Source organism: Amphiura filiformis, chromosome 4 (genome assembly GCF_039555335.1).
Source record: "Amphiura filiformis chromosome 4, Afil_fr2py, whole genome shotgun sequence".
In the NCBI taxonomy this organism is placed as follows: Eukaryota; Metazoa; Echinodermata; class Ophiuroidea; order Amphilepidida; family Amphiuridae; genus Amphiura; species Amphiura filiformis.
Genome location: NC_092631.1, coordinates 3,863,310 through 4,007,488, shown reverse-complemented (window position 1 = coordinate 4,007,488; position 144,179 = coordinate 3,863,310). Strand labels below are relative to the sequence as shown.

Genomic DNA, 144,179 nt, shown 5'->3' with positions numbered 1-144,179 from the left:
CATACTACACCTTGGTCTGGGGCGGACATTTTAAAAATGAATTTAGAAGAGCAGCAACGACATCACTTGCATTACATTCCAGATGTTAAATCTACATCATATGCAAAATTTCAGGAAATTCGCACAAGTCCGTTTTATTTTAGGGCCATTTGTCTATAACTGGTCTTTACATGTAGCCCAATGGAGAGAGTGCCCGTTGAGGGCGCTATAACCCCCATTTTAGGAACAAAAATGTGATTTAAAAAAAAGCGGACTCGTATGAATTTTCTAAAATTTTCAGAGTATGTAGTATGAACATGTAGAAATAGAATTAAGTAGTTGCCCTACCTGCTCTTCTCCGAAAAAATAAAAAGTCCTATACCTCAATGATTTTTGTTCATTTTGAACAATTCCAAATTTAAAAAAAATGAAGATGTTAAACTATTTTGTGATCCTATAGCATCCTCTTTTTATGACATTTTCAGTAGATATCCACGAAAAATGCTTAGGCCTATTCTCAAGATTTCAGTTGATTCCTATTTTGCGTTTGTGAGTTATGCATGATTATATGTGTGTATTACACTACTCCATGGGCTATGTGTTGTAATTTCCTTCTGGTATGTGTATCAGAACGAAATACAAATTTGACGATATTTTAATTAATATTAAATTAATCTGCAAGAAATTTGTTGTACATAAACATTACAACGTACATGTATTGCCAGGGGTATCCAGTGGTATAAAAATCTCACCTTTTTATTGCGAAAAGTTGGGGGATGAGGCTGTGGATCACAAATGCCTCTTTAACTCACATTTTCCCCACTACACTCAGTGGTTTCATCACACTGGTAACCCATCACATCTGACTGTTTTCATAGCGGCAGCAGGAACTGCTATAGACGGTGTGTTTCCATTGGTTGGTCAAAGATGTTGTTGAGTGCGTAGGCCCCCTCATCCTTGTTGGGATTAAGCATTTTTTTATGCGTAGCAAAATTTGCTTCCATTACTTTCCTCTTGGTACATTTACATACTTCAGCGTGTAAGTCTACATGTATGGCATAAAAATACTACTCAACTCCAAAATTGTGTAGCAAATTGATAAAATTGCTACGCGATTCCAGCTATTTCCAATGCTATCCCTCATCCTTGTTAGGCTTAATTTAAGGGGTCTACACACTCAACAGCATCTTTGACCAACTTTGATGTGATGGGTTGCCAGTCTGATGACACCACTATTGGTGAATCATCTTCATTTTTAACAAGTACCGTCGGATCCGTAGCGGTCGCTGCGGGACAAGGAATTCAATTTTGCAGTGTTGGTGTCTTTGAAGCAGGTTCAAGTTTGACCCCTATTTTGACCTGTAACCCCTCTGTGAGCTTAACCTTTGAGGGCGCTCATCTTAAAATAATGCCAGAAAGGGTATTTCCATCCACACCAAAAAAAAAAAATCAAAATTTGAAAAATTAAGTTCGGAAACCCATTTCGACACTTTTGATGTCCAAACGATTTTCGGGAAAAAAGCGTCTTGACATCAAAAGTGTTCGGAAACCGATTTTGGACACTTTTGATGTCCAAACGATTTTCAGGAAAAAGCATCTTGACATCAAAAGTGTTCGAAACCGATTTCGGACACTTTTGATGTCCAAACGATTTTCGGGAAAAAGCCTTGACATCAAAAGTGTTCGAAACCGATTTCGACACTTTTGATGTCCAAACGATTTTCGGGAAAAAGCGTCTTGACATCGAAAGTGTTCGGAAACCGATTTCGGACACTTTTGATGTCCAAACGATTTTCGGAAAGAAAGCGTCTTGACATTGAAAGTGTTCGGAAACCGATTTCGGACACTTTTGATGTCCAAACGATTTTCGGAAAAAGAAGCGTCTTGGGATCAAAAGTGTTCGGAAACCGATCTCGGACACTTTTGATGTCCAAACGATATTCGGGGAAAAAGCGTCTTGACATCAAAAGTGTTCGAAACCGATTTCTGACACTTTTGATGTCCAAACGATTTTCGGGAAAAGCGTCTTGACATCAAAAGTGTTCGAAACCGATTTCGGACACTTTTGATGTCCAAACGATTTTTGGGAAAAAGCGTCTTGACATCAAAAGTGTTCGAAACCGATTTCGGACACTTTTGATGTCCAAACGATTTTCGGAAAAAAGCGTCTTGACATCGAAAGTGTTCGAAACCGATTTCGGACACTTTTGATGTCCACACGATTTTCGGGAAAAAAGCGCCTTGACATCAAGTGTTAAATCCCCTAATTTCCCTTAATTTTTGTCAATTTCCCTTAATTCACCAGAATTTCCCTTAATTCTCTTTCCCCTCAATTTCCCCTCATTTTCCCAAATTTCCCTTAACTGCCCTCTATTTTCCCAAATTTCCCTTAATTCTTGTCAATTTCCCTTAATTCACCTGAATTTCCCTCAATTTCCCTTAATTCTCTTCAATTTCCTTAACTTCCTCAATGTTCCCAATTCTCCCTCAATTTCCCTCATTTTCCCAAATTTCCTTAAATTCTCTATTTTCCCAAATTTCCTTAATTCACCTGAATTTCTCTCAATTTCCCTTAATTCTCCTCAATTTTCCAAAATTTCCCCTCATGTTTCCCACTTTTCCCAAATTTCCCTTAATTGCCCTATAGGCCCTCTCCCTCACCAAGTAGTACCACAGCCATGCGACAAACGATGTTGACGTAACAGCATTTTTTAGAAATTGTTGAAAATCGTGTAATGCCCCTTTAATGACCTAATTAGCATATTTCGGGACGAAAACTCTTTTTCCAGTATGGGGCGGTACCTGCCTTCCCCCTCACCAAGTACCATAGCCATGCGACAAACGATGTTGACGTAACAGCATTTTTTAGAAATTGTTGAAAATCGTGTAATGCCCCTTTAATGACCTAATTAGCATATTTCGGGACGAAACCTCCTTTCCAGTATGCGGCCGGTACCTGCCCCCCCCTCACCAAGTACCATAGCCATGCGACAAACGATGTTGACGTAACAGCATTTTTTAGAAATTGTTGAAAATCGTGTAATGCCCCTTTAATGACCTAATTAGCATATTTCGGGGCGAATCTCTTTTCCAGTATGGGGCCGGTACCTGCCTTCCCCCTCACCAAGTACCATAGCCATGCGACAAACGATGTTGACGTAACAGCATTTTTAGAAATTGTTGAAAATCGTGTAATGCCCTTTAATGACCTAATTAGCATATTTCGGGCTTAAACTCTTTTTCCAGTATGGGGCGGTATAGGCCTCCCCTCACCAAGTACCATAGCCATGCGACAAACGATGTTGACGTAACAGCATCTTTTAGCGTTTGTTACTAACGGACTAACGGACGCACGGACGGACGAACGGAGAGACATGGTGATTTATAGAGCTGCTACCAAGAGCTAAAAATGAACAAAATCCACATTTGAAATTTAATTAACATTCCTAATGATTTTGTTCCAATATATGTGTATACTACACATCATAGGGGCCCTGTCAACATCACATAAGTATATGCTCTCATTAATGGCCGTCTACTGCAACAATGGCAGTGGAAATCACTTATTTCCCAAAATAGTGAAATGCACTAGGTTAAATACCACTAATTATGTATTACACGGGTTTCAATGGGAAAATGCCTAATTTCGGGTGGAATTTCCTCACATTCAGAACTCTCACAGTTCAATGCCACTAATATCAGGTGAAACTATATGATTTAGATGCCAAATGATCAAAAATTCAACAAATCTGAGAGGTTGCTCTCGCAAGTTGAAGGAACAAGCCTACATGTCGCTGGTCCGACCTCATCTTGAATACACATGTCCAGTCTGGTCTCCATACCATCAAAAAGACATCAATAAAATTGAAAACATACAGAGGCAAGCTGATACAGACGGCAAGACAGTGTTTCATCAATGCTTCAAGAATTACAATGGGTCTCCCTCGAGCAAAGGCGAAAAACATCCAGCCTCATTCTCATGTACAAGATATGTAACAACCTTGTGGCAGTCAACCCAGCTCTTTACATGACTCCAATGCTTCCATCCTCTACAAGAGCCTACCATCCCAGTAAATTCAATCCACTACCAGCCCGTATCCAGCTCTTCAAAGCTTCGCTTTTTCCAGCGTGCAGTCGCCTGGTGGAATTCTCTACCAGTGAGCACCTTGTCTTCTCCAACTTACGAGGTGTTCAGGGGAGCAGTTACTGGTTCAATGTAATTCCAGGTCCATTTTTACTTGCACTTTGTATATATCGGCACCTTCATTACCTGCACTGCACGGGAGCAACAAGTTTTCTTCCTTGGCACTACATCCAAACTTATGGACCTTGCCAAGTATTTACGTGAGAGGTACGTGAGGTAGAGTCCCCCCCCTCAACCCGTTACTACCTCAACGGGTTCTAAAAACATACCTTAGTAGTCGAAGAAGATGCACGTTTTCTTGCCAGGGCAAATACAGTTAAATATTGAGAAATGTAAGCAAAAATAGCTAGAAAAGTCTCCATGACGAATATCAGATCCATAGAATTCAGTGTTTCTATAGGTTAAATACCACTAATTATGTATTACACGGGTTTCAATGGGAAATTTCGGGTGGAATTTTCTCACATTCAGAACTCTCACAGTTCAATGCCACTAATATCAGGTGAAACTATATGATTTAGATGCCAAATGATCAAAAATTCAACATAGGTTGACCTGAGACTTTTCTTGTTTTAACGCACTGAACCGTAAACACCTTAAAATGACAGTGCGCCCTCGAAGCTGAAAGTTACAATATGATAGGCTAATATTTACTAAAAACCGAAGCTGTGCGTATGAATTTTGGTACTATTACCGTACAACAAAAATGTCATATAATGAGAGAAAATGTACCATTTTGAAGCATCAAACTCTAAAAAGTACTTTTTTGGCTATATATTAAACTTGATCAATTTCAGCGATTTTAATGCAGTCTTTTCGAATGCCATGAAAACAAATAGTTACTCGTCGTATTTCAATGTATCACCCAGGCCTATTAGTGGTATTTAACCACTACATACTTCCATGGAACCATGAATGAACAAAATTGCTGTGATATATGTTCCACAATGCTGTGTGCAGAGATGTAAGCGAGGTAGTGATCCACTTCCTGAAAATCATGCGAGCCAAAGCGAGCAGCCGAGCCGCTCGAAGGAAAGGCGTGCAACGGGGGTCCCCTGGCGGGGGTTCATCCCCCTCACAAATTTTTTTTTTTTTTCTCTTTTTATGACAAATTTTTTTACATTTCCAGAATTTTTTTTTTTGCTTTATTTCCGAATTCGGAAGTCTTACATCTCGGTTATTCCTTCATGTAATTTTATACGAAATTAGGGTTAGGGTTAGGGTTAGAGTTAGGGTTAGTTTAGGGTTAGTTTAGGGTTAGGATTAGGGTTAGGATTAGGGTTAGGGTTAGGATTAGGGTTATGATTAGGATTAGGCTTAGGGTTAGGGTTAGGATTAGGGTTAGAGTTTAGATTAGATTACACGAAATAATTACATGAAGGATCGACCTACATCTCTGTGTGTGGGATAAACTTACATCTTTTGTGACAAGGAAAGTGTCCAACTTTCTTTATAATTAATGCATACTATATCATACCATACTGATACAAATATTTAATGCAATACAACATAATAAGTGTATTTGCATTTAATTTATTTTAAACATTGTATCATCAGTATGATAGTAGAAAATAAAAGTGCTGATGATATTAAAATTTGATGATCATGTGGGCAACTAATTCTTCAATGGTTTACAAAATATTACATTGTAGAATCATATTCATGTGAATGATTCTGCCATGTCTGATTGGTCATGCATGCATGTCATTCATGCATTGACATTGTCGTCAGTAAGCTTATGAAATTTACAGCAACACACAAGGCTGAAAATGTACTTCCATACCTCGATTTTCCTTTGACAAACAATACTCACTTCACATCGAACAACCAGCACTTCCACTATGCGAAAGAAATGCTTGCAATTACAGAAAACACCGGGAGAAAACATTACTTTCTGCGCTCAAAAACACGAATTCACTCAGTGACCTTCAACTTGCTATACAAAGCCCTGGATACAAATTCACACCGCAAAATTGATCTGCTGCCCTCTACTTATTTAGACCAGCTGAAGACCAAACTGATCTACTCCCCATTTCAGAAAAATACAGAACTAATTTTTTTGGATTAAAAAAATATTATCCTGTTTTGCCTGTTTTACCAAATGAAACATTGCTAAATCCTGATCCTTTAGAAAGTCCTAACTGGTAATGAAAGTAAAATTTTAATATTTGGTCAATATTTGGGCCAATAAGGGCCAAAAACATGCATTTTTTGTTTTTCGACCTTTTTCGTATTCTGTGACAATCAAGCCCGAAGACTTGACCAAAGGCTATATCAAGTTATGCATTCTAATTTTTGGAAAACACATTTTCCAATCTTATTAATCTTTTTCATAACCAATTAGGCCAAGTAAAAAATAAAACATGTTTCACGTCTGGATTTTCGAAAAAAAGAAAATAATGCCCGGAAAAGAAGGAGGCCCTTTTTTATTTGTTGTTCTGAGAGTTACACCCCCTCCAATGATCACAAAACCTTCCTAAAATGTTTCTTGTATCTTAACAAGGCTATAGAAAGCATTCCAACTTCCTAGACATATTTTTTGAAAAGTTATAACTGAATTTCAAAAAATAAAAATATATTTGAGGAAACCTGAAAAAAGGAAGCGGGAGGGGACGTGAAACATGTTTATTTTTTTATTTTGCCTTAGCAAAAATAACATACAATATTAAAAATTTGAGCTAACCCTTAGCCTGCAGGCTGTCTTAGAAGCCTGCTGACATTGCCGCACTGCAGCCGGCCAGCACAGATGCATGCGCTTCCTTGGTGTGTTTCCCCGGTCCCCGCACTCCGTGCATCCACGGGTATTCATGCTCGTCGAAAATTTCGCGAAATAAGGGGTGTTTTCAGATGAAGAAACGCGATTCGCAAAACACACAAAAAAGGGGTGTTTTTTCAAACCACGTGTTCGCGAATTTGAAAAAAGGGTATTTTGATCGAGCAGCCTAGACGCGTTTTTGCCAGAAAAGGGCATATTAGAAATATTGTTCGCGTTTTAGCGAAAATAGGGGTATTGTCATAAGGCAAATAATTCATGAAATCGCTAAAAAAGGGGTGTTTTTCCCTAAAAACTACGTGAAATGAGATGCAAAAGGGGGTGTTTTTAAAGTTCACCGACAAGCATGAATACCCGCAGATGCAGGGAGTGCGGGGACCGTGTGTGTTTCATATATGATGTATTAGTTACATCCATGATAGGGTAGCTGCAGGTAATATGGGACAGCAGGTAATATGGGACACCTGTTTTCATTTTAACAAAAAGTAGCTTAGAGAAGGTACACACTTTAAGTTGATTTGTTAAGTGTTTAGAGACATCAATTGTGCTTCTAGAAATGCAGTTTTGGAGTCTGTGTATCAAACTCTTGGAAATCAATGCCAAAAAGAGTGAAATTGCCCAAAATTTACGTCTTTTTTTTGGCCTGATATAAAATCAATGACGCCACATTTTATGATTGTGTATCCAAATACTCTGGTACTGAGGGTGCATTTGTCACTTTTTATGATCTTTAGGTGATGGGTTAAGCTTATCAGCAGGTAAAATTCCACTGAAAAGTGGCACTTTCCTTTTATAAATGATTATTTTCTCTGATTTTCAACTGAATGGGTGCAGGTAATATGGGACACATAGGAAATTGTGTGCATTGTCAATGCGAAAAGCAAAACTATTTAGAAAATTGAATTTTCTTGTTGAAATTTGCATTTAACATTCAAAATCATGTAACAAAAATGTTTTTAGAACAAAAGAGTGATTTTCTGAACATTTTGATTTTCACCATAGAGATAACACAGTGTCCCATATTACCTGCACATGCAGGTAATATGGGACACTTGACGATTTATGACGTCATTTTGACGCTATAGCCCAAACAAACATAAAAACAAGATAACATTGCCTGGTTTATTAATCTTAAAGGACAGGTTGTTCATCATAACAATCTCTTTTGGGCATATCTTCTATAGTTTTTATGCACATAAGCTATAAACGTCCTTAATGGTCCCATATTACCTGCAGGTACCCTATGTAATTCATTTGTATGTATTTCATTTGTATTTTGATGTATTTTGTTTGACCCCTGGGCCAGACTGGAAATCAGTGTGGACCACTGAGTTTGTTCCCCAGGCAAAATAAGATCTAATAAAATAAAATAATAAATAAATAAAATAAATAATATACTCAAGATTTTGTGTGCTTAGACTTGTGCCAAGTCTTACAATTTTGTGACTACAATTGTAAGAAAACATGCAAAATTGCACATGATGTTTTTGGCCGATTTCCCTCAAATTGCAAAAATATTAAAATCTGACTTTTATTGCCAGTTAGGACTAATTAAAGGATTAGGATATAGCTATGTTTCATTTGGCAGAACAGGATAATATTTTCTTAATCTAAAAAAATTAGTTCTGTATTTTTCTGGAATGGGGAGTAAGGCCAAAACATGACTTTGCAAGATTTCAACAAAAGCGAAAGAACTCGAAACTCAAGTCAAAGTCACTGAAAGTACAATACGTAAGGAAATAATAATAAATAAATAAATAAATGAATAAATAAATATTGGTAAATTTAGTTGCTTTTTTCCCCTGTTTGTTGTTGTTGTTGTTGTTTGGTAGTAGCTTTTGGTGCCCGGTTTTTTAAACAAAAATTTTGGTAAAAATTAATATAAAATTAAAAGCATGATCGCAGAGTAGGGCCTATATTTAATCTGCATATCTGTATAGTCTCAGGGGCCCTGACTAAATGTATACAAACTTAGAGTTATGGTCATACAGATAAGCGGCTGAATTAAAGTGATACAACATGCATAGGCTTAATTAATAGGCCTTCTACAAATATAATTAATATTAATAGGCCTAAGTGTACCGGTACACTAGGCATAGAAATTGGCAGAGAGAAAGTAAAGTTTTAAGCGCAATGTAGTTTTTCAACTTTTTCATTGCCAAAGACCGTTAATCTTCCAACAAGTACAGAAGATGTAGTTTTACCTCAGTGTTTTTGCATTGCCAAAGACCATTGATCTTCCCACATATATAAGTACAGTAATAAGGCTACATAAGCCTACAGTGTTTTGGAATTAAATCTAATACTGGAACTTACTTTTTTGCAACTATTGCGACGCTATGTCTGGAACCACCAGACTTCATCAGGCAACTGACCCGTTGGACTGGTCACGTGATAGACGGCTTAGGTATCGACCCGATGGCCCGGTCCCATGCATGAGATAAATTGAAGCGGAGTCCCCTTTCTTGTTCAGTGACGGTTGCTCAATGCGTTCCCAAATGGCTTCTTTTATGCCTCTCCTATGCCATATTGTTCCTCCTTATCAAGAATAACGACTTCCTCGTTCTTAATTGAGTGTCCAGTGTCCTTTAAATGGAGGTAAACAGCAGAGTTTTGCGCTTCGTTGGTACTTGGTCTCCTATGTTGACCAATGCAGGTTTTTAACACCTGTTTGGTTTCTCCAACATAAGCCGCAGAGCAATCGGTATCGCCGCACACAACCCCGTACACTAAGTTTGAGCGTTTGTCCTTCGGTTGCTTGTCCTTCACATTCACAAGTTTCCCGCGAAGCGTGTTAACTGGTTTGAAGGATGTTGAAATTCCAAAGGATTTGAAGTGGTTCTTCACGCGTTCCGAGATTCCAGAAATATATGGTATAGTTACGTGGGCTCTGTTGGTTTGACCACTCGCGCCTCCGGTCTTTGGCTCTTTACTCTTGGTGGCTTTGAGAAAGGCCCAGTCCGGATAACCACAGCGACGATACCGATTGCTCTGCGGCTTATGTTGGAGAAACCAAACAGGCGTTAAAAACCCGCATTGGTCAACATAGGAGACCAAGTACCAACGAAGCGCAAAACTCTGCTGTTTACCTCCATTTAAAGGACACTGGACACTCAATTAAGAACGAGGAAGTCGTTATTCTTGATAAGGAGGAACAATGGCATAGGAGAGGCATAAAAGAAGCCATTTGGGAACGAATTGAGCTACCGTCACTGAACAGGTATGGAGGACTCCGCTAAAATTTATCTAATGCATGGGACCGGGCCATCGGGTCGATACCTAGCCGCTCTATCACGTGACCAGTCCAACGGGTCAGTTGCCTGATGAAGTCTGGTGGTTCCAGACGCAACGTCGCAATAGTTGCAAAAAGTAAGTTCCAGTATTAGATTTAATTCCAAAACTCTGTTTGAAACTACTGGATGACTAAGAACATTCACTCATAAGCCTACAGTAATAATGTAGATTCACCTGTTTTTGCATTGCCAAAGACCATCCCACATATAAGTAAAGTAATAAGGGACCATTCACAAACACTTGTTGGGGGGGGGCTGTTGCAAAAAATTTCATCGCAAAAATTTTTTGCCCCCCCCTTACAGATCTCAAAAATTTCAGCCCCCCCCCTAGAAAAGCATATAAACTCAATAGAAAAGCATATAAACTCAATAGAAAAGCATATAAACTCAATAGAAAAGCATATAAACTCAATAGAAAAGCATATAAACTCAATAGAAAAGCATATAAACTCAATAGAAAAGCATATAAACTCAATAGAAAAGCATATAAACTCAATAGAAAAGCATATAAACTCAATAGAAAAGCATATAAACTCAATAGAAAAGCATATAAACTCAATAGAAAAGCATATAAACTCAATAGAAAAGCATATAAACTCAATAGAAAAGCATATAAACTCAATAGAAAAGCATATAAACTCAATAGAAAAGCATATAAACTCAATAGAAAAGCATATAAACTCAATAGAAAAGCATATAAACTCAATAGAAAAGCATATAAACTCAATAGAAAAGCATATAAACTCAATAGAAAAGCATATAAACTCAATAGAAAAGCATATAAACTCAATAGAAAAGCATATAAACTCAATAGAAAAGCATATAAACTCAATAGAAAAGCATATAAACTCAATAGAAAAGCATATAACCTCAATAGAAAAGCATATAAACTCAATAGAAAAGCATATAAACTCAATAGAAAAGCATATAAACTCAATAGAAAAGCATATAAACTCAATAGAAAAGCATATAAACTCAATAGAAAAGCATATAAACTCAATAGAAAAGCATATAAACTCAATAGAAAAGCATATAACCTCAATAGAAAAGCATATAAACTCAATAGAAAAGCATATAAACTCAATAGAAAAGCATATAAACTCAATAGAAAAGCATATAAACTCAATAGAAAAGCATATAAACTCAATAGAAAAGCATATAAACTCAATAGAAAAGCATATAAACTCAATAGAAAAGCATATAAACTCAATAGAAAAGCATATAAACTCAATAGAAAAGCATATAAACTCAATTTTCCCAGGAAAATTTGTGGTCATTTTTTCAGACCCCCCCCCCCTTAGGAGGGTCAAAAATTCCAGGGCCCCCCTTTTGCATGGTCCCTAATGTAGTTTTACCTGTTTTTGCATTGCCAAAGACCATTAATCTTCTTACATACAAGTACAGTAATAATGTAGTTTTACCTGTTTTTGCATTGCCAATGACCATTAATCTTCTTACATACAAGTACAGTAATAATGTAGTTTTACCTGTTTTTGCATTGCCAAAGACCATAAATCTTCCCACATTTAAGTACAGTAATGTAGTTTTACCTGTTTTTTGCATTGCCAAAGACCATTAATCTTCCCACATTTAAGTACAGTAATGTAGTTTTACCTGTTTTTGCATTGCCAAAGACCATTAATCTTCCCACATTTAAGTACAGTAATGTAGTTTTACCTGTTTTTGCATTGCCAAAGACCATTAATCTTCCCACATTTAAGTACAGTAATGTAGTTTTACCTGTTTTTGCATTGCCAAAGACCATTAATCTTCCCACATTTAAGTACAGTAATGTAGTTTTACCTGTTTTTGCATTGCCAAAGACCATTAATCTTCCCACATTTAAGTACAGTAATGTAGTTTTACCTGTTTTTGCATTGCCAAAGACCATTAATCTTCCCACATTTAAGTACAGTAATGTAGTTTTACCTGTTTTTGCATTGCCAAAGACCATTAATCTTCCCACATTTAAGTACAGTAATGTAGTTTTACCTGTTTTTTTCATTGCCAAAGACCATTAATCTTCCCACATTTAAGTACAGTAATGTAGTTTTACCTGTTTTTGCATTGCCAAAGACTATTAATCTTCCTTCATACAAGTACAGTAATAATGTAGTTTTACCTGTTTTTTGCATTGCCAAAGACCATTAATCTTCCCACATTTAAGTACAGTAATGTACCATTGCCAAAGACCATTAATCTTCCCACATTTAAGTACAGTAATGTAGTTTTACCTGTTTTTTGCATTGCCAAAGACCATTAATCTTCCCACATTTAAGTACAGTAATGTAGTTTTACCTGTTTTTTGCATTGCCAAAGACCATTAATCTTCCCACATTTAAGTACAGTAATAATGTAGTTTTACCTGTTTTTTGCATTGCCAAAGACCATTAATCTTCCCACATTTAAGTACAGTAATGTAGTTTTACCTGTTTTTGCATTGCCAAAGACCATTAATCTTCCCACATTTAAGTACAGTAATAATGTAGTTTGACCTGTTTTTGCATTGCCAAAGACCATTAATCTTCCCACATGAAGTAATAATGTAGTTTGACCTGTTTTTGCATTGCCAAAGACCATTAATCTTCCCACATTTAAGTACAGTAATAATGTAGTTTTACCTGTTTTTTGCATTGCCAAAGACCATTAATCTTCCCACATTTAAGTACAGTAATGTAGTTTGACCTGTTTTTGCATTGCCAAAGACCATTAATCTTCCCACATTTAAGTACAGTAATGTAGTTTTACCTGTTTTTGCATTGCCAAAGACCATTAATCTTCCCACATTTAAGTACAGTAATGTAGTTTTACCTGTTTTTTGTATTGCCAAAGACCATTAATCTTCCCACATTTAAGTACAGTAATAATGTAGTTTGACCTGTTTTTGCATTGCCAAAGACCATTAATCTTCCCACATGAAGTAATAATGTAGTTTGACCTGTTTTTGCATTGCCAAAGACCATTAATCTTCCCACATTTAAGTACAGTAATAATGTAGTTTTACCTGTTTTTGCATTGCCAAAGACCATTAATCTTCCCACATTTAAGTACAGTAATAATGTAGTTTTACCTGTTTTTTGCATTGCCAAAGACCATTAATCTTCCCACATATAAGGGCCACTCTATATCATATTATCAAGGGGGCCCCCACCTGACCCCCTCAGATTTGCTTTATATTTTACTCATATGTTGTACCTGTAAAAATATTAAAAACCTGCAAGTTTGAGCTCTTACAGATTTTCTGTACAGTATACAATGTAGGGGACACCGGGGCAAGTCCGCCCACCCCATGTTTCTGATCTCGTGACTGCTGGAAAAGTACAATGATGATGTAATTAGCTGGCACACGTCATAGCTAAGTACCCAAGAAAACAAGACAGTCCGACACATCTCGCCACAGAAATTATCGTCAAAAAAGGTTTTTGGGTCAAGGAAGTTTACATTTTTAAAATTAGTAATATTGTAATAATTTCAAGACCTTGCAGAGACGGTTTTCGTTATTATACATTCTCAAGTGTTTAAGAATATTTTGTAATACCCGACGTTTCACGTCACAAAAGCTCTGTTGATTTCATGTATAACTTTAAAATAGTCACAACAAAATGATACTTCTCAGTTTACACATCCACACTGTTTGTAATAAATTAACTTTATTCCACTCTATATTGTACCAAGAAGCTTGTTCCCACAAAATGACATACAGATGACAAAATGTAATTTGAAATTAGTTTAAAAGGAATTGGAAGAGAGAAGAGTTAACCAACCCAAGTGTTACAATTAAACTGGGCAACATATAAATGAAATCCCAGCCGGTGCACAACAAAACTGAAAAAAGCAAGGAAATGTGACGGCATGGGATTTGAACCCACAAACTTCTAATCCTTATTAGACTACCAGCTTACACTGATAGATTGTGATTAAAATCTCAGAGATGTCACAGGCTGACCCAAAAAAATCCTGAACTTGCGAAGCGTAGCGAGCGAAGGGAGCGGAGCTCTCGCCCTTAAGGCATGGGGTCCAGGGGCTCATGGGTTTCTAGTATTTCTACACAGAAAAAACCCTCAGGAAGTCTTCTGGAAGAGCTATTTTGGTGATACATGTAATATTCTTCAAGGCTGTTATCTTGGCTTGTTTTCTCAAAATTATACCGTAAAATATGCAAATTAGGTACCTAAGCCCAGGTGATTTTAGCAGATTTAGCACCCCAAAAGAGACCATTTTTGACATTAAAACCTGTTTTTGATTTTTTTGAAAAAATGCTTCCTTCATCCTAAAAAAGTGGTTTAAAATGTTCAGTTTCCTATAAATAAATCCGGAAGTGTGACATAGAGTGAGAAATTTTAATGAGTAATAGAGGGACCGGGCCAGGGACACTCCAAAACCAATTTTTTTTTTTTAAAAATCCGGAGCACATAAAAAAATCTGGAAATCCGGAAGTGTGACATCTCTGAAATCTTTACCCCAGCATTAATCAAATAAGTAATGTGGTTACATACAAGAACAAATAAGCACAATGTGGATGATGATAGCCACAGTTGGCCAGCATCATGAACCCTGAAAAAATGCTCAGATTTTCACAATGGGGAATGATTGCTCACTACAACTACAAGAGGTAACTGAGGATTTCTTTTAGAATACCCTACCACTGTAGATTTTCAATGGGGGTCTTTTATGAACGACATGTATTTTGTGATCCTAGCTTTTTATGACATGTTTAGGTAGATGTCCAAGAAAAAAGCTTATTCCCAAAATTTCAGTTGATTCCAATTTTGTGTTTGCGAGTTATGCATGATTATGTGTATTGCACTGCTCTACATAATTCAAATTTGACCATATTTTTGCTAAACAAATTAATCTGCAAGATATTGTTTGTACGTAAAGTCGTAAACATTATGTAGCCAGAGATTTCCAGAGGTATAAATGGGCAATTCCAAGCATCATTCCCCAACGCAAAGTTTGCATATGCAAATTAGGGTCGTTTGGAAAAATTTCTCCCACCTAATAATCTTTCACTTACCAAAAATAGTTTCCATTATACTATTCACCTACCTAATTGGCTGCTGCATTAAAAAGTATTCATGTGCAAACTTCGCGTTGCGGAATGATGGTGCTTGGAATTGCCCAAATATCTTTCTTTTTTTTGTTGAGAAAAGTGGGGGGATGAGGCTGTGGATCACAAAATGCTCCTTTAAATGTTTACTCTTTCCTATAATGTATTTATTTACCTCTTGTAGTAAGTAATTATTCCCCATTATGTTTATTTGTTCTTGTGCATAATACATAACCTAACCTTATTTGGATGATGTTACATCTTACCACAAGGTCCTTTAGCATCTCTCAGGATGTTAGTGGCTGTTATATAATTCATCAGTGTTCAGGGTCTAAGCTAGAAATTGAGGGTTACCCGTCATTTGAATAAAATTCCCTGTCCTAATTTGACCTTTAAAACATTTACCAGACATCTACAGCCCATTGGGGGTTCAAAGAGTTCAAATATGTGCTGATATGGCCTTGTTCTATAAATTGGGTCTACTAAAAAGGGCAATTAGGCATTAATTTTGCCCGTCCCAGGAGCAAACTGGTCATCTACAATGGCGGCCAGACGGGTGGCTAGCTAAGACCCTGTCAGTGTTTATACCATTACAGTGTACAATAATATGTGATATGATCCAACCAAATAAAGATCCTTGTTCCCACAAGATGAGATACAGACAACAAAATAAGGTACAGATTAGCAAAACTGAATTGGATGAAGTTTAAACACATTTATCTTACCACAAGGTACTTTAGCATCCTTCATGATGTTAATGATTATTCTCATATACATATGTAAATCACCAGTTTTCACCATTAGTGTACATAACATGATTAACCAAATAGAGTAGTTTGTTACATAATATAATTTTTCATACTGTCAATAAATATTCTCACCCATTTAAAATGGCAAAATGCTGAAAACTGAATTGGACTATTTCCACAAGTTGAAATCTTTTAAACATATCTCAACATCAATTTGAGTGACAATTCCTCTGCCTTTCTTTCTTCATCCAAATTCTGTACACATATCAGCACCCCCCTTAAAAAGTCAACTTTTTAGGGTAAAAAATGTCCACAAAGCTCCACATTAGAACAATGAGACCACTTTTTCATGCTATAATCAAAGACAAAGTAAAAACACTAGTATGCGTCTGACGTCAGGGCAAAGGTATGGCGTGATGGGTTGCTGACCTGTGCAGTACAGTATATTTGGTCTGGTTGACAGGACGTCATACACAAACTAGTCTTTTTAATTCAGTCTCGAATTATAAATTGTTCACTTTTACGGGATGAAGTTCACTTTTTGAATGCCAGTGATTTTGTTGGGGGGGGGGGGAAGGTCCACATTTTTTCTATTCCGCTCCCTCAAAAAGTTCCTGACCTGACAAACGTACAGACCTGCTTGATCCCATCATATAAAAATAGGTTTTCTTTTTTCATGGTTGCTCTGTCACAGGGGTGAAAGCAGTGGCGGCACCAGGAATTTTTTTTGGGGGGGCATTGGGGAAGTGAATTTAAGAGTGGGGGGGGTAAAATTGACAAATTTTGCACAAAATTGACACAAAAGGTGGAAATTTACATAATTTTGGGGGGTTTGCCTCAATGGGGGGGGGGGCAAGAAAAATGGGTGTAAGTTGGGAAGGGGGAATGGTACAGTGGAAACTCGTTATACAAGCTCTGATAATACAAAAATCCTGATAAGACTTGATTTTCAGGTCCCTTGCACTGAATCCCTATGTAATATGTGATGGACAAGACAAAATCCTGATAAGACAAACTAAATTTTGTGGCCCCACAAATTTCGTATTAAAGAGTTTCCACTGTACTAAAAATGTCAAAAAATTATGTTACCCTGTAACAAACTTCATTGAAAATAATGTAGTCGGGAATGTAGTGATAGAAATATTATCTATAACAATTTGAGTAATAAATATTTATTATTTATTTATTTATTTATTAAGTCATATTTTACCAGGGTAGCCCAGTCAGTGCATAGCACATGATATACATAGGGGCCCTGGAGAACATTGTACACAATATAAAACTAAATTGTTAAAATTACATAATTATATATACAAAGTTCAATTAAATATATAAAACTACATAACAATATAAATACAAGTATTTGAATTCACATCTGTACTGCTAAATATTGTCCCTAATTCAAACCCAAAACATGCTGCAAAATACCAATTTTGCTTTTAATTTATAAAATATGCTTCAAATCAAGTCAGATCATTACGAAAACTTTACACTGTGCACCGGACATTTACAACCATGCATGACTCATAGATGGCTCGATATGAATATTTAGTAGGTACGACGATTATCCAATCAGCGCACAATGCCACGACCAACCAGTAATCGATCACGCAGCAAGTACTACTGACAATGCACTACTGATTACGTCACGCGTGATTTTCAGTGATCGAGCACGATGGTTTCCGGCAAATGATAGACACCTAAATATGGTAATTTTGCATACATCTATTGATTTTTATTGGTTGAAATTGCACACATGATCTATTATTGAAATTCTCTATCATATGAGACCGCTGCACAAAATATTTGAGCATAGGAAAGGAATACAGTTCATTAAAAATATTGGTTCCCAGTGTTGCACAGTGGCTGGGTGGCGGTGTTATGGCTATGTAATTACCTCGGGCGTAATATAAGTTGAGTTAGTAAAATGGTAATATTGCATAGTAATTCCTTATAAAAATTTAAAAGTAAAAACACTAGTATGCGTCTGACGTCAGGGCAAAGGTACAGCGTGATTGGTTGCTGACCTGCGTAGTACAGTATATTTGGTCTGGTTGACAGGACGTCATACGCAAACTAGTCTTTTTAATTCGGTCTCGAATTATAAATTGTTCATTTTTACGGGATGAAGTTCACTTTTTGCATGGCAGTGATTTTGTTGGGGGAGGGGGGGGGAAGGTCCACATTTTTTCTATTCCGCTCCTCAAAAAATTCCTGACCTGACAAATGTACAGACCTGCTTGATCCCATCACATAAAAATTGGTTTTCTTTTTAATGGTTGCTCTGTCACAGGGGTGTAAGCAGTGGCAGCACCAGGATTTTTTTGGGGGGCATTGGGGGAAGTGCATATAAGAGTGGGGGCGGTAAAATTGACAAATTTTGCACAAAATTGACACAAAAAGTGTAAATTTACATAATTTGGGGGGGGGGTTGCCTCAATGGGGGGAAGAAAAATGGGTGTAAGTTGGGAAGGGGGAATGGTACAGTGGAAACTCGTTATACAAGCTCTGATAATACAAAAATCCTGATAAGACTTGATTTTCAGGTCCCTGGCACTGAATCCCTATGTAATATGTGATGGATAAGACAAAATCCTGATAAGACAAACTAAATTTTGTGGCCCCACAAATTTTGTATTAAAGAGTTTCCGCTGTACTAAAAATGTCAAATAATTATGTTACCCTGTAACAAACTTCATTGAAAATAATGTAGTCGGGAATGTAGTGATAGAAATATTATCAATAACAATTTGAGTAATAAATATTTATTATTTATTTATTTATTTATTAAGTCCTATTTTACCAGGGTAGCCCAGTCAGTGCATAGCACATGATATACATAGGGGCCCTGGAGAACATTGTACACAATATAAAACTAAATTGTTAAAATTACATAATTATATATACAAAGTTCAATTAAATATATAAAAACTACATAACAATATAAATACAAGTATTTGAATTCACATCTGTACTGCTAAATATTGTCCCTAATTCAAACCCAAAACATGCTGCAAAATACCAATTTTGCTTTTATTTTATAAAATATGCTTCAAATCAAGTCAGATCATTACGAAAACTTTACACTGTGCACCGGACATTTACAACCATGCATGACTCATAGATGGCTCGATATGAATATTTAGTAGGTACGACGATTATCCAATCAGCGCACAATGCCACGACCAACCAGTAATCGATCACGCAGCAAGTACTACTGACAATGCACTACTGATTACGTCACACATGATTTTCAGTGATCGAACACGATGGTTTCCGGCAAATGATAGACACCTAAATATGGTAATTTTGCATACATCTATTCATTTTTATTGGTTGAAATTGCACACATGATCTGTTATTGATATTCTCTATCATATGAGACCACTGCACAAAATATTTCAGCATAGGAGAGGAATACAGTTCATTAAAAATATTGGTTCCCAGTGTTGCACAGTGGCTGGGTGGCTGTGTTATGGCTATGTAATTACCAGTTGCTCGGGCGTAATATAAGTTGGAAGATGAGTTAGTAAAATGGTAATATTGCATAGTAATTCCTTATAAAAATTTAAAAGACGCCTAGTTTTGAGAAGCTGAAGAGTAAAGGTAAAATCTGAATGTGGAGCTGAAGATATACGATAGAGCTAAGTGTGTTAAATCTGGTTAAGTTTTTAGGGTCCCTATACGTGCTCTGTGTGTTGCTGTGTGAGTGGGCCGAACGTGGTTGAAGCAATTAGTGGAAGATGTCCGCGTAGTTTTTGTAATGTTTTTTCACCTCTGAAACTATAAATTTTTATATCACCTTTATACCAAATAATTTGTTGAAGTATCTATATGCATATTTTCAAAACTGAAACATCTAAAATGCACTAATATGTGATGTGATCAAGCAAAATCAGTCGGAAGTCGGAAATATTGATTTTGAGCCAAACAAAGGAAGTATTTCCTTTTGTTTCCTATCATTTTGGAAAATCTTTAAGTGCTCATATCTTTTGAACTGGTTGTCCAAATTCAACGGGTTTCTGCAAAATATAGATTTGCAAATGCTGTTTACAATCTTATAAGAAACTGAAAATTGAATATGTCTGACTTGATCACACCACATATGCCAAAAATTACAAAAATACAAAATTATGTACAGAACTTGCACCTTTCCGTATGCATATTTACATTCCATATATACATTGCATACAATTAAATATCACACACATACCAGAGAACTTTATAGATATATTAACATGATCTATTGCCAAACTCATTTATGAATATTACAAATATATATTTACTTGAAAGACTCTGCAATCACAGGCAAACAGTTAATTTCACTGATGCCCAATATTTTGCACAACATTCATTCAATACTGTATAGCAGGAAATTTTCGCGGGGTTTAATTTTCACGCTTTTCACGGTCGCACAGGCAGCTGTGAATTTTTAACTCTGCCAAATATTTATTACACATAGCACTCAATGTGAATATATTTGGAAACGTGCATTAAGGGAAGGGGTATGAGCGTTTGGACAGTATTTATTGTGGGACATTAGAGCACATCAGACATATCGAATTGCATTCTGAATACTGAAGAATGTCCTTCTGATATCAAATAATTTTGATTTTTGAAATTAGCAATGTAATACACATTTTATGGCAAATCATTAAAATTGATATTTTTGATATTTAACAGTACTTGAAGTAAACTTTATAAATCTGATGATTTATACTTAAAGTGTATGTAGGTGGGATGAAAAAGCCGACGATAAATTGAAAATTTTAACCTTTTTCAGATTGAAGATATGGATTTTTTCCCAAAACACCAACAAAAAAATAGGTTTTTTGGGGAAAAAATCCATATCTTCAATATAAAAGGTCAAAATTTTCAATTGATCGCTGGCTTTTCCTCCCAGCTACATACACTTTAAGAATATATCATTAGATTTATAAAATTTATTTCGAGGACTGTTATATATCAAAAATTTGAAAAATATCAAATTTTAATAATTTGTCATAAAATTTGTATTATATTGTGAATTTCAAAAATGAAAATTATTTGATATCAGAAAGACATGCTTCAGTATTCAGAATGCAATTCGACACGCCTGAGGTGCTCTCATGTCCCACAAAAAATACTGTCGAAACGCTCAAAACGCTATTCTAGATCCCTTAACCCAGCAAAATATCCAACTATACAGTACATCTTTTCAATTCAACATTGGAAACATTCGGAAAAAAAGGCCACTGTACCCGAGTTTAAAAACGGATGGACTACAAAATAAATCGCTTCACAAAAATAATCGTTTGTTTCACACATTCCATTCAGTGTGTCAATCACTCAAAATTAATACTGATCATATGTGACTCCTCAGCACAACTGAGCCCTGAAGTCGCCAATCATCATTTTTGAGATATTCAACCAAAATATTCTGCTTGAAATTAGCTTTAAAATGATGTATATCATGTCTATAGTACTTGACATTTAAGTAGTGAAAAATCAATAAAACAGTCAATAAATCCTTTGTTTCCTATTGTTTATTATTAAGTTCGATGGAGCATATCTCAATAGTGGCACTGGCGACATCCGGGCTCAGTTGTGGAGGATGGTCACATATACTTTTTTAGAGGCAAAAAAATCCCTTTGTGATATGTGTGAAGCATTAGCCGGTTTGAAGTGCAAAATACTGCATAAAATGACACTTAATCATCAAATCAAAATGGAGTATTGTTTACTGTTTTGAAATAGTCATATACTAACTAACCTTATTTTCTAGTTATATAGCCCTAATGGCAGTGCTAAGAAAATAAATCCAGACCAACTCTATTTTTCATCATGCTACACAGACCCAAGGTGTATTGTTTTTTCTTGGCTTTAATAATTCTGATCAATCTGTATCTGCCCTTGGTGACTCTATGCCCTTGGTGCGGCAATTTAAGAGCCATTCAACAACCAGCATTCTTAGTCAGTGGGAGTGGTCTAGTTTGTAGACACATAATCTGATTGGACAATCGCATGATTTTGGGTGTCGTCTATCAGGCCGTAGACCACCCCACGTCATCATGAGTGTTGATAACACGTAACACGCTCATAGAGGTGCGTGTATGTATCGCATTGTATACTTGCACGCGCTAGCAGTACGCGCAATAAAAGATGTGAAGTTGTAAACAAGTTTCGTTTATTTTATAAAAAGGGGAGTTTTTATGACGGTAACTTAATTTTTGCTTTAAAAAATAGTTTACAGTTATTAAAATAATATTTAACTGACTAAGAATGAGAATAAACGATAGGAATTTTTATTTTGACTATCCACTACCTATGATAGACGACAGACAGGTCCAATATTTTTATCGTAGTGGATGCCGGCTGCATAGGCTTGATTCATTTTTCGGGCGGGTTGATGCATTTATATTTGGTTCTATTTTCCAATATTTTTAGTGATAATTTTGTATGTGTATGAAATAGGTTAATGTACGTGTATGATGTTGATGCATCTAATGCACTTCCCCCTTCGGGGCTCGTGCATTAGATGCATATATAATGCACATTTAGCACAACATGGGAGTTTATCATGCTCTATCGACTGCAATTTGCACCCAAAATTAGCCTGTTGCGATGCAACAGGTAAAAGTGTGGTGCAAAATTGCGATACCTAATTGTACTGACTTTATGTGTTGATTGTCTGAGACTGCACTTCAAGTTGCTCTGCGTCAGATAAAATTGCACAACTTTCAAAATGGGGTGCAAAAACGCAGCCCAAGGTAAAAAAATTAATTCGAAGATTGGATGCAGCATTCCCATTTATTGTGCTGGTTGCCAGTTAACCATACAGTGTATGCAAAACTGATGGCAGTGAATTGGTTGTACATTAATGGTGTGTTTTTGTACCTGACAGTCATTTAAAAAAATGTAATATACACCATGATGCTTATACAATATACATCATGTATAAAACCAAATAGTTTTTGTTTCACACTATTTTTGTACAAATCATAGCTTATCCTTATTTTCCATATTGCTCACACCTGATGTTTCGCCATTACCATTAGAGCCTTCCTCAGATTCAGATAGCAGTTGTTGCATCCACATTTCTGAATACATGCCTTGTTTTTCTAGCAATTCTTCATGTCTGTAACAGAAAATGGTAAAAATTGAAGGTATTTTTATCATTTGAAATGTTTTTAATGCAAAAGATAAAAGAACAATCAGTTTTTCTGTGCAAATATTTGTCTGTCTGCTTAACCAAATGATCAACAAGCCTACATCGACTGCTCATTGCCAGAAGTGGGTAAGTGCAATATACTGTGTGTAAATTGCCAAATGTTCACAGATCAGCTATTGTACTTACCCACTTTTGGCACTGCGCAGTCATATTTTGACAATTTGATGATTAAAGTTAATAAACATTTCCCTGATGCATATCTTGAAGTGGAACAGCAACAGATAGCTTATTCTATTACCCTCAAGACCCATTATTCAAAATCGTGATTTGTTAAAACATGTCACGTCTGAGCCCTTTATTCGCAACAATGGGTCGAGAGCCGTAACACATTCTACAACTTGCATTACGCATGGTTACGCGTACAATATTATCGTGATACACACTGTCACTTATGCACGCCACCTTAAAGTAATAGTGCTGCAGAATGGTGAAACCATTGTTAAATTTTTGTGAAAAGTGTGAAATTTGGCTCAGATGTAGTATTCAGTCTGGTGAACAATTCCAGAGGGAGGGCCAAAAATATTTTGTCCAATATGGCCGCCATAGAGGTCATCGGACTTTATACAGGGAAAAAATTCAAAGTTGTTCAAATTGAGTTATAAGCCATGCCAACATGTTCCCCTGGTCACAAGGATCCAGAAAAAGTATAGTTTGACCTATCTGTGATGTACGGTTCTCAAGTTATAAGCAAAATGGTCAAAGGTCAAGGTTTGACATCTACAGGGCTCAAATTTGAAAACTTGCCCCGATTGTTTTCAAAATGGTGTCAAATTCTTTCTCTCGTCATAATAATTCATAATAAGATAGGTTTCACATATGTAGGAAGTTTGCTTCCCAAGGTTACACCCAAAAATATAATATTTGATATGGAGCTTTATGGTCTTGACCTATTTGCCCGTGCAACCTTGGGAAGCAAACTTCCTACATATGTAAAACCTATCCTACTATGGAATAGCATGCTGAGAGGAACAATTTGAGACCATTTTGATAACAATCGGAGTAAGTTTTCAAATTTTAGCCCTGTAGATGTCAAACCTTGACCTTTGACCTTTTTTTCCCTGTATAAAGTCCGATGACCTCTATGGCGACCATATTGGACAAAATATTTTTGGCCCTCCCTCTAGAATTGTTCAACAGACTGAATACTACATCTGAGCCAAATTTCACACTTTTCACAAAAATTTCACAATTTTTTTGCTATGATTCACCATTATATATGCCGCACTATAAATTATTATTCCAATTTGGCGCAACTCTGGTATACCACCCCTGTCATACACCCTCTGATTATTCTAAGAGCAGTGCATACTTGCAGAATAGAGTGGGTGGAGTACTTTATTGTAAATCTATAGCCTCAAATTAACTTCAAATGAATGATGATCTAAGTCGACATTAATATTACAACTGAAATTTTTTATTATGATTGATTATAACTTACCCTGTTCACACTTAAGACACAACTTAAAGCCATAATGTACGATCTTATAACATGAAATTGGTTAATTTTTTTCAGACCTGATTTTTTTGCATATTTGTAATGTTTACACATGTCCCAACTTGCACCTAAATGGAATCGGTCAAATGTGTTGTCTTTGTACGTCAACAGTGCAATGTTCAACATATTATCATAATTTAAAAAATCGTGTCCTTCCATAGAACTGCATGTTAAATTGCCAAAAAACCCAGTGGGGTTTCTTTCACTTAAACTTAACCCTTCCCGGCAGTTATTACCAACATTTTAAATAAAGAATAAAAAAATTAAAATTTGACGGAAATCGTACATTAAGGCTTTAAGTATATTATGACTATGGTGAAATTAATTACAACTTTTGCCAAGACAGAATGTGGTATATTCACAGACTTCTACAGACCATGTATCAACAGTCAAAGTCCCTGTGCATTGTATGCTGTGAATTCTCGCATATTCATAAGGGCCGATTGTTCGATCGTGCCATGTCTAACAATCACACCAGCCTTACGTGCCTTCGTGTATACAAGATAGAGTGTTGCATGCATAATGCGATAGACCGTAAAAATACGCAGTAAGTGCGTAGCAGTTTTGCCTGTCGCATTTCATGGAACAATCGGCCCTCATTATCGGGTGATGCTGAGACTTTGACTGCTTGTACGCGGTCTATTATGTTTTCCATCCATGGGTATATTACTGACCTTCCTCTTTCTATAATCTCCCCATCTCTTAGCACACATATCATATCAGAGTTGATGATGGTAGATAACCGATGAGCGGCGACTATTGTGGTAATGATTACGCATTACATTGGAAAGAGAAGCCTGGATGTTACGTTCTGTCTTGGTATCGAGAGCTGAGGTTGCCTGTGTAGGTGAGAAAAATAGAATAAGATTATATTAAACAATTCAGAAAAAGAGCGATGACTATATATCGTCAGCCTGCTACGCTAATTGCCCAAGTCATATTTTGTAATTTTGAGAACAAAGAACAAAATGTGGTTCAAGCATGTATCAGTTACGCAATCACCCTAATTATTTCAGATTATTCCCTTTCATTTGTATCATTATCATTTGTTCTTGTGCAAAGATTGGTGAATAAATAGTTTAAATGCATGTTTGAACCATATTTTGTACTTAGTTCTCAAAATTACAAAAAATGACTTAGACAATTAGCGTAGCAGGCTGACGATATGACTTTAGTGGTATGATCGTTTCACTTAAAGTCATTCATTATTTTATGCAAAGAAACACACCCCAATATATTTCTTGTGGGGGGCAAAAAAAACCCCAACCCAACATTTATCTGTAAAAGTGCAAAATTGAATTAGGATTCAATCATGTTTCACCGTTGTTCATCACCGCTTTAACAACTGATGCGTCTGCGTCGCTCACGTGGTTTACTTCAAGTAAACCACGCAGACGCCGCTTTCAGACGCGAGTTGTTAATCGGTGATGAACAATGGTGAAACGTGATTGAATTCCTTTCAACAACGAAAAGAAGCTAAAGATCGTATAATTCACAATTATTTCACGAGGAATGTCAGTTAATCATTGCCACTCGACAGCCTTACAAAATTTCAATGATTTCTCTGTTGATATCAGCAATAAAACTACAGAATAAACGGCAATGTTTAGCGGCTACCTGAAAAATACTGAATTCAACTTGTAAGCTTGCATACGCACAAAGGTTCCGGGCATGACAAATTTTACGCTCTCTCGCGTAACGCCAGTAGTCTCGCTTCGCGTTCAAGCGTATCACGCTACAGTAAAAGTGTGGATTCATCACGGATTAACAACGGTTGGCTCCTGTACAAAGGTATAGGAAGAGTTGTTGAACAACAATTGACTTGTTTTAGCTCTCCAAGGATATAACCTATTTTGCCTTCCATGAGCAACAAGCAATATTTTGCCTTCCATGAGCAACAAGCAATATTTTGATGAAAACAAACAGGAAAACATAACTTTAGATTAATGCAAAAAAAGTTGAATGTGTAATGAGTGCCTCATGTTAGGTTTTGGAATTATATTTCGAGTGCCAGAAGTGGGTAAGTGCAATTGCTGCCCTGTGAACATAGTCAGCAATTTACACATACTTTACACAATTTACATACTCCAGTATATTGTACTTATCTACAAATGGCAGCCAGTGCACTTACCCACTCCTGGCACTGAACAGTCGATTTACAGAGGAATCCAAACACTTGACAAAAATGTTTATCTCACGAGGGCATTAGATTTGAATTATTCATGAGGTGATATAAGGTTGCTCCTGGAAGCATCTCAAGTCCCACTACCCTTAAGACTTGACACATTAAGGGATCTACAACCCAGGAAATTAATAGTTGGCACACCTGCACTAAACAATGGACATGCGTGCCCTATTAAAATTGGGGAGGCGAGGGAAACATGCATGCAATATATGTGAGGTACAGACTCCCCCCTATATCTCACCCTTCCCCACTCCCCATCATTCAATGTTGGAGGGTCTCACGGACCTGTTGACAACATGGCTTGGTCCAACATTGAATTGGGGGAGCGGGGACAGAGATATACCAAAAGACAGGCAAACTGTGCCAACCTTTTTTTCCTGGATTGTCCGAGTCAAATCCTAAATATTGCATCTGTTTTCCGTTTTTACTCAATAACTTTGCAACGGAATGTTGTATTATCTTCATATTTCACACAAACACATATAAGTGATAGGGCTTTACGATAAATAAAAAAAATAGAAAAAATGTATTTGTTTATTTAGGGGGTGGTCATTAAAAACATCGCTAATGCCTGGTTTTGCGTCTTGGCTTGGGTCTGAATTACGCGAAAACTCTTTGACAAAAAAAGAAAGAATGATTTTTAAATGCAGTATTACATCGAATTGCTTCTAATTCAAATGATAAATAAAAAGAACTGAATGAGCAATTTCCAATCAGCTATTATTACATCAAATTAATGTAATTGCACCCGTATCATAGATAGGGCAATTTTACGTATGTTTATATAAAAACATCATCAGTGCGGAAATTACGATGATATTTGTACAGTGCCGTAAAATATAGGTAGACATACAGAAAAAAAAGACGGACATTGGCTTATGACAAATATAATATGATGAAGAATATTGTAAAATAAAATGAAAAAGAAATCTAAATACATTCAGGGGCTCGAACCCGTGTTCCACTCAGTGCGCCTGAGGCAGATGCCAGTATCAATTGCGCCACAGAGCTGTGTAACTTCAACAGGCTTAAACTATAATATAATGCTATTCAAGATGCATGTATATAAATATACGCTCTACAAGCGGTATACAGTCGGAAAAATTACTCTCTTACGGCATTTGTTTCATTAACTGAATATTTATCATATAGCAGGTGTTGGCTGACATTGTGCTTCACATTTAGTTCAGTTTTTGTCCGGGATAAATGACTACGGGACAAATTCGGACGGTATACACGTCTTTAAAGAGTAAAGAATTTTAATATAATATTACTTTCTTTTTTATTTATACAAACGTGTATATCGCTCGTTGTTGTCCCAAAGTCATTTACCTCGCCCAAAACTGAAATAAATGTGGAGCACAATGTCAGCCAACACCTGCTATATGATAAATATTCAGTTAATGAAACAAATGCCGTAAAAGTGTGATTTGTTTGACTGTATACCGATTGTAGAGCGTATATTTATATACATGCATCTTGAATAGCATTATATTATAGTTTAAGCATGTTGAAGTAACACAGCTCTGTTGTTCAATGGATACGGCATCTGCCACAGGCGCATTGGAACACGGGCTCGAGCCCCTGAATATATTTAGATTTCTTTTTCTTTTCTTTTTTGTTATTATTTTACAATATCCTTCATCATATTAATTCATCATTATATTAATTTTTGCCAATGTCCGTCCTTCTTTTTTTCCTGTATTTCTACCTTTATTTTACGGCACTGTACAAATATCACCATAATTGCCGCACCGAGTTGTTTGTCAAAATGGAAACTCGGATGGCTTTCAAAACAGAGCATCACGTGTCCACGGCCATGATGATTGAACTGGAAAAAGTTTGAAATTGCCAATCACAATGCCTAATATGGCCATTATATACCATGAGAGATTTTTCAATTCAGAAAAAATATTTGAACCGTTTTTTACGAAAAATGTGAATTTTAAGGTGTTACAATCCATACCGGAAACAAGTTTCGTTCATTCAGGTTGCATGAGATATGATGTGCATATAAATGGTAAAAATGATGCTTTTATAGCACTTAGGAGAAAGTCATATTTTCAAATTACTGCAGATATACAGTTTTGTTGGTTGCGTAGGCCTATACAATTTAAACATTGAATATTGAAAAAGGATTTATTGATTATCGATAATCGATAATAATTGATTATCGATATTATTTTTGATTAATTTTAATTTTTGCATATTGAAACGAATAATGGGGATTACTCCATGAAAATTTAGTGGCCATATACTTAATGCTTTATATTTTATAAGCCAAAATATGAAATTAGATGCATTTTTGGAAGAATTATCATAGCTTTAAACTACGAAAATAATCGGCAATCATATAATATTCTTTTGACTTATCCCTTATTTCACAATATTTTTTATCAATATGAACTTTACATATTGATATGAATGTGAGTATTACTCCCTGAAAATTTGGTGGTCATACCTTTTATGGTTTTTAGTTTATAAACCAAAATATGAAGTTAGATGCATATTTTGGACGAGTTATCATAGCTTTAAACTTCGAAAATAATCGGCAATTATATAACATTCTTTTGACTTATACCTTATTTCACAATATTTTTTTTTAATATTAATTTCATATATTGATATGCATGTGAGGATTATTTCCTGAAAATTTGGTGGCCATACCTTTAACTGGTTTTTATTTTACAAGCCAAAATATGAAATTAGATGCATATTTTTGGAATTGATTCGGACAACCCAGGAAATTAATAGTTGGCACACCTGCACTAAACAATGGACATGCGTGCCCTATTAAAATTGGGGAGGCGAGGGAAACATGCATGCAATATATGTGAGGTACAGACTCCCCCCTATATCTCACCCTTCCCCACTCCCCATCATTCAATGTTGGAGGGTCTCACGGACCTGTTGACAACATGGCTTGGTCCAACATTGAATTGGGGAGCGGGACAGAGATATACCAAAAGACAGGCAAACTGTGCCAACCTTTTTTCCTGGATTGTAGAATGAGCGTTTTGGGCGTTTCGACAGTATTTTTTGTGGGACATGAGAGCACATCAGACATATCGAATTGCATTCTGAATACGAAGAATGTCTTTCTGATATCAAATAAGTTTCATGTTTTGAAATTCATGATATAATACAAATTTTATGACAAATTATTCAAATTTGATATTTTTCACATTTTTTATATATAACAGTCCTCAAAGTAAATTTCATAAATCTAATGACATATTCTTAAAGTGTATGTAGCTGGGAGGAAAAGCCGACGATCAATTGAAAATTTTGACCTTTCATATTGAAGATATGGATTTTTTTCCCAAAAAGACCTAATTTTTTGGTGTTTTGGGAAAAAAATCCATATCTTCAATATGAAAAGGTCAAAATTTATCGTCGGCTTTTCATCCCACCTACATACACTTTAAGTATAAATCATCAGATTTATAAAGTTTACTCGAGTACTGTTAAATATCAAAATATCAATTTTAATCATTTGCCATAAAATGTGTATTACATTGCGTAATTTCAAAAATCAAAATTATTTGATATCAGGACATTCTTCGTATTCAGAATGCAATTCGATATGTCTGATGTGCTCTAATGTCCCACAATAAATACTGTCCAAACTTTCATACCCCATCCCTTAACAGCACAAATTTGTACTGACAAAGGGCAGCTTTCACACATATGTCTTTCTTGTACTTACATGATGATATATCACTTACCTCCAGGGTTGTAGCTAGCCAAATTTTAGTGCCGGCTAAGATTAAGAGAAAATTGAATCAGAATGCCAATTACTTGACAGTAATGGCATTTGACAGCTGTTTTGAGGACAATTTATCATTTTAGTGCTGGTCGGCAAGACCTATAATTCCGCCATGAGTGCCGGTCGGTCAGACCGAGTACTGGTTACTGCCAGCGCCGACCACCGTGGCTACAACCCTGCCTACCTCATCTAATAGAACAAACTCAGGTGCCGACCTTGTGGCTACAACCCTGCCTACCTCATCTAATAGAACAAACTCAGGCGCTTTGAGAATTGTTCTTGCAATTGCCACTCTCTGTTTCTCTCCTCCACTAAGTTTAAGTCCCCTCTCACCAACTACTGTATTATAACCTGTTTAGACAAAATATGCAAAATACAGATTGGTTTTAACTTTTGAGGAAGAAAAGTAGTTTCACAGACTAGTAATAGTTTCAAATGCGCTATTCCATTTAAAATCCATATACCCCCTGTGGAAGATTTCACTGCCATCTCCATTCCAGTTGCACCTTGTTTTCTGTTAGAGTCCTAGTGAAAATTGTTGAAGAATGCACTTCTTTCCTAAGTCACGAATATATGACTCACTTTTGACGTCTGGGATAGGGATGTTCATAAAATTTTGAAGTTCAATATTTTTAGCTGAAAGTTCTTTCATTTGAAAGAGAATTAAATTACCTAAACAATAAGGGGTCAATCATGTTTCTAGTGCATATACTTTTGAAGTTACAGACAAAAATAGTGTCATCAAATTGCCCAAAATTTTGTGTGTGAAATTGTGACAGCAGGCACATGTACAATGCACACTACTGTATGTGACCCCAGATGACCTCCTATTCTTTACTGTAAGAAAGCTGTTTTGGATGGTCTTGATTTACACACAAATTGCTTTTTGAGCTAAATCGAGTGTCAACTTGGTGGAACATGGATTGCACTATGTGATAGTTTATGAATCCAGTATCATGCCAGTACCAACATAAGTCAACATCACTTAGGTTTTGGTTGTCAAAATTAATTTTTAGTAATTTTTTCCATTGAGCCCCACAGTAAAGCCATTTTTGGACCGTACAGGCACATTCCACTTCCCTATGGACGAATAGCGCCACCTATAGTGTGTGATGTGAGCCTGACTATCTGGGAAAGAAACTACGCCGATCCGGAAGCCAGTTTCCCAAGAAAGTGGGTTAGATGTTCAGATCTGATGAGATGGACAAAATATTAGTCTTACCGCAATCCTGGAAAAAAAAATGTGTTTTGAACACTTACTCTTTCCATATTCTTCTTACCATAGTGCGCACGCTATATGAGTCACTGGAAACTAAGAATTATAATAGTCTTGTCGCAATGTTCATCTTACGCGTACCCCTCCCCTTTCCCCACCACAAACAATGTTGGGAGAAGAAATGGTGAAGATGAGCATATTGGGTATGCCAACATTGTACATTTCCAATAAGGCCTTTAAAAGTGTTTGAACAATTATTTCTAAGATTGTGGTTTAGTGAAAATGATTATTCAAAGACCAGACCTCATCGAATCTTACCTTCAGGGAATGTTTCAATTCTTTTGTGGATATCGGATGCATTGGCTGCGTCTTCAACCTCCTGGTCTGTGCAGTTGATTTTACCATATCTGATGTTGTACCTGAAGCAAAAGGAAATGGATTGAAAGTTAAAGAAATCATATGATGTGACTAGTGTGGTTCATGGATTGCATCTGTTTCAGGTTTGTAGATTTTCATCCTTGTTTGATGGCAAATACACATGCCCATCTACCTGAAATCCCCAAACATTTCCAGCATCTAACTGCAGACGTTTTGTGCACCATTCATGGACGTTGTGTATGAATAATGTCATTTAAAGCCTTACTCTATGATTTACGTCAAAATTAAATTTTGTTATTCCTTACCCAAAATGCTGAAATAAAACTACTAATAACTACTGGGAAGGCTTTCTGTCCATTTTAAGCTTAAATAACAAGGGAAAGTGAAACAAACCCAACTGGCTATTTTGGTCGTTATCATGGAGTTCTATATGGCGGACATAAAGTCATAATTATGACTTTCTGTCAAAATCACTCTGTTGAACTATTAACACAACAAATTTGGCCGATTCCATTTAAGTTGGGACATGTGTAAACATTACAAATATGCCAAAAAATCAGGTTTGAAAAAAATTAACTAATTTCATATTATAAGATGGGCTGTCTTTTTACTGTCTGACACTTTTTGACATGCTGGGTCTTTTGGAACACCCTGGGCCTCAAAGAAAGAACATTGATTTAATTGTGTTTTCAACTGATTGAGTGTCCCAGATTAAAGAAGAAATAATACAAACAACAAACAAACAGGCTTTCTTCTAAATGTTTTGTAATTTGTAATCATTTGCAAGTAGTTTTGACGTACATAGTTTCCGGGCCACAATTGGATAGCATGGTAAAGTTGTAATTCCATATTTGGGGATGCCTTCCCACTCACCCCCCCCCCTTTCCACACACACACCCATTTACAAATACCAGAAGAACTAAACACTGACCTACTGATAGAAATAAACTACTTAATTAATCATTTTTATATATCATGATAAAAAATTATCCCAACTTAAAGCACACTTACATGATCTTCTGGTTAAATAGTACTGTGTCCTGTGGCACAACTCCAATCACTTTTCTCAAGGAGCTCTGAGAAACCTAAAGAAAAAAAATGAAGAACAGTATATAATAGCTACATTCATTTTATTTGCATTGGAAAAAGAAACAACCAAAAAACATCTAGCAGCACTTTCTGGTAAGGAAAACAGATGAAACTGCTAAGTAGGGATGGACGAGAACTAGAAACACCATCACAAAGAACAAAATAATTTTGTCAACATCTAGAAACACTACAGGATCATCAGTCTACCAACAGCATTACACCACTGATGGCAGAGAATGGTTTCTCTGAAATATTTGGTTTAAAAAATGAGTGTTGACAGTATTATAACTATTTCTGATGCTATTGGCCATTTCCATTTCTCCTGGGTTTGATGTGATGCATTCTGAGATTTCTATTATTAGAATTATGACCAAACACACAAAAACAAGGTCAATATTGTAAACTGTAACTTGTGGAAGGAAAAGTCTGCAAAAATTACCTCTTTTCCAGTAATCACTAACCTGTGTTATATCTTGTCCATCTATAAATATATGTCCACCTTGGATGTCATAAAATCGGAATATCAGTCTGATGATGGTACTTTTGCCAGCACCTGATGGACCAACCTGCATTATAAATACAATAAAATAATCAATAAAATTTAACCAAACATACAATATGGTACAAAGGGCACTCAAGTATTAAGACAAATAAAGCTGATGCACAAGAGGAATGGTATGGGTTCTATTTAAATCATTAAATAGCTCTAGTCTTTGTTTGCTTTGGCTAAATCTTGTTCAAGTGGAGGGTTACAATTGCATTGTATTTTGTCTAGGCATGTATAACCAACAATAACAATGAGAGGACATTCCTGAACCTCGTTGACTTGGGGATGATTTGAAATGACCGCCAATTATGACTTTATTCCCAGCAATGTGGAAAAAGAGACACACATAGAACCGAAAAAAGTTACCATTTTGTTGAAGGAGCAGAGTTAAATAAACCATAACCCCGCTTCTGGATATCGTTTGAAGTCAAATGATATACTTTTTCAAGCTTATGATATATATTTTCTAAACACGAAATAAAACAAAATTGCACCGGGGGCCGACTTTACGGCTGATTCGTAGTGTCCAGTCACATGTAAGGAGTGCCATATCCACCCTGTGTGCATGATTGTTGTTGGGAGGGGAAAAAACTCCCATTTTGATATATTGTTGACCTTAACTCAAAAATAGCAAGACCTATGGAAATATAAATGCGATTATTGGTTTCCTTGATTCCTTTCCTATAAGATGAATTTATAAATGAGTTGTGCTGTCACAAGGTTATACATAAAACCTGTGCCCAAATTAAGCCATAAGGCGACGGAAAAAAAACCTGCTCTAAAAACAAACCTGCTCTATGGGTCAACGGACCTTTCAAGTACAATAATATTATTACGGTAGTCCCTTTTGGGGAATGACCATAGATGGCCTATAAAATTGCCAAAATCTGTAAAAAAATTACACATTTTTCCTTCTCACTAACTACACTCACTTTTTTTTCAGTCAAAAAAAACCAAAAAAAAACCAACTTCAAATGCATGTAGCCAAAAAATAAAATACAATTTATATACATGTATCCCCAAAATGCAAAGTCTGGGTTGAGTCGAGCCCATAAAACCTTTTTTCTTCGGCTAACACAGATTTATGAAGTAAAAATTGCCTTGTACTTACAAAAGCAACTGTCTGTCCTGGTTCAACAGTAAAACTGACGTTCTTCAAGATTGGTTTTCTGTTTTAAAAAAATTATAAATTATAATGATGGTATATGGAATATGAACTTGCAAAAGATACATTATAGACTTTTTTCTATGATTTCACAATTCATAAAATTGGGACCAAAAGACAGCCTGTAGTATATTGGGTCTAGATGTAAACAATTAAGACATGCAATATGAAAAACACACCTTTTTTTTATATTTCCACACCAATTATTACAAAATAGATTGTTCAAATGTGGTCTGCATTGTTTAAACTCGTATTGAGCTTACAAAATAGAAAACAAATGAAAATGTTATAATCTCATGACACTTCATTTTCATCACATGCTTATTTACATTGTATGGCAGAATGAGCATAAAGCAAATCCTGCAATAGTCACACACGCAGGCCACAGTGTGTCAGACAATGTGTCAGATCTTTTGTGTTGGCTCTGCATTTGGCATTTGCACACGAATCACTCCCAATCTGTGAGTTCACACAGGCTGTCTCTAAGCAACTCTCACAAAAATGCATAATATAATCTACAGTAGGTCATGCCTACTGCATTGTTAAAGAGCTGAATGGACCAAAGTGCAACTTTCAAAACTGCATTTGTTTCTTATTACATGAGCCATTGTGACCAAACATGATGATGTGTGACATTGTAAACTTGACCAGTTGAGTCAAACAAAATGTGCTACTACCAAATACTTTCATAATTTCTTAATTTTGTTGAAAACTTTCTCAGTGATTCTAAAAACTATAAAAGTCTCTGGGGGAAACTTAAAACTTGTGAACCCATCATTTGCGTACTTACTATTCGTTATATTATCAAAGACAGAGATAAAAAGATTTTATCGTGTGTGACGTCATCTGTCAATCAAACTCGAACACGGTTTGTTTACAAGTGTCGTGATGATGACTTGCTGAACGCAGCGGTATAACCGGGCGCATTATTGTTAATTTTGCACCTTCAAACATGCACACCATCTCAAAAGTTAGGTCTTTGTAGTAGGAAACTTTCTTTTGTGAAGGCACCATGTCAACAATGCCTAGAAAAGCTGCTTTTTGCCTGGTAAAAGTATGTAATTTTTTGCCATTTGCTGCTATTCCTTTTCTCCGATCGGCACCAGATCTACTTTACCGTTTATGTTCCTCCTCGTACCTTGCGATCGTCTTCTGACACTAACCGGCTTGCTATTCCAAGACGCAGCCACAGAATGACTGGCGAAAACAGATTTCACATTGCAGCCGCTACGGCATGGAATTGACTACCCGTGGACATAAAATCTGCTGCGACCACATCCGCGTTCAAGTCTATGCTAAAGACTCATTTGTTTTCTTGAACTGTTCTCTTGTTATTTGACTTTTTGTGTATATTTTTGTAAGCGCCATGGTATCTTTGTGAATGGCGCCATAAATGCCTGTAAATGTAAATAAATCGGCCTTCCTTTTACGCGCTATTAACCTGTGTAAACTAATCAAGGATCATAATTGACAGTGACATCAGACGCGATAAAATCTTTTTACCTCTGTCTTTGATAATAGTAGAAACTGACATTATCAAACTCTATTCTGAACCCATCATTAGCATACTTACTGTTCGTTATAGTAAAAGCTGACATTATCAAACTCTATTCTGCCTTTAACAACTTCCAGTGTTCTTGCACGCTCCAAATCAGATACCTACAATAAATAGTATTTTAGTTAAACCATCGTCAGTATAACCATAATCATCTTCAGTTGGGCCTTTTTTTCCATAATATACCAATATTTGTGGATGAAAGGCCAAACTCTATAGAGTTAGGCCTTTCTTCCATGAAACCATTATTAACCGTACTTGGAAGACTATTTAGAGAGTGTACTCAGGCCCTTCTTTTACAATCAAGGAAGAACATTTTTACACACAAGGAAGACCTCATATTTGTAAAATGATGGATTTGGGTCCTTCTTCCACCCCCCATGCACCCTTGTCATGGGGAGTGGGTACTCATTACAAATGACTATCGGGGACATGCCGCAAACATGTGTAGCATGTTTGGCCTTTTGGTATATTAATGACTCCCTTTTCTATGCCAATTTTGGTATACGTAATATGTAATAAAATTAGTCATTACTCACATCTTGCTTTTCTTCCATCAGTACAAGCATGTTCTCCATATCAACAAATGCAGCTTGGATCATTCTGTAAACAAACACAGGAATCCAATACAACAATAAAACCATTTCATAATGGACTCTAAGCACAATTAGGTCAAGGGTAAGTTAAAGGGGCATAGCCCGATCGAAAATTTAGACCTTTCATATTGAAGATATGGATTTTTTCCCAAAAAGACCTACTTTTTTTGGTGTTTTGGGAAAAAAATTCATATCTTCGTTACGAAAGGTCAAAATTTTCAATTGATCATCAGCTTTTCATCCCACCTACATACACTTTAAGTATAAATCATCAGATTTATAAAGTTTACTTCGAAGTACTGTTAAATATCAAAAATATCAATTTTTAATCATTTGCCATAAAATGTGTATTACATTGCAATTTCAAAAATCAAAATTATTTGATATCATCAGGACATTCTTTGTATTCAGAATGCAATTCGATATGTCTGATGTGCTCTAATGTCCCACAATAAATACTGTCCAAACGTTCATACCCCAGCCCTTAATGGATTTCATATTTGCCGCTTATCTCAAGATTCGTAAGACCTGTTGAATTATTTAAATTCCATAACACCTGTTCAATAAGAATCATGTGTTGCTACTTTTTTTTCACTGCTAATGTGAATTTACGAAAGATAATGAACCTAGCTACCAATTCGCCGGGCAATTAGCATCACCTAAATGAATCTGAAGCTTACCTGTAGTATGTTCCAAAGTAGTTTAACGGGCTGTACAGTTGCAAGATATAGGTTGAAAACAAGACGTAGTCACCTCCCTGATGGAGAGACAAAAAATAAAGTGACTAAATACACACTGTACTTGGTTTCACATAATATATTCACAATTCAGTTAGGCCAACAAAAAAATAATGGTTTGTCTCAAAGCTCACAAGTGGTTTGAAAACAAATGCGAAATGCGATTTTTTTTTTTTTTTTTTTCCCCCGACTTTTTCATGGTATTTGGATTTTTTGAATTTTTCTAGAAAACTAGAAAAAAAAAATTTGAAATAAAAAAAAATTCCGCATTTGTTTTTGTCCAAATCTCACAATTTTACAAATGTGCGCGCGAGCTTTGAGACAAACCTTTTTTTTTTGGCCTTATATATCAAAGGGGCACGATATATCACAGTTGTATGTCCCACTTGTCTCTTGTACATTGTGGTAGCAAAACATTTCCAATAACTTATGATATTTAACTCCTTATGCGGGTGTCGACTGCAGACAGCAGACGACAAACTTCATTTCTTTTTTAAAAATTCAAAAATGTAAATTGTCATGAACATATGTGTAATCATCATGAAAAATGCATTAAAATAAGTACAAACAAGTACCTATGATTGGTTCAGTGGTTCTTAAGATTGCTTTTGATATATTATGATAATATCTCAAAACTTTGACTTTTAATGTTAAAACCTATGGCTAGCACGCAGAGCATTAAGGAACCACACAGGGTATTTATGACTTTGCTAAACATAGAAATGTTTATGACTATGGAAATGGACTATTCCAGTTAAAATCCATACCCCCTTTGGTAGACATGACCTTAATCTCCCACCCAGAGGTGTAGATTTTGAATGGAGCCACCCATTCAGGTAACACAGTTGAAATTCTTACTCCATATGTGGAAGATTAAGATCATGTCCTACACAAGGGGTGTGTGAATATCAACTGGAATTACCTTATTAGCTCTGCGAGGTAAATCTTTAAAAGTGGGATGCAATTTAGCACCTCAAGAAAGAAAAATTACGATCATGCTTTTTGAAAAATGTAAAAAATATGTTGTCAAAATAAGTTTGATGGTATCCAACTTACAGTAAGGTCTCCTTTTGAAACAAGATATGCACATAACATACTGCCCACCAACAAACCACCGCAAATGATTACATTCTGTGCTGAATTCAGCACCACCAGTGAGGCCAACGACTTCCACTCACTTTTCTGATGAGAGAAAAGATAATAATAAGTTAACATTTCTGTGCCCACAAATAAACTCAAAGAGAGCTTCTGTTTAAGTTTTGGGGTTTTTTTGACAGCGAAACAGCAATTGAAAAGTGTATTTCGCATATAGTCTTTTCAACTATTTGATTCTTTTTTAAATCAAGAACCGCTTGTTTTTGTTCGTTTTTTCATTTTCTACTGAGACAAACTTTTTTGTCTCAAACTAATCACTCTTTAAGCTGAAATTATACTTGATCGCTTTTGCAGAAAAACGATTCTCACACATGCTCAGTGTTTACTTCCGTTTTCAGAGCGTCAAGCCGATCAATCGATAAAAAACCCCAAGGCAAAAACGATGTCGCTTTTGCAAGATGAAGAAATCTCAACTTCCCAGCGATTTTGCTTAACACATGAATGCATCAACCAATCATTTCCAACCACCTGGATTTATTATTTTTCCTATTAATTTACCTTCTTGATTATTAACTTTCGGTGATGAATTAATTCAAAGCAATAATTATTGACAGCAATGAATGTTCTAAAAATGTGTTTTGTGGCATTTAGAATATTTAAATTGTTGTCTGCAATCGCTATTACTGTGATAAGTATAAATGCAAAAGAGACAAGTGATGCATCGTATAATTCAGTGATTGCACATCGCTTTTCAAAAGCGGTGCATCGCAATCGCTTGAGTATAAATTCCAGTGGCGTACCGTGGTCGTTCTTGCCCGGAGGGCTGAAGAAAATTCAATTTTGCCGCCCCTTCCTCAACAGCCCGAAAAGGTTGACCCAATTTTTTTGTCGGTCGTTTGAAAAGAGAAGAGCAAAAAAAAGAAGAAAAAAAAGATTTTAAACGCTAGCGCCCAAAAACCAACACAATTTTTTTAATACTTTTCACATTTTTTCCGCACCTTTTTTCTTTACTTATTCTTTTTGCCGCCTTCTTCTTCCGCCGCCTTCTTTTGCCACCCTTCGTCTTCCGCTGCCCTTCGTTTTTGCCGCCCGTTTTTTCCCAGGGGCTGGCGCCCAAAGCCCCCACAAAATATGTGCATGAATTCAGTTCAATACATACCTGGTAGTCTGTGATGGCCTCATCATACCTCTCAACTTCAAACTCTTCATTTCCATAATATTTCACCTGTAAAGTCAGTAATAAATAAATCAATTTTGGATTTATAAAGCGCCTTTCTCCAGATCTTAGAGGACTCAAAGCACTGTAATTTCGCTGCAATGGTGAATCATCACAATCAGATCGCATCAACTAGGTTGCTGCTGAACGGTGCACACCTATCCGCATTTAGATTGTAACATCCACCAATTATCTGTGCAGCTCCCCAAATTCCATTGGATGAAGGAAGTTTTTGATAACCAAACAACTAATCACCGATTTTTGCGATACAGGAGGAAACCGGAGATCCCAGAGAAAACCTGCGAGAGCGAGCATGGAATCGGGATAAACCAAGTGCACATGAGTCTTTGGGCGCGCCGGGCTTGAACCGGGACCTCAGTGGTGCAAAGCGAGGAACTACCGCTGCGCTTAACTCGCCCTCCAGTATCATTTCCGTTTTTACTCAAAATTACATCAAGCAGAAAAAACATGTTACTATCTTCTATTACAAATAATGATGAATAAGACACTGACACGATGATGAAATTGCGTAAGTCGGAAAATATTTGAGTCTCAATGTTTTGTTTTGGTTTTTTGGAATCTGATCTGAAAATTTACGACTTCATAACATTATCATTCGAAATCAACAAAAGATATTTCAACAATATATGGCCTCATTCTTTTTCGACTTTTTTGAAAATGTATGCGAAATAGGTTCCACAATGGTTTGCTGGTTACCGTAATAGTAAAAACAGGCTTGACCTAAAAAAGGTGAGAGGGGCCATATTTACAGTTTCAGGCTAACTTCAAAATTGATATAAAACATTTGTTTTTTGATTGATTTAACAAAAAATTATTTTTGTCATTGATTGAAATTGTGTCTGACAATCATTTTACTCAAAGGCTCTTTGATTTCTTCAAGTAATTTTTATAATGATAGAGTGAATCCCCTGGCCCTCTATAATTACGTAAAAATGGTCCGGTAACCTTAATCACTGTAAAATGGATTTCATTGTAAAATTGATGAATCTGCACTTTTTCTTTCATATCTCATTTGCATCGTCACTGATGTCATCTTGAGGAATTTTGAAAATCTGATAATCATCTCAAATGTGACGTGCAATTATCATAATGATGAAGAAAGACATTTAACAAAATTAATAAACACCACACACCAACATCGCCTGGCTAATAATTACTTTGTCAGCAGAGATACTAAAATCAATACCCGGGATCGATACATGTGAATGTACTGTGCACAAGTTTGATATAAGGCGAAAATCTTTGGATACCGGGGTAGAAAATGATGAATATCTCCCGTAAATGATTTCGTATAAAGAGAAACCAGATATGGTTCCTTGCACTTGAATATATATTTTGAACAGATATGATAGTCGTTAGCTTGAGTCTTGAGTCAAAAACTGACAATAATTCTGATTTATATGCGCCAAATTATATAGCGCAGTGTATAGGCCAATCGTGGAGGTAGTCTAAAAGCATATGACCTATGGCGTACCATGCTCGACTCACACACAGCGAGGTCAGTCACCGGCCTAATCGGGGCTATTGTCAGTAGCCTTAGTCAGATGTCATTCGGCCCATTATGCGACTCAAAACTATTAAACAGGTCGATACAAAATGGCCATGCGTGGCGGTGGATTCAACCTACCACTGTGCACCATCGTACAATTTGTTATGACAAATTATAAATTTAAGAAAATCAAGTGCACTTGTCATTATTTGCACTTCTCACCGTTTCAAAGTTGAGTAGAGAATCCACAGCCTTTTGCTTGCATGAGTTGTCCTTCAGATTCATCTCACGACGGTACTTGGTTCTCCATTCAGTCACAGCAATGGTAGCACCTGCAGTTTGGAGATATTAATACTGTATAGTGAGATATTTTCGCTTAATTTTGGGTTTAAAAAAACTGGGGAGAAAAAGAGTTCTGACTGGGGGTTATTCCCTCCATGCCCCACTGTTGCGCCACCACTGTACCACTGATGCATGTTGTCAAAAATTTGTGAAATTCTTTTTTTTATAATAACAAATATGCAAATTATACCCAAACAGTGTAGCCAGAGATTCCGACTGTGGCCTACCTATCCTAGAATATCTGAAGTCAATCTGTCTATCCATTCAAGAGATACAGAATCTGGACGGATGGTATTATGGACAGATGGTCGTTGAACATTTCAAAAACAGTATGATTCATGATGGAGGCATACAAATTAATGCATGGTGCTGAGTAGAAACACTCTATAATCAAGAAACACTCTATAATCAAGAAACACTCTATAATCAAGAAACACTCACCTAGATATAGAACCATAGCCACAAAGACAATGAGCCCAAACCATGCATTAAAAGCAGTGATGAAGTACACAATAGCTATGATGATATCAAAAATTGTTGGAAGGATGTTGAATACGATGTAACTGTTGAAAAAAGAAAGAGTGAGGGACTGGTAACAATTGTTAAAATTCTAGGTATTGTTTGTGGTTAGCAAAGTTGCCTTGAAGTAAACTATTTGCGACTTGAGGCTGGTGCATTGCTAGCAACTTCTGATTGATATATCGGCAGTCTCTTTTCTGATCAAGCAACAGAAATATGTCATAAAATATGCTACGCACTTATGATTGCTATGATACAGGTATTAGACTTCAGTACCGATATAAGCTTCTCAGGGCTCAATTTACAGGGAGTCCACAATAGCCTGCCCTGTGCCTTTTCAGTTTTGGCCTTGGTGCCCCAGATCTTGGTCAACTACCAAGGCATTCTTTATCACTTGTTGGCCCTGGTGCCCTTCTTTGTCTTTGCCCAGCAACCTTGAAAATGGGTGCCCCCCAAAATTAAAATTTGAGGCCTGATGCTTTTTCTTCTCATATATTGTACTGTACATGGACAAACACCATCATTATTGTACATTAGGCCTAAAAAAATTGCTTGATTGGCGTAACCTGACCGACCCTAAAAGTAGGCCCTTTTTTTCCCAAAAATAAATACAAATAAATAAATTTAGAAAAAAAAAGTTCCAAAGCCTTTATCAAACGAAATTTACAGATTAAAAAGTGAAAAAAAAATTCCATGTTACGCCAATCAAACAATTTTTGTTTTAAAGCCATATTGATCCTACATCCATACAATCCATCATTGCTCATGACTTTTGGCCAATATTGGCCCTTGAAAAGAACAACTTGAATTTTAGCATAGCCTTTAAAATGCTCTCTGAAGTTGGATTTTTGGTGATTGCTATGACTTTACACTAAAGGTCTTATCGATTGTCGTATTATCATTGACATGACCCTAAATCTGACATATCAAAATAAACTGTCCCTTTTCGACACTTTACGACACATATCAAAATGGAAATAAATGAAATTTCCATTCTATTTTGCCCAAATAAGCTTACCGTACGATCATATTTTCATCGGAAAGTCAAAAATTACCTCCCGAAGTTGACCCAAACCCGGAAGTAGAATGAACCAAGAAGTATGTTTACACTGGAAGTCGGACATCGTAACTCATATCGGCGTGATATTAAGGTTATCTATCAACATTTTTCAGCATTTTTAGATCACATTACCAGTGTTGACATGTGTCGATTGTTGTATTTTTTTCCCCAACAAAGTTTTGAATTAGGGCTCATGTTGAAATTCCCTTACACAGGAAGTTGTGCACCATCCTGCAGCTTTCCTCTATATGCTAGCCTTCTTTTGTTAAAATCCTGTGTGATTATAACACTGCAATTAGCCACTTAAATTAGGAGCGCGCTTTCCTGGGTTGTGCGATGAGCCGATTAGTTCAATTAGTTCAACAAATAAAAGGTCTTTGATAAACTTTTATTATAATCCTTGTCACCAGACCGTTATGTTTGTATTGGGCGGAGTAAATCTTCCCACTCATCATGGACCACTTCAAAAGGCAGGGTGTATCACTGATGCATATAATCCATCCGTTTTATGACCGAGCTTTCCTGAGGCGCGCGCTTAGCGAGGGGAATCCTGCCTTCTTTCTGTGTGAAAACGTGGTAGGGTATTTCAATATGAGCCCTTAGAAATCATGTGTCGATAACACCACTACTTTACACTTGCTCTTACCTGAGCAGACTGTTGATACTAGTTGTGCCCCTGTCCATCATACGCAATACTTCACCCGTTTTCCTGTTCAGATGCCAGCCAAGAGACAAACTGAAACACAAATGATGACAAGATTAAACTAAAAAAAAGTGCAGTGATTTATAGTGCGCTATGCACAGGCACAATGCCTAGACGTTGATCCACAAGCCTCAGCACACTTTACTATGTGAACTGAATTCTGAAACATAATGTTAGTAGTCTTTTCATGCTTGAGAATATACTGTTTCTGTTACATGCCCATGTCCCAAAGCCCCACCCAGCAATTTCTAAACTTGGACTCTGATATTATTAAAGGATGACTCCGGCAATCACATCATTATGCCTTATATGTTAGAAAAACAATTATCAAGCACAAAGCATATAATTTTATTTGAAACAAACTCATCATGACCATAAAAACAAATAAAAACAGCCAGCTCTCAACACGCGATATTCAAAATTCCCGCGCCAAAATTTTCTAGTGCAATGAATTAAAAATTAAAATTTTGCCCACAATAGTGCGGGAATTTTGAATATCGCGTGTTGAGAGACGGCTGTATTAATTCGTTTTTATGGTCAATATGAGATTGTTTCAAATAAAATCAGGTGATTCGTGCTTGATAATTAATTTTCTATCATAATAAGGCATAATGTTGTGATTGCCGGAGACATCCTGTAATTACCTACCCAAAATGTTATGTGAAATTTACCTGCACGATATCCTTTTGCAAAATATTCCAAATATGTTGGCTAAAAAAGCCTTTTATAATATTAGTTGGAGACTCCATTTAGGGTGCATATATATTACAATTTTTGTTTACATTTTCATGTCTTTGTGTTTTATGCACCTAAAAAAAGCATAATTTAATAATAATTAACTAATGGTGATTTTCAATCCCGGAAGCCGCCAATATCAAGCATCAAGAGATCAAGCAAAATGAGTTGTTTGTAAAGGAAGATCAAAATTCAGTTTTTAATTTCATTGTGTGCCATTTTTAGATCTTCATTTCAATGAAAACTCCATCACAATTGGAATTTTGGTTCAAAAGTTATAGTAATTTAAGTGTTGCTCAGAACAATAAAATACAAAAGAATACCACATTCACAGGCGAATAATTGGAACCCAACAAAAGAAATCTGTTGGGATGGGAATTTTGGTCCAGGAAGGTGCTCCATGTCAGTGCATTTTGCTGTTGTGTCAGTTGGACAACTGCTTGGTTACTGACATGTGTTTAGAGTAGAGTATTGAAGTAATCCTGTGTGCAATTTTTGTTCATTTTTATGGAGAGGATTTTAAGATATGACCTTGTGAAAAATTATAAGTTTCTTTTTGAGGCCAGTTTATGTCACATAACAATTGTCCCCCATTACGAATGTGCAGGTTACGTCCAATCTGCTTTTCAATAATCTATAGAAGTAACATAATTTTTATGTAATGGAATGGAAAATAGAAACACCAACAGAAACTAGAAACACCAACATCTGAAAACAAACCAGAAATACCTGTTTAGATTTTAGAGATGAATAATTTATTACCTATGAAGATGAGAGAAGAGTCGCACCATGATGCCTTTTGTTGTGTACTGCTGAACTCTAATCCATGTGAATGTACGCAAGTTGTTGAGTAAACTTGTACCTGTGATGAGGATGGAGTAGAATGGTTGGATAAATTGTTGTCTGCATCATACACTGTACTGCCGTATCTCAAAAAGCTGCCTTGTGTGATTTTTATTATCACTGCTGTATTGTTATTTTATTTTTCTACATGCTTCTTTCTTTTATTGTGACAATAAAACCTCAACATTAATATCAGTGACACTAATAAAAAAAAAGTCACACAAGGCAGCCTTTTGAGATAAGACAATTATGTGATGCAGACAACAAAATGAGGTACAATGTACAAAATAAAAGATCATTCATTACTGAATTTGTTTCGCAAAGTAGAGATGGGCTATTCCAGTTGAAATCCATATTCCCCCTATGGAAGACATGACCTTAATCTTCCACACAGGGAGTGTGAATTTCAAATGGGGATACCTGAATGGGTGATTCCATTTGGAATCTACACCCCCTGTGTGGAAGATTAAGGTCATGTCTTCCATGGGGGTTGTGGATTTCAAGTGGAATAGCCAATGATATTAATCAGTCCTTTTTGCATCTTCTTCCCCTTCCAACCTGGAAGAAATAACCAACTTGTAAATAAGCCAAGGGGAAGAACCAGGCTACACTTATCTAAGGCCAAAAAAAGTTGTTTGCTTGTCCTCGTCCGACCGACCGTCTTGGCAGTCCTGACCGTAGAACTTTTTTTTTTGAAAAAAGGTTTTTTTACCATTTTCCCAAAAAATTCATGAATTTTTCGTCTGAAAAACTGAAGATATAAAATAAATGTTGTAAAATACCATTTCCTGCATGTTTTCCCCTGTCCAGTCGAACCTGACTAAGGGTTCCGATATTTCGTATTATCACTCTCAGTGTCTACACAAAGTAGAACATTGTTGAACTTAGAAATGCAGTATTTTACATGTCAAATAAAGTAGGGTTTACATGTACCTTGAATTTGTCTTTGGTGGAAATTCTGTGGTCAGTGAGTGTTTTACCCGGGTGTTTTACATACAAAAAGTACTTCACATTATTATACTTTTGGTACTTGGAAAAAAAAAGATATAAGAAAAAAAAAAACTTTTCCCGACCGACCGACCGACCGACCGACCGACCCAACTTCTGAAAGTGATCTGTGGACAAGCAAACAATTTTTTTTTGCCTAAGCTGGCTATGCTCCTGGCCCTTAACTCCACATCCATCCCACATACAGACCCCCTCAATACCCCACCCCAACCAACAGCAAACACAACAGACACATGCACACTCTATGCTTTTAATATCCAAAAAGGTTTAGCAACATGGCTGGCACCAAATGAGGGTCAATTTTCAAATATCTACTATTCACAGTAGAAGTGATGTAACAACCGGATTAACTACCATAGCAATAGGTTATAACAATTTTTGAACATATCGCGCTGCACTAGTATGTTCATGTGGTACCTCTGCATTGAACCATATCATGCTGATCACTCGCATCTGTAAGATAAGCATCTTTGAAAAGAGCGGTATTGTATTCGATCTATGATTGCAGACATACACAGGTGATGAGTGCAACCTGCTTGTAGTGCAGGGCGATATATTCAAAATTTGTTTTAACCTATTCCTATGATATTAAATCCTGTTACATCATCACTACTACCACTTCTACGGCGAATAAATATCTTGATGAATATAGTGTATTCAGACCTGTGAATAATATTCTCCCTGCGTTGCAAACCTTTGTTGAACCAATATCCCTTTTAATCCCCTGAGCTCTACCTGCCGATCTGACATTGCCTGTGATTGGTCAATTACATGATATCTTCACTTTATTCACCAATCAGAATGGAACTTTGCAAATAATTCACCCCAATTTTTTTGCATGGTGAAATTATTCTAACAATGTTGCTGATTGGTCCAATTGATAATGAAAACTTCTTTTTTGCCAATCGGCAGGTAGTTCTCATGGGGTTAACCTGCACCACTGGGCTATTCCATTTGAATTCCACACTCCGACTTAGCTAAATTCTTCCACAGATTGAGTATGAGTTTCAAATAGAACAAACATTTGGGTTTGAAACTTCCATTTGAAATACTCCAGTTGTGGAAGATACAGGTAAAACTATCATACAGGGGGAGTGTAGGTGTCAGAATAATTAGCCCTAGCCAATTCTATTTGAAAAACACACTCCTTCTGTAGAAGACTTTCTTAAATCTTCCACAGTGGATGGTAAAATTCAAATTGAATAGCCATGCAATGCTGAAGGGTCTAACAATACGATTACAAACTACGGTGTGTACAGGACTGGGGACTGGATTCAGTACATTGTGCTAAAGCGACCCAACAATTTTTTTCCATGTATGTCGGCGTTGAGCAGGAAAAACCTCTCATGTGTCATTGGCCCCTGAACATGGTTAAAGCATAACCTCCTATGTAACCGGTTGGTCGTTTTGGTTTTAAACATGTTCAAGGGCCACAAACACAGGAGGATTTTCCTGCCCAACACAATGACGTGCAAACAAACACTTACCAGTGCCGCCTCCTTGAGCAAATTTGGCCAACACATAATAACCAATCAGCGCAGCTGGAAACACTACTTTACCACCATCTTGTGGCGTCAAAGCATTGACTGTAAGCAAAAATAACAATGATAAAACATAAGTCACTTTGTAATTTAAAATAAAACTAAATTGAAAAATAAAATAATCGATTGATGGGGAATTTTGTAGCTGCATATTTTGATACCTCATTTGGCACGATGATACTTCATTCACCCACGTTATACGCATTTGAATTACAAAAGGGTAGTTTCAAAAGTGACAAATTTGGATTCCTCCTGCAGAGTGATTTCCGCCGCCTTTTGTGACAGTATCATTATAGTGTGACAGATTACCAATCATTCATCAAACCAGAATAAGTTCTGAAATAAAGTCGCAACATGCAAAATGCAGTATCAAAAAGTAAAAATTTCTCCATCTATCAACTACTTTATTAGTTACGGTACATCGTCTTTAAAAATCTATTTTTTTGTTTGCTTTAAGATTCTTTTATGTACAGGATACATGAAAATCAAAACACTCAAGGATATGAAAATAATCATCTTGATACTTACTGATGTCTTTATACAGCATTGGCACGAACACATTGATTACTCTACCGGCTGCTAGGATCGACAAGCAGATCACCACGCGCGTATCTGAAGTAAATACTGACCCTTTGGCCACACGTACGGCCAAATCAGAGAGCACTTGTGGAAGAAATCTGCCCAAGCTGACTCGGTGAGGGCATCTCTGCTGTTGGGATCTTCGTTTAATAGGGGCTGTAAAAAAGTATAAACCAAAACATTGTTTCAATGCAAAAATATTAATTTGATAAAATAACCATCCCAACATACATATACTTGACATCATGCATAAGAAGAGAACTCCAGCGCCAAAAGGTGTCTAATTTGTTGCCATAGGCGTAGATCCCAGAGGGATGGGGGATAAATTCCCCCCAATATTTTGCCAGGGGGATGGTCCATACAATCATCCCCCTCCCCCATGTTGATGCCTGTATGTGAGTTTCTGACCAAATGAACCTCATATTTGGCCATTTTAGCTCCCAAAGCCCAATTTTTGGAACAATATTTTATCAGTTTAGCTTCATAATGGCAAAATTTTTTGCGTGCTTCACGCACATTTGTACCATAAACTTATTCTGTCGCAAAAAGGATTCACTATTTCAAGAATTTTTTCCAACCCCATCACCCCCAATGTCAAAAAGAAATCTATGCCACTGTTTGTTACTGCTCCAGCAGAAGTTAAACGCCATTAGGTTTACACATGGTTGATACTTCTTGATAGCTTTAATCATTTTACAGTGTACACTCTTCAAAATAATGTTTATACATGTATTACATTTTTGGAGTAGGCCTACAATTCAAGAAGGTTGGAACAGGAAGTGCACACTAAGCTGATTCTGTAAGTCAGAACAGAGTGCATTGTCTGATGCGACACACATGACACAATTTAATACAATCCACCCATAGTTCATAGTGGGAACAAACTTTGACTGATTGGAAATTCCTGTGATTTGATTTTACAACACTTGCACTTCTAAAAAATTTTTTTTTTTTTTTTTTTTTTTGCGATTTTTAATTTTTTTTTTCGCGGATTTGGAGAGTCCCTGGGCCTAACATCAAGTGCTACCATCATTGAAAAAAATTTGAAAAAAATTTTAAACAAAAATTAAGAAAATAAAAAAATAAAAAATAAAAAATTGCGTTTAAAAAAAGAAATTTTGCGGATTTAGAGAGTCCCTTGACCTAGAGTGAAGTACTGCAATCATTTGTGGTTGGTTTTAAAAAAATTGGAAAAAAGATACAAACAAATTACAAGTTTGTATCCAAATGGGACCGATTTGTAACTTGTGTTCACTGCATAGTCTATTGAAGATATAAAAATGCATTGGTTTTGTACACAAGTCTATATCTTAGATAGATTTTGAAGTGAACACAAGTTACAAATTGGTCTCATTTGGATACAAACTTGTAATTTTTTTGTATCTTTTTTCCAATTTTTTTTTTTTTTTTTTTAAATGATGGTAGCACTTGATGTTAGGTCCAGGGACTCCAAATCCATGAAAAAAAAATTAAAAATCGCAAAAAAAAAAAAAAAAAAAAAAAAATTTTTTTAAAGATTTTTTCAAAATGTCAAAAAACGCAATTGGAGCCAAAATACGCAAATTGCGGCGCAAATAACGCAATTGCGTATTCTTAGCAGCCCTAGCTTAGTTTAAATTGGTATTTACCCTTTTCCTAATACTCACCACCCGTTGTTCTCCATCGCCTTCATTTACCAGCAACATGTAACTCTTCTTCGGCAGTCCCGGCGCCCTCAACCCTACCACAAACAAGAACAACGTCAACACGTAATCTAGAGACAGCCACAATCCAAACTCTATCTTGTGAGTTTCACTGTCTAATTTCCACCACCAATGAGGGCTCTTCCACGAGATAAACGCAAGGTTCTCATGCAGAAACGCAGCTGACCAAAACAGAAGAATGATGGTGCCATGACCACGAGCGTGTCGGGATAGGAAGGTCCAGGATCTTTCCATGTATATAATAAACGCAGAGAGGATGTAAGTTGATATGTAGAAACACGTACTAAGCTCTATGTAGCCGTAAATTTCTTCATCACCTATCGTTGCAAGCAAGATGATACGTGCGATGTACTGTACGATCATTAGTATCGTTACAGCTATTTGAATACGAGACCACAATGGACCGGGTTTGAAGCGGTCTTCGATTTGAACGGATCTTTTCCAGAAGAGAAGGATTTGGATGCTTCCGAGAATGAGCATGACAAATGCTTGAAAGGAGGCAAACAGTGTTTCTAGAAAGCATCTGGACAGACCGTTGTCAATCCAGATATTTGCCATGGTGGTGTTGGAAGGGCAATATGGTGCGACTGCCATCTTGTAGATCTATCAGTGGGGTTCTGGTCTGTGTAGAATTTCACTTGATAATCTATAGTTTAAAAGAATAGAAAATGTATTAGAACCGAGGGTGTGACTTCACAGGTACTTGTGTGCCCAGGTATGGTTAAGGTTAAGGTAACATCATTGTGTAAAGGGTGACAGACTGACAGAGTTGACCATTTGAAAGGAATAACTTACTTCAAAGTGGATGAATTTATAATGCCTGGCAAAGTAGCCCCAACCCCTGGGGTAACTTTGTCACCCCATTTGGAGCACATGGTGCCCCAATACTGTTCATGCTTGATATACCAGTATGTCTCCTGTTTACTAAATAGGGAGTTTTTGATTTCCACGACGAATAATTCTGCGATGGTAAAACACCAAACGTTGTTGTCATTGCCACGACGGATGTCAGACTCCTTATTGTAGAATTTGGACAACGATGAAATACAAAATCGATGACGACAAATTTGGTGCTTAATCGTCACAGAACAATCCGTTGTGGATATTGAAACTCCCTATTATCCACTTGTGACAATACTTGTCCACACTTAAAAATGTCGAACCAAAATATTTTTGCTCTACATTGTAAGTTGACAAGATGGAACTCACAATGCGTATGATGCATATATCATATACAACGTGTACATGTATATATGGCGGAATCAACAATGTGCATGATGTGTTTTAAAAGCACACATATACTACACAGCTTAGACGAAGGATTTGGAGTTGATGTTATCTACCTTGATTACTCAAAAGCCTTTGACACAGTCCCTCACAAAAGGCTTTTGTCAAAGCTGAGAGCCTATTGTATCTCCGGCAAAATCCTTGAATGGATTGCAGCTTTCCTCCAAGACAGGAAACAACAAGTTGGAGTAAGGAAAGGCTTGTCAGAGTGGGCTGATGTCCTAAGCGGCGTACCGCAGGGCTCAGTATTGGGACCTATCTTTTTCGTCCTGTACGTCAATGATCTGCCAGAAGTGGTATCGTCCAAAACAAAGATGTTTGCTGGTCATGATGGATTTTACTGCAGAGGATCCAGTTTTTCAACGGAGACGGACAATATGCACGAGGTGTTTTTTACCAAATTTTACAAAAATTTCACCGATCCTACGCACACGATTCGTCAGTTCTGTGCATGTGATGTTATGCAGTGGGTGCGTGGGGCAGTGGCAGTGCTAGGAAATTTGCATAATTTTAACTTGGTAGTTTGATTGTGGACACCCTACAAGTTAGTCTGAATAATCAGACCCAGAACAAAATATTAATTTCTGACATGATAGTGTTCTGGGTCTGAACTGTTTCCATTCGAAATCTTGATGCCAAATTGGACAAAAAGAAGCACATGGTCCTACTTCACAGTTTTTAATATCCTATTCATCATGTTCATGTTGCGTGAATCACTCTATTGTGGACCATCCTTTTGATACTTGAGTATTTGGACAAGCGGAACAGTTTTGACAGGCCCTTTGTTTACCACTCTGTTTGTAAATAAACGAGGAGGTCGAAATTGTCCTCCTCGGCGAATACGAAAGGCAACGTAATCATTGGTATAGTACGGCACTACCTACATTGTACTAGTATATAGGTATGCCAGGCAAACCTTAGTTAACACATTTGCTAGTCATCGAACTTCGCCTAGACCGGGGACCAAACACCATACATAATTATTTGCATAGAAATTTCAATTTTTTAAAGAACAGGTCGGTCAAGGAAACCTACATAAATATGTTTTCTATACTTCACTTGACCCAAATATATTATATGATTTTTTATGGTGATGACTGATGAGACACTCACACATGGAATTTTAGAGGGATTTTGATAGCAGTTCCATTAAAAAAAGCTGCTATCATCATGAGACTAAGATCTAGAAACACCCCCGTAATGCTGTTTTGGGGAATTTTACTAGCAGAATCTTTTTGATGAAAGTCGATCTTTGAAAAGATGTAACTTTGCCACGGAAAGTGCTATGACAAAAAGGTTTTCAGTTTTGGCTTTCTTTACTCAAGGGCTTTAATTTGATATATAAAATGATGCAGTTTGATGGCAAATTTAAATTCACCTGGCATACCTATAGTATAGACAACATATTTCTGGATCTGGATCTGGATGCTGTACTCCGATTTAGCAGGACAAGCCTACATCACATCAGAGGGTTTGACCTATAAAATGACCTAATTGTTGGAGTGACTGGGTTTGTTGAGGGCTATGAAATTTGAGTCCAGGAGTTTGACAAGTTCTGTCTTGAAGCTTGTGAGTTTAGTTGAATCCAATATGCCATGGGGCAAGTCATTCCAGGCCTTGGTTGTCCATGGGAAGAAACTTAGTTGACGGATGCGAGTTCTTGATTGTTGTCGTTGATAGCTAGGACAGAGCATGGGTATTTTTAAGTAAACGTTGGGGTTTGGTGAGGTGGTCTTTTCAGTCAATATCAACTAGATTATGTGAAATCTTAAACATCAGGATGAGCCGCGTGATAATGCGCCTATTCTCAAGGCTGGTCCACTTCAAATCTTTCAGCATTTCAGTGACGCTTGACTCCCTTGAATAGTCATTCATACACATTCTAGCCGCAGAACCGTTGGATCATATTAAGCCTGTGAGAATCTTGTTTTGTAATTGGGTGCCATGCGGCAGAGCCATACTCTAATTTTGGTTGTACCAGGGAGAGGTACAATTTAGATTTAATATCACGGGAGCAGGATTTGAAATTCCTGCGGACAACCCCAATCACCCTTTTGCAGCTTTATGTAGGTTTCCTTGACCAATCTTTTCATTTAAATTTCTATCTATGTAAATATGTATTGTGTTTGGGCCCCGGTCTAGGCCAATTTGGCTGACTAGCAAATGTGTTAACTAAGGTTTAATGCCTCTCATACCTAATGCATGCATGTCTGATCCAATCAAGTGATTGTAGGTATCACAGGGAAACCTCGGTTAACACATTTGTTAGTCAGTCAAAATGGCCTAAACCGGCAATACAAATTTACATTGAAATTAAAAGAAGCTTTTTAAGAAGGAAACCTTCATAAATATGTTGTCTATACTTCACTTGACCCAAATATATGATTTTTTTTGGTGATGAGAGACTCGCACATGGAATTTCAGAGAGATTTTGATAGCAGTTCCATTAAAAAAAGGTGCTATCGTCATGAGACTAAGATCTAGAAACACCCCCGTAATGCTGTTTTGGGGAATTTTGCTAGGAGAATCTTTTTGATGAAAGTCAATCTTTGACAAGATGTAACTTTGCTACGGAAAGTGCTATGACAAAAAGGTTTTCAGTGTTGGCTTTCTTTACTCAAGGGCTTTAATTTGATATATAAAATGATGCAGTTTGATGGCAAATTTGAATTCACCTGCCATACCTAGTGATTGTTATGTCACTTGTCAGTACATGAGTAAGCTTATTTACAGCAACACACGTGTACATAAAAAGCTGAAAAGTGAAAATATACTTCATACCTTGATTTTCCTGTGACAAAAAATACTCACTTCACATCGAACAACTAGCACTTCCACTATGCGAAAGAAATGCTTGCAATTGCAGAAAACAATACTTTCTGTGCTCTGGAAGTTGAACAAAATCAAAAACGCGAATTCACTCAGTGACCTTCAACTTGCTATACAGAGCCCTGGATACAAATCACACCGCAAAATTGACCTGCTGCCCTCTATTTATCTATTTATTTAGACCAAACACAACATGCTCTGTTGCTCAACATGCTCAAGGATAGGGCCAAAACCACAAACACATCAACTGCATGGATGACTTTGCAAGATTTAAACGAAAGAACTAGAAAATCTAGTCAAGGCCACTAAAGTACAATATGTATTGAGTATTGTAAGGAAAATAATAATAAACAAAAAGTAAATGAATAAAAAAAATAGCGGTAAATTTAGTTGTTGTTTTTGCCGTTGTTTTTTTGTTTGTTTGTTTGGTTGTTTTTTTACCAAAATTTCGGTAAAAATTATTATAAAATTATGTGATACAACATGCATAGGCCTAATGTAATTAATAGGCCTACAATTTAATAATAGGCCTAAGTGTACACTAGGCATCGAAATTGGCAGAGAAAAAGTAAAGTTTCATTGCCAAAGACCAATCCTCCCACATCAGCAATAATGTAGTTTTATTGCCAAAGACCATTAATCTTCCCACATGCAAGTACAGTAATAATGTAGTTTTACCTGTTTTTGCATTGCCAAAGACCACTAATCTTCCCACACATTATAGTAGGCCTACACTAATAATGTATAGTTTTACTGTTTTGCATTGCCAAATCTTGACACATACAAGTACAGTAATAATGTAGTTTTACCTGTTTTTGCATTGCCAAAGACCATTAATCTTCCCACATAATAAGTAGGCCTACAGTAATAATGTAGTTTTACCTGTTTTTGCATTAGACCATTAATCTTCCCACACATTATATGTACAGAGGCCTAATAATATAGTTTTACCTGTTTTTGCATTGCAAAAGGCCATTAATCTTTACTTTCCACCTACAGTAATAATTAAGTTTTGTATGCCTGTTATTGCATTGCCAAAGACATTAATAATGTAGTTTTACCAGGTTATGCATTGCCGAAGATCATTAATCTTCCTATAAACATGTGTAGTAATAAAGTAGTTTTACCAATTTTTACATTGCCAAAGACCATTAATCCTCATACACAAGTACAGTAAAAATGTTGTTTTACAAAGAAACATTGCATTGGTGGGAAATAAATATTATAATAACATTAAAAGGCAAAAAATAAAAAGTTCGCTCGACCATAAAATTCATTGACAAAACGTTTCCACATCATCAGACAAAAGGCCTATAGGCAATGAAAATATGGAGAGTGATAAGGTATGTGAGTGCTCTTTCATTATTCATTATTCATTATACCTTGATGTAACTATGTCAAACCATACTAGGGAATGCTTAATAAATCATGTTTATAGACATTTTGCAACAGAGAAAAGATTTGAATTTGTTTTATTCAAGCTTATTCAAATCCCGGGATTCAAATGAAAAGAAATAATAGCAATTTTTGCATAAATCGTCAAATACATGGTATAGTAGGCCTACGTAATCTTTAAATTATTATTTTGACTACATCCTTTACCCTTACAACTAAAGAAAAAACACTGCAAAAACGCCAGTGTTATAATGACCGGTTGGACTAAATAGAAGACCGCACCCAGGGGCGTTGTTTTTTAAAACACTTTTGGTGTTAGGCCTGCTGTTAATGTCACCATCCAGGTGTCAAAAATGACACCAATAATTATAAAAAATAACACCCAAAAGTGTAAAAAATATTAAACACCCCTGGATGTAGGCCCTCTATTGACTCCAACCGGTCATTACTTTTAACACCTGAGTTTTTGGGCGAAAAATGCAAAGCATTTTTCGTCCTTATTGCGATGGGTTTTGGCATACTTATTTCCTCACAGCGTTGCAGAATAAAAATAAAATAATCGTGCTGTCTATGTATAAATCAGGAAAATACAGAGGCGATAGTGTACATTTAAATTTGTCATTACTACTTCATGTTGATATTCAAACAGTGCTATAAAGTTGTCTTACCAAGGAACGTGTTTCTATTAAAAGAAATAATTGTTTTACAACTTGGATGAACTAGAATTACTTTTATGCAAATCCGAAAATTGCAACAGATATTTTTCATTTATTTAAGATTTAGCGGTATTGCCAGATTGTACGTACAGTTGGGCTACATTAATAGCCTCATTATAGTTTTATTGATACTGGCAAAATACTTGCCTGTATGTGCTTGTTGTTTAGCTATATAGCGTACATATAATCTGTTAATGATACTTTAACCTCACAGTCAATTAATTTATGTCAACATGACCTTTTCACGAGGCTGTGTTTATATAACTGAATTCATTTATACAAACACAACCTTGACTTGAGTAAATTAAAGAGAGTACTTAAGGGATCTGGAATGGGCGTTTCGATAGTATTTTTTGTGGGACATGAGAGCACATCAGACATTATGGAATTGCATTCCTAATACGAAGAATGTCTTTCTGATATCAAATAATTATAATTTTTTGAAAATCACGATGTAATAGGCCTACAAATTTTATGACAAATTATTAAAATTCGATGTTTTTCATATTTTTGATATAATAACAGTCCTCGAAGTAAATTTTATAAATCTAATGACATATTCTTAAAGTGTATGTAGCCTGGAGGAAAAGCCGATCAATTGAAAAATTTTGACCTTTCATATTGAAAATATGGACTTTTTTTCCAAAATGACCTTGTTTTTTTGTGTTTTGGGAAAAAGATCCATATCTTCAATACGAAAGGTCAAAATGTTCAATTGATCGTCGGCTTTTTCATCCCACCTACATACACTTTAAGTAAAAATCATCATTTGCGAATTTCAAAAAATCTAAATTATTTTATATCAAAAGGACATACTTCGTATTCAGAATGCAATTCAACATGTCTGATCACTATGGTCTGATGTGCTCTAATGTCCCACAATAAATACTGTCCAAACGTTCATACCCCGGGGTTCATACCCCGTCCCTTAAATGGGGAAACTTAGGCAGGCGATAAAGAGAAAATATATTTACTTAACCACTTATGGATCCTGTCAATTGAGACTTACTGTTAAGTGAGGGCTGTTATTTGAACAGTTATGGGATTAGTTAATAATATTATTTTGGTTTCAGGTGGTGGTCGCAGTGCATTCTCTAAATTCAGTAAATTTCCACCGTCAACCGTGTATTGAATGGGATTATTTTGAAATTTTAAAACGCTTGAAATATCACAAAGAAATAGGTCTATGTTAATAAATAATATAAATACAAGCTAAACCGTTGGGGTTCCATAATGAACCCCACAAAATTAAGGGCTGGGGTATGAACGTTTGGACAGTATTTATTTTGGGACATCAGAGCACATCAGACATATCGAATTGCATTCTGAATACGAAGAATGTCATTCTGATATTAAATAATTTTGATTTTTTGAAATTTGACATTTTATGGCAAATCATTAAAAATTGATATTTTTGATATTTAACAGTACTTGAAGTAAACTTTATAAATCTGATGATTTATACTTAAAGTGTATGTAGGTGGGATGAAAAACCGACCATCAATTGAAAATTTTGACCTTTCGTATTGAAGATATGGATTTTTTTTCCCAAAACACAAAAAAAACTTAGGTCTTTTTGGGGAAAAAATCCATATCTTCAATATGAAAGGTCAAAATTTTCAATTGACCGTCGGCTTTTCCTCCCTGCTACATACACTTTAAGAATATATCATTAGATTTATATAATTTACTTCGAGGACTGTTATATATCAAAAATTTGAAATATATCAAATTTTTATAATTTGTCATAAAATTTGTATTATATTGTGATTTTCAAAAAATGAAAATTATTTGATATCAGAAAGACATGCTTCGTATTCAGAATGCAATTCGATAGGTCCTAGGTGCTCTCATGTCCCACAAAAAATACTGTCGAAACGCAATAAACGCTCATTTTAGATCCCTTAACCGAGTATATTGGAAAATGCCGTATACGGCCGGGCGGTGTCACAAGTTCCCGGCTCTATCATGCCACTCGCCGCCTGATAGGTTTCTACCTAGCTCTTACAAATGTTATTCGGGTCAAGAACACGGAGATAAAATAGCATTGAATAGAAATAGATGTATCAAGGACGTTTATGAACATAGATGTATAGAGGATGTTACGCTTATGAACATGATTTTCAACATTGTTATTGCTAGTATGTCATTGTCAACAAATGAAAGTTCTGTAATTTGTTGAAATTCTTCAATACTAAATTATTTTGAATGTCATCAAATTGTAAATCTCTAGTCACATTTTCGATGTATTATTAACAACTAGCTATGTGGCAAAGACGTTAACTTCATGTACAAAACATTAACGCTCTTATTTTGTAAACATTGTATACCCATAGCTACATTAATCAACAATAAATGTTCTGTAATTGTTCCTTATCCTTCATTTCTATTCGACTTTCAGTGTATTAGCAAGTAGATGTATATATGTATAACAGATGTTATTCGTTTGTAAACACTTTATTTCATAAACATAGGATACCCAAAGCTACTTATTATGCTAACAATGAACGTTCATTGACTGTTAGGCTAAGTAAACGTTACAGGATAATATGTATTCAAATTCTGCCTCAAGGTTCCTGCTTAAATTGTGTTCAAGAATCAACTAAGATTTATTTGGCCCACCTTTTGCCAGTAAATAGGCCCGGGGGGGGGGGGCACTTCAACTTTGGAGGTGACGCGTATGTAGGGCTGTTAAGACCCCTTTTTCAGCATCGCTGTCACCCAAAGACCCCATATTTTTTTACGAACACATGCTCTGTCCCGGCTCTGTCACCCGAAGACCCCCTATTTTTCCATTTGATCTGTCACCCAAAGACCCTTACAAGTTCAATTTGAACAGCAACTTTCATTTATCACTGATTTTGTTACTTATTTTGAAAAAACAAAGAAATTTGACGCTATTTAGAACTAAAATTTGATTTTCGCGGTTTTTGTGGCGCTGTTTCGGTTCTCACCCAAAGATTCCATTTCAAAAAAAGGTCATGCTCTCACCCAATGACCCCATATTTTTTACATTTTGCTCTCACCGAATGCCAAAAATCATGCTCTCACCCAATGACCCCATATTTTTTACATTTTGCTCTCACCGAATGCCCCTAAGTGCGAAAGTGCCAGCCCTACACCTATATCCATTTCAAATTGAAGTGCCCCCCGGGTAAATAGGCTGTCATGAATTATCCAGTGTATTTTTATTATACGTGCCCGGTCTTATCACTTGGTACACAATAGCTCACCAATCTGAAAACCTGTTTTAATCACAATGGTCAGAATTAAATAGCCAAAATAATTAGACAAATAGGCTACACTGTCCATACACTGAGTACAGTCTCATTGCAAGATCATAGGCTAAGTATCGTAGTCCTTGTAGGTACGTAAAACATACTCATTATGATCGATGCGAATTATAGAAACAGTTCAGACAATAAAATAACTACACCTTTATCTTGACACTTCCTCATTTGTTCGCCCTGTTCCTTTTTAAAGGAATTTTTATTGTACTGTAGGCCTATGATGATCTGCATGTACAGGGCCATGCATGTCAGACATGATTCATTCCATCTCAACTTTTCAAATTCATTGACTTTTTCATGAACGAAAATTTTGGCCCCCAAAATGAAAAGGTGATGTGAGCGGGTGACGGGAAACTTGGAACGCTTAATTATGCAAAATATTTAATATTAGAATGCACAGGGGTACCGTAAAATGGGGTAAATTTGGGCACTTTTCAGAGTTTTTAAACCACTGCATCCAAACAAAACCAATTATATTTCTAATTAACTCTTTTATGACATTAGGGTTCCCTTCTACACCTTGAAGTTGAAAAAGATTTTTAAATAATTTTGTAAGGGTGCCCTAGGGGTTAAATATAGCATGACCAAAGTTACCCCGCGTTTGGGGCAACTTTGGTCAGAGTATTTAATACTATACATTCCATGAAGAAAAAAAATCCAAAAAATTGATCTTCGCTTTATCATGGGTAAGTTCTTGTTTTTTGTGACATTTGACCCTTGTAAAATCAATCAAGCACACATCCTTGCTCTCAAATATCGATTTTTAATTTTACTGAAAAAAATGTAAAAAAATGCTCATTTTTGGTCAAAAATCCAGAAATTGGCATAAGCGACTATGATTTCTTCCAAATATATTTCTTAACAAATTGACACCAAATATGACTAAAAACAATATTGCTGTACGAAAATATGACCATTAAAAAAATATTACCCCATTTTACGGTACACCTTTTACGTATCGAAAGTAGGGGGCATATAAAAATTAATTAATTAATTTTTAAAAAAAAAAAAAAAAAAAAACACAATTTACCGCTTTTTAAAAATTTTCTACACACATTTAAAAAAATGTGTGTAGAAAAATTTAAAAAATGCCGATCGACCTTCCCTATTTTTTTTTTTTTTTATGTTACGACAATCAAACATTTTTTTTTTTCTTTTTTAACCTAATTATAAATTAAGACATGCCCTTAATTTTTAATTGAAGAACGCATGCGTACTAGAAATGGAATTTTAATAGACTCATTTGTAACTGTTGGGAACGCTAAAATCATTTTTAAAGTGCTTTTGCCATTGCAATGTTTACACGCGTGAGGTATAAAACACTTGTAACGAGGTTAAAAATGTTCAGTTCCCAGTTTCTCATTTCATAGCATACTTGCACGTTAAATGAGCGATTAGAAAGGAAACCAGCGTAGAAACTACGGAAGTCTTTGGTTGTCATTCAGGACGGAATACGGAGAATTTCTGAGGTGAATTACTCATATCGTATCCGATATACCGGCTATTACTGCTAGTTAGTGGAATTCAAAACAAATGCAGATGTACCTGAGTGCCTGGAATACCGGCTGAGAAGAAATCGGCTGCCAAAATGTTTCGATTTTTGTCCAAGCGATTCTCCCGACGCTACAGGCGAGAACATGGGACGGGTCGCCGTGGGGAATACGGTACGGAGGTGCGAGTACCTGCTACCAAAAATAAACACTTTGTGATCTGTCGTGTCATGTTTTTAGATGGAACAGATAAAACATATGAAATACATGTGAGTATTTGCTTCTCTGTAGGCCTAAATATGATGTATTAAAGTGACGATACAGTTTGGAAAAGAGGGTGAAAATTCCGTGAATGTTTTGTTATTATCATGACAGAAGATCATGTCATGATGAGTGGCCTTGAACTTGTTTCATGGTTTTGTAATGCTGAACCAGCTGATGAGTCGGAGGACGGAGTACCCTTGTTCTCTATCCATTCCATTATTCCATCATCTATGGATCTCTACTGAGTTGAAGTTACTCGAGAACTCTAGCTTCGAATTTGCACACGATAGTTACGCATTCGATGCTAGCATGCTAGAGTGCGTTAGTATCATTTTTCGGTCGGACAGCGATGCAATTTTTTGCACCGGAGGTTATTTATTCTGTTAATGTTGAAATTTGGATGAAAGTTATTTCGATGAGTCAACTGTGTCTTTTGAGCAAGATTTGCCTATTTTGGAGAGTCTTAAAATTTTGCTGAAGTGCAATTTTAGCAACATTTTTGATGCAATCGCCTGTCGTGATCGGCTGTGTTTACTTCTGAACTTCCATTGCTTTACACGGTGTCATGCTTCGGCGAATCCGACTAAATTTTGAATGCAATGGTCTCTAGCCTAGAATGTGAAACTATCGGTGAGCAAATTCTTGGCTAGACTTCTCGAGCAAAGTTGAAGGGGAGGGTCATTCATATCAATATGAAAGTGTTAGCCAATATGCACATCCGTGGACGTGTTTAAATGCATGTTCATGTGTTTAATCTGTTTATAAATAAAAAATATTAATAAAAATACCGCATTTTTAGGGTACAGACGACGTTTGTATAAAAAATATGATGATATTGATTATGATCAGGCTCAGCTGGTATCAATCAGATTTCATAATCATAGTCGCATTTTTCCTACACAATCTATGGTATGCCAGGTGAATTCAAATTTGCCATCAAACTGCATCATTTTATATATTGATCAACTTAAAGCCCTTGAGTAAAGAAAGCCAACACTGAAAACCTTTTTGTCATAGCACTTTCTGTAGCAAAGTTACATCTAGTCAAAGATTGACTTTCATCAAAAAGATTCAGCTAGCAAAATTCCAAAAAAAACATTTCGGGGGGTGTTTCTAGATCTTAGTCTCATGACGATAGCAGCTTTTTTAAATGGAACTGCTATCAAAATCCATCTGAAATTCCATGTGCGAGTCTCTCATCACCAAAAAAATCATATATTTGGGTCAAGTGAAGTATAGACAACATTTATGTAGGTTTTCAAGCGGTTCTTTTAAATTTCAATGTAAATTTGTATTGCCGGTTTAGGCCATTTTGGCCGACTAGCAAAAACTGATGTTTCCCTCTCATCTACAAACTAGGCAAAAATAGTTCACCCTTCGAATGGCAATTTTGCTACTCAAGTACTTGTAGTTGTACGGACCGGTATCATGCAACTACATGTATTTATATAAAAGCTATGCTATGCCTGGTTGGTATAAAATAAAGTAAAGGTCCAACATTTCACTTGTGCTGTTGGGAATATACTCACTAGTCTCACTTTCCACTCAATATTCAAAACATGACATGTACACCACCATATATATACACAGCCCCAAAATGGTCTACTTTTTGGTAGAATGCAACTCTGAAGATAGTTTTAACATGCAATCCCCAAACCACTAGTTTACCTTATAAAAATTTATAGGAATCTCTGTCAGAAAATTTAAATTTCCTTCACTTGACAGCATGAGTAAATAGTACTTGACAGTCCTAAGTTGTATCACTCAAATGAAAGAATAACAAACTTAAATCAGTCAAATCATGGAAATAAGAGAATTTAATGCAATCAGGTTTACAACACAGAATGTACTGGTACATCAGTCAGTCAACACAATAAAAAAATATTGAGGAAAAAGTCACTGGTGCATACCAATTCACATGTCACAGTGATATTGATTTTCTTGTATGGCCATGTGTCATCATGAAGTGGGGTTCCTTTGTGTTTCTTTTGGACCATTAATTGTTTTGATGAATCAAGTGTGTCAAAATATTGGATCCAAAACATAATAATTATAAAATTGGATGCTTTTATACACCCAATATTTATTGGTCTCGCTATGAGTTCAAAATGTCAATTGGACTCTACTGTCTTAGTCGAACACATCTCGTCAGGGCATAATTTAAGTGTCAGAATTTTACATAGCAAAATTGTGACAAAGTTTTATTTGTTATGTATAGCAATAATTATGTATAGCAATGACATATGTTTGTGTGATTGCATAGCATTTTGGCTAGATTGTGCAGCAAAATGCGATGCATTTCGTCCAATATTTTAAAACTCATAGCTCGACAAATAAATATGGGCTGAATCGATCCAATTTTATATCAAACTTGTTTAGGGATTGATCAACTTTTGGGAGAAACATGCTAAAAAACTTGCTTGGGGGTAATTGTGCTCACTACTCACAGAGGAAAACTTGTTTGTGGGTGTAAAAAAAAATTGTTCACAGTACCCGTATGCATAGTTTGCGTACATTGGGGTTTTTACAATACAAATACAATACAATAAACGGAATTTATATAGCGCCTTAGCATAAGTATGAACAAAGCGCTTTACAATGATCTTAAAAGTACAACTTACACTACATCTTAGGCTACAGTAAAATTACAACTTAATTAAAAATAAAAAACTTAGTTTGGAAACAAATAGGTTTTCAGATTAGATTTAAAAGTGGCCAGACTATGTGAAGTACGAAGTTTTACAGGTAATTTGTTCCAGAGAGCTGGCACAGAATTGCAGAAGGCATTATTCCCATATGATGTGTGAGTTCTTTTACATTCAAGCAGACTGCCATCAGCATGTGATCGTAGGAACATACCATCAGAAAATGTGTGAGATTTTAGGAGATTTTGTATGTACAGTGGTGTTGTTTCATGTCTACTTTTATAGCGAATGTGAGTAGTTTGTAGGTAATACGCTCTTTTTACTGGAAGCCAGTGAAGCTCTTTCAGCAGAGGAGTGGTGTGTTCCATACGGTTTGCCTTGAAAACAAGTCTGGCAGCTCTGTTTTGTATCTTTTGTAGTTTTTGTGTGTTTTTTACAGTTGTACCATATAATAAAGAGTTACAATAATCAATTCGAGAAATAACAAGTGAGCGGACAGCATGGTTGTAAGTATCTTTATCAATATAACAGCGAATGCGTCCTATATTACGAAGATGGTAATTTAAAGAGCGAGAGACAGCAGATATTTGAGATGACATAGACATGGTTGAATCAAAAAGAACTCCAAGGTTGCATACAGAATCAGATGGTTTGATAATTGTTCCACATACGTTAAGAGTTGGTTCATATATATATTTCAAATTATATGCAGAGCTAGCAACAAAGAATTTTTTGGGTACGCTGCCAAGCCTGTCATGTCTGAGTGCCTTCCCCTTGAATATAAGCAAATGGGACACTTTCCATCACAATTGTCAAGAGGAGCGAGTTGTATTTGTCGCTGATCAATGTTGATTTTGAGTGTTGTATAAAAACTGTATTCCTATGTTTTACTTTGTTTCTAGAACAAGAATTCTATAAAATTTAAATTCAACCAGACGTCCCGTTTTAAAGGGAGTTGGACCATGTGGACATTGCATTTGTTTCTATCTGATTAATGTTTGTTTCATTTGTGTAAATTTACAGTATCTTTTTGGTATTTTCAGTACAAAATAGTAAAGTCCATTGAAAAGCAACAAAACTAATTAACATTAATTTTCAATTAAAATTCACTCATACCTAGGTGAAATTGCCTATACTTTGGAAAGCCAACTGAAACAGCTGGTTCCCTCATCCATCTATAGTTTAATTGCTGTGTGGGTGTTGGAAAGTTATTGAAGCTGTAGCCTGCCCTGGATTATTATTTTTTTACATTAGCCAGGAGCTTCTTAAAAAGCCTTCTTCCTGTCAAAAAGTGATTTTGGGTACGCCCACAAAGATGTCAAAATTAGGTACCGGTATACAAAATACAAACATACAAATACACAATTACACATGTACCCTGACCCCAGACTGGGCCTAAAAAATTGTTTGATTGGCGTAACCGGACCGACATCAACTCTAAAAATAGGCCCGACCCTAGCCTTTTGTTTTTATTTTTTGCAAAAAACAAATAAATAAACTTAAAAAAAAAAAAAAAATAGTTCCATGACCTTTATCATACACAATTTACGGTTTAAAAACCGTGTAAAAAATATGCCTACCGACCTACCCAATTTTTTTTGTATGTTGCGCCATTCAATCATTTTTTTAGGCCTTACGTATTGGCCAGTAGGTCAATTGGTCATGCTTTGATTTCACTCTTGGAAATTTATTTTGGCTATTATTTTTTAATATGATACATTTTACTCAAGTGCATGGGTGGTTCATGGAATGAATATTGTACCTGTAGGCCCTATCTATCCATGTTACCATGATGTAGGCCTACATTGTTTTTCACAAACTTTGTTGGTAATGTCGGTTATAGACACATACACACATTGTGCCTATTTTCTTTTGTGTTGGGTATATGAAATACTCTGAGAATGTTGGCATAACCTGAAAACTCATTGTGTGCAAACACAATTCCAGTGACCAGTTTTGTGTAAAATGTAGGTCTGCAAAAATGAAGTGATACTTTATTCCCGAGTACAATAGTCCTTCAAGACATTCATGAAGAAGACTGTGGGCTGGGTTTGCCGGTTGAATTATTGGTCTCTAAAAACCTTCTTGATTGGTTATTACAAAGAGCAGGTGCCATATATTCATTGAGCCAATGAGAATTTAGGCAGACAAAGGCTGAATGGGATTTAAGTTCAAAATATCTGAAAAGTCCTATTTTGATTGGTTACCGTACTCAGATGATTATCATATAATTCACCAATTGGGGGCACTGTAAGAAATGCAGTTCCCATGGGGTTTTAAAAAAGTAGACGGACAAGCTTTGCAGCGTTAGCGGTCTTCAAATTAGGTTTTTGTCAATATGCTAATTTGCATAAATTTGTTTCCCTGAGTGCAATGAACTGATAAGTGATAAGGTGTATCTAGTGATGTGACTTGGTGCTTGGTGAAGGGAGGCAATTGTCTGTTTTCAAATTTTTTGTCACAAAATGCAAATTTGGCAGCTCATTTGCATAAATTTATTTTTTATTTTAAAAATTTATTTATTTTTTAATTGTGATTAAAAAAATATTCCACCAAGTGAAATCCCCCTGGATAAAATGATACATGCCAAGGTGGAGGTATTGTTGGCAACACTCTGCGTCAAGAACGCGCAACCCGAGCCGAGAACCGCAAAATTTTAGTTTTATTATCTTGACATGTTTTCTCTAGAAATGTTCAATGATAAGCAGTGAAATTAAATATTTAGGAAATAGTTTGTGATTTGTTTGATAATTGATTTGTTTTCGCCACACAGAGACCAGAGGTAGCCACAAGTTTATATCAAACATTGGCCAACTTCCAAACGATGTCACTCATTAAAACATTATGAGCTAAATATAGAAGTGTTAATGTATCCAGTATCTTAGGCCTAGAGCTAAACTGGATTCAAATGATTTCCAAATGGTGTCTGAATCTTCAGTAAACATGTAGATGTAGACAATTGCACTTCAACTAACCTTTTGGTAGGCATGTGTAAGATCTGATCAGTAAATTCCCTTCCCTTTACCCAAATGTTTAAAGGCAAAATTCCAACCAAAGAGATTTTATTGGAGAGTATAGACTCAGCCATGTTTGTGTAATTCTTGTCTCTTTATGGAGGGCAAAAATGTATAGAACTATCCAGATTATTTCACCATGACCCCAGCAAAAAGTGTGCAAAAAGTTATTTGCGTTTACCACAATATGTATGTGTAATGTGTGGACTGTTGTTATGATTTAGTGGCATTTGCAGGTGATAAATGGTACATGTATGCTCGAAATCCTGTATGCCACTTACATTTGATTATTGGGCATTTGCTGATAATAAGCTGGAGGTACAATGTACATGTACCCCCTGACATGTACGCTATTTTGGTTCTCATGAATGAGAATCCAATACAGGTACCTAAAAAGTGGTTGCTTCTATCAACCTAAAGGTAGTGTTAAGCTTTGTTTGGTATCGGAACTAACAAAATTATTACTGTTTTTGTTCATTACAGAAAAATGCCAAATCCAAAGAGCTGTTTGAGCAAGTTTTGTACTCATTGGACATAGTAGAAAAGGATTACTTTGGCTTGAGCTTCATGGATGCTATGCAAGTACAGGTAAGATATTTTTCGGAATAACAACAAGTGTAGCTTCCCAAACTCTTTTTGCACCACGGCATCTAGTCTAGTGAATTTGACCAGTCAAGCAACATTGCAAGTTGCTTGCTTGTAGGACATGTTGAAGAAACCGGATGTTAAACTTATGTAAACTTTTTAATGGTCTGTTGATGGCAGAGTGGGAGGTTCAAATCTTGATCACAAAATATTATTTCCTAAAAAGTTGTCCATAATAAAACAAAATTGATCAGGATTTAAGTTTGGAACCTCTGGGCTAGCTCTGTATCAAGGAAGCTTGTTGCATTGAAGCGTTAGGCTGGGACTACGTCATGCCGGTGAAAACAACCAAGTGCCGGTGAAAACAACTTGCGCAGATCAATCAAATTAGGTCACTGGACCTACTGCGCATCGCAAGTGTTGCACCTGGCGCCGAGTGCGTGCTTGGAATGTTGTGTTTTTGAGCTGCAACTCTGCTCTCTCCGACTTGGGTCGAAGACATTAACATTATTTTAGCTAATTTTCTAGCAACAGGCACTACTACTGTGTTCGCTGACGTAGTGCACGTTAGTATCCAGTATCCATTGGTTACTGGTTCAAGCCTAGGCTCATACACCTAATTCTGAATTATGATATGCCATAGGCTTTGTCAACTTGTGATCATTTCGATCATTGGTTCGTAACAACAAAAGCGTAATCCAGTTGACCTAGCAATGGTCATATTCTAACGTGCACTACACTGTACAGAAAAAACTAGCAATGGCTACACCACCTGATGTAATAATCTAAATTCAGGATCAATTAATCAGTTTGTTTTTCACTGGCTAGTAAGCATGGTAACAGAGTATCATGCTGCACTTATGCCTTTGTTGTGGGGGAAATTAGTGTAAATTGTTCATTTATTTTCAATAGAGGATTGTCACATGAGGCTGATACAGGCGCCGTGCACAGACGTGTCATTTTCACTAAGTACAAGTTTACATTGATCATGAGTCCAATGTATGTGTGTTTGTTGTTATCATGCTGCTGCATTATGGAACCTAATAGCAATTACGATGGTACAAATCAAGATTAATCATGTGTTCTTACTTACTTACACAATTTCCGCATTTCTAATTGCTCAAGAGCCGTTGTATAAATCGGGTGTGCAAATGCGGTTTAGGGAAAATGAAGGAGAATCATGTTTTTTTGATAATGTTACTTGTTTAAAAAAAATTATTTGAATGAAATAAGAATCAGAATATGCCCGGGCTTTCCAGGATCTGTGTTCTGGTACAAGTTTGAACGGAGTAAGTGCCTTCAGGCATAAATAATTGTTTCGTGAAAATATGAATGAACATCCATTAACACCACTCCAAAACAAATTCAAATTCAAAGATGGCTGTATTATTCAAAATGGTCAAATGAATGTTGAAAAATAAACAGTCATGTTTATAAGAAACATTATTTTCCCAACTTTTCATGAAGTGAATAGTCATTCACTTTATAATGATGAGTTATTAGTTTGACTTTTAACTTCATTAAAACACAACAATGAAACCAAAAATTATTATGATGAACATGCTTTTCACAAAGAAAAGGCTCTCAGTTTTGACAGATCTAGGCGATGTACCTTTGTACCCGACCATTTTGGGGAATACCAGTGTTTAGTCTCACTTTAAATAAAATGCGGTTGCCATGCAAATATGTATTTTATGAGCCTATAGATATTTTCTGTTTTGGCAAATTGATTTTAGATGAATCATAAAGTCAATATAATTTGTGATTATTTTATTGAAGGTCAACTCGTTTTGTGAAGAGAGAGATGGAATCGCTATTTATTGTGGTTCAAAACATTCTGTTGCAATCAAAGTCATTTGGAGTTACAAAATACTTCATGAACTTTCTGAAGTTGTTCAACTTCAAGACCTGATTTTTAGCATTTGTGGGAAAGTTCACCCAGTCAAACGTAATGTTATCTAAGATCTCATGCTCAACCTTCAGGACACAGTTCAGTAACCCTTGTGTTTGTGCCTACTTTGAATGGCCTTTGAATTTGTTTGGTGCTAAAACTCATCCGCTGCAACTTTAGGTCAAATTTTGAGATGTGATGGTGCAATTGAGGTTAAAGAACTGCTCCACTGGAAATGAGAATAAAGGGAGATGATCATGACCTACAATTCCCAACTTGTTTTCTTTGTTGCTATTGTTATAAAACGTATTTGAAGTGAAAACAAAGAATTATGACAGTTCATGCCAGAATGGATAACAATGGACAGTTAAAAATTGCACAACCTGGATTGTATTTTCTTTTTTTTGGCTTTTGGGTAATCTTTTGAAAGCTATGTAATTAGTTCATTGTGTATTGCAAATGAAGCAGTGGGTTGGCTTTCCAAGTGAACTGTTTCTGAACTATTTGGTCCAGCCAACGTTTTTGTTCAGGGCATTTTGAGTGTAGTGGCTGACCAGTAATTTTTCTATGTGGTAGCAGGTGAGAGGCTGGAGAATTGAGATTGATCCCACAATATTTTGGGGGGTTTACGTACCTGCTGACTTAATAATTAGGTCATGCGACCCTTTCACCCTTATTGTATTGAAATTCATTGTTGTTTTGTGTATGGTAGGTCAACTGGAACTAATCTCATTTATAATACATACCAATGATGTTATGTCAAGTTCACTGGCATGCAGATACTGGTATATCAGGATATTCATTATGAAGGGCATGGGCCATTGGGCTCATGTAGATTACAACAATTTAATCCAGATTGATAGCCAATGTGTAATATTACCGTAACCACTCGGGTATAAGCCCACCCCCCCACCCCTAGATGGCAGATTTCACTTCAAAAATGGGGGTGGGCTTATAACCGGGGAAGGGCTAGTGCATGAATTTAAAAATAAGAACAATCATCCCCCATTTGTATATATGCCCAATGTACCAGTAATTTCTATATTCTATCATCTATGTCAATTTCTTAAAATTATAAGTGTGGAATGTTAATCTTAAATGTGAGAGCAAACCATTGATTTGATTAACGAACTTGGCCAAAATTTAGTACTGGGCTTATACCTGAGTGCACCCTTGTTCACAGAATGTTTTGAAAAATAGAGGGTGGGCTTATAGCCGAAGGTGGGCTTATACCCGGTTGTAAACGGTAATACATTGGATACAAATTGTCATTTTAGTACATGTACAGTGCATTGGTTTTTGCTAGTTAAAAATCATCTGTAAATCTGACATTATAATACATGGGTGAAGCACAGTACATGTGCCATGTTTATTTTCAGAAGCTGTGATCCTAACCCAGAAAAGTTGAGGCTAATAAATAAGGGTGGTATAAATCAATATAGGCCGACATAAATCTGTCTGGGTCATACCATAGACCTACTGTACCTTTAATTTGCCAGTGGGTCGTGGAGAAGCTTTCACCTGGTAGGTTCAGAAGGTGCCTATAAAGTCCACAGACAGCATACAACTTCTTGTTATCAGGAATCCATGAATATGTAGGCCTACAGTGCCGAGGATAGCCTCCGTCTCCATCATCTCTTGCAATCACTAAACAAACCATCTGGTGACAAGCTCGAAATAATGATCACTGATTGGTTACAAATTTCCATAAAATTGTTTTCAAGGACTAAAAACGAGGCTCACTTTTATTTTTTTTGTAGTGGATGGAAGTTAAAATTTTGGACATTTTCCCCACACAAACAAATGTAGCAATTCAAGGTACTATAGTACTACAGTAACTGTCGAACAAATATTACTGGTCACAACAAACTTATTAGCGAAATAGATTCATCAGGGCCATAAAACACAAGAAAACGGAAAAAAAAACATGGAAAGTAACATTTGATAAAACGTAATAAAAGTAGAAGACAGAAAACTTATGGCTCTAGTTTATTTGTTTGTCATTTATGCATGTTTCAAGTGTGAAGTGTCCATACATATTTATCCACATGAAATAATCCATTTTAAATCAAATCTGTCATAGTGGGATGTGGTTTGTAGTTAACATGGAAGTGGTAGAACTTTCATCATGACCTTAATATTGTGAAAAATTGAGGTGAGGGTCAGCAGGTGTTTGGGTTGACCTCAGTTGACCTATGATTACAGATTGCTGTCTGATACCAATTATTTAGGCCTACAGGGAATAACTAGGTGTAGTAAATGACCCAATTTCAAGATCAGGTGAATAAGTTACCTGGAAACTGACAGCTCCCTGTTCTTGTGGGCTGTACTTTGTTGTAGTGGTTGTTGCAAGGATTTTGTTTCTTCAGAAACTGGCTCATAAATCGGCTCATAAACCTTCCATGTACATGTAGTTTGATCATGCCATGATCACACCACAGAGATATTGCATTCCAAATCACACCAGACATGCAGACAGAACGGATTCTATGATGTACTTTAAAATGTACAAGTTTATTGCATGTGCACTATGTGCAATCGTGCATACATGTATATTATAGGACATTTTTTTATGATGGATGCATGAACAATTCAAATTTATGTCCATGTAACTTTGACTCGTAATCATTAGTACTACATATTTATGTAAATAATAATGTACTCAGCATTATTCTGCAAACCCATGTGTTGTTGTTTACACTTCTGTTTTGGTTAGAGACTGACCGATCAGGAATCGGCCGATTGGCCGATCAATTATCTCTTTGATCTGCCGATTCGATCGCCGATTACCAGTTCGCCAATTGTAAACAATGGCTGCCATCACCGTGAGTAAATTTCACCCGTATGTTGAAAGGGTACTTGTATGCAAAGTATTACCATAATTATGTATGCTCTGAGCACAAAAAAACACACTCCCATATGCATTTAAAATACTGAATTTGACCATGATTATTATAAGCTCAATTTACCTTTTCCCCCTGATGTCCCAGTCCATCGAATCAATCGATCGCCCATTTTAATATTGTGTTTACGTTCAAGTCAGTGTGAGTTTTGCACACGGCCTGTAGCTCTCGCCAATCTGACACGCACGTGTGTAACCCGGAACTGTTGAGTTTTGCACGCGGCCCGTAGCTCTCTCCAATCTGACACGCACGTGTGTAACCCGGAAGTGTTGAGTTTTGCACACGGCCCGTACGCACGTGTGTAACCCGGAAGTAAGAACTACAATTGTAATGTGCATGCGGGGAATTACCTGATTATCTCAGCTGTGTGCCTGAATCATGGTATGATTTTATGTTTATCGCCTACAAAGCTTGTTCTTTTGCTAAATTTCGCTTGATTTAACTAGTCTAATTCAAAGAAATATACCAATAAATGAATACTTGTTAAGCTTCAACAATTACTTTCATGATATTGGGTGATCGGTGCATTACATCGGCAGATGAAGGAAAAATCGGCCGATGCAGATCACTACCGATAAGCTAATAATCGGCCCGATACAGAAGCTACCGGTCTGATCGGTCAGTCTCTAGTTTTGGTTGAGTTGGGGGGGGGCATGAATTTATTTGTGGCCATCTTATTCTTAATTTAGGGTAATAGTTTGTCTCAACCCCACTCCCTCGACATTCTTCGCTGTTCACCTGTGAACAATTTCTCTGGAAAAATTCTGGATGGTCAATAGAAACATGTTACGAATAACTCTAATATTAAAATTTGTACCTGAGTATGTTGTAATATAGGCCTATATATTAAATACAGTACTGGTATTACATCTTACATACCTACATGCAAGCTGAGGCAAGCAATTAATTTGTGGATAAGATTGGAGTTTGGCAGTGTGTGTAATACTCATAAGACATTGATTTATGACGCATGTAGTATCATAGAGAAGTTCATCTCCAAGTACTGTATATTGGTTGGTGATAGTACAGCATCACACTGCTCTGTAGGCCAATGACAAAGTATTATGCTGTGCTTGTATATTAAGTGAGCTGAGCTTCGCATATTATTTGCCATTTGCAATGCAAAAGAATTACCATTGCCAATCATTTTTTATAACATAATAATGTCAACAAAATTGCTGTTGAAATTGTACTGTCTGTCATAATTCTTAAGACTCAGTACACCGGTCGATCTTACCGTTTCCGATGTTGATTAAGATACTTCTTGCATCGATCCCGAGATGCGGAAAAAACCAATAGTCATTTTGTCCCACATAAATGAATAAATAACAAAAACCCCCCGATCCCCCGAGTGGACTCACCCAATCGGTGACGTCACACACGATAATCATTCCTTATCCTCCTTGGTTTCTAGATGAGATAGACGTGTGGATTTTTCTTTACCAACGCTAAGTATCATTACGAACCAAAGGATTTAGATATACAGTTTGTTTGTTACACTGAGGTAAAAACCAACCAGTATAGTGCGCTAGGGAGATAGTTTTGACGACATTTTTCGCTAGAAAAGTGACAAAAACGATCCAAAAACTTAGCTTGTATGTGTGTTTCCGTTCAGATACGGGACACACGTTTTCAAAATGGCCGCCCTTAGGGCCATTTTATTTTTGTTCTCACGTAAAACAACTATAGCAGACTACTGTCTGTTCAATTAGCTTAGATTCTTGAATTTTTAAGATATTTGAAAAAATATAAACTTGTGGCCAAAGTCATCAAAGAAAAGTGTTAGTACAGCCTTAGACCTAACGTGATTTATACTTTTCAAATTCCCAAGTTCAATTTAAAACCCCATTTCTTTTCAATTTTGCCTCATTTTGGGCAGTTACTTGGGTCCACCGAAAGGGTTCGCGACCTTTTACAAATTGAGTGGGACGGTCCATTCTCAACTTAGGGCATAGACCCTATCCAATTTAGCAAAACAGTCTGTCCACCAATCTGTCCTGCCATTTCAATTGTTATACCGTTCCGGTTATTGGATAGGTTCTATAGGTGATGATGCATGGTCCACGGTTTTTGTTACACGAAATTATATGGCGCTGAGTACGCTTTTATGCATAACATTATTCTGAGCATTATTTTTTTCTTTTCTTTTACATTAAAATTATGGATTTCGTTCTCATTTCAACTGGTTTACAATGTATATTGAGTTTTGTTTAATACCACCATTCCTTCCCAAGAATATCAGCATTAAGCTTGACATTTTCAGATACAGTAACTTTGTAAGAAATGTTTTCTGTAACTGTAACCTGATTGTTTTAAATAATATTTTCTTGTATAAAAGTTCTTTTGTTTCACAGTTTTTTCAGTTTGTATTCAACAAACAAAACGAAATAACAAATTGAAAATAAATGTGTAGTTTTATAATAGGCCTATAGGCCTACACCTTCTCAGACCCATTCTCAGACCCATTTGCACAATAAATAAATAAATAAATAAATAAATAAATAAATAAATAAATAAATAAATAAATAAATAAATAAATAAATAAATAAATAAATAAATAAATAAATAAATAAATAAATAAATAAATAAATAAATACACAAGGAATGTATTTATATAAGCTGGGCCTATGTTAGAAAAATTAGTTCCCATAAATAATAACGTAATGTTTCAACAGTAGGGTTTCAACACAAATTAGGCATACTGGCAAATATTTTGCTGGACAATACTTCCTGATGCGGATGGTCGAATAAACCAATCTTTACGCATTGTGACATTCGTCCCCATTGCTCTAAATGGATTGATTCCAAAAAGTTTATGGTACCCGACGTTCTCTGGCTTTTTATATAAATATCATGGAAAAGACCAAAATTGAAAAGAAATGGGGTTTTAAATTGAACTTTAGAATTTGAAAAGTATAAGTCACGTTAGGTCTAAGGCTGTGCTAACACTTTTCTTTGATGACTTTGACCACAATTTTTTAATTTTTCAAATATCTTAAAAATTCAAGAATCTAAGCTAATTGAACAGACAGTAGTAAGTTACAATAGATGTTTGTACAGTACTGTGTATACATGTATGGTGAGTGATTATCGCTATGTTTATGGTGTGCTCTATCGTTATATCTTTCAGTACGCGTCTGATGACGAGTTACTGCTAAGAGTTCGTGGGTTTCGAAGGACCAGCCTGACAAATCTATACCAAAAGGTTTTCAGTTTTTCATCCCTTTGTTTATATATTTTTATATCATACCACTACATCAGCGACAGCCACTGTGCGTGTGGGTCTGTTTATTGGGCTTGAGCTTGTGTTCGGGGGGGTAGTGCTGTACGCTCCCGATTACTACAATGTCCAGGCCTTGTCAATCATGCCCTTCCCTTGTGGCAGAGTGGGACCCGCATCCACTCTGCTACACCCCCAGGGATTGCTCTAAATCAAATAAGTGTGCTTCCTTTTGCATAGGCTTATCGGACATCCACTTCGAGGATTTAGAAAGTAGCCCTCGTCTGGGTCTTCGACACAGACAGAAGACGAAGACTAAGAAACAGAAGCCTACAGGTAAGATTGATATGGTAGGTACTAGCGCGGCGGCAAGGGCCACGCTAAGGTAACCTCTGGGGCTCCGGTCCCGGGCAAGCAGGCGGACCCTCCGGGACTGCTAGCGAGCCCGAAGGCCTAGCAGCCAGCGAAAGCACTGACTTAACGCCTAAGCTAGTAGCAGGCAGCAGGGCGGTACTTGCCCTAACAGGCGAGTACCAGTCTACCAGTGAGATCTCTAGCGAGTTTCTTGCAGGTGGACACCCGTCTATTGCTGGCGAACGAGCGGGTCTAGCACCCGCGAAGTAGCCGGCGACGGACAGTATGCCAAGGGTACCCCGGGCTTGCCTGGGTTGAATCCTAGCATACAGCGTGCAGCGGACTTGCCTCGGCCGGTCTGGAGCACGCAGCGTGCCAGTGGAACCCCGCGCTTGCCTGGGTTGATCCACGGCACGCAGCACGCTTTCGTTCCCGCAAGGGTCGAATGAAAACGCATGGGTTTAGCAGAGACGATACGGGGCTAACGCTTCGGGTGTAGGCTTAGCAGAACCAACTGGGGTTGTCACACGGCAGCGTTCCGTGGCGGGACCGACGAGTGGTGCCCTGGGCCTTGGAATGGCTGCCGGCTGTCCTCCGGGACTGGCTAGCGGCTATACCGGGGGTGGGCTCGCAGTCTCTCACGGGACAGCGACCCAAGTGCAAACAGTGGCAGCTACCGAGACGAGCTACGGCTTGACTTCAGTGGTAGCCACTATGCACGCCCATAGCTGCCGTGAGTGGTCCGCCACACACAGCGACCTTGGGCGAGGGCTCAAGAGGTTAGGGTAGGTAGTTTGAACAGCCTGGCTGATCAACAACCCACTTATGTCCTCGAGAGCCAGCAGAGCGTGGGTGATCCATTACAGTCAATGGGTCAATTACCCTCTTATGATCGATCACTATCTATTCAGCGGAGCATGGCTCCATTGATTGATACTGCCTATTCAGGTAGCGAGGTGACTGATCGAGGGTATACACGCCAGCTACCCGTGATACTAGGCAAGCTCCTTTTAGCCACGGGACAGCCAGTATAGCGGGGAACCCATACACACGGCTTGATCCCCTAGCGGGGAACGCTGTGAGGCATGGGTACAGTGGTACGCAGCCGAGCCCTACCGGGCACCTCGCTACAACCACGCAGGTACCGCAGTACTGCCCTGGTTACCACAGTCTCTGTGGCAACAGGGCGGGGGAGGCGGTACTGGTACTGCCGCTCCACGGGGTTTCCCTGGTGGCGGATCCTTTCAGGGTCAGCTACCAACAGGGTATGCCCGTGGTATCCGCCGCAGGGTGGTTTCTTCCACGGTCTAGCACCGTGGCAAGTGCCGCCTAGCGTTGGGCAAGCAGTACCACCAGTTGTTACCCAACCCGGCGGCGAGTGGCTAACCCTGATACAGCTCAGGGTAGGCCGCACACTGCTATGGCTAGGGCGACAGCAGCGAGAGCGTGCGGATCCCGGGGTGCTGTAGCTAGCATCTCGGGGTCTAGCGGGAGTACTCCCTCTTCTGCTGGTGTTCAGTTGGCTAGCCACACGGTGGCGACACCTCCCTGTCCACCTTCAGATGCCCGTCGTCAGATCTCTTCCTCATCAGAGAGTGAGTCAGAGTCTGAAGGCGAGGGAAAGGAGTCGGAAGATGAAACCAGTAGCGACTCACAGTCTGATGAGGCTGTGCAGCTAGCTTCAGGTATCCTTCCCCCGCTTCCCCGTGAGGAACTCGCTAGCAATGGTCTGCCTGCGGACACCGCTGAGGTGATGAGCCGTGTGGCCCAAGGTTTGGGCCTGGCTTTCTCTCAGGAGGAGTCTGTTCAGGTGGACCAGGGCATCTGGTCAGTAGGATGCCCAGCTAGCGCGTCCACACAAGCGTCGCCCGGCGGACCTCAAGGGTAGGTTTAGGGGCTGTCAGGCTCGCTGGAGCTTCGGCGCCGCGTGCTTGCACGCTTCCACTGCGTGTTTCGCAGGAGGACTACGAAACCTACCTCAGGGTCCCTGACATGGATCCAGACGTTGCCAAGCGCCTGCCGCTGCGGCCAAGGCGCCGGGTCGTTCTCCCCCAGTGGGAGGAGGAGCTAAAGCTCATCGATAAGCGAGCACGCTCGCTTATCGGAGTCTCTAGCGTCGCTACCACGCTTGCCAAGCACCTAGGTAGGAAGGTAGCGAACGACCGCGGGGCAACGTCGGAGCTCTTCCGCGGGGTTAATCTGTTAGCGGTGCTAACAGCTAACCTCAACGAGAGTTCTATGGGCCTAGCCCATAGGATGTCATCTCGCCGCCGGGAGAATGCCTGTCTGTCCCTCCAGTCAACTTACGGCTCCGACTTTGCTGAAGCAATGAAGAAGTCAGACTCGGTGGGACAGGGGCTACTCTTTGGACAGGCCTTTTGCGCCACGGTGGAGGACCGGGCAAAGAAGGCCACCAATGAGAGCACTCTGAAGAAGTCAGAGGCTGCCCTGACCAAGGGAAGGGCAGTAAAAGGCGAAGAAGAAGCACAAGAAGAAGAAGTCTCCTAAGCGTTCTTCAGCGCCAGCTCCGGCTTCAGATACGGCGCCCACCACAGATCTACACCCGAGCCCGAGGCTACTCCAGCACCTCCCAAAAAATCTGGGAAGCGCAAGAGTAGTGCTGATCAGTATGGCAAGCCCCTAAGAAGAGCCGTTCTTCTAAGGGTGGCAAACCAGATCGGTCCTGAGGGCACGGCGGTCGACAGTCCATGCCGGCAGGTTTGGACTTCCACAGGATTCCCCTGTGGGCGGCCGCTGTGCATTACACGCCCAGAGATGGCATGCCATCTCACCGGCGCCTGGGTATTGTCAGTGGTCAGTGGGGGTTACAGGCTGGAATTTACCAGCCACCCTCGTGCGCCTGCACGATTCAGAGGTCCACGGTAGTGCCGCCAGACGGCCCCCAGCGTCGGGCACTACTGTCAGAGGTCACTCAGCTTCTCACGAAGCAAGCGATTGTCCCGGTCTACCCCCCTTCACCAAGGGGTTTTGGAGCACTTTTTTTCTGGCTCCAAAGAAGACCGGCGAATGGAGGCCCATTCTGAACCTCAAGCCGTTGAACGAGTTCATCAGGCCCAAGAGGTTCAGAATGGAGACGCTCGCTTCGGTGCTAGCCTGCCCCATCAAGGGTATGTGGGCGGCATCGCTGGATCTCTCGGACGCATATCTGCATGTTCCGATCGCACCTCAAGATCAGAGGTTTCTACGCTTCAAGGTACAGGGTCAAACTTACCAGTTTCGATGCCTGCCATTCGCTTGTCCACCTCCCCAGAGTGTTTACACTCCTGGTCAGGGCGGTGGCAGCATACCTGAAGCGCAGGGGAGTCAACATGTGTTGCTACCTGGACGATTGGTTCATTTACGGACGCACCCCACTGGAGACACAGTGTCTCGTGGAGTTAGTAGTCCGTGCGGTGCGGACCTGGGATTTCTGATCAACGTCAAGAAATCCAATTTGGTCCCGACGCGAGACACCACTATTCTTAGGGGCCCAGATCAACCTCAAGGAGGGATCGCGGCGCCCTCACCGAGAGGGTGACGAACATGGCGAGGTGTGCCCGACTCTTGGCCGAGTCAGAGGGAGCACCGCTGTGGCATGGATGAAGGTTTTGGGCCTTATGGCCAGTATGGTAGACCTCGTGCCGCACTGCCGCTTTCACATGAGGCCTATACAACTACACCTTCTAGCCTTTTACAGGCCCAGTCGTCACCAATATCCCTCGCGGTTCGATGTCGGAGATCGCGCGAGAGAACTCTGGTGGTGGACCCATCAGCCCAATTTGACTCAAGGTGTCAGGTTCCTGCACCAGCGGTGCGTCACGTAGTGACGACCGACGCGTCAAAGCTGGGCTGGGGGGGCAACATCCACGGGGACTCAGTCTCGGGCCTATGGTCGGCCACGGAGACGGAGTTCCATATCAACCTTCTCGAACTTTGGGCAGTGGAGAGAACTCTCCAGCATTTCGAGAAGGTGATCGTGGATCTCATATCGTTGTCCAAGCGGACAACACAACCGTGGTGGCCTACCTCAACAGACAAGGGGCACCAGGTCACCACGGTTGTGCCTGCACGCACTTTTCGCCTGATAGGGTGGTGCAAGGCCAGGCAGATTACGTTGAGAGCGATGCACATAGCGGGAGTCACCAACATCCTCGCGGACGATCTGTCACGAGGAAAGGTGTCGGGACCTACAGAATGGTCCCTTGCTCCGCAGGTCGCCCAGACGATCTTCGCGGTGATGTACCACCCCTCGATAGATTTGTTCGCATCTCATCGCAATCATCAGCTGCCGGTGTACTGCTCGAGGGTCGCAGACCCACAGGCATTCGCCGTGGATGCTCTGTCCGTAGACTGGGGAGGAATGACTGCTTACGCTTTCCCCCCGATCTCACTGCTCGCAAGGGTGGTGACCAAGATCGGGAGGGAGGGTTGCAACGTCATTCTGCGAGCACCGTTCTGGCCGTAACACCTGTGGTTTCGACCGATGGTGGATCTACTAGCGGCACAGCCGCGAGTACTCCCCGAGTTACCAAATCTACTCCGGATGCCCGGAGGAGAGGTACCAAGTCTACCACTAGAGCACCTGCAGTTAGCTGCATGGCCCTTATCAGGAACGTCTTGGCGGAGGGAGGCTTTTCATCAGAAGCTGCTTCTCTCATCGCCAGGGGTAGACGAGAGTCTACCCTCCGTCACGTATAGTCAGCGTTTGGCTCCCTACTACGCATGGTGCGATGAGAGAATACATCTCCCACTAGAGCCCCTGTGCCTCTAGTGGCAGGGTTTCTGACAGAAAAGTTCAGGTCAGGACTTCAGCGGGCAACGATAGCCTACTATAAGTCAGCCATTCTCTCGATTCATCGGCGATTTGAAGACGGGTCGACTATCAATTCAGATGGGTCCCTAAGTCTTCTTCTCGACGGTATGTTCAACGGCGCCCGCCCGAAAGGAAGGTGGTCCTCCATGGGACCTCAACACAGTCTTGGAGTATATTAAGGGTCCCCGTTTTGAGCACCTGTCAAAAGCGACCCTTAAATACGTCACTCTTAAGGCGGCCTTTCTTCTGGCGTTGGCTTCGGGACGGCGCTGCTCAGAGTTGCACGCAGTCTCGAAGTCAGCCTCCGTGTTACTAACAACGGAGCGACGCTGTTTCTTCGCCGGATTTCCTTGCAAAAATGAGCGAAGTACATTCCGACACTCGCCCTCTTCCTACCCAGTATTGGGCAGGGTTCATCAATAGCCGAAGACAGGTTGTGGTGCCCGGTGAGGGCGCTACAGCACTACCTTGGCGAACACAAACCTTAAGAGGGGCTCATGACCGCTTATTTATCACTCACGCAGAACCGCACGGTCCAGCCGCTAAACAGACTCTGGCACGGTGGCTGGTCCAGGTGTTGGTGGACTCGGGGGCGGTAAAAGACGCTCGCCCCAAGGCCCACTCAACCAGATCTATCTCATCTTCGTGGGCCTACCATAGGGGGGTCCCCATTGAAGAGATTTGTCAGGCTGTGTCTTGGAAGAACCCGTCGTCCTTTTCCACGGTTTACTACAAAAACGTAAACCAACGACCAGGCGATAAGTTCTCCAGGGCTATTCTGCGGAGATAATATGGTGGTGGGGTATCAGGTGTTTTGCGGACAATCAGAATTCCAACATGGTAAGAACCAGTGTTTCTATTCTTAACCACTGAACTTTCAGTTCAGGGGTTTTTGTCTGTTCACGTAGTCTTTCTGTTTCCGGCCGTGAGGGGGAAATAGTTTGACCTCGCGATTACCATGCTACCCACTCTCCCGATCCTTATCAGATGCTGGCCAATCTTGTACCTCCATCCGTCGGTTACTTGCTAGATCGATCTTTCAGATGTTGATGCAAGAAGTATCTTAATCAACATCGAAGCGGTAAGATCGACCGGTGTACTGAGTCTAGTCCCAAACAAAAATGTTTGGTAGACTCATAACCGGTCTTGATCTTACCTTTCCGATGTTGATTATCCCAGACCCCGCCGCCCCCTACAAGTTTGGCGAGTAGGGGCTGCCCAAGTCGGATAAGGGATGATTATCGTGTGTGACGTCACCGATTGGGTGAGTCCACTCGGGGGATCGGGGGGTTTTTGTTATTTATTCATTTATGTGGGACAAAATGACTATTGGTTTTTTCGGCATCTCGGGATCGATGCAAGAAGTATCTTAATCAACATCGGAAAGGTAAGATCGCACCGGTTATGAGTCTACCAAACATTTTTGTTTGGGACTAATTATCACCAATCGGCATGGTTTTTCATCCAGCATAAAAACATGTGTGTTACTGTTTATGCCATAATCACTTCAATCACAGACCCATCCTTTGCACTCATTTTAATGATAAAACTTTACCCTAGAACCTTCCAGGTCTGGGGATATGGCTGACCATCAACAATGACCAAAGAGCCCACCATAGGTTTCTACAGTAAATTTATTTTGCTCTTGTAAAATGATTGCAAGAGATATCAGAAATCTGGTAAATAGTGCAAAAATAACCATTTTTTCTAGCCCTGTTCATTCAAATGAAATTTTGACTCTGAGCTATCCTTGGTAAATCATGTTTCATAATGTCAACAACAGCAAACTAATAATTGTCTCATTTGCACCTGTGTGTGGTATTGTATACCCCAATGTTTGTCCACGACTTCTGATTTAGTAAGTTTTGTTTGAGTGTGACGGCAAACAATTTGATTTCTTGTGGTAGTAGTGTGATGGTCCGATATCAATTGATCAATGCAATCCATACTGCAAATAGAAACTACTCCAAGGGAGGTGTGGTGACTATGTGGGCTACATGTCAAGACACTTGATAAAGATTTGTGTATTCAAGGAAATTTATAAATAATTATTATTGAAGTCGTCCCTTTTCTATTTTTCACATTTCATTGATATTTTTTTATTTATGAATTGAAAGTGATGAAAATGAATTACTTGTCAAATAATATTTATAAATACATTTATTGATTAATTCTCAGATTTCATTTTCATCTATTATTAATTGGCCTATTAGAATCACAAAGCAAATATGTGTTGCAATATACTCATGCAAACATTATTAAGGGGCTGGGTAATAATTATGTGTACACCTGGGATGACAATTGACAAATTCTCAAAATAGTCTGCAAAAAATCACTTGCCCCTCCCCCCCCCTCTTTTGACATGCCAAAGAATCTTTGTTTCCTCTCCTAAATGGTTGGTCGACTCAACGTTAATGGCATTATTACAGCAAGTGCACATGCTAATAGAGACATGATTTAGGCAAAAAGCTCAATTCGGCTGAAAACTGAGTTAGGCAATCGTAGCAGGATGACAAAATGTGGTGTCCCTCTACATGTAACCCCCCTAAAAGGATGACATGGAATTATTTAAAAGGATGAAATATTCTAGACCAGAGCCTCACCAACTAACTCCACCCCTTAGCCTTCCAATACGACCCATCCATCTCAAATCTTGGATCCACCCCAACATACAAGCTCATACAGCTCTGATGTACAAATGTATAAACGTTTGTGCATGTTTATTGCATGTACATGAACTTCAGATATTTATCCTAGTTCATGTGAACTGCCAAATGTGCCTACAGGTAGCAATGAGACAGATCTCTGATTTCAGTTCATGTAAAGAGAAAAATAGGGAGTGAGATGCCAGATTCAGTATACCCAGTGTCATAAGTCAAGTTATAAATAATGTGTGTTTTCAAGTCTGTGGTGACTTTTAGGAGTCTTCCAAACCACAGATCCTTGGAAACTCTAATTGCTTGGTATTTTAACATACAAAAACAAGCAAAAGTTACCAAAAAACCCACAGATGTCAATTTTTTCCCTTTTAAATTAATTGAATTTACCATGTCATCATCAATCATGTGACTATGTTTGAATTAAAAGCATAATTCTAAATAAAAATAATGAAGTCTGATTCTTTCGACTGGATTTTTAATCATGTTAATATGGCCAGCAAATGAAGGTAGGAAGTATGTTCAAAATGGGAATAATGATTTTAGTGACATTCTCGGTTGAGTTGAAAATTAATTAATTGGTTGTAACAGGATCATCCCAATCTAGCGCCCCTTTAATTACATGTAAGTTGATATAATTGTAAATTGTAATTGATCCATTTTTGATTTGCAATGTCCATCAAAACTGAAATGAATTCTGGTGTAATGTATTACATGCGTATGTTGTATTATTTTTAAATCCATTATTTTTAATCAATTGGGATAATGTCAGAAGGCACCATGTGAGTTGATTTGACCATGAGCAACCATGGAGAGCATTTTGCTTTTATTCTCCATCAAAATTGATGTATACAATGAGTTTTTTTTGTATATGTACAATGTACCTGTATACGAAAAAATGCTCTACATGGTAGCTCATTATGTAATGTGTAAAATGTACATACATGTAGTACCATTAGTAGCAGCCATGAACCAATGGAAGTCATGCTCGATTTGGCATTGCCATTTTATAAATTAGTCAATGATTTCACACTTTACCACAACTTTGTGAAAATCACAATCATGAAGGTTGACGCACAGTAAACACTGACTGCTTGTGTATCTGTGTATTGCCTTAGGTTTCGGTTCACCTTCATTTGTGAGTTCGGACCAAGCTTTATAGTTGTATGCCTGCTTGTGTGTGCAATACAGAAGTTTAATCATAATATATAATACTAAATATTATTCAGTTGTTCCCAACTCAATCAAATCAAAACTTACACAACCAACTATGCAAAGCCTCTAAAAATTATGAATAGTCCAGCCTTGTTTGGGGTAAATACTTGAGCTGATTGTAGTCATTGTACGAGTCTACCTGTTTTAGTGTTTACAATATAATTGTTCTGTTGCCATAGATATTTACTGAATGTGAAAGTAACTATGGTATCAATATTTATGTAATTGTGATTTAAATTGTTGTTGTTGTTATTGTTGTAAATGGTTCTTGTTGTTTCAGACCATTTTAGAAAACTCAGAGCCCAGGAAACTGTTTTTAAATCACCTCTGTACATGTATGTACATGTCTTTAAAATGGCTATCTTTTTCAATCAAGTTGTATTGAGTTGAGTAGGGTTGCAAAACCGAACGTTCTCATCCATATAATTGCAATTTCCCAGTGCAGTGTTTTGCTAGACATAAGGCCAATCAAAGTCGATTTTGAGTTTCCCGTCACCCGCCCTCACTTCATTTTCTGACCCTCACTTGAATTCATTATTGTGATTTTCCAAAAAATACAAATAAAAAAAAGATGAATATCTATTTATTTTTTGTGGAAAAATCAAAATCAAAACATACATTTTGCTGTCAACCTTGCAGACTCTTTTTAATATACTTTTGAATCTCATTTGGGCTAAACATCCATCTTCAAATGAGTGAGCGGTAAATAACAACATATTTTACATGCGTGTTGGTCATATAATGAAAGGCAGAAAAATAATGAATAATGAAAAAGTTACCTCACTTGTTTTCAGAAATTATGTGACGGGAAACTCAAAATTGACTATTAGTGGCCTAATAATAGCTTCTCTTCTTAGCTGCGATACCTTTTTAGTTCAGTGAAAATTTTATTTCCTCACATATCCATAATGAGCACTTTAAAACACTAAGTTAACAGTTAGATGAGTTCAGTCCTATGATGTCAGCTACAGGGTTATAAAACACCCTAACTATCACCCAGTTTACAAAGGCACCCAATAAGCACCAGGTGGCAATTTCTACAAATGTATTTAAAAAATCTCGTGAAACATGAAATGTATTTCGGTGGTTTTATAATATTCTAAACATTGGTCTTGTAAAAAAAGCCTTTCTAATAAAATTATGAGGAAATGACCCAAAAAGGTGATCTGAAATGTGTGTCACCCAGTCACCCGGTAGCATTTTGAAAATCAAAGAGTCTGTCTTGAATCGTGGTTTGGGCTATAAACGGGTAGATGTGGCAATTTAACTGCCAGATTTGGCAACCCTGTTTAGAAATGATAGTTCTCCTTAATTCATAAAAGGAAATCGTTCTTTCATTTTAAGGAAGTTTTCCCAAGCCATGCCCAGATCTTATTTTTTGATGTATTATATGCTTATCAGAAACTTACTATAAACTGAAGTAAATTTGGCATGAAGAGAAATATTTTGATGTACATACTTTGTTGCTGTGTTGTTCAAAAATGTTGAATTTTTTTGTTCCCCTCAATAGAATTTGTGCCGTTGTCATGATCTGTTGGATTATGTGCAACTTACAAAGATAACACACTCTATACTGAAATTTGCTACACATGAATTGGTGTGACAAGCGCTTTCATGTCATTATGTACATGTATGTGTACTCTTGTTATTCTTGTTCATATTTGATGTACACTCTGTTATTATTTAGTTCTTGTTCAAATTTGCTTGCAAGTTGATATATCTGCAAACACAAAATGTTTTACAGAAAATGTTTGAATGTTGGGTTATAAATATAAAATGTATGATATAATCGCCGGCTGAGATAAACTCGGAATGCAGTGTCTGACTAAGGACCATCAATTAAAAAAAAATCAATATATTGGCCACTCAATATTGATAAAAAATTCCTCCCAATTTTACTCATATCTTCTACATTCATCCATAAATTTATTATAACCATAGATTTGGACTTATAAATGCCATTTGGACTCACAAATGCACCAGCCACCTTCCAGCAACTTATGAAGTGCTATGCCATTGGGACTCACAAATGCACCAGCCACCTTCCAGCAACTTATGGAGTGCTATGCCATTTGGACTCACAAATGCGCCAGCCATCTTCCAGCGACTTATGGAGCTCAATTTCATTCAGTCCTTTTTCCTTATTTTTCGATACTTTTTTTCATTATCAGCAACTTGAATATATTTTTTTCAGAAAGTGATATTGGTGATATCAATATTATTGGATACCGTAGTTGCTTTATTGATTATTATTGATATATCAATGGTTAAAACGTCTGATGTCTTGTTAATCAGCCGAAATATACCGTGATGTGCAGGTCGGCAACCAATCACAGGACGCTTCTCCCTTGATGTCAGACGCAACATTCTTGAGTTTATGTAATGCAGCACAAAACATGTGTGCGATCATGGTGAACCAAATGAACGATTTCAACAAGCCCAAAAGTGATTACAAACTGAAGACGCTACAACTTCACCATCATTCAAGACACATGACTCAAAAAATGAGAAATTGAATTTCATGTGCTGTGAGTAATCAAGAGGGTTTGTTTTTGTAAAGATAGAAACAAACAAAGAAAAGAATCTGACTATTTAAAATAATCATATCTTGAGTAGTTGCCTGCAGATACATGTAGTTGAGTGGCTGGGGCATTATTTATGATCGGTCTTATTTTTACCCCTTTCATCATCCAGCCAGCCATCACATGCCAGTTAGATCATTCCTTTCATTTATGATTCATATCTGTCTGAAGTCATCCTTGTGATCCTCCTTAGCAAGATGATGAGATGCAAAGGTTCTCCACCATAGCAACCATATTTACTGTACATGACAAAAGTTTTACAGCTTTTAAAAGTACAAATTATAGGACACTCCCTGTCAGATTTTTAATTTGCAGATGAACTAATGAGTTGTAGGGGAAAATAGAATGTGTATTTTGTTAAGGATTTCTGTACTTTCATATGCTTTCAGGAGAGTGTGAAAGTAGAAGTTGCGAATATTATATACTGCCAAACAGCATGAGCACAACAGCTGTCTCACAAGTTGGTCTCCTTACCATGCTTACCCATGAAGTATAATGTACCATTATAGTTCTTGTATGTACTGGAAGGAAAGTTGTCAGACTGCGCAAGAGTCTATGTTGCTATGATTACCCGTCACAACACAACATAATCCATGTAAAGGAGAATGGTTAATAATTGGATGCATGTGATGACGATGAGGAGAGGGGCCCTTGGTACCAGAATGTTGTTTACATGTCATGTAATATTTGAATTCCTTACAATCAAAAGGGAATTACAGTACATCAAAACTAAAATGCAGAGTAATGCAGTACCTATGATCGGTGATAATAGGTATGTGTACAAGGCACATGCCATACTAATCACCCCATAACATTCTTTGTAAATGACCCCAGAGATGTGTATTTTCCGGGAAGGGGCCTTTAAGTCAATTTTAATTGTTTTCAAAGCTTGCCAGACAGTAGTACATGTCTGTCATGTAACATTCAACCCAATGGAAGTTGTTGTTCTAGAGGGAGTTCTGACAAGACTTGTATTGTAGCACAGATGATGCATTGACAATTTGGGGAAATGTACACTAACTAATATGTATTCCAAGATTTGAACCAAGAACATAGTATCTACCAATTGAATACATGAATACAAAAGCCACCTAAGTCCATGCGAAGTTATTTTGAGAGAAAAACCCGTGTATCATTTCAGTTAGATTTACCTGGTCAATATGGTAAGTTTTACGTGCAAATGAGTGGATTAACCTGTATTAGGTATGACGATTAGCATTTCAGGGACTTCGTGGGGTTCATTTTAAATTTTGGACTTACGTGGTTTTTTGAATCATATACAAAGACAACAATGTTAGAATGAGATTACCACTAGTAAGATAATACAAAATAAAGCACACAGGTATGTATAATGTTGATAAGCATTCTGCCATGTAATATACACCACACACTTTCCTTTATTAAACCCATTTTTTTGTTCAAAAGTCATTCTCTAGCAATGAATGTGTTACAAGTGGACTTTTATACATACTGGATTTCAATCAATGTGTTACAAGACTCAAATCATGGAATTGGGTGATTCTTTCATACATGCTATTTTTCACATGCCCAATACACACAGAGAATGAATTTGAGTTGTTCTTTCATGCATATGACAGGCCTATGTATAGCAACAATTTCCCATGCTTAACTCAATTTGGCAAAAGTATGGACTTAGGTGGCTTTTGTATTCATATATTCAATTGAGATAATGATAACAAAACAGATGGAGAGGAAGCATTGAATTTATAGACCCTGTAAGGAGGGGAAAATACTGTACTCCAAATATTTTGACATATGGCTGGCAAATTGCAGGAATTGTGCATAATACATAAATTTCTTGGACAAACAGTAGTAATAGATAAATTTCTTGTTTGAGCTAGATGAGTTAATATATGTATATCATATTGATATTTTAAACACAACACAACTTGAAAAGTTTCATCTGATTGTGCAAATGGGGCTACTGTCTAAGTACAAAAATTGTAGTGAAATAAACTGAGCTCAAAAAGAAACTTATAATTTTTTACAACTTGTGAATCACAAGGTCATATCTTAAAATACTGTCAATCAAAATGAACCAAAATTACACACAGGATTACCTTAATACTCTACTCAGAACACATGTCAGTAACCAAGCAGTTGTCCAACTGACACAACAGCAAAATGCACTGTCATGGGACAGCTTCCTGGACTTCCTTCACTTTCACAGCCCAACATTTGGCACCCAGGACAAAAAATCTGTGAGAATGCACACAAGATCCTTGCACAGATGATAAAACGGTGCTGCTTTCTGCTTTTCATACACTTTTTTCATGAAACAGGGCTGGGCTGTGAATGTGGTCCAGGAAGCTGTCCCATGTCAGTGCATTTTGCTGTTGTGTCAGTTGGATAACTGCTTGGTTACTGACATGTGTTTTAAAGAGTAGAGTATTAAAGTAAATCTGTGTGTAATTTTGGTTCAATTTGATGGACAGGATTTCAAGATATGACCTTGTGAAAAATTATAAGTTTCTTTTTGAGCTCAGTTTAGTTGGAACTTTTAGCTAGAAATATAGTTTCTCATTGTGACAATTAATTTAAAAAAAGAAAGACTCAGTACACGGTCGATCTTACCGCTTCCGATGTTGATTAAGATACTTCTTGCATCGATCCCGAGATGCGGAAAAACCAATAGTCATTTTGTCCCACATAAATGAATAAATAACAAAAAACCCGATCCCCGTGGACTCACCCAAAAGGTGACGCCACACCATCTGATCGCCCTTATCCTCCTTGGTCTCCGACTGACACAGACGTGCCTATCGATTGTTCATAGCACTGTGTATCAATTTCTCGACCAAGGCGAGATATACGGTTGTAGTTTCACACCTTAGGTAAAACCAAACCGGTATTGTTCGGCTGAGGATAGTTTTGACGACATTTTCTGGCGAAAAAGTGACAAAAAACAATCCAAAACTTAGCTACATATCGTGCCTCCGTTTGTATACGGGACACACGAGCAATTCAAAATGGCCGCTTGTTGAGGCCATTCATTTTGTTTCCCACGTAAAACAACCATTGCAGCCTGTAAGTTACAATAGATGTTTGTACATGCACATTGTATTTCATGTACGGTAGGTTATTGTTGCTATGTTAGGGTGATTACTCTATCGTTATGTCTTCATTACCGTCCGATAAGACGAAGTTAATCAGATATTCATACGGTGGGGCTTGGTAGGGACCCGCCTGACATTTTAGTAATAAAGTTAGCCAGTCCTTACTTTTACCACTAACGTTAGCGACCAGCCTCCGTGCTCAGGTTTGCTTACTGGGCTTGAGTCGTCGTGTTGGGGGGGGGGGCTCAGAGTCTTAGCCAGAAATCAGAAACCACCCGTCCAAGCAGATGCCAAAATTTGACCCTCAAATATAAAACAACTTGTTTATACCCATGGAAGAGTCACTGGGGTCAAATATGTCCTGATTTGGCCTTTACATTTCACTCTGAATTAGTCTCATGTTCAAATAACCTTAAATAACCTTAAAATCATCTGTTTTAGAGCTATCACATCTGTAAAATCCATTAAATCCACCAGTCTAAAATTAGATTAGCCCGTCTTAAAGACGGGTGGACGCATGGCTGGCTAAGACCTTGGGGGGGGGGTAGTGCCCCCCTCCCTTTCTCCTCGCTTCGCCTCGGCCCTGTCGGGCTTGCCCTTCCCTGGTGACGGAGTGGGACCCACACCGCTCTGTTTCACCCACAGGAGTGCTCACGATCTTCTAGACGCTTTCTTTTGCTTAGGACTCTCCGAGTTCCAGCTTGACGATTGGGATAGGCTCCGTCATCGCCATAAGACGAAGAAGAAATCTACCAAGGGCACTGGTAAGGTCGATACGGTGGATTCTGCTGTGACAGCCCCTATGGGTCATGGCAGGTCTGCTTAAGGGGGCTCCGGTCCTCGGACAAGCAGGCGGTTCCTTCGGGGACGGCTAGCGCTTCCAAAGGCTCAGCAGCCAGCGAAAGCACTGACTATACGTCGGAGCAAAGTAGCAGGCAGCAGAGCGGTAACCACCAGCGAAAACCCTAGCGGGTTTTGTAGCAGGAGGATACCAGTCGATACGGTAGATTCTGCTGTGACAGCCCCTATGGGTCATGGCAGGTCTGGTTAAGGGGCTCCGGTCCCCGGACAAGCAGGTGGTTCCTTCGGGGCTGCTCGCGCTTCAAAAGCTTTCCCAGCCAGCGACAGCACCGACTATACGGCGGAGCAAAGTAGCAGGCAGCAGAGCGGTAACCACCAGCGAAAACCCTAGCGGGTTTTGTAGCAGGAGGATACCAGTCCTCTAGCAAAAATCCTCACGAAGTTTTTAGCAGGAGGACACCCGCCTGTTGCAGGCATATCTACGGGCTCAAACAGCCACAGTAGTAGCCAGCGACGGGCAGCATGCAAGGGTACCCGGGCTTGCCTGGGTTGAACCCTAGCATGCATGGGTTCAGCAGAGACGATACCGCTGCTAACGCTGTGGGTGTAGTCTTAGCAGAACCAACTGGGGTTGTCACACGGCAGCGCTCCATGGCGGGACCGCCGAGAGAAACCCTGGGCCCTAGAATAGCTGCTGGCTGTCCACAGGGACTGGCTGGCGATTATTCAGGGGTTGGGCTCGCAGTCTCTCACGGGACAGCGACCCACGTGCATTCGGTGGCAGCTACAAAGACGAGCTACGGCTTGACTTCAGTGGTAGCCGCTATGCACCCGCCCATAGCTGCCGTGAGTGGTCCGCCACACACAGCGACCTTGGACGAAGCTCTAGAGGGTTGAGTAGGTAGCTTGAACAGCCTAGCTGATCAACAACCCACTTATGTCCTCGAGAGCCAGCGGAGCGTGGTGATCCATTATCGCCAATGGGTCAATTACCTCTCTTGATCGATCACTGTCAAATCAACAGAGCATAGCTCCATTGATTGACGCTGCCTATTCAGGTGGCGAGGTGATTGATCGGGGGTATGCACGCTCAGCTACCCGTGGTACTAGGTAAGCTCCTCTAGCCAAGGGACAGCCGGTATAGCGGGTACCCATACACACGGCTTGATTCTCTTGCGGGGAACGCAGTGAGACATGGGTACAGTGGTACACAGCCGGAGCCCTCACGGGCACCTACGCTGGAACCACGCATACAGCGGTACACAGCCGGAACCCTCACGGGTACCCATGCTAGTACCGCTGCCGTACCACGCCAGCACACAGCTTGATCCCCAAACAGGGAACGCAGTGTGGCGAGGGTACAGCGGTCCACAGTGCTGATACCGCACCGGTACCGCAGCACCCGCCTTAGTCGCCACAGTCTCTGTGGCAACAAGGGGGGGGGGGAGGCGGTGCTGGTACTGCAGTACCATGGGGTTACCCTGGTGGCGGATCCTTTCAGGGTCAGCTGCCGGCTGGGTATGCCCCGTAGTACCCGCCGCAGGGTGTTTTCTTCCACGGCCTAGAACCGTGGCAAGTGTCGCCTAGCGATGGCCACGCAGTACCATCAGCTGTTGACCAGGCCAGCCGGCATGGGGCTAACCCAGATCTTGATCAGGGTAGGCCCCGTGCTGCTAGCGCTAGGACGACGGCTGCGCGAGCATGCGGACCCAGTGGTGCCATAACGGGTACCTCAGGGTCTTGCGGAGTACTCCCTCTTCTGCTGGCACGTAGTCGGCGAGCCACGCGGTGGTTATGCCTTCTTACCCCCGTTCAGATGCCCGTCCCCAGTTACCGCCATCATCGAGCATGATACGGATACTGGGGCGAGGGAAAGGAGTCGGAAGCTGAGTCCGTGAGTGAGTCTGACGACATCACTACAATCTCCTTCCCCGCTGCCCGCGAGGGGAGCAACAGCACTGATCTCCTCCGGACACCCCCTAAGGGGGAGTCCATGGAGGAGGACCAGGGATCCTTTCAGTAGGATGCTCAGCTGCTGCTTCCTCACAGGGACGCCTGCACTCTCATTCCCGCAAACCTCAAGGGTAGATATCGTGGGGCTGTCGAGCTCAGTAGAGCTATGACGCGCGCGTGCTTGCACACGCTTCCTCTGCGTGTAACGCGGGAGGACCACGGACCTACCTGAGGGGATCCGAGAGGGACCCAGATGTCGTCAAGCGTATGACGCTCAGACAACATCTGAGCTCTTCCGCGAGGTGAGCCTATTAGCGGTGCTAGCAGCTAGCCTCAACGAGAGCTCCATGGGCCTAGCCCGTAGGGTGTCCACTCAGCGTCGGGGGTGGGGGCCTGCCACTCCAATCGCTCAACGCGATGGAAAGGCAGGGTCCTTTTTCTCTTTGGATGCTTCTGCGCTACGGTGGAAGACCGGGCAAAGAAGCTACCAACGGGAGCACTCTGAAGAAGTCGGAAACTGCCCTTACCATGGGTGGGATCTCCGACTTCTGCAGGCCGTGCACCACCAACAGTACCCGAGCCCACTACCTCTGCAGCACCCATTTCTGGGAGGCGCAAGGGTAGCACGGGAACAGCTGGCAAGCCCCGAAGAAGAGCAATCGCTCTTCCAAGGGAAGCTAGGCGGAGCATTCCGGGGGGCTCGGCGGTTTTTCCACAGGGGCTCTCCCAGTGGACGACCGCTTATGGCTTTCGCCCAGAGGTGGGAAACCATCTCTTTGGGCGCCTGGGTATGGTCAGTGGTGAGTGGGGGTTACAGACTGGCAACCCAGTCTCCCCACATTCGTCTGTACATTTCAGAGGTCCACAGTAGTGCCGCCAGACGGCCCCCAGCATCGGGCACTACTAACAGGGATCACACATCTTCTCACGAAGCGGGCGATTGTCCCGGTCTACCCCCCGTTCTACGGGTGAACTTGGAGCCATTGGCTCCAAGGAAGACCGGCGACGGGAGCCCCATCCGGAACCGCAGGCTGTTGAACAAGTTCTTCAGGCTCAAGAGGTTCAGGGTGGGGACTCTCGCCTCGGTGCTAGCCTGCCCCATTAGGGGTATGGGAACAGCATCGCTAGATCTCTCGGATGCCTATCTGCATATGCCAATCGCCTCTCAAGATCGGAGGTATCTGCGCTTCTAGGTACAGGATCAAAATTACCAGTTTTGATACCGGCCATCCGGCCTGTCTATCTCTCCCAGGGTGTTTACACTCTTGGTCAGAGCGGTGGCAGCGCACCTGAAGCACAGGGGTGTCAACATCAGTTGCTACCTGGACGTTTGGCTCATATACGGACGCACTCCACTAGAGACTACGGGTCTCATGGGGTTGATAGTCCGTAGGGTGCGGGACCCTGGATTTTTTTTATCACAAAAAAAGTCCAGCGTGGTCCCGACGCAGAACACCACTATTTGTAGGGGCTCAGATCACCCTCACGGAGGGGTTCGCGGTGCCCTCACCCGAGCGGGTGACAAACATGGTGCGGTGTGCCCGACTCTTGGCCGAGTCTCGGGCAATACCCGCTGTGGCATGGATGAAGGTGGTAGGCCTAATGGCCAGTATGGTAGACCTCGCACTGTACTGCCGCTTTCTACGTTAGGGCTTACCCAACTACACCTTCTAGCCTGCTTGCAGGCCCAGTCGTCACCCAATATCCCTCGCGGTTCCGTTGTCGGAGATCGCGCGAGAGGAACTCTGGTGGTGGACCCATCAGCCCAATTTGACCCAGAGTGTCAGGTTTTCCTGCACCCCCGGTATGTCACGTAGTGACGACCATAGCGTCAAAACGGGGCTGGGGGGGCCACATCCACGGAGACTCTGTCTCGGGCCTAGGGGGGCCATAGAGACAGAGTTTCACATCAACCTCCCTCGCCACGAGGAGGTGATCGTGGAATCACATACCGTTGTCCTGACGGACAACACAACCGTGGTAGCCTACCCCAACAGACAAGGGGACTCCGGCCACCACGATTGTGCCTGCATGCACGACACCTGATAGGGTGGTGCAAGTTCAGGCAGATTACGATGAGAGCGATACACATCGCGGGCGTCACCAGCATCCTCACGCACAATCTGTCACGAGGAAGGGTGTCGGGACCAACAGAATGGTCCCTTACTCCGCAGGTCGCTCAGACGATCTTCAGGGGGATGTACCACCCCTCGATAGATCTGTTCGCATCTCATCGCAATCATCCACTGCCGGTGTACTGCTCAAGGGTCGCGGACCCCCAAGCATTCGCCGTGGGCGCTCTGTCCATAGACTGGGGAGGGATGACAGCTGATGCAGTCCCTCCGATCTCCCTACTCATGAGGGTGGTGGCCAAGATCGGGTGGGAAGACTGCATTGTCATTCTGCTAGCGGCAAGGCCGCTGGCACTCCCCGAGGTACCAGATCTACTCCGGATGCCCGGAGCGGAGGTACCAGTCTATCACTAGAGCACCTGCAGTTAGCTGCATGGCCCTTACCAGGAACGCGCAGCGAGGGATACTTTTCATCAGAAGCTGTTTTTCTCATCGCCGGGCTAGACGGAAGTCTACCCTCCGTGCGTATAGCCAGAGTCTGGCTCCATACTACGCTTGGTGCAATGAGACAAATAGCTCTCCGCTAGAGCCTCTGTGCTGCTAGTTCCGGAGTTTCTGACAGAAAAGTTCCAAGCAAGACTTCAGCGGGCCACTGGGGCCAGCTATAAGTCAGCTATCCTCTCCATTCACCGAGGTTTCGAGACGGGTCGACTATCATAGCCGATGGTTACCTTATTAGTCTACGCCTCGACGGTATGTTCAATGAGTGTCCGCCAAAAAGGAAAGTGATCCTCCTAAAGGATCCCAACACAGTCTTAGATTACTTTAAGGGTCACCCTTTTGAGCTTCCGTCAAAAGCGACGCTTAAATACGTAACTCTCAAGATGGCTTTCCGGTTTGGCGTTGGCTTGGGGCGCCGGTGCTGAATTGCACACGGTCTCGAGGTTAGCTTCCGTGTTCACAAACACTGGAGCGACACTGTTTCGGGCGCTCTGTTCTCATGGTTACTGAACGGGCGCGGTGCATACCGACATTCGCCCCTCTCCAATCCCCAGGGTTGGGCAAGGTTCGCTGAAGCCAAAGATAGGCTGGGGTGTCCGATAAGGCGCTGCAGCACTATTTCTTCCGAACACAAGCCTTGCGAGGGACTCACGACCGCATTCATCACCCTTACAGAGCCTTTCGGTCCAGCCGCTGTCGCAATGGCTGGTCCAGGTGTTGGTGGAGTCCGGGCGATCGCGAAGGTTTCGCGTCCCACGACCCACTCGACACGAGCTATCTCATCATCTTGGGTATACCGCTCGGTTGTCCCTTGAGGAGATCTAGCAGGCGGTGTCCCGAAGCCACCTTCGCCTTCTCTACGATACTTCCGCTTACGTTAGTAATCAGAGACGGGCGGGAGGTTTACCGGGACATTGTTAGGGCGATCATAATACGGTGGTGTACGGGTACCAGGTTTTCAGACTATACAGAATACTCAGCATGGTAAGAACCAATGTCTCTATTCTTAACCACCGAACTTATTAAGTAAGGAGGTTTATGTCTGTGATCGCGTGGTCTTTTTGTTTTCCCGACCGTTGGGGAAAATATTTTCTGACCTCGCGAAAACCATCGTTACCGCTCCCGATCCTGATCAGATGCTGACCAATCTTGTACCTCCATCCGTCGGTTACTTGCTAGATCGATCTTTCAGATGTTGATGCAAGAGTATCTTAATCAACATCGGAAGCGGTAAGATCGACCGGTGTACTGAGTCTAGTCCCAAACAGAAATGTTTGGTAGACTCATAACCGGTGTGATCTTACCTTTCCGATGTTGATTATCACGGACCCCGCCACCCCCCACAAGTTTGGTCCGAGTAGGGGATCCCAAGTCGGATAAGGGACGATCAGATGGTGTGACGTCACCTTTTGGGTGAGTCCACCGGGGGATCGGGTTTTTTTTGTTATTTATTCATTTATGTGGGACAAAATGACTATTGGTTTTTCCGCATCTCGGGATCGATGCAAGAAGTATCTTAATCAACATCGGAAAGGTAAGATCGCACCGGTTATGAGTCTACCAAACATTTCTGTTTGGGACTATTTAGGTGGTACTGTATTCTCAGTGTAATATTTTGGCTGGTTATTTTGAATAGGTTTTCTAGAAATACTTTCCCATTTATACATACACATGTAGCATGATATGCATGATGGAGTAACAGTTCCCTCCTTCTAATATCTAATTAGGAAGAAATTAGAAGGTGAACTCTTAACCCATAGATGTATTTAGTTGATTCATTTTCTCTGGTTATTTTGAATTGTGTTCTCTAGCTAGAATTGTGGTGGATTTCCCTTGTAAAGCATATGATATGCATGATGGAGTACAGGTTTTCTCGTTCTAATATCTAATTAGTCAAAAAGTTGGACTCCAGTTTAACCCATGTATTCAGTTGAATTGTTTTGTCCAGATATTTTGAATAGGTTTCTCTAGAAATGTCACAGATTTCCCATCTATATAATAATACTGGTAGTCTGTGAGTCTGTGACTCTGTGCCTCTGTCTGTGCCTCTGTCTGTCTGTCTGTCCGCCTATTTTCTCGGAGACTAGGGGTCGACGCCTCAAACTTGGTGGGTGGGTGCAGCTTGACCCCATACAGAACAAGTTTGTATTTGTTAGTGGTTCAAGGTCACCCAGGGGTCAAATTAGTAAAAACTGTTTTTCTCAGAGACTGGGGGTCGCACGTTCCTCAAACTTGACGGGTGGGTGCGTCTTGACCCAGGACAGAACAAGTTTGTATTGGTTAGTGGGTCAAGGTCACCAGAGGTCATCTAGGGGTCAAATTAGTAAATTTGGTGGGTAGGTGCATCTTGACTTAAGACGGAACAAGTTTGTATTGGTTAGTGGGTCAAGGTCACCCAGGGGTCATCTGAGGTCAAATTAGTAAAAACTGTCGTATGGGCATGAAACTTGGTGGGTACAGTCAACATTTAGAGTCAAATTTTGGACGGTCATTTTGGGGTCATCCGGGGTCACCCAGGGGTCATCTGATGTCAAAATAGTAACACATGTTGTATGGGCATGAAACTTGGTGGGCACCGTCAACTTTTAGAGTCACATTTTTGGACTGTCATTTTGGGGTCATCCAAGGTCAAATTACTAAAAACTGTTGTATGGGCATGAAACGTGGTGGGTACAGTCAACATTTAGAGCCACATTTTGGAAGGTCATTTCGAGGTCACAAGGGGTCATCTGAGGTCAAATTAGTAAAAACTGTCCTATGCGCATAAAACTTGGTGGGTACAGTCACCATCAGCCAGGTAATCGCAACAGCCGAGAACCGCCAAATACGGGTAACCGCCTAGTAGCATATGATATGCATGGTGAAGTACAAGGTCTCTCATTCTAAAATCTTAGAAACATGGACTCAAGTTTAACCCATACAAATGTAGGTAACTGAATAGGTTTCTCTAGAAATGGGGCAGATTTTCCATAACAAATGCCTGATGGAGTGCAAGTTTTCTCATTCTAATATATAATTATTTTAATAGGGAGAAAGTTTCTAATAGTAATATATAATTATTTTAATAGGGAGAAAGTTGAACTCTCATTTAACCCATCATGTTATCTGGTTTAAAGGGCAGAACAGTCCCGAGAACAGTAAGAAGAAAATGTTCAGTCTATTTCAAGCAGAATATATACTTAATCCAACATTATCCAAAGGCCAAAGAGGATGATGTTGGAATAAGTAAAATTTTGAAGTGCACAACTGTCCTCCCCTTTAATTATTTTGAGAAGATTGTCTTTGCTTCCCAAAATTCAAAATTCTTTGATTTTTGATATAGTAAAATAATTATTATTAACATTGTAACTCATTACATTTTGCAAGTTAATTTATCTTCTCTTTTGTTTTGTTTTGTTTACAGCACTGGCTAGATCCAACCAAAACAGTAAAGAAGCAAATCAAAAGTAAGTAGTCTCAACTCTTAATTAAATACAGATTTTTTGTATAAAAATTAAGTAATCATGTAATCAGGAAAATTGAAATTGGTTCTCTCAGGCTAGGCTACAATACCAGGCTCATGTCATCAAAATGCTGCAGAAAATGTGATGTTTTCACTCTGTATCCGTAAGTAGCGTGTTCAAAGTACTAGTACTTGTACATCTTTTCCCAAGGTTTGAAACAATGTAGCCCTCTCAGGGGATGTTGTCTGAATAGCAAGTAATATGCAGGTGAGTTCAAGTTGTTAAACTCGCTGTAAACTCACCCTATAACTGTTAATAATATCCACAAGAGGAACATTTCTAATGTTTTATGGGCACTTTGTCTGAGAGACTACTGTACATGCTTAGGTGATTGGAAGTGTTGAACATAAATCTCTCTATGAAGCAAGGACTATTAACCCTAACACCAGTAAAAACCACAAAATACCACGATGAAAAATTCATAACATGCATGCATCCCAGGGTCTGCGATGACGCAATCACCCGAAGTGTGATATGCTCACGGAATTGCTGGCCGGGCAGCAATAACCCGAGCAGCTACTGGTCCGCGATCGTTCGCTTGGCATGCGAGGGGTCAATGGTTCGAATCCCGTGGGTGCCAAGTCAAAAATTCTTCTTCTTCTTGAAAAATTCGGATCTTCTCTGAGTTCCGATACCAAAAAGCATGGGTCAGTGTTAGGGTTAAAAAAGATGTATTTTTCCAGATTAGAGTGTCCTCTACCCCTAACACCAGTAAATACCACAAAATACCACGATGAAAAATTCATAACATGCATGCATCCCAGGGTCTCATGCGATGGCGCAATCACCCGAAGTGTGATGCTCACGGAATTGCTGGCGGGCAGCAATAACCCGAGCAGCTACCGGTCCGCGATCGTTAAGCTTGGCATGCGAGGGGTCAAAGGTTCGAATCCCGGGGGTACCAAGACAAAATTCTTCTTCTTCTTGAAAAATTCGGATCTTCTCTGAGTTCCGATACCAAAAAGCATGGGTCAGTGTTAGGGTTAATACAACTTGCTTCACAGGCAATTTTCCCTACAATAGTAGGATGCAATATGTCACCACAACTTGTTAACATGCCATTCAGAATGGTGTGAGTGAGTTGAGTTTTAACTTGCTGCCTATGATGCAGACTGCATCTCATCCACAGGTGCAAACAACTCTTTCATGTTCAACCCTTTGATCCACACACAGAGATCCACACACAATTTTGAACTTTAGTGTAATTATGGGGTTGATATTTGCGAGACACCCTGTCAGTGCCTCTAAATTAACATCATCCCAGCAACTCACTCCCCAATGCCTGCTCGACTCACCTTGTGTAACTCTATGACAACCTCGGCATACATTCTGTGGGAGACACAAGTTCTTGAACTTGAACATAATTATGGGGTTAATTTGCAAAGCTATATATTTCCTTCCCTGTGCCTTCAAACAACACCATACCTGCAACTCATTCCAATTCACTTCCTAACTCACCCATATGTAACTCTCTATTCGGTCACACATTCTCTTTGAGACACAAAAATTCTTGAACTTGAGCATAATGGGGTTAATTAGCATAGCTATGGCCCTCTATGAGCTTCTATGGGCCTCCAAGTCAACACCATACCTGCAACTCACTCCAACTCACTTCCTAACTCACCCATATGTAACTCTCTATTCCGGCACACATTCTCTCTGATACAAAAAAGTTCTTGAACTTGAACATAATTATGGGGTTAATTAGCATAGCTATGGCCCTCTCTGTGCCTCCAAATCAACACCATACCCGATGTATTATAAATGATCCACAGTTACTTTCTATGGGTTGTTTAGCTATGTCTATATGGGTCGTTGGTATCAAAGTCTTGTAAATTGAGCTTGCGGTTCCATTTCATCAGGTTACCTGTGGTTTACATTGCTGCTGCTCATGCCAGCCAATCATAGGTCAATGAACTGTGATGAGGCGGTGGCTATAGGTTTCAGTACCTGGATATCCATGTATTGGTTCCATGGAAATGGATCAATTGCATCAAATGCTTTTGATGTATTGGATAATTGTAATACAACCTAAAACAGCAGAAAGTTTTTATCTTGTATTTACAAAACTTTATATGGTTATAATGAGATTGTAAAACTTTTGAAATGTTAAGTGTGCATGGTCTCATGTACGCCCGTTTATAGTAGGCAAGGGAGGGAGGGAGGGTGGGTCCCTTTGACCCAGTCTCAGAATATTCTTTGCCAATCAAGATTTTGGGCAAAATTTGTAACATATATTTGCGGATCTCAAGAAGACAACAACATATCCTATACTATAGTCGAAGTCCATTGTCTTCCTTGAGAGAGTGATGTACATGTAAGTGCGTGATCCAATGCGGGTAGTATTAAATCGGACACATAGACTCAAAGAACTGGTGTACATTTATTATAATACGTGTGATCAAAGGTGGTACATTTATACACACGCGAAGTAAGGCACCAGAAACAAATTTGTTCGATCTTTGGATTGACTGTCGATGTTGCTTCGATACTTATTATTAATGAACTAACACTTAACTAATTAATGAGAATTAATGCTAAATTTATATTGGTCAATATCAATACATAGAGAAAACATAATTAACAATAGTCAATTAATTGATTTCATAAATAATAAGGATCGACCAAGCATCGATGGTCGATCAAAAGATCGAACTAATTTGTGTCTGTTGCCTAAGTGTGACAAATACTGATATCACTCTCAAGGAAGCCAAATGGACTTCAAATCTCTTCTTTAGACCTGATCTTATACATGTAGTACTACACCATAACTAGTAGGCCGGGTGATATATAGATGTCGAAAGTGGTTGGAGATTGCATGTATGACTCTTGTTTTCTTGACCACTGTCACAATATTTTCCCTAACAATATACATGTTACAGGCCATGCATTTTAAGGCGCGCGAGTGCGATTGCTCGCATAGAGCCCACCTTAAATCACTTTACCGAGTGCGATTTATAGCGCACCTTGTCACTTGAAGGAGTTTCCAAAGTTGCAGCGGTTCCCGAAAGGGCGATTTTTACCGGGATTTTTACCCTATAGGGCCTATGGTTACCGAGTTTTCACGCCTGGATCAAGCCAGAATTACATGCCCAGGCGCCGGAGAAAATCTGCATTTTGCGCCCGGTATAATAACCACTTTTGCTCCATTTTGACTCACTGTGATTTTGACTGATTCAGCCTTCAAATTCATCCCCGTAATATTCTTCACATGCATAAAATATGTAACGAAAATAGTACTGATGACCGTGTTCCTATAACGTAATTAAAAAAAGTCACATGTACTGTCAGGTCGTAGTTCACAAGCAGGTCAACAATGAAAAGGTCAATTTGCGATTCGCTGATAACCGCGGTGTTTCCATGCCGTAGGTTTCCAAGTCTAGTGAAAACTGAAGCCCCATTGCGCCTAGTACCAACACACATGATTGGCACTTGTTCAAGCGGCAAATTTTGACGACTTTCTAGTGAATTTGAAAGTGGCGATTTCGAACTGATTTTTCGGAAACTACTCTCCAAATATCTAACTAACAGGGTTTAACGGTGAGTTAAATTGTGCACACGGTGAATAAATGTAGTTTTTTGTACATAAAAATGTTTGGTTAGATGAGATTGGAGGGGTGCCTTGCGCAAAAAGTGAGTGAAGTGGCACTTTGTGTAGTACGAATTTGGTGACTTTTGCAATGGGTGAATATAGTAAACATGTTTTACGGGCGTGGTTTGCATAGTAATTGTTGGGGAGGGGCTATGGGGTTTATGATTATGTACGAAATAATAAATAATTTTATGTATTTAACTTTTAAGCAGTGTATTTATGTTTTATTTAGGCCCTTGGTTTTTTTTTTCTTTCCTTTTTTCTTTCCTTTTCTTTCTTTTTTTTTTCTTTTTTCTTTTTTTTTTTTTTTTCTTTTTTTTCTTTCTTTCTCCTTCCCTGTCTTTCTGTACATTGTAGTCCCACATTCAACACCAATGCTTCTTATCTGAATATCAAGTGCAATAATTCAAATAGCCCACCTAAACTTCTTACTGAGTGCAAATGATAGCACACCTAAAATCCTCACCGAGTGCAATTAACAGCACACCTGTAGCTCGCCTGACTATTTCCAGGAGTGCGATTTGTAGCACACCTGCTGTTTTTCAAAATTCATGCCCTGCATGTTGTGTACATCAAGTAAGACACTCTTTAGCAGTAGGTGTACATGTAGAGTCAGCAAACATGAGCCCATCTTCAGTTGTCATCGCTTACCCATCTAAAGGTCAAAAGGTCAGAAGGTGTATGGGGTCAGACCAAGTTGTGGTTGAGCTACCCAAACATGCATGGTGCTGTTGTGTTGTACATGTATATTTGGATTACTTGTACAATGCAACAGTGGACAGTTTTTGAGTGAAATGGACTAGGGCTGTTTTTGTGGCAAGTTTGACTTTAAATTTGGTTTAACAGGGGGGAAAACCCCACTTTTTCCATATATGTAGGCCCTACATTAACAATACATGTTGAAAGATTGAATGAAGCACCCAAAAAACTACAGCAGTCCACTTTTTGCTATTATTTTTCAATAAAAATGTCCAAAAGTTGGAGAAAATTGACAATTTTGGTGATCCATTCAAAAAGTCCAATGAAGGGTCATATTTAGGCGTAAGGTCTACTTTTTACCAAAAAATTCTGCCCAAGTGCAAATATTCGGAAAATGTCCACTTTTTGGAAGTCCCGCACCCCAGAAAAATAAATCCTGCATAGACCTGACCTGAAATATGCCCTGATGTTCACATTATAGTAATCAAGTCTGAATTGTTTTGTTTGTTATTTGTATTATATAGTTGGTCCACCCTACACACTGAGATTTCGAGTGAAATTCTACTCATCGGAGCCCAACAACTTACATGAAGAGCTTACAAGGTAAGTGACAGCAGAGATGGATATCTGGTGATAGCATGTGTAGTGTACTGTAAAAGTTGTTATTTTTGTGAGTGTAAATTTTTGCGCTTTGCCGATTTTTAACCATTTCGCTTGTTTTTAAATTTGCGATTTTGAATTTTCTTACATAGACCCATCCATAAAAAGAACATATTCGCATGTTTTTATTTTCGCGGTAGCTGCATTGAGCACGAAAAGCGTGAAAATTAATGTACCACGAAAATTTCCACTTTTACAGTACCCAAAAATATCTCAATGTTACTCTCATCATGTTGTTGAGGGCCTATGCTTTCATAGTATTGAACTATCCACCTGGGTTTGGGGAAGACCTGACAGATGCAATTATCTCTATAGACAAGGGAGATCCATTGATGTGTGTAAAAAGGTTTTTGACACTGATATTCAGGCTTTTTGTATTTTCAAGGTGGCACAAATTTAAAACTCTTGAACTTGTTTGAAATTTTATCAACTTTTCTTGGAAGTCGGGAGGAAATTCCAAAAGAAAAGAAAGAATATGTGAGGATGTGCCCTCTCAGGATATTCCAAAATTTTTTAAGTGTTTTGATTTATCACAGTACGTGAAAAAGAATTGATGCACAGTCAATGTCTATTCAGTCAGGGATAGCAGACTCTTATGATCACGTCCAAAGAGATTATACTTAAAGAGTACCGACTCAAGCTTACCCTGTTAAAACGCTATGGTAAATCGCCATTTTGATTTGTTAACTCATTGAGGGCAAAAAGTGTATCGCCGGATTTGTTCTACAAGTACAAAAGCCCAAATCAAACGATTATTTTTAAAAAAACTTGAACATCAAAAAGGTTTGCGCACGTTTTAAGCACAACGTCTTACATGCAGAATGCAAACAACAACATACTTTGAACCAAAGTTTGCTGGGCACATTGCAAAATTATCCGGAGTATCACTATTTGCCCTCCATGAATGGCACGCAAATATTGCAGAGTCGGTACTCTTTAGTCGTACATCATTGATCACGTCAGATAACGTAAAATTAGAGATGCTAAGACTTCATATGAAATCAAACAGCCGCAAAATAGTTGTTTACAAGCCAAGTGTCGCTGTCAATAAGAGACAAAGCGCTTCTCAATCATGTAACGTGGGATATAGTGTGTCGGGCTGTACCAAGAGGAAGCATATCCAGGAAAACATCTTACAACCAAAACATCTTGGTCAAGTTGTTCACCATCTGCCTTGCTTGCATTTGGGATGTTCCATTTGAAATCCATACACCCCTATGGAAGATATGACCGTAATCGCCCACACAGGGGGTGTAGATTTCAAATGGAATCACTCATTCAGGCAACCCCATTTGAAATTCACACTCCCTGTATGAAAGATTAAGGTTATGTCTTCCATAGGGGTGTATGGATTTCAACTGGAATAGCACGTTCTATGATGTCAAGTGAGAAAATGTAACTCTTCATCCTTTTATTAAGTCTGTGGGAGAAGGAAAGAGAGGAATTGGAAGCTCTTTTTTTTCTACCGATAATTGACAGACAAGACTTGAGTGCTGCCACCCAAGAGATGAGAATAGTAGGGTTAGGTTTATGTTAGGTTTAGGGTTAGGTTTTAGGATAGCTTTTAGAATAAGGGTTTGGGTTCAGATTTGGGTTAGGGTAGCAGGGTCAGAATTTCGGCATGAATCAGATAATCGATTCTCGCAAAGATTCTCGTAAAACAGATTTGCGTGAATCAAAGTTGATTCCCGCAAACTTTTGTAGTTTACACTGAAGTTGATTTGCGAGAATCAAATGATTCTGCAAGAATCAAGATTGATTCTCGCACTGTGAAACGAAATTCTGACCCTGGGGTAGAGGTAAGGATTGGAGTTAGATTTTAGGATTGTGTTTTTGGTATAAATTGGATAGGTTTGTTGAATTTGTTTGCATTTATTGTTTCAGGTATCTATTCTTTCTGCAATTAAAGCAAGATATATTAACAGGAAGATTGGAGCCACCGTATGAGACGGCTGTAGAACTCTCTGCACTAGCATTGCAATGTAAGTATAAATGATAGGGACATGTACCAAAGGGCAGTAAAAATGTTTAAAAAAAATAATGGGTTCGACTGCGCCTCATCCATTACGTACGTTTAAAGACACATTATTTGTGTGTAAAGGATACTGCATTACCCCTTATTTCTTAAATAAAAAAAAATCATGTTTCTCATGGTCATCTTCATCAGCTCATTGCAATTTCCTTCTATTTGCACACTTATTGGAATCAATAACATGCTAGGAAGGGGCAGAAACGGTAATCAAAGTGCAACTTTTATTTTCTGAAATAGGGATATTGCCATTCACAACCTCGATGATTGGATACCTTAGCTACCATACTGATTCAGCTAATTGGAAAACATAATAAGAATAAAAGATGTTTATAAAGTACCTTAACACAAATCTCATACAGCTGATCAAAAGGAAGAAACACAAAACAAACGAGAAAAGAACAAGGGGCGATGTGTGCCAATTCCCTGCAGTCAGCTATAGAATGCAAAAATGATGAAAACACAAAATCATGCATACAAAAGCAATATATACACTTAGCATAGCGTGTAGATCAAAAACTTAATTGAAATCAACTTTACATCATTAAACTTTTCCCTTTTTTCTCCACAGCTGAACTTGGGGACTATGACATTGATGAACATAATCCAGAAGCGATATCAGAATTTCGATTCGTCCCAGAGCAGTCGGAGGAGTTTGAAGAGGACATTGTAGACAAATTCAAGGGTTTCAAGTATGTATAAATGTTGGGATTTCAGATTTATATCCATGCTGCTTGAAAAGAAAAAAAGTTAGAAGTCCATCGTAAAATTCATCACAACCTAAAAAAAAAAACTGTCACACAAATGCACATTGTCGCTGGGCAAAAACACTTTCCGTATTCTCGCTTCTTTAAAACCTCCCCTCCAAGAAATGCCCCACCAATTTTTTTTTCAACCGATCTGTTCCATAAATGCTAAAATGTCATACAGTACCCGTATTTTCGAACATGCATGTGATCACTGATTTTACGATATCCACATGTGGAGAAATTCCTTATTGTTTGTGGAACGCCGCAGCACCGCCAGTTGGTACTAGCGATGATTTTACTGGGAATTATCATTTTGAAAAATGCAACACCCTGGGGGTACACATAAAAACTATCTTTGAAAAGTTTGACAATATCAGTGTTGGTAGTCTTCAGGAAATTTCCTGATTTAAGGAAATTTTACTTTGATGATCTTGTACAAATGTATAGGCAATGTACATTTTCAGGAATTTTTTTGCCATTTCAGGATTTTTTGACCTCACTGACTGGCATCTCTGTAATATCGTTAAATTGGATGTTTTGCACTGTTACCTATTGAAAAAACAGGTAACTAACAGTAAAAGTGCACGCAAAAAAACAAAAAACATTCCCGCCCAATGACGACATACTGCTGTTATCATAAGCCGTATCGGTTGAAATTTTGATCACGATACGTTCTAATGTCACAAGTCAGAACTTGACATTGAATATTATTGGGTCAAAGGTCAAAACAAGCATTTTCTGTAAACTTCAACATTATTAAACTTGATCCATTATGTATTTGAAGCTTTAAAATTTTATTTGAAATTTTGGTAAAATATTTCAGATTTTAATTTCTTCTTAGAATTGGCCAGTTAACTAAGGGCTCATATTGAAATACCCTACCACGTTTTCACACAGAAAGAAGGCAGCTAGGATTCCCCTCGCTAAGCGCGCGCCTCAGGAAAGCTCGGTCATAGAACGGATGGATTATATGCATCAGTGATACACCCTGCCCAGGATTTTAACAAAAGAAGGCTAGCACAGGAAAGCTGCAGGATGGCGCACACCTTCCTGTGTAAGGGAATTTCAATATGAGCCCTAATTATCAACAAGCTTATTAAACTAACTGATATTTTGTGTGTGTAAATTAAATGCCAAACCACCTTTCAAAATGTAACAAATTGAGTCATCATCTATTCATAAAACAATACTTTGTTCTTTGCATACATAAAGAGGTTATCAATATTGCGTGTTTTGATGTGTACTCAAATTGATAACCGATATTTATATGTCTGTCACTGTGTCAATACTGTAACTAATTGACAGACGGGCACCCTCACAGAAGCGGATCAGTCCAGATCAGGGGTGTGTCATTCTACATGTATCTACAGTCATGTATGTCCTTGTATTTCCTGACACAGGAGGTCAAACAAGGTCATGTAATGGCTACCTCTTTGCTCCATGTCCTGTTGGTTGTCAATTTCATGAAAATCACCAAATGGAATCAACCCTGACCCTAACCCTTCCAAGATGGTGTGGGTTGTGTGTCACATAGCCCCACCCCATTCCAGGGTAGGCGTACATGGTGTGGGATTTGCTAGAGATAGATAATGCGTCACATATCAAGATATCAAAGACTTGTGGAGAGGGCATTAAAACATCAAATGTATTTTAAGCCCATGAATGCTGCTTAAATGAAAAATCTTTTTACAATGTGCTCGGGTAATTCAAAGTTTTACGGTTATTAATGATAATTTGTATACTGAATTTACCATACGTAACACAGGTTTGTTGTGTGTGTGATGTGACACACCCACGTCCCTTGTCCAGAGACCATAGACCATAGTTAATGATTATGATGATGAGACATTTAGATCTGGATTAGTGATAAAATGAAGTGTAGTGGCATAGTAAGAAGTCATGCATAGCCCATACATATATAGTCTATATTATGTAGCAGACCAGTTTCTCATTTATCCAGTTTGTACAGGATTCAAGTGAGCCATGTGAGAACTGACACAAATTTATCAGAGTCTTCAATTACAAAAATATGTTGGGACACATTAGGTTACATGTCCCCATAAATGAGCATTGATTGCATTGAAAGTAGTCATAGATGATTTACTATATATTTAATGTTGTGGAATTTAGTTTTGTTTTCCCTCCCCTTAAGCGTTGGGGTGGGTTTGTTTTTTCTGCTTATACATGTAGGGTCATTTTTGTGTGCTATTCGCATCAAACAGGGACTTCCTGACAACCAGCGTTCAATCCTACTTGTCCAAACCAAATTTCACAGTATAACCCCTTCTGAATATGGGGACCTCCAGGGGGTAAACTCCCCAGTTGGCCAAATAATTGTCCCTGGTTGACACACAGGGGTGTGGGTGTGTGTGTTCTTTTTACATTTGTTTGCTTTGGGATTTCTATTTCAATAGATCAACCAACAAGCAATAGATCCCCAATTTCTATAAAAAAACCATTTCCAAGTGCTTAATCATTGAACAAAATGCACCAAGTATTTGCATGCATATGTATGACAACTAGGTAGATTGTTTATCACCTTACTCACTGGTTACATTTTGTATTTATTTTTCACAGAGGTCAAAATCCAGCGCAAGCAGAAATGAATTATTTAAACAAAGCAAAATGGTTAGAAATGTACGGTGTGGATATTCATAGTGTTATGGTAAGGAACTAGTTAATTGTTAATTAATTAGTCGAGTGAAGTATTTTTTCCTCTGTAGACACATGTAAGTGTGACAATAGTCTTGTGTACCACTGTACTGAATGATCAGAGTGTTAGCAAACCACCCGTCCACCTGTCATTTTGGACAGGCAGTTTGCTCATGGGACAGGCAAAATTAATCTTGTGACATATGCTAAATTCTAAAAATAATGCTTGAATAAGTTTTTAGAACTCAAAACAAAACCAGACTAATAATAATAAATCCAGGCTTTAGCAATAGCTATTTGAACTGACTGAACCCTAGATGGGGCAGAGGTCTGGTTTATGTTTTCAGAATTTTAATTCTGAAAATTCACCAAAATTGGCTGTGCAAAATTGTTAAAATTTGCACAGGCAATTTTGGTGAAAATGATAAGGCACTTATAAAATCCTTTCTAAGATTCTGAGTGAAACATTTGCACTAGTATGTGGTAGACAGTAGTAGAGATAGATGATCATGGTCTGAAATGCAACCAGAAGATATAATAAAAGATACAGTAGAAAATTAACTGCGTCGACATTGGATGAAGGAAGCAAAGAAGCTAAAATAATTATAATGTATTAAAGAATATTTTATTCATGTTTTAAATGTTTCCCTTGTGTCAGGCCTGACAACACTATTTTTGTCACCTACACAAGGGCGACATTTAAAACATGTTAAAACATTCAAGCAGTGTATCTTATAATTATTCTTAGCTTCTTTGCTTCCCTAATAAAAGATACATATGGTCACAGCAGCTGAAGGCAGTATCCCATCATGCATTGCAGTGTATCTGCTTGCTCCAATACAAAAAAATATGTGCAATCTGCGTATTGAGAGCTATGGATAGTTTCATAATACTAAGTTCAGGGGTCATATTTTTTCAAACAAAAATCTAAGCACCCCTAATTTAAGAGAGTAATTGAAAGTGAGGGATTTTGTGTACATTTTCATTGACCCATACAGTTATGTTAAGGTACCGCAAAGCATAATGGGATACTCCCTTCTGCTGCTGTGACATACGGTACACTGAGTGATCAACTCATTATAGTTAAAACTTATAACATTGTGGGTTTCTATTGAACAGCAAACATGCGACTAGGTCAACTCCTATGGCATTTACACATTTTGCATGTTGTGTGACTGGCCCACGCTTTTGTGAATTTACACTGGTGTAAGTTGAGACGCAATTGGCAAGTGTATTCTAACCAAAATGAAACACTGTTTGCCTTTTCACTAGTTGAGCGAAGTTGACCTACCTACCAACCAGGCAACATCATGCTAATAATCTGCTCTTGCTACCTGATATATTTATAGAGACCAAGAACTGGTTATATGTGTACATGTACCTATTTATTTTTTACAATTTGTAACAATGTACTTGAAAGGCAGAGAAGATATTTTACCCTTCCCAGAATCCTTTGCAACATAATACATCCCCTCATTTTATCAATGATGCTCACCATTGATTTCCTTTTGAGAAAATATTGGCTAAATTTGAGTCAACAGTCAAGAAAGAAACACATTTTGCAAGACCTGGATGTGCTCTGTTTATTGAGTTGCATTCCGCCACTATCGACCCATGTCGCACTAGGTAGCAAATCAGACAGAAAATTGAAATGGGAGAAATGCATTATGGGAAGTGTAAGATATTCTCTCTGCTTTAAAGGGACATTTTGATGTGGTCCACCATGAACATTGACATGTTGCCTGCCAGAGGTGGCTATGTCCTTTGATTAAAAATTATATCAAGGAGAATTGGAGAATCAATAATATTGTTTTTGCTGAAATTCTGATTTTTAGAAAGAAAGGATCGCAACTTTTAAAGTGTGAACTTCATCATTTGTATACAATTTTGTAATTAATAATTTTGTTTTATCAGAATCATGCAACAGCACATAATAAATTAAATTTACCTCTGTTGTATTTTTCTCCATTCTTTTCTACTACAGGGCAAAGATTATAATGAATACAAGCTAGGATTAACACCAACAGGTATCCTGGTGTTTGAAGGCAACACTAAAATAGGTTTATTTTTCTGGCCCAAAGTGACGAGGCTAGATTTCAGAGGCAAGAAGCTTAACCTAGCTGTAGTAGAAGATGATGAAAATGTAAGTTTTCAAGTTTTATGTTTCATTTCTTTTCTGCGTAATGCCTATATGTCATCAGCCATGGTACCGACAGAGAAACAAGTTGCTGATGATCAAACATTAGTAGGAATAACCTATTTCAGTTGATATCCATACACTCCTATGCAACTATGCTAGACATGACCTTAATCTAGGGCTGCTATTTTTTGCGATTTTTAATTATTTTTTTCGCGGATTTGGAGAGTCACTGGACCTAACATCAAGTGCTACCATCATTAAAAAAAAAATTAAAAAAAAAAAAAATTGGAAAAAAGATACAAAAAAATTACAAGTTTGTATCCAAATGGGACCAATTTGTAACTTGTGTTCACTTCAAATTCTATCTAAGATACAGACTTGTGTACAAAACCAATGCATTTTTATATCTTCAATAGACTATGCAGTGAACACAAGTTACAAATCGGTCCCATTTGGATACAAACTTGTAATTTTTTTGTATCTTTTTTCCAATTTTTTTTTTTTTTTTTTTTTTTTTTTTTTTTTTTTTTTTTTTTTTTTTTTTTTTTTTTTTTTTTTTTTTTTTTTTTATTTTTTTCTTTTTTTTTTTTTTTTTTTTTTTTTTTTTTTTTTTTTTTAATGATGGTAGCACTTGATGTTAGGCCCCAGGGACTCTCCAAATCCGCGGAAAAAAAATTAAAAATCTTTTTTTTTTTTTTTTTGATTTTGCGTTTTTGGCGGAAATCGCGGATTTTTGCGTTTTTGGAAAATCGGGTGCGTTTTTTGGCCTCCAAAATCGCGTATTCTTAGCAGGCCTACCTTAATCTCTCACACAGGGAGTGTGAATTTCAAATGGGGCTACCTGAACAGGTTTCTAAAAAAGGAAGGAAGGAAAATGTTGTAAAACAGTTTTGCTGACACTGACAGCAGGATTGATTTTCTGAAATTTAGGTAATTCCAAGGGGAAGATCTCTGATTTCCTTTTATTTACCTACTTCTTAATATTAAATATCTTAATTGATACAATTTGTCTTGACTCTATCATCTTGTATAATGCATGGAACCATTATAATGGCATCACCTGTGGGATAGGTGCATTTTATTCTCTAAATAATGTTTTACATAATATATCATTTTTCTCTTGTTGTCAGGGCCATGAACAAGAACACACATTTGTCTTCCGTTTGGAGAACTCCAAGGCGTGCAAGCACCTATGGCGTTGTGCAGTAGAGCATCATGCTTTCTTCAGGCTAAGAGGACCTGCTAGGACACAAAATCAGAGACAGGGTTTTATAAGAATGGGATCCAGATTCAGATATAGGTATGAGCTTAGTGTGTTATATTAATGACACTTTCTGAACATATGTCCATATCTGAAAAAATGTTTAATTTAAATAGTTGACGCATACAAATTTGTCAATCTAGCATCTGTATAGATGTTTCCCTCAAATTCTGTTTCCACAATTTTACATAGTGTGTTTCTCCCACTCGCTGCTCTCCCTCTCTCACTCCTTTTCTCTCTCATTGTCTTCCCCTTCCCCTTGCCCCTTCCCCCTCCTTCCCTCCTTCCCTCCCTCCCTCCCTCCCTCCCTCCCCCTCCCTCCCTCTCCCTCCCCCTCCCTCCCTCCCTCCTTCCCTCCCTCCCTCCCTCACATATATCCATCTATCTCATTGTTTCACTTTTTAAGCTGACATTATACACTAGTATCAGCAACAAGCAGCAAGTGTTTTACATAACTCTTTCAATCTTATATATGAAGTCTAGATACGACTTGCAAATACATTAACTTGTGCTCAATTGTATGCATGTTCCTTTGTATTTCAGTGGTAGAACTGAATTCCAGACAGCCAAGACAAATAAGTCAAGAAGAAGCATGCAGTTTGAAAGACGACCTAGTCAGAGATTCTCAAGACGAGCGTCGTATGCACAAAAAAGAGGTATGAATATGGATGGATAGAATGTAAATTAATTAGCAGAGCTTTGCGTACACTAAATTTTGCACAGCACCCTCTAAATACCGTACCATCAAAAATAACCACCAAAACAAGAAAATTGTTCAACAAATTTCCCTGTTCTGAGCGAAATTTATAGCAGTACAAATTGAGAAAATTCAGTTAACAATGTGAACAGTGATCAGAAAAAATACTTTTCTTGAAAATATAGTATCTTTTTACCCCTAAATACGTATTATGAGTTGCTGACCTGGATAAAAAAAACTGCCGAAAATTGTAATTGTAAGCCCATTATGTGATTGACCATTTAAAAAGATATATATGTTTCTTACTTAATCTGGGCGGATCATGTTGTCAGTCAGCCAGTCAGGCATTACCCTGATCAGAAATGGCTGCGAGATCTTTGTATTCCACTGCATCTGCAGCTTTGTCACAACACAGATGCAGAAATTGAGCTCTATAGCAAATTTTCTAAAAATAAATATTTGCCTCCACTGGGAATTGAACTGGGACCTCTTGCACCATAGTCAAAGACCTTAACCTCTGGACCGTCCTACTCTAACCAGTTGTGCTAACCACATTATATTTCCCGTATACAGCTCGTCAGTTAGCTGAAGCAGCTCACGCGGCAGCAGCACACGCGGCAGCTGCCGGTATAACTCCAGACAGTACGCCTACATATCAGGCATCATCACATCATAGGTAAGTATACAAATAGGCTATTCCATTTAAAATTCACACTACCCCTGTGGAAGATTTAACTCAAGTCTTCCACGGAGGGAATGTAATTTTTGAATAGAATAGACAATTGGGTAACTTCCATTTGAAATGCTCACTCCAGTTGTGGAATATGTTGGTAAAACCATAATACAGGTTGAGTATGGGATCTTTGACCAATTACATTTGAAAAACTTGCTCCCCCTGTGGAAGGTGTTTCCAAAATCTTCCACAGGTGTAGTGTGGATTTTAAATGGAATAGCCCAATATTGAATGTTTATGAGTACAATAGCAAGAATATTTTCATGGGGTGAAATAAGGAATGTTCCATTCAACGAGGCTTTACAAAAAATATATCACAGGCTAAACATTTTTGCTAAAATAATTATTTTCCTGAGGTGAATTAACGTATGTTCCATTCAATGAGGCTTTACAAAATATATATTACAGTTGTAAACTTTTTTGCTAAAATAATTATAAAGTGATCTATAAAATTATCAGAAGAAGCTGACACATTGTGGGTTGCTCCTCTTAACCAATGATTTCCATGCAGGACAACTCATCGCACAGAAGTTGCCATCATCAATTCAGTACCATCGTCACCGACAGATCAAACAGCAGCTAATGTAAACAATGAACTCAGTCCTCACGCTATGACCACCACTCAGCCAGCTCTCTCGCCTAACATGGGTGGTATCTCGGCAACCCGTGTCACACCATCTCAGAGCCCATCCCTTGCGAGGCGGGGTTTGCAAGGGGCGATGACGGAGACGAACGTCGATACGGGTGCAACGTCGGAAGTTGTTATCGGAGTGGTAGGAAAACCAAACAATAGGGATTTGATGATGTCGTCGTCATCGTCGTTTGATCAGCCGAAAACAGTTGATATGAACAGCGGCATGAGTAAGTTTTACCTTGTTTCTTTAGTTACATAGGTCTTTTTTTTTCAGAGGAGACTGATAGGAGAGTTGCAATTATTATAAATTTTTCTCATTACATCCGAGTGAGGTGAGGCAAATGAGATAACGTATATATGCACTAAGATTCAACATGGTTCTGTTGAGCCTTGATATGCACAGTGAAGTAGAAATATAAGCTGACTGTTAGGAAAATAATTGTGACGACTTTCCTTGGTTCAAGTGATTAATTACAAGGTTTTAGCTAAAAGGTTGATTTAGAGTGCTATATGGTTGTTATGCACAGACTGTGAATATTTAGACCATGTCAGAAAGTGAGTCCAAAGTCCAATCTACAGTATTGATGATCTGTCCATGACATCTGCTCCACACTCTGCATCCACCTTGTAGCTAAACCTTGAAAATGTAACATTGGCATAGCCAGGGTGTAAAGGACTGGGAATTTGAATAAGTAGAATCGGGGCTCTGAAGGGTGGCTTATCAGGCTGACCAGCTCGATCTACCAGGCAGAAATTGTCCCAATATTTTAGTGTGCATATCTGTTTGGCATGTTTTACACCAAAATTTAACTTGAATATGGGCCAAAATGGTGTGATATTGTAATTTTTCACACACAGCCCATCATCAAGACTTGACCATGTTTATAGTTAAATTTCTTTGCACATCGGAAAGTTTCATCTTGCATGGGGTGAATAAGAGGTTGTCTACATGACTAAAATCTAATGGTAAAGAGTTCTGCTTGATAGCGGCCTATAGTAGAATCCCTTTATAAGTGCATTAGTATGATAATGTATGAATTGGATTGAGGTCATATACATTTGGTGTTCTGTACTGGTAGTTGCAATTTTGTTCCTGGCTCTTTAATATTTACACAAAATATATCACACAATTTACCAACTTTTAAATTTTTTTAATGTTCTTGAAAACTTACATGATACAACCCCTTATCTATTTTACTGCTTTGTCCTCGCTGTTTTACCACACAGGATCTAATGGTAAGATTATGCCTGCGTACATAGCTTTGCATCTTCATATATGTGTACATCCATATCAAAATGCTGCACTTATCAGATGCTACATGTGTCTCTTTTTACATAATCGCTAGGAACAAATACCAGACTCATCTCAAGTCGAGGTCACATCAAATCATCCCCAAGTCGCATGGTTAAGGAATACAGAAAACATTGCTTAACCATGTGATGAGATGATTGGAAGTGACCTCCACGTGAGATGAGTCTGGTATTTATTCCTAGCTATTATGTGAATTGAGACACATGTAGCAGCCGAAAAGTGCATCCTTTTGATATGGATGTACACATATGGCTGTCCTTCAGTGTGGCACTTATGATTGCAAATGATATGTTTGGATACCCATAGAGAAGATGTATACTGTAAAAACTCAATAGTTAGCATATGTGCTTACTATCGAGCGCTTTTGAAAACATGAAATTGTACCAACGTCTGCCGCTTTACCAACTGAGCTAATGGGGTTGAGACACACATTTGCAGGTTTATTTGTTCGTATATAATATATATATCAATGATTTGCTCAAAACCCTTTACACTTTTGTTAATGGGGCATGTTTGCATGTTTTAAAAGCTCTCGATAATAAGCACATATGCTAACTATCAAGTTTTTACAGTAGATGTATAAATTATCCATGAACCTCTTGTCTTACCGGTTCTTCCTTTGTGTAAGCATACACTGAATTAGCCTATAGTCAAGACTTCATTTCTGTGAGCTGTGTCTTGTTACTAGGCTAACTCTTGAGTATGCTTACATGAAGGCAACACCCTTTTTAAAGTTGTTGCCTTGCTCACTCCATCTGTTCTTCTGATGTCATCCCTACATGTCGCCCCTAGACTCACAAAATATATGAAATGTGTGTTAAAAGTTTGAACTTCTTCCCTTGCTTCCCTTGCACTACAGGTTTGAAACTTCCTTTCTATTTGTTATACGTGTCAGTTTTTGAATACAAGTAGCCGCTGAATATTGAATTTCCGTGTAATGCAAATTTATGGAGTCTGTGAGTCCATTCAAAATGCAGGAGTGGCTTGGAAATGATTAGATGATTAGAAATGTTCATTCAACTAGTCCAATAATTTTTGGCCTGTTCTACCAAAATTAGTCTTCAAAAGATGGTACAGATGCAGACAAATGTTACTTTGGCCTGATATATAATGGCAGCTAATGGTCTCATACTCACACATGTATGAGTCTAGGATAGTGCAAAGGGGTAGTAAACAATACTGGTGGGTAGATATCACTGCCCCTACTTCTATCTTTGTCAGTTAGAGATGTTGTGAGTCCAATGTCACAGGTCACTGACAACCAGCAAAGCTCATTCCTAGCAAATACACATACACATGCATCATTCTATTTAATATGCAAAAAGCAATGGGCTATTCCAGTTGAAATCCATACACCACCTATGTTAGACATGACCGTAATTGTCCACACAGGGGGTGTAGACTTCAAATGGAGTCACCCATTCAGATTACTCAATTTGAAATACATACTCCCTGTGTGAATGATCAAATTCAAGTCTTCCATAAGGGGTGTATGGATTTCAAATTGAATAACCCAAAATGCCCATGTATGTAATGAAGTGACCTTTACTCTCGTAGAAGTTTTTTAACATCACTGACTGAAGAAGTATAGTTGTAGAATATTTTCCTTTGTTCATTGAATTATAATCAAATTACATGTAGAGCTTAATTCTTACTACAGTCACTAGGGACAAGTATTTGAGATTTAACTAATTGACCAAGTTGGCCATTTTTTTTCTGTTTATGAAAGAACTATTCAGGCCATCAGTCAGAAAAACAAATACTTGTCACTAAGATGCACGACTAAGAATTCTTCTCAAGTTGTAACTTATTAGGTACTTCAGAAATTTCCATACCCGGTTGAAGCAGTGAAGTGTGTATGCACCAAGTTTAACTTAGTAGTAAATAGCTTTAACCTTGGCAGTGTGATATGCATATATTGTAGCCACCTTTTGATTTAATAATAAACTGATTTACACCCATATAAATTATGTATTTCATAGGTGAAGCAGAACTTGCTCAAGCCAAGTTAAAAGGACTCGAAAACGAAACCTGCGCCATCACGCCCAATCCAGCCAGGTTACGTGTTGGCAACAACCTCACGTCGACGCCCAACAACCAACAGACTAGCAAATTACTTGTCGGTGGCCAGCTGACAGCAGACCAACTCAAATTTAACCCTCTAAAAGAGCAGATGGACGCCAGGAATCGCATGCCAGCCACTGACGTTGAAAAAGTTGAAGAAGCCAAATATAAACTCTTACAGAAACCCGAGAACAATTTATCTGTCGACGACTCGCAATTTAGGTATGGTATTTGTTTTCTTGTTTTCTCAATTTTTTATCACTTCATATAAGAACATGATGTCTTTATATTGTTGACAAATTTTGTTTTGTGATTTTGGTACGCCTCATAATCTTTTGGTGAAGGGACAACTAACAGGAACCAAGCAATCAAGCAATAATCATATCTCTACCATACAGTACATGTCATACATAATGTATAGAGAATCATTGACAACACCATATTCTGACTGATAACATACTACCAGAGTTCCCAACCAGTCATTACTGATGAATGAATATTCATCAATATTAATGAATATTTATGAATACAAAGCTTTTACCAATTGTACATAATGCAGCCATTATTTCTTTCTTCAGACAAGTCATGCTCATTGATAGAATCTCCCTAATCGGTCAGAAAATCCAAGGCAATATTTATTTTCATATAGACAACAGTAGCTTATTTTTAAAAAACTCTTGCTGAATCCAGATTTAGCATGCTTGTGGCCATTTGGAGTACTTTATAAGAAAATGATTTCTTTTGAATGGAATTCTTTCAAAAAACGGCTGCATGTCAATTTGCATCAGCATAGCTTTTGCATATTACTTTTTGCTTGTGTACATTTTGCATAAATTCTGTCATATTTCTCACATAATTAATAAGTGTGGCAAGCTTTCAAATTGCACGCTTTGAAATGTGCCTGTGTTTTAAAATGTTCAGGCAATGGACTGTCATGTCAAAATTTCATGTAATTAGTGAATATGTTAGTATTATAAGGATAGGGCTGTTAGCGTAACACTTTAAAATAAGCAACTATTTTAGATCCATAGAAATAATTTTAATATAGGGTCAGTTGTTCTTGTAGTAGAGCCAGTAGGTTGCCAAGTGGCTACATGTAGTGTCAAAAATAGTTAGGTATAAGCCTAAGCGACATGATTAACTATATAGCAATGGTTATGACAAATGGGAGAAGGGCACTTTTTTCCAACAATGCAATTATTATTTACCATGTTTACAGTCTCAAGTTTGAAACAAGTGCATTGACCTTTAGAGAGTCATTTGTTTCTGTAGATGTGCATTGCATAGTCCAGAAAAGCGGCCTGATTCAGATATTTATTATTGGTAAGATGGACGCACATTTAGGTTACAGGTAGAAATATGAGCAGTGCATTGGCACTATTGAAGTGATTTCAAGATAGCCGAGTACACTCTACTTTCTCAATAGTCACAGCTTCTCTGTAATGGCAAATTGAAGTGAATGTAAGATAATCACAAGATTTAAACTTTACTATGGCACATCAGAAAATGACTTTGGTTCAAAATAGTTACACATTCTGAATGAAACACCAGTTTACATCATGTATAGGTAGCACTATTGAAGTGATTTTAAGATAGCCGAGTTCACTCTCTAGCTTCTCAGTAGTCACAGCTTCTCTATATTGGCACCTTGTTGAAGTGAATTCAAGGTTGTCACAGAGTTCCAACATTATAGGCACATCATACATGATGTCAATAAACATATAGAATTTAACACTGCTTTTACATAGGTAGCACTATTGAAGTGAGTTAATTCTAGCCTCTCAATAGTCACCTTTTCTCTATGTTGGCACCTTGTTGAAGTGAACTCAAAGTAGTCACAAGAGTTCCAACATACTAGACACATCTGAAAATGATTTGATCTCCAAATAGTTACACACTCAGAATTTAGCACCAGTTTACATCATGTGCAGGTAGCACTATTGAAGTAATTTTAAGATATCTGTGTATACTCTAGATTCTCAATAGTCACAGCTTCTTTGTAATTGCACCTTGTTGAAGTGAATGCAAGGTATACATATTCAGAATTTAGCACTGCTTTACATCATGCTTTAGCAATAGCAATATTGAAGTGAGTTCAAGATAGCAGAGTTCACTCGAGTCTGTCAGTAGCCACACAGTTTTTCCTATCATAGTACTTTGTTGAGGTAAATTCCAACACACTAGGCACATCTGAAAGTGACTTGATGTCAAAATAGATAAACACTCAGATTTTAGAACTGGTTTTACATCAATAGTCACACAGTTTCTCCTATATATAATGGCACCTTGTTGAAGTGAATTCAAGGTAGTCACATAGTTTAAACATGCTATGTCACATATTATTACTGACAAGAGGCCAAAAATGCATAAACACTCAGAATCAGCACCGGTTTACATCATTTGTAGTTTACAATGCTAATTGAATTACATTAAATTTTCTCTATAATGGCACTCTGTTGAAGTGAATTCAAGGTAGTCACTGAGTTAAAAAAAAAAACATTCTTCAGCACATCTGAAACTTGCTTGAAGTCCAAATAGATAAACACTCAGGATTTAGCACTGGATTACACCATGTGTAGTTAACACATCAGGGCACACTTTGACATATAGACTGAAACACTGTACAAATATTCAATACAAATTACATAGTGCACAAAGTTAGACCAAAATAGTAGGGGCTAGACAAAAACTTAGTCTCCTATTGGCACACTTCTGAAGTGATAATAAATAAGTGCAACAACACACTTTTTGACTGACTGATATCAAACTCACCTGGTACCTAGGGGTTGGGTTTTATGGGTGCAGTTAGCCTAGGGCTGCTAGGAATGCTTGATTTTTTAGGCCAAAAAATGCACCTTGATTTTCCAAAAAACGCAAAAATATGCGATTTCCCTCCAAAAATACAAAATTTGAAAATAATTTTTTTTTGCGATTTTTTAAACAAATTGTTCACGAATTTGGAGAGTGGAGAGTCCCTTGACCCAGAGCGAAGTACTGCAATCATTCGTGGTTGATTAAAAAATGGCAAGGAAATTGTTTTTTTTAATTTATTTTTTTCCAAAATGTCAAAAAATGCATTTGGAGCCAAAATATGCAAATTGCACTGCAAATAACGCAATTGCGTATTCCTAGTGGCCCTAAGTTAGCCTTGAGCAGCAATCAGTCTATATCTACCTCGAGTCACTGGCACTAGTTTGAAGTTCAGTGTGTGCTGCGTTGGCTTAGCATTGTTTCTTGCGTTTACATACGCGCCACCTTGATCGTATGTGTAAAAGTATGTACACACACCAAGTAACGCTAAGCTAACACAGAACACGCTGAACTTCAAAGCTTGTGCCGGTGACTTGAGGTAGATATATAGACTATAGCAAGCCTACAGCAAAATATATTTTCAATTTAGCAATAAGCTTGGGCATCAGCCAGATGTTTTCATGCAAAATGCTATATAACAGTTCTGATTGCAACGCAGAAAATCACAAACCAAGCAATATATACAACATTTTCATTTCCATGTGTGGTGATGGGAGCTATTGATTAATATTAATGCTAATAATTATTATCCATATGTGTTACTTGCATGGGAAAAGAAAATGGATAAATTATACAAAATGAAAAAAATATTGATTTCAGAATTAATATTATTTTCAAAGAAAAGTCAATTAACAAAAAAAGAGTATGTTATTTGTTTCAAAACATGATTACAATTTATGGGATTTATGTTAAATAAGAAACTGGTAATTATTTTATTTATAAGTGGTTAATATCTGAGATGTCTAGAAAATAAATAACAAATTTGATAGGGTTTGACCTGGTAAGTGACATTTTGAAAATTACTGAGTGATTATGTAAAAGTAATATCAATTTTTTTTGTCAAGTGTATTGTGGAAATCTTTGCTATTCTATGAAAGTAGATGCCATTATCTTCATTGTTTTAATTAAGTTTTGCCATGATTTAGATGTTTATTATTTTTATTTTTATTTTCCCGTCATAAAGCAATTCATCATTGTTTGGTGTACTATTTTGTGTATGATTGATGTGCAGTAACTTGCAGATGATATTTCAGCACTTGGCTTCTCTCTTCAACTTTAATTTATTCATTTATTTATTTTTTTTAAATCACCAACCTCTATTGACAAACTTAGTTATTCTCATATTGTTGAACCAAATACATAAACTTTGCTCACTATCATGCATAATCAGAGATATCAGGTCTTACAAATTATCAGGCCTTCGTTTTTAAGGAGCTCAATTGCTCCAGAGCTCCTACAGCTCTCCTTAACAGCATTATAGGAGTGCGATTTGTAGAGCCCCTTAATATTTGAAATCCTGTGTTTTATCACAGGCTTTAAAAATACGAGCTCCTTATTTAGTTATTAAGCTCCTCACAAAAATCAGAGTAATTAACAAAGCTCCTGCATTTTTGAGAAATAAAGGACTGAATTATGGCACATACAGTGCAGTGACTGTTGGAAGAAGTCTTCGAATACAATTTATTGTGGCACATTGGGTTAAAAACTTGTAGCAGCATTTCATTGGCTGTGTGATCTTAATCTGTGTGTTTCTAGATGTAGCATCCCAAACAGAAATAATCTGTATGTTTCTACTGAGCATGAGGTAGATCATGCAATATGATGCTAGGTATTAAATTTACTGCAGTAGAAACATGCATCAATTGTTTTGCATGTATAGTAAGGGCCTTTCTCAACATCACTTGGTAGAGCACTAGAGGAGATAATGAAGTCATTTTGTATTCAACTGTTCGGTAAATCCCTTAAAGAGGAAGTCCCGCCAGAGCAGTTCTTCTGGGGTGAACCAAACCTGCCTGGTTATCAAATTAATCAGTGACAAGGTTGTCTCTGAATTTGACAGGTGCTAATTGATGCAATAACATTAAAATATCAATTAGCACCTAGCAAATTCAGAGATAACCTTGTCACTGATTAATTTGATAACCAGGTAGGTTTGCTTCACCCCAGAAGAACTGCTCTGGTGGGGCTTCATCTTTAAGCCTTTGCGTGTAGACCTCTGATGTGGTCACATTGATGCACACATCATTACCGCACACATTACGGCTTTCAAATGCACAGTAATAGTATTTGTCAAACAAAATGTGCACATCGGCGTGTCATCAAATAACGACATCTCAGGTCTACCCGCAAAGGCTTATGGGATTACCGAAAAGGTGAATTGGGTAGTGAAAGTATTCTAGTAGATAAATGCCTTCTCCATTAGTTTTATTAGTGCAAATTATGATTCATTGGAATTATGTTGATAGTGACATAAGATGATCATACCATCATTATCAGACCTAGGATAAAGATAACAAAATTTACAATGAGAATAACTTTGTTTGTTTCTCACTACTTCTGTACTTGAAGGGCGGTACTTTGAAATCAAGGTTTCAAGCAGTTCATGAGGCACTGACATAGAATTAGTGTAAGGACACTTTTTGAAATGCCAATACACAGTGGTCCTAGGAATTCCTGCCCCTTTTTGGATTTTGAATTCTCTTCATCATGGCTTGGGCCAATCCAGAGTGATTATAATCCAATCCCTTGTTCACCCACAGGCAGGTGTAAGGAATAGTGGGTGCTTCTCCTCTGACATGCTAATTTGAATGATACTTAGATATGTTCTGGACCTGTCCTGTGTCAGCAACTTTTATGGGATGTTGCTGTAGTGACACAGTCACTCACTCAGAAACCCATCTGATGAAACCTTGCTTTCGAAAAATCTTCCCTTAGTGTGATTTTATTTTATTATATTTTAGTTTCTGTTACAAAATTTCACCTATTCATTTTTCTGTGTGCTCTGGTGTGTTTTGTCGTGTGTCATTGATCATCTTTCTTAGACGTCACAACTCTTTACCACCCCACGCTACTGGCGATGCCCGCCAGAGGGTAGCTGCTGCCACTGCCGGCACCAAACAGTACAGTAGTATGCAAGACGTGTAAGTCATGGACATCATCACTCACTAGATTGCACAGTTCAGGTCATCCAATAAGACTGACATTGACTTCAGATCTTATTTGGAACCTGGTTTCTTTGTGCCAAATGTTAGGATGATGATGCCTCTTTAGTTCATCATTTATTTATTTTTTGCTTTATGTAGCAAAACAGGAACACATTTTTGCATTTTATTTTGTGAACAGAAAGAAGTTGATATTGTACTACAGAGATTCTGAGCTCAACTTTGTGCGATGAAGAAAGTTTCAAAATCACTGATATAATAACCTTCAATTCCACACCCCCAAGTCATACTTAGCTTTCCCTTGAATTGGGTGCTAAAGTTTTGAAATACCATTTTGTTAACCTTGTTCAATTGACTTTTTGCCAAAATGTGATTCTGTGTTATAGTTGCAGAGGTGTTACACCTCAAATGAGTTTTTTTGTATGTCTATTTATAATATAGTCCATTTGGCTTCCTCGAGGCAATGATGTCAGGACTTTGTCACAGTTAAGCTGAATTTATACTACATCGCTGAGCGATAGCGATTGGTTTCTAGCCAATGAGGTAGAGCGCATTTTGTTCCGTTGTGAAAAGCATGCTATCTCATTGGTCAACTTCCAATCACTTGTCGCGATGGAGTATAAATTCAGCTTTACTTAGCGTGTGTACAGGTGTGTAAACGTGCCACTTCTTTAAGTCAACACATATGACTTAATACTGTGCCCACTGGAGCATACACTGATGTCACTTCCTCGAGGAGGCCAAATGGACTATAATTAGTAGTTATAGAGGTAAATGTAGACTAGATAGTGATCTTTGTATAATTAGAGTAAGACCTCAAAATAATTTTACCTCAGATAGTCAAATGTCATAAACACTTGGCATCTTGGCACATGCTTACAGTTGTTGCCAGTTCTCTGTAGATCACAAAGCACACAGTCAGCATCCAGTCAAGATTACCTGGTTAGATTATCTGGTAAAACAAATTTGAAACCTTACTTTAATACTTCAAGAGTAATTGCATGGTAAAAAGTAGGTCATGGTTTAGAAAATTTAATTGTGGAATTGAGACGCAACCAGCAACATTTGCCCTGCTTGCCGTACCTTGCTTGTTGTAACTCGGGGAACCAAGCAAGAGATTGATAAACCCTGTAAATGTAAAACTAGTTTGTTACAAAGCTGCTCTCCCCATCAGAAGCAGATCAAAATAACATTGATATTTCATACAAGAAACATCACCAATATTCCTTTGAATAAATTAGCGGGGCTGATATAATTGAATTAAATATCAGGTTATGTTGTACAAGTCCAGAATTTTACTCACGTTTTTAGATGTTTCATCTTCCATGTAGAAGATTGGCGCATTAATGAAATCTTTTGCATGGAAGATAAAACGCCTTAAACAAGAGTAAAATTCTGGACTTGTACAACATAACCAAATATTTAATATAGCCAATATTTTGAATCCGCCTCCCTCCCTAACCAAACTAGTTTGTTCACAGGGATTTGGTCTGTTTCCTTTTCATTTTTGCACAGGCTTTTAATTTGATTTTGCTTGCTAGTATCCATCAAGCATGCTCCATTTTCCATTTATTTATTTTATTCATTTTTCATGTTTTGCTGTTTGCACTATTTATGCATTAATTACATATTTGATAGCATAATGTTTCAATTAACAATGTGTATTGCTTCCACATTGGTATCCATAGCATGTTTGATACAATGTATGCAAGCAAATTGAGTACTTTGTAAAATACCAGATCCCTATTGCTGGCAACCCCAGTTGTACACTGCTGCCAAGCTTTGTGGCTACTCTTAGAGTACCAGTGCAGTACCAATCCACTACCAGTGTGTGGACTGTACATGTGAATCTGATGTGTGTAAAGAGTACCCACTCAGGTACCAGTGAAGTATCTGGGCAGCAGTGTGCCCCTGGCGTGACAGCAAATTGAGTACTTTGTTGCTTAAGTAGATTTTTGAGACATGGTCAAAATAAAAGGTTACATTATGTTGTTTTGTGCAATACAAAACAACACATTTCTCACGAATACGCGTAGGAACTGTAATACATTAATACAGGGAAGCATTGGTTAAGTTTTAAAATGCCTGTGAGCAAAGTGAAAAAAGTAGAATGGACAAAGTGAATTTATACTTTCCCTTGAGTGGACATGCTGTTGCAGGGCTCAAAATATGTGGGTGCTTAGAGTGATTCGCCCCAAATATCAAAAAGTAGCATGCATGAAAAATATTTTGTTAATGCGAATCTGGTCAAAATAGCCCTCATAATCAGGAAAGTATTTTGAGCACTGCTTTCAGGTGAATAATTTTGAAATAATACTTATTTATTAATCTTTTAGGATTTCTTTTGGAATACCCTGTCACTGTAGATTTTCAACAGAGTCTTTTATGAACGACCCATATACATACAATGTGAATGTAAAAAATGGTAGGGTATTCTAAAAGATAGCCATCTTTTCAGTTTAATAAAATGTGTTTATACATATGAATCAAAATTTTATATTTGTGTTGCAACATTGACATGAACATTGAACAGAATTTGTACGTAGTGTTATATACAACACTGAATACATTGTGTTATGTAATTGCAATCTAAATTGGGGGACTTAATCCACATCAAAGTGAGCTTGGATGGCACATTTTGGGAATGTCAATACAATGCAAATACATCACGTAGGGCTGTTGTCCACAAGGCTGTTGTCGACAATTGGTGACAAAGCAATTTTCCTGGTTTTCACAAAAACTTTATCAAAAATATTAGAGATAAGCTTAAGATAAGCTTCTATTTTCATTCGCAAGTGGTGCAGATTATCTTTCCATTACAATCCCAATTTTCTGATGCTGAATATATGGGGTATATGGCCACATTTTGATGTAAGCAAACAATGCATAACATGATCTCTGAACGTGATATTTTGACTAGATTGATGTATTGCTTTGGTGACAATTTGTCGACGTCGGATCTTGAGTTTCGATGATTGTCAACAATGAAAATTCTACCCGACAACAGCCTTAACATCATGCAATTCAAAACGAAAGCATTGTATTTCAAGAAGTCTTGCATTGCTTTTACCCAATCACAATGCAGTGCAATGCATATTGCAGATGACCCATTCAGATGCACCACAGGCCACAGAATTACCACATTGATGTGAACTAATGTGGATCAATCTACTTTCCCATGTAGTTTGCCTCTGTCATTACATGTGCTGCAAGCTAACTCCTGCCGATCTTACATTGCCTCTAATTGGTCAATTACATGATATTTTCACTTTAATCACCAATCAGAATGGATCTTTGCAAATAATTCGCCCCAATTATTTTGTGTGGTGAAATTATTATAACAATGTTTCTGATTGGGCCAATTGATAATGAAAACTTCTTTTTGGCCAATCGGCAGATAGTTCTCATGGGGTTAACACAGAGCTGGCAGTTGGGCACACTATACATGCAAATGTTATTGGTTTTTAAGGTAGGATCATCGGATAATAGGCCCATGCAGGAAAATAGCCACTATATCAAATCAGAATTATGTATCCTCATCAAATATATAACCAATTGAAGATAAGTCTTTACTCCACTTATTTTTAATGTTTCATGAAAATTGAAACATTTCTTATGTTTTTCTTTATTTTATGAAAATTCCTAATTTTTTCAACAAATAATTATTGCTAGCCTAGAGGGAATGTGATATGGTTTCCATAGTTTGAGGGGTGGTTAATAAGCCTAATATCTAAATTCTCTCGCCAGATTTTTTTGATAAAGTGTTTATTTTTGAGAAAAATCATTTTTTCCATTTTTAAATTAGGGAAATCTAGAAACACCCATAACTTAAAATAGAAATACTTTCTAAGTTTCTAAATTTAATAACCTTTCATATGACACCTTGTTTGTTAAAATTGGCCCTATGGTTAGCTCAGACAATAATTATGAAATTGGGTCATTCAGTGTTTCTAGATCAAATCAAGAAAATTTGAGCAAGTACTAACATTACCTTCAAATATCACCTTTATTAACTGGCCAATATATTGGAAAAAAAGTCAGTAATATTATTTGGTAACATTTTTTGTAATAAAAAGATCCAAAAAGCAGTTCTATAAAGAGGATATAAAGGAGAAAAAATAATATTTAAACATAGTATCCCTTTTCAAATATTTACCAATTTTAGTGAACGAGGCTTAGTGTCAAAACCACTTTATGTGCAAAGTCAATGGGGTTTCTTAATGATAAAAAATGGCATAACTCAAAAACGCTTTTTTGGCAAAAATTAAAATTTGGCAGGCATGTTTTTCTCACCCAACTACACATCCTGTATCATTTTCAACCAAATCTGTGCATGACACCGTAGCCGATAATACTACCTTAACTGGAAACCTCTGGTTCTGATCAGTTGATAGCTGATTACCATAAAGGAAAAAAAGAGTCATTGCAGCACTTAATATAAATTTTTTTACCTAACTTCATATCAGTATTGCTACTAATTATGACAGGGTTCGAGGTTTGAGTACGGTTTTACTGCCAAAATGGGGGAAAAATGAAGTTCATGTTATCATAACATTATACATGTTTTCTGGACTAGAATTTTGTGCTGAGTCCATTTCTGAAGTTTTTAATACACAGGCTATCACCATTTTAAAGATATGTAACAAATTCTAAGCGCATGTTGTTTTTACGAAGAATGATATGAAAATGTTAACCAATCCTGGGAGTCTACTTGGAACACAACTGTATTTTTAAAAAGTTACAGAGCATTATTACTTCAGTTAAAGTTGTTTTGAATCTATAAATATGTTTAAACACTGTTCTCATGTATGAAAATGAAATGATGTTGGTACTGAGGCCCCTGTATTCCTATATATTTAGTAAACATATAGCGGTCAGGTTTGGTGTCAAGACAATAAATCTATTGATGTCTAAACTCATAAAGAAATTATGTTCTTAAAGTGTTAATGTATAACTGATTACCTTTACACAATCTTAAAATGTTTATACTGAAGCATAGCACTTTATTCACCCCTGACATCAGAAATGGCTTGTTGATAGCGCGACTGAATATTGTGTGATCTAGCGGCACGGGCTGCATCAACTTTATTTTCTGATAAGTGGTTGATGTGATGAGCTGGTACAGAACTAAAGTTCTCTTCACCATACCACTTGACTAATACTTGTTTCAGTTTTCTCAGGATAGAACTTCTCAGATGTTCAGGTACATCAGTTGGGGAAATGACTTTAGCTGGATACCAGAAGCAACCATGCTTTGCCCATACTACATCTCCCGGTGTGAAAGATTCTTCATCATCGGTGGTCATATTATCATCAGATCATCCCTTTATAATTACATATTTGAGGGCACAACATGAAAGGCATTGACTGTTCTTCCTGGAATAACTTTTATGGGTGTGACCTTTGGGTTTAAGGGGTTGATACATCAGAAAAATGGCGTGAACCTCAAAATGGGGCAAAATCTGAGTTGTAAAAAAAATTATTTTGAAAAAAGTATACATGGCATCATTCCACAAATCTAATCGATTGTGGGGATTGGTAGAGTGCACAATCGATCAACTTTTCAGAGCTGTACCTCCGTAAGTTTTTCCGAAATAATTTTTTTTACAATTTGCCATATTTTTTTCACGCTTAGGGGTAGGGGTAACATTTTTGCAATTTTCTTCAATTTTTCTTTTTTGAAGGAAGTTAAAATTATTATCAGTGTGTGGCAAATTGAAATATCATTAAAATGAGGGGTTAATGAGGTCTCTAGCCCCTTTAGATCAAATTTTATGGCGAAACTAAGATACAAATCTCTCTAAAATGACCTTTTTGGGCTTCGTTTTTTCACTTTCAAGTTCAACTTTATCCGGTATGGTATACAAAGTAAGCAATGAAATCAATTAAAAACAGTTTTATTTGAACAAATAAACCATCAGGTAATACAAAATAACAGAGAAAGACAACATTTATCTATATAGTAGAAAATATGAGGGATTAAAAATTAATGGTGAATTTTTTTTCACCTAAAACTGGTCATTTTCAGTAAAAAATGGCCATAAATCCATGTTTAACCCGAAAACGACTTAAGATACAGTATTCTAAGTTAGAAAAATGGAAAATTCAGACATTTTTACCTTAGAAATAATATATATGCTCATTTTTAGAAGTATTCTTCACACCTAAATATTTTTTTCACACATTTGGCAGTGAAACCGTACTCAAACCTCGAACCCTGTCTTATACGTTCTGTATCATAATGCTTGCCACTCATTTGTTTTTATTATAGCATGCTTCTTACAAATACAATATTTAATCCTTTTGAAACGACCACAATTTTATTGTTGCGTGACATGATATTAATCACCAAATTTACCTCTGGGAACTGCTGGGTATCAATCATTTTGATACAACTTGTATATGCAATTGCTGCATAACATGCACTTACTAAAATCAAAGAACTTGCTTTTTAGCTTTTACAGATAACAGCATTTAGAGGAGTATGTTTAACTTCAGCACATTTTCATTTTTTTTTTTTTTTGAAACCTACTTTCTAAAACTTGGAACCACTTGCAAAGAATGGCTTTCCTTAATCACCAAGTAGTCTCGCTAAACCCACAAGGCTCACAACCTCAAATGGGGTCATGACCTGCTGGTCAGCAACCTCTGTAATAACTAAAACATTATCTTAACTCATTTTCATACTAATGATATATTATACATATGCAACTAACCACCATTCATAGTTGTCATTTTGTGATGGCGTACTAACCTACTAACCCTTTCTTTATTCACTTTTCTACACATGCATTCAACTATATGCCAATAGGCCATGCCAACAGTTCATGTGAGTTTATATCAAGTTAATACATGTGCACAAATATATCAGAGGGGTGTCTTTTGGTGGAAATTTGGTTTCAAGTCTTGTTTAAAAAATAAGTTTTCATATCTTATAGTGTTTTATTTTTGGTTTATCATTACTCTTGTGTACATTTTTGTGGTGGTTCTAAAATATAAAGATCTTTGTTTATGATTAAGATTATTTCTTATCCAATAATAAAAAAGAAATTGTTATATAATAAAAAAAAAAGGTGATCTTACTGGTCGTATTTTTTTATTATGATGAAACATAATATTCATTGTATTTTTGAGATAAAGCATGCAAATTATGATCCAAAATCAAAGTGCAATTTATCTTGTGGTTAGCATTCAAAGATATAACTTGCAGTGAAGTTTTCATTCCTCATTAAAAACTAGTGTCTGATGCACATACCTGGTTAATAAGTAAAGGGAAAATGTACCCAAAGATATAACTTAGAGACCTACAGATTATCAAGTCAATCAATGTTAATGAGTACTAATTGATACATTCTTAACCAATTTCTTTTCATAATCTACATAGTGGATTAGACATGGATGACCTAGAAGACCCATGTACACCACCAGGTGTGTGCTTAGATATGTCCTCCTCAGAGGATATACCAGCCATGATGGGAAAGGCAACAAACAGCCATCAGATGCACTCGGGAGTCAACGGAGACCTGTCATTCCGTACGGCTAGCAATCCGGACTTGAACGGGTCGGGGTCCGCTTCAAGTTTGCAGGTAACAAATGGCAGGGTTGATGGGAGTAAATCAAGATGTTTGATTGTTAGATATAAAGTCTATGAGTTATTAATGTGTGAGTATGGGGTGGAGGCGTGTGTGTGGGGGGTGTATGATAGTGAGGGAGTGTTTGTAAACATGGCAAACGTGCACATGAAAAATCTTATGTGTAAGTGGATGCACAGGAAGGTGTTAAAGTTAATTTTTTATTACTTCCGTGGTCCGGGTACGCGCTGGTGAATTGCGATCACGTAGAAGTGACAAGGTCGCCTACTACGTGCCGCGCCGACGACTAATGGGTCAACCAGCTTGTTGTCAAGTGCGTTGATCAGCCAATCAGCGTGATTGTTTATTTCTTCTGTGTGTACGCTTGGCGCACAGCTTGGACCACGAAAGTAATAAAAAATTAACTTTACTTGATCAAAAAGCTTGCGAGTCTACACTTGTCGTTAAGTCTGTGGTCAGCCGAATCAAACTCAAAATGTGTATGTCCATGGTAAGGCAATGACAAATCTGTCCGTTTGCCAGTAGTTACAGGTATATGTAAATGGTGAGGATGTGTGTGTGTGTGTGTGTGGGGGGGGGGTGTATGTGCATACAAGTCAAAATGATTGACATATAAATAAGGTTTATGTTGATATTTTGAGCAAAATGGTTTGTTTCATAACGAGGGAACTTAATGGCTATTCTAAATATTATCCTCACTCCCTTCTAAGTTATACTGATTTGGAATTTGAAAGAAATTTGCGAAATTTTTGATATGAAAAATTGCTATGTTGGTTTAATTTCAAAGGAAAATAAATGTTACCTCCCCTCAACCTTTGAAATTTTAAATTTCGGATGTAAGGAGTAAATTTCGAATAGGCCATTAAAATGGGAGTGCATTAATCCTGATTATTAAATATATATCAAGTTTGCTTCATCCATCTATCATGGTATTGAGTGTTAATATTCAAAGCGTGGCGGCAAATCAACTAACTTCATTCAAATTTAACAATGTATACCAACATTTAAAAAAAAAATCTTCATTTTATAGCATCAAATTATTTTGATCAGAATGTGCAATCTGATTCTTTTGTAGAGTCGACTCTTATGTATGCAAGGGTGTGGGTATGCAAGATAGTGTACAAATACTTGTGCATGAAATCGCTTATTTTTTGAATGAAACCTGTTTCACTTTTCTTTCCTGTCGTGCCATAAAACTACACTGCTCAATTTTTCAATACGCATTTTAGAGGCATGTTTTTCGTAATCTGTATTTTATGCTTTTATTTATTTTTTCTTTTGTTGTGCCACTTTGTACATTTTGTTTTTCAAATCCGAAACCCATATTCGTTTCACTTTCTGTTCAATATCTAACAGATTATAAACATATTTCATTTTCATTGAGTAAAGACGAAAAGAACAAAAAACTAGACAGCATTGAAACCATTCCTCATTGTGTTTTAATCCAAGTTTATTTAATCACATGCCATAATTCAGTTCAGATAATTAAGAAACTATTTATTTCATATTCAAAACTAATTCATGAGGTACATACCATGATAAAAACCACAAATGATGAAATATGTCGATATTTGATTATTTTGTACTTCCAATGAATGATTTCAATTTTGAAATCCTGAATTTAAAGCAAAATCTATCCCTTTTGTATCACAAATCATAGATGTCATAAAATCAAAAACGATGAACCAAAATTCAAAACTGTGTTCAAGATTTTGCCAGAATTGTTAATAAACAAACACATTTATGGATTTAGAAAGTTATTTATCTCATAATTCAGAGCGTTTGTCTTTGGTCCCTCAAAGTTGCTTCAGAACTTATCTTTAAATCTCAGGAGCCAAAAAAACACCCCAAAACAAATAAACAAACCCCTTGGCATTCTGGACTATATGTAGTCATATAAATTTCCAATAGCATACGGCAACAATGACAGAATCTATAAAACTTGTTGCATCCCGTCTGTATGAAGACAATAGGTCTATGACAAGTACTTTGATCTTCTTTTTGCTTGTAACTTACAATTCTCTTTCCCCCTAATCCCAACCCTCTCTAGCATGATGGTTTAAAAGCACACGGAGCAACACCCAACACCCCAAATCGCACAGCAGACGATAAAGTCAATAACATAACGGCTGCAGCTGCAGCCATTTCTATGGCTGCAACAAGCGCCACCGTCGGGGCTAGTGCCACCGCATTCACCTTTGACACCAGTACAACTGATGGAATCACTCAATCAGGTGTCAGCAGTGTGGTATCAAGCCCCGGCGCTGGCGCTTTCCCTCCAACGCCAGACGATGATTTTGAGATAGACCCCCTTAGTACGGCTGGCCTTTCGTCATCTGTTTCTGCAACTGCTGCAGTGTCTGTCGACCCAAGTGATGTGGTATGTTTGTTTTTTTAAAGTTTGCGACACACTTTCCGTTTGCACCCTCTCTCCTAAACTGTGCCGAGTTCTGTTTAAATGAGTTTGAACATGCCGTCAAATTTATCATTCAGAGGTCCATTTTGTTTTTAAAAAATATGTTGATGGTTGAACTTCAAGCCGATTACTCCTTATGATATCATAAATCAGATTTGACCCCTGAACTTAAATGGCTTAAATTTCAAACTGATTGTAACAGATCAGGTCAGATATATTCCCTGCTAATAGCCACACAAATAGAGCGCAACTGTTTAGTACATGTAAGCAGATACATTTTTACAGAGTATTGGCTAAAGCATTTAACCTCTGACCTTAGGCGCAAGACAGGTAGAGAGAATTATTTCTTTACTTTGTTGCAATTAGCTTTAATTTCTATTATTCAATTCACTGTGTTCCTTGTGTTTTTCTTTTTCTTTCTTAACATTATTATTATACCATTAGTAGCTGAGTTTGTCGTTATTCTCAGTTTTTCTCGCTTTTTTCCCCCACCAGTAGTTGAATTTGTTGCTATTTTTTCAGTTTTCGCAAGGAACAAAGTTCCGTTTTTGCAAAAAAAAGTTATTTTTATACTTTGTTGTATTCTCAATGATTTTGATCCATACCTACAGATTAGCAGTGGTCTGTTTTTGACAAAACCAAAGAGTCGCTCATTTCATTTCCCAAGCACAAGCCAGGTAGTTCTAAGACAATGTGAAATGAAGAAGCATTTGGAATCGATTGTTTTCATTTTGTTCAGTTTGATGTGACGGCATTTTTGATGCTAATTTTATGTGCCTGTTCCACTTTTGATATGAGGTACAAAATACTCTTTTCAAGGAACATTGGCATATGGAATGGCTGTTGCACAAAAGTTGCTGTACTTATTTTGTTGAACAAATTGGATTAAGGTTCACAACGGGGCTACCTACAGAAGCTGTGGATTTTGCCTATTAAAATTGCTTGGTATTTCTTGTGTGCCCACGACAGGGTTCATGCTTTTTTTTTTATCAACTTGCCCATTGGTCCAGTTGCTGGGGTCACAACTAGCCTGCCAAAATTTTAGCAAATATTGATGTTCTTTTAGACAAATATTTGCTGACCACATGATCAATTGAGAGTTTTAAAGGTGTGTAACCTGATTGAGCCTCATCCCCATTTACCGCTGCAAAATCCAGATTTTTTGCATCAGCAGAAAGCTCACATTTTTCTCATAATCAAGTACAATTTTAGGCTTATAAGATATGTTTCGTTTTAATAGTACAAATGAAAAAGTAGCAGCCCCGTCCCATGGTGGTGTACCACCCGTGTTGTTCTGTGGGCCACTGGGATGTATGGATTTGTTTCTAATATCCAAATTTGGAATCGGATTGCTTTGGACTCATTGTAAGGTACAAAAATCCATTTGAAGAAATCGGGCCGTATACCTTTAAATTAGTGCCTTCAGTTAAACATTTTAATGCCATATTCGAGCCCTTGTTCACAAGTAGCACAGAGAGCATGCAGAGGCTATGGGGCAATTATGTGACGCACATTGTTAAAGAAAGTACATGCAACATTATGTCGTTGGGCAGGAAAAACCTTGTTTGTGTCATTGGCCCCTGAACATGTTTATAGGAAAACCTCCTATTCTGTTGGCAGTTTTGTTTTAAACATGTTCAGGGGCCACTGCCCAACGACGTGAGCTACCGGTAACAATTCTAGAATCAGGAGTAGGTCATCAATTATACAGTACTGCATATATACTACAGCTGGTCATGTATGTTCCTATTGGCTTTATGGTGCCATGTAGGTAGTCCCAGAGAACCTTCACATTGTCTTAACTTAGCACCGATGCATTGAACTGAACTGCATAAACTGACTGTACACACTGTGCATGGAGCAATGCTGCATGATGTAAAATGCATTGAATTGAAACCAAAAATATATCATATAGAATGTTTCCCCAAAACCATTTCTTCTACCGTCATGCTTGACTCTTTTATTTTTCACTTGTAAGTCACTTTTCCCTATCAAAAGACATTGCACTGTCTTTCAGTTCTATTGCACCTTGCACACAAATTACAGACTGTAAAATGGAAATTTATCATCCGTTAGGTTGACAAATTGCACATATACCATGATGCATTGTAACTGGATTACAATCCAATTATGATGCATTGTGGGAAATGAGCAAATAGCTAGTTATGGTATTGTTTCTATCAGCGGGTCACTGACGTGGGAGTGGTTTCACGCGCGTATCTATGTGGTTTCTTTAAATGTGTGCCTTGGTATGTCAGTGTTTTAGTGAACGATTGCATTTTGAAGCTGTACCCAGTGAAATGGGCACTGACGTCAGTGACTTGCTGAGAGTATGAATATTATAGAAAGTTAATCTGCCTATTTCTTGACACCTATGAAGCATGATGCGCATGTTTGATGAGTGGAATTTGCACTACACAAGATTTGAGGCATGCTAAATCTCGACCAATCAACTTGATTCAAGATTTAGTAAACTTAATTAAGAATGATGAGTCTCAACACGACGATGAGTCTCAGTTATCCTTTCACACTTACTGGTACAATTCTTGTAATGATCACATAAAAAAAAGCAAGACACTACAGCCAGTTTCATAATTTGCTCTGGAATGAGATTGATGTGTGTGCATGATCCTGTTCGACCTGTCAACATGTATGTGTGCGTACGTTTAATCATGTTTGACTGGTCAACCTTTCACATACACATAATGATTTCTAATGTACAATGTATGGCTGTGTTGTGCATGCACAGTGATTCAAGTCATGCATTCATGATCACTTGTTACCTGATTGCGATCAGATAAAAACAACCATACTTTTTTATTTACACACACACACCCACACAACATCACTAAAAGATTACAGAAAACATTGTGTCAGGGATTTGTTTCTGCTTGTAGTGGGTCACCACTCACCAAACAGGGTAATGTGTAGTGAGCAAGAGATGCATCTTACTGTAATAATTTTTGCTAGTGCTTTGCGAATCTGGATCCTGTATTTAGGATACAGGGCCTGCACATCATGCTCAACTTTTGTCAAGGAATCAGAAATCATTGGTAGATTCCCAATATCTAAACAGATCTCCGGCTAAGTTATAATAAAAAAATTATCATTAAATTGTAAGTTGGTTCAAGTAATTTGCAAAAGGTTCTGATCCAATCAATTTCCATATATGGTTGAAAGAAGAAATTTTCTATTCTTGTGGTATTTCTTTGTTGTTCATTTCAACTCAAGAACCATAAATCCAATGCCTTTTTAGCAAATTGTAGCCATTGAAATGGGCAAGAATATTATTGAAAAATTTCCACTGATATCTCGCAAAACAATTCATTTAGCTATGGATAAGATATGAATGGGTTATGCCAGTTGAAATCCATACACCCCTATGGAAGACACAACTTTAATCTTACATACGGGAAGTGTGAATTTCAAATGGGGTTACATGATTGGGTGACCCCATTCAAAATCTACACCTTTGTGTGTGAAATTAAGGTTATGTCTTCATATGGGGGGTATGGATTTTAAGTGGTATAGCCCATTAGGTGTAAGCAATGAAATGAACCAATTGAAATGTCCATATAACATCAAAGAACCACTATGTCAATGATAGCATATCTAAATGCATATTTCTACTAACACTAACACACTTAAAGGCAATAACTGCATTTTATATCATCAACATATCTGCCAAATGTGTTAAGTTCTGTTCTGACAGCCATTGTAACCAGGATGTTTACTCCATTTGAATTCAAACCATTGTAACCAGGATGTTTACTCCATTTGAATTAAAACCCTGTTGGAATGACACCATCCATAGTGTCGCCACAATTTCACATGGATAAGAGCTGCCAATTTGATTTTCAAGTATTGCGATAGTGATACAAGCCCAACAACACATTTGCTTGCATAATCCAAATTTGAGTCTTTTGTGTCAGTCCAAGTATAAAATGGAATGAACCTGAACAGGTTTAACGATTAGAAGTGCTGAATAGTACAGCGGACATGAGGAACTGTATATCAGCATAAATTTTGTCAGAAATTAATCCACATTGGGCAGTTTTGTTGATAAAAACAAACCATAATTTTGACTCACTTGAGTGGCTTTGTTTGTTGGTCACTTCTTTTCTCCACAGAGAATGGTTTCGTCAACTAGCGCAGCAAACCCTGCCAACAAGCTAGAAGTATGTTGCTGATAATTATATATCTTCTGTGTGTATGTGTGTGACTGCTTGCTTGCTTGCATCCAAAAACTAAATTAGTTAGCATGCTGTGTAGAATGTAGCGTAGATATACTTCTCATGTGCATGAAATGTCTTCAAAGTTTTATTTTTATAAACCTTTCTTTTTTTAGCCAAAGTTTTCATGAAGATGGTGTAAACACTAATAAAGATAAAACAGTTTTGCACGTTCTCATAATTTATGTTTTTAGGGTCCAGTGTAATCTTTCACTTCATCAGCTGCAGCATATCTGTGTTTCATAACCTGACATATTTTGTTCATTTTGTTATCATTTTTGAAGGAAATGACATAGTAGCCCTTAATCCAAGGATTTTCTTGTGAAAAAAACACAGTTTTAGAAGAGAAATTAAATTAGATTTGGTAATTTTCCCCTGGAATTTTTTCTAGATTTCCTTTTCGAAATTTCTTCAAAATCATCAACAAAAAGGGATTAATAGGAGAGTCAAGGTCAGGCCCAAAATGTACTGACCCATATTTATTTATTTCTTATTTAACCTGGGTTGACCATTCAATGCACTAGCATTATTCTCCCAAGGTGCCCAGGTAGAATCTAGTAAGAATTGCATATTGTTATATGTAATTTTTAGCCTAGAAATTCGTAATTGGAAAAAAAAAAAAACCCGGATGTAGTATAATAGCCTGGGCTTTGATAATCCTAACACCTTCAAAACTGCACCTCATAAAAAACTTTGATGTAGATGAAGCCAGGCAACAACCACAACCACTTACGGTTTTCAATAGCAATAGGCAATTTGAATTTAAAATGTATAAAATAATCAATGCAAATAAAATAGTCAAGGACGTAACACTTTTACATGTATTTTATGATGTAAAAGTTACACGTTTCAATGTCATTACATTCCTTGCTGATCTAGGCATGTCAAAGGTCGCATTACTAAGTCACCAAGCTATATCTTGCAATTTGCAAGCACATCATTATTAAGGGTGGTAGTATTAACTTTTACTTTGTTCATTCATGATTAACTGCAAACAGTAGTGAAGGCTGGGAACACAGTATGCTAACGTAACTGTTACTATCAATCATAAATTCCATCAGAAATGTAACCTGTAAAAGTGCTGGTGTCGGTGGTGGATCATGCTAATTTTGTTGTTTGCATGTAATATGTGGTTTGATATTTTTTAATGTTGTTTAAAATGTTTGTTTGGTTGTGTGTTTTTTTCTTTTTTAATTTGATGCATTGGTGCTATGAAACTTCATCAATATAATTGAAACATTGAACACTATGCGAAGTTTGAAAATGATCTTGAAACTTTTTTCTTAATGACACTGTGGGAAAAGTTGAATCCACATGATAACGTACCTGATCGAAATGTTGATGAAGTTTTTAGCTACCTGTGTTGGAAGTTTTAATTTACATTAATATTTTCTTATCTTTTAAAGTTTTAGTTGATTGCAAAATGGTGTTGTTTGCATGATTTCAAACAAATAATTTGTTTGTACAAATGTGTAGTGTTCCACTGACATCATTGACTGCTTGGGAGCACACAAAGGGTTACTGCATTAACTGCCTGTAGTACAAATAGGTTAAATTAAAGCCAAGAATTTTCCGCGTTGCGGAAATTCCGCGAAAATCGCGGAATTCGGAGGTAAAGCGGAAAACGCATTTCTGAGAAAAAAATAAAAAAAATAATCAAAAATGACCTAGAAAAAGGGAAAAAAAATACAATTGAAAATAAATAAATAAAATACTAAATGAAATGGGTCTTCAAAATAAAGTAAAATCCGTCATAAATTTACCGTTACAACGCCCCATTGCAGCCATGATACCCAATTACCCATCCCAACTTTGCAAATCGCAATGATCGTCACAAGATTCTTGTGAAATTTTATTATGTCAGAAATGTGCTAAAATTACAAAGCGGAGAAAAGCGGAATTTAGCATTTGTAAAGCAGAAAATTCTTGGCTTTAGGTTAAATGCCTTCATTTCACCTCAGCGGTTAACCCATTTGTGCACCAAGTAGATAATGCACTTAGCATTTGTGTGTGCCAAGCAGACAATGTGTAATTTCGTTTCAAAACTTGTCATCCATTTTGCAACTTAAAATGCTGTCTATCCCCAATCCAAAAAGGCAATTAATATGAAAACTGAAAAGTAGGGTTGAATTTATACATGCTTCTTTACAATTTATCCCTGATAACTGTAGTTTAATAAATAAGCATAAACATTCTCTTGGTTAGACTGATTGCCCACAAAGACTGACCTCAACAAGCACCGATAAAAGAATTGTGCACATGTGATATATGTCTGTGTGTCCCCTTTGCCAAGGTTGCTATGCATACACTGGGAATTCCCTCTCTGTACTCTCTGTATGGAAGTCATGACCTTTATCTCCCTTCTCACACATGGGGTGTAGATTCTAAATGGAGTCACCATTCAGGTAAACCCATTTGAAATTCACACTCCATGTGTGGAAGATTAAGGTCATGTCCTTCGTAGGGGGTGTAAGGATTTCAACTACAATTGCCCAATTTTGTGCAAAGGGAATAAACAACATGTACATGATGTCTTGACTGCCAGAGTGGTATGTTAAATAAAACCAATCCAAACTGGAAACATTTAGTAGTAAGTGCAAAATCGATGACAGGTTCAAAGGTGATTTTATTTTAGCCGGAAAAGGTAAGTGACAAATGTTATTGACTAAATAAAAGTTTATGAGCTCTGTTTCTGTCCTTGATTGTGGGTCACTGATTGCTGTTCTTGCAGTGAGTATCTCAAAATAGAAGAATATTACTTGCTTGTTAAGTGCCAATTTTTCTTTTGATTGGCACAATTGTGGCATTTGGCAGACAGCAAAGTAAGATGTTTTGGAAATTGGTATTGTAGGCCTCACTTTAAAGTTCGAAGTAAAACATTTTGTTTCAATGATGATTTGAACCAGCACATAATTTGAGAGTGTTTGTAATGGGCCATTCCATTTAAAATCCACACTACCCCTGTGGAAGATTTTGGAAATATCTTCAACAGTGGGGAGTATGTTTTTCAAATGTAATTAGTCAGGGTTAATCATTTTGAAACCCATACTCCCCCTGTATTATGCCTTTACCTATATCTTCCACAACTGGAGAGAGTATTTCAAATGGATATTACCCAACTGTCTATTCTATTTGAAACTCGTACTCCCTCTGTAGAAGAACTTTCCAAAATCTTGCACAGGGGTAGTGTGAATTTTAAATGGAATAGCCCCATGCCATAATTGTTTCAATCATAAAAATGGCTTATATGCGTTACTTCCACTGTGTTTAATCACATATATTTAATCGCTTTATCCTTACCCAGGCATTGGAATCCAACAAAAGACAGTCGTCATCAGGCAGTATGAAGAAGCTCTCTGGCCTTAGCAGCAACAAGAGTTTCACAAGTAACAAGAAACCAACCACGTATACAACTCCTGCGCAACCCATCATGGCGTCAAATGGTAATGCGTCATGGCAGATAGAAGGCTATGGGGATCCTATGGGTCTAGATGTGTCATCCAATAAACGCTCTACGATGACTACAGAACTGTGATATGATATGCCTGTGATTGTTTGGCGGTCACATGGGGTATAATAATGGACAAAAACATGGCTGGTGTTGTTTAAGAGACATCGTGGAGAAGCACTGTATACTGACTATTAGAGGGCGTGATGCTGCTAGACCTCACACGACTCATTAATAGGGGATTATCAATATAGATGAACTTTCATGCTAACATATGGGAGACATTAAGTGGTTCAACTTGTCTACGTGGTTCAACTTGCTAGGATCATGCTGCATCATCATTGTACTAGTGGCTATCTGGACATGGACTATATACATCTGATTTGGGCCAAAACTGCTGTTGGGTGCCTTATGTGATTTACTTACTGGATATGCATGATTCATGTACATGTCTTCTGATAAACTTTAATCAACACAGCACTTTTTTGTGGATGACAACTAGACAAATCTTTCTCTACAAATTAAAAAAAAATCATGTAAACAGGGTCCACTAATATATTGTAAGCCTGTTTTAGTAGGTATGAATTCCACTTCACTTTTAGCGTATTGGCTACTAATTTCCGCTGATGCATTTTATATATGGTAAAGTGCCTTTCACTCTGCCTTTTAGCAATTACCTTCTCAATTATAAAACCATATCATTTAGGGAGTATCTCTCATATCTAAAAACATGACAACGTTCACAGCCTTATTGACAAAGTCAACGTTGTTGCATTTCAATCCAATTTTGTACTATTAGAAAACCTTATCATTTAGGGAACAAATTTCATATCAGAAAGTGACATTCGTCAAAGCCTTATTGACAAAGGAAACCTTGTTACTTTTGACTCAATTTTGTACACAGTGAGTGCCTCTTTGAAAGTTTGTGTTATGAACTTTTATTATTTTCCATGCTGATGCTATGGACATTCAAAGATATGTTAGAACAATGGAGAGAAATCAAAATTTCGGAAATGATAATACATTTGCTAGTCTTTGAAAATAGTAACATATTTCTACTTCCAACACGGCAACACATATTTTGCCGTTTTGTAACCAGCATGCCTTTTATTGGTATCCAGGACGTTTCTACTGAGAGCACTGGACCAGCACGCTGTATGCTTGGTGTTAATGCACCCTATATTGATGTGTCATGTTGATCAGAAGTAACGGCACAGGCAGTGTAACCGACCAGGATTACAGGTCGGACTGTGCCTGACATGGTAAACATTCTCAATCTCAGTATAAACATGCTAAATAAATGTGGTAAAAGCTTTTCATATGATAAAACATTGGGGATTAACATTTGTTGTTACATGTAGTGCAACTTAGCTTTAAGTACTGTCCATTGTTCAGTCTCCTGAGCAAGGTGCTCCACTAGAAAAAGAGGGAAATCAATCTTGTACTGTGGACTTTC

The 144,179-nt window shown here is 38.0% G+C and overlaps 1 protein-coding gene and 1 pseudogene across 7 annotated transcripts; one reads left to right on the top strand and one right to left on the bottom strand.

The window, feature by feature from the left end:
- Positions 1–22,566: 22,566 nt before the first annotated feature.
- LOC140150478 (ATP-binding cassette sub-family B member 6-like) lies at positions 22,567–54,996 on the bottom strand (annotated as a pseudogene).
- A 6,737-nt stretch (positions 54,997–61,733) lies between these two features.
- On the top strand, positions 61,734–143,478 carry LOC140150476 (uncharacterized). Of its 7 annotated transcripts, none has more exons than XM_072172498.1 (18): positions 61,734–62,060; positions 68,198–68,302; positions 99,742–99,784; positions 104,657–104,735; positions 106,677–106,774; positions 107,393–107,513; positions 110,148–110,235; positions 112,207–112,365; positions 113,493–113,662; positions 114,167–114,279; positions 114,894–114,996; positions 115,565–115,914; positions 118,982–119,285; positions 131,847–131,864; positions 132,420–132,621; positions 134,678–135,007; positions 139,174–139,221; positions 142,580–143,478. In XM_072172498.1, the coding sequence occupies exons 1-18, from the start codon at positions 61,890–61,892 to the stop codon at positions 142,808–142,810; spliced, it is 2,733 nt and encodes a 910-aa protein (XP_072028599.1). In that variant the 5' UTR covers positions 61,734–61,889; the 3' UTR covers positions 142,811–143,478. The 7 variants fall into 7 exon arrangements, with proteins under 7 accessions (XP_072028599.1, XP_072028601.1, XP_072028597.1 ...); XM_072172500.1 differs by lacking the exons at positions 131,847–131,864; positions 134,678–135,007 and adding exons at positions 124,916–125,014; positions 135,655–135,720; XM_072172496.1 differs by lacking the exon at positions 131,847–131,864 and adding an exon at positions 124,916–125,014.
- Positions 143,479–144,179: the final 701 nt, after the last annotated feature.

Bases quoted from the DNA above. Each gene is read 5' to 3' on its own strand.
- LOC140150476 (XM_072172496.1), top strand. From the start codon at position 61,890: ATGTTTCGATTTTTGTCCAAGCGATTCTCCCGACGCTACAGGCGAGAA. The intron at 62,061-68,197 runs GTGAGTATTTGC...TGTTCATTACAG, and splicing joins ATAAAACATATGAAATACAT to AAAAATGCCAAATCCAAAGA. The intron at 112,366-113,492 runs GTAAGTTTTCAA...TCTTGTTGTCAG, and splicing joins TAGTAGAAGATGATGAAAAT to GGCCATGAACAAGAACACAC.